The following is a 144,179-nucleotide window of genomic DNA, read 5'->3' on the forward strand; positions in this document are numbered from 1 at the left end:
GAGGGCAATACCCCATCCAGGAACCCAGTCTCTGCTCCCATCTCTCCTGCTGCTGCTGCCACCACCCGAGGGCTGAGGATCACTGGGCTTTCCCTCTGAGACACCTTGAGAATCTGTCCATTTGTCATGTGGATTCACAGTTGAAGAATTTTCCACTACAGGGTCTTGTGTGGAATTTTGTTCTCCATCACCTGTGTAAGTGCTATGATGTGTTCCATGATGTGTGATTGTGGTTGAAACAAATGTGGTGTCATCAGGAGAGACATTTGTACCACTTAAAGAAGATGTTGTAGGATCTTGCACTGTGATAGTGGTAGAGGTGATTACAGTGGTAGCTGTTGTTGTTGTAGTAGGTATTGTAGTGGTTGTCATTGGTGTTGTTGGTGTTGTAGTGGTTGTCATAGGTGTTGTTGGTGTTGTAGTGGTTGTCATAGGGGTTGTTGGTGTTGTAGTGGTTTTCATAGGTGTTGTTGGTGTTGTAGTGGTTGTTATAGGTGTTGTTGGTGTTGTAGTGGTTGTCATAGGGGTAGTTGGTGTTGTAGTGGTTGTCATAGGGGTAGTTGGTGTTGTAGTGGTTTTCATAGGTGTTGTTGGTGTTGTAGTGGTTGTCATAGGTGTTGTTGGTGTTGTAGTGGTTGTCATAGGTGTTGTTGGTGTTGTAGTGGTTGTCATAGGTGTTGTTGGTGTTGTAGTGGTTGTCATAGGTGTTGTTGGTGTTGTAGTGGTTTTCATAGGTGTTGTTGGTGTTGTAGTGGTTGTCATAGGTGTTGCTGTTGTTGTAGTGGTTGTCATAGGTGTTGTTGGTGTTGTAGTGGTTGTCATAGGTGTTGCTGGTGTTGTAGTGGTTTTCATAGGTGTTGTTGGTGTTGTAGTGGTTGTCATAGGTGTTGTTGGTGTTGTAGTGGTTGTCATAGGTGTTGTTGGTGTTGTAGTAATTTTAGTAGGTGTTGTTGTCATTTTTGGTGTTGTTGTAGTAGCTGATGGCTCAGGCATTTTTTCTATAATTTTGTCAACTGAAGGGAAAAAAAGATTACAAACATTTAATATTGCTTCAAGACACAAGCTGAACTTGACTAAGTTGGATCAACTACAATTATATGTCCAAAAGCAGATCTTACTGGTTGTGTAGTTCAGATTAAGTTGGAGAGTCTGGGGCTGAATGTTGTCGGCATTTTCAACAAATAATATGTGGACAACGGATGGATTGATAGTGAAGGTATTGAAGACAACAGTTGCATTTGCAATAACTGATCCCGAGCTGTGAATGAAAAAAAAAAGTAAATGTTCTGTATTTATAGAGCACTTTTCTAGTCTTGATCACAACTCAAAGCACTTGACAATACAGTTTATTGCCATTAACACATTCACAAACATTCACCTAGTGCATCATCTATGGACTTTTTCTATGCGGGTTGGTATCTTGCTCAAGGAAACTTTGGCATGCAGAGCGGGAAGTCTGGGATTGAACTGCCGATCTTCTGTTTAGAGGATGACAGCTCTAGCTCCTCAGCCACATTGTTAAATGTCATACTGTATGGGACATTCTGGTTCCATTCTTATTGTGAAAAACACCTGTACACCTGATAGTTCCTCAAAAAATACAGTTGTACTTAATACTGAAATACTAAATACCAAAACTGCATTACAAATTAGTTTTGGCTGTGTTGTTCTTTCTGGTTTTTTTACATCTTGCATAATGTATACCCACAAATAGAGTTCCTTTATGAGTATGAGATCTATGGTATATGATACCTGAAAGTCATAGCTGCAACACCTCCATAGAAGCCTTTTGTGGGACATACAGCATCACTAGAGCACTCATAGATGCTATCAAGCTGCAAAACAAGAAGAGGACAAAAAAAGATCAACATCTTTGCTCTAACTTTGAAATACAGAAGTAACAGCACACTGTAGTAAAACCTTACTGCTTACTGTACTACTATTATGTAAGGTATATACTTACTGCATCAGTATCTCTACAGTTCAGTAACAGTAGTCTACACATGTTTGGGCTGAACAGCTCCCATTCTTGTTTGGAATTATATAGTTATTAAGAATATCTAGATACATATCTAATACATTGATTGTAAGGGGAAACATGCAAATAAATAAATTGTCCTTTGAAAGGTTGAGGCGCATTTATCTGCAAACCATGGGCCCTGTTTATGTAGGCCAATCAGTGATAAAACAAAATCTCCAACATCTCATACTGTGTTACAACTAGAAACATGCAGCTGAGATACACAGATAAATGCTCTTGGATAAAGTTAATACTCTTATGTGGAGTTTGTTGTCCAACAAGCATAAGATCACACTCTGACAGAGACAATGTCACATGACTGGTTTTGTGTCAAAGGTCCAGTGTGTAAGATTTAGGTGAAAGGAAACTACTGGCAGAAATTTTATGTAAAATAATCCTCATGATGTTTTCACTAGTTCATTTCATCTAAATTGTATGAATTGTAGTTTTCTTTACCTCAGAAAAGGCCCTTTGTATTTAAATACTTTATATTTACATCGAGGGGTTCCTCTCTACGGAGGCTGCCATGTTTTTTTACATTAGTCCAGACTGGACAAGCTAAACACCTTTTGAGTTTTTTTATGACAATTAAAGACTACCACAGGTTCTCTGTCATTGTTTTTCATTCATCTTTTGGAAGGGGAGGGTGAGGTGAGGGGTGTTTAGCTGTAACATGTAACTTCAACACTAGATATCACTAAATTCTACACACTGAACCTTTAAGTGATCTAATAGCTAAGAAGCTGAAACCTCATTCAGAAGGAGACTTAGTGAAGGAGAGCAGTTGCTACTGTGGAGCTGCTGGAACTAGACAAAGTAAATCTGTTTAACAACTGTCACAGTGCAGATAAATGATATTGAAAAAAACCATTGGGGACACAATCGCGTTTTTTCTCTCTGGCCTTTGATTAAAATAAATGCATAATAAGTACAGAACAATTTTGGGTGTGTGTTCAGTGACATGTTTGATACTATATTTGCAAGCAATGTATGGCTCTACAAACAAGATCAAGATTAGTTTGAAATAAGTTGTCATCATCAGCATTATAAAGGTATGAGATAGTATTGTCATGATGCTACTTATGTGCTTATCATCAACAACATCTATCTTTATTTATCCTACCAAGTCAGTGACTTCTTTATACATGATCTTATATTCCTCAGATGCAGAGTTGAGCAGCTTGCTGTTGAAGACTCTGTTGGTGATCTCCATTGGAAGAAAGAAGACCGTCTGTTCAGAAGAGCTGACTTGCTCTTCACTGAGAAGGTCATGCAGCTGAAGAGACTGGACAGTCAGTAGACCTGCAGGTTCAATGTGAAATATTTTCTATTAACTTAAGGGAGAAACATGAACTGCACAGTTATCCACACATGTAGATATGACAGCTTGCACCCTTAGAAATGATTTAGTGAATATTAGTTTAACAAAATGCTAAAATGATTGATGGGGACTTGAATAACAATGAAAACTAAAAATAAAGATATCAGTGATGTTTTCATATATTGATTTTTTTTTTTTTTTAAAGACTACTGCACTGCATGTTTCTCATGTGGGCCTAGCAGTAGGTTCAAAAATATTTACTTCCTCTGTCAAGAGTTTATCGTGAATTTGAGTGCAGCATTGTAATGCGTTCTCTTTTCAATAGCAGACAGAGGTACAGAAGGACACTTTTTAAATATCTAAATATATCTAACACATACCTAATTATCACTCTTAGAAATATGTGGCTGTGCCTGAGCATCAAGCAGTGTCCTTTAAAGTCAGTGCAGAAGAAGAGAAAGTGTGGTCTATTTAACCTACTCCACTTGTTTTAGTATACGGCAGAGTAGTCATTGGTTGTTGTGCATTATACGGATCCACTATAATGGACCTTTTTGACCATAGTAAGCACAACTTTTAAGGTTAGTAATACAATTTTGACTAAGATGTTTCTAACTTGCCTGGTTGAATAGATGGAATCTTGAAATATGGTGCCCTGGGCTGCTGGTTATTTAGATTTTCATTTTTGCTGCAGTCTGTGTGTTTTTACCTGTGCTATAGTTTTTTCTGTTTTATCTGTCCTGCTTCCTGTCTTGGCCAGGTATTCCTTTGGAGGTACATTGCTGGTTAAATAAATGAATTAAATGTAGTTTTCATTACATACTGTTCTGCTACACTGAATTATACTGTACATTTTGTTCTACCAAATTTCCTAAAACCCAGTCTCTTGAACATGTCCAGTATGTTACCAAATATTTCATTTCAGTTGTCTTATTTTAGGTGGTGCCTCAGTAAATATGCAAAACCCAGTATTGTGTTTTGAGCAGTACACCTCTCGTTGTCTCTGAGTTGTAAAGGATAGAAATTTCAGGAATACAGACACAAGTTCATTACAAGTACATTCATTTTATTTTTCCAAACACCATATATGAGGGAATATTTCTTACCTGATGTTGTCACAAAACACATGGTCCACAGCCATCCCAGTTGTAACATGGTGAGTCCAAGTCAAGTTAGCTAATCAAGTACTGTTCTGGTGATCTCTGAGATGTTCCGACTTGAAGACATAAATGGTGTTGTAGTTTTTTTATGTGGAGGGTTTTATTCACTCAGGTTAAGAATGGGCAGGGATTAGAGGCTGGTCCAGAATTGAATGATATCTCTTCTGCATTATTCAGATGAAAAGGCAAAAGTGCCTCACATACACCCTCACTGTTTACTTTGGCTAAGAAATCAAGCTTAATTTCGTATGTGGAGATATCGGTGTGTTGCATAAACTTTTGATTTCAAATACTATCTCATCTTAAGTTTACTTTCAGGTATTGTGTGGGTGCAGCCTATTATATACCCCATTGTCAGGGTTAATTGTCAAACTAAAAGCCTTGGGAGGATGTTTAGTTTTTAAATCTACTAAAACAACATACAATCACAATCATCTTTATTTTCCCACTCTTTCAGGTTATTTTAACTGTTGTCATTTGCAGGTAACTGCTTATATCAAGTTCTGTTTGTACATGTCTGCTACTGGTACGACTGCAGGTACTACTCAACAAAAAGGAAATTAACATACCATGAGCATTAAACAAAGAAAGAATAAGTTGTATATATTTCTGATCTCCTATTAAATGTTCAAACAACAACAGGTTTTATGGAATTCCTCACATGACAGATTTCTTATTTTTCAAATTTGTCATGGGAGTCATGTATAACATATGTTGTTATTCACAAATCCATTATAATAGGTAAATACTTTATATGTAAATGTATATTGTGGGATGCCCTAATATATTTTCTGTACTGAACAACTGTATTTCAATGTTAGATGTGTTTGATCTAGATCATCTAACATTAAATCCACTGCAGAAATCAACACTTCAATTTAACCTTATCACCAGGAGCTCTTTTGACATCTTTCACAGTCACAAGTCACAGAAGTGACAAATGAAAAGTTGCATTGTCTTTGTAGGCTTGTTTTGGTGTCAGTAGTTTGATTCCAACATTGACCACTTTACTTTCGGTGTTGCCTATCTGTCTGTAGTGTTGCTGTTAGTAATGGTTGCAATAGAACCCCACCCCCCACTCCTTCAAAAAATACATGGGTGGAGCTTATCAGTGGTGACAGGAGCTGATGGATTACACCTCTTCGTTTTGAATGTTGTGATTTGATTTCAAAAACACTAAGAGAAAAACAAACAATCCAATCCCACCCTGAATACACAAAACATGATGGTTCATATGACACATCTTCATCATACCTCTACTGTAGAGGTATAGCGCAACACAAGGTATACAAATCTACAGTGTGCATCAGGAATAAGGCAACACACCAACAGACATGTAAAACTGACTGATTTCAATTCAATTCAAAACCCAATTATGTTTAGTGACAAAACTGATTGTTATAAGTCATAAACAAACGTATTAAATAATAAATAATAAAGATCACAAGCACCATTCAACTAAAAGATAATTGACGAATATGAAAGACAAACCCAACCCAACCCACAAATAACAACAATCTTATACTTAGATTGATAATAAATCGACATTCCACTTTTGCCTGCTTGTGAGCTAAGAGAGGGGTTTGTATCTTGTAATGTCTTAGGTGACATAAAGGTCCGGTCATCCTGTGTCAGGTTTCCTCCTCACTTCCCCCTCTGACCTGTGCTCACTTTGCACTTTAATAATCAACACCATCACTGATCACAAGTTATTAGGACACATAAGGGACTGACGTTTGCTTTGTATTTGTTTGTTTCGCTCTAGAGTTTATGAGACACATGTTTAAAAATGAGAAGCAACAGAATACATAACGTGAGGTGCACAGTCAGGACATCAGGATTAAAGTGATGAAGTCATGATCCGATCTCTGTCCTTCTTCATATTTGTATGTATGTATGAGCTTGTAATAACAGAAACAGTCTATAAAACTTTTTAAACCACTTTCTAAATAAAAAGAGAGTTCATATTTGACTGATTTTATTAACTGATAGTAACTGATAAAAAAGCAGCCATGTGCAGTAATATTGGAAAATGTGGATGTGATACATTGAAATTCATTGAGATGCATTGTTGTGCATTTGAATCATTGATCGCTGAATACTAATCAAATCGTAAGGACTAGTGAAGGTGCACACCTTTAGTGAGCACACAGTCATGTCAGACAGGCAGGAAGCACCTCCCACCTCCTGTCCCAGTTGTGGTGGTTTTTCCAGTGCCTCCAGTTTACAGCTAATTATCCAAAAGACAAAAACAGATATAGTTAACTTGTGTCTTGCCAATGTACACGCATGAGCTACTAGTTAATGTAATATGTAAGGGGATACAGGTTATTGTACTGTAGGGGAGACACTAGGTTATGCGTTAACTATTTAAAATGTGCCTTGTAGCACTGCAGGTGAATAGGATTTTTAAAAAAGACCTGGAACATATTACCACAGAACTTCCCCAGTTAATGAATAACATCAAGAAATGTTCTATGCAGATTACCTCCTCTCTCAAATGTGAAAGGTGGGAATTGCTGGGGGAACTCCCATCATGCACTGAGCACTTCTCCACTTCTCTCTGTCTCTCTACCCCCCCACATTCTTTCATTTATTTATTTTAATACATGTCAATGTCTATTTCACTTTGTACTCCCATAGTCTCTCTCTCTCTTTTACTCTCTCATTGCAGATATCTCTGACCCCGGAACCTCAAGACAACAACTTTGACCATTATTACTATTATTAATTACACTATTTCAGTTATTAATTATGATATGAATTGTGCCTGTAATCAATAATAATTAATAATCTTTACACTGTTATTGTTTACATTTAAACTAGTCAGATCTGATACCTGATGGCGCTCAAAGTGTCCCCGGTCTTTCCCTACTTCCCCCTCCCCACTATCACTCTCTCTTCTCTCTACTCTTTTCCACCCATCTCTCCTCTCCTTCCCCCGTTTTCTTTGCTCATTGAGCCTGGTTCTAGAGGTTTTTCCCTGTTAATGAGGGAGTTTTTCCTCCACAGTTGCCAAAGTGCTGCTCATTGTGGGAACTGTTGGGTTTCTCTATATTTAATATGATTTTAAGGTCCTGACCTTCTAAGCCTTTAGATAATGTGTATTATGATTTGGTGCTATACAAATAAAATTGAATTGAATTGAACTGAAATTTCTCGATTCTCTCGATACATCACGAGACAGAACAGAACTTATTGATTCATGTTTTCGGCTACGTTCACTTTTTTAGCAGGTTTCCTCCGCTGCATGATTATAACCATAAGCGGCCTAAGGATCAGGACAGATGAACATTGAAGTCCTAAAGTCTAAGGTCTTAAAGTTGTCCTGTATGTATCATACCACAGGTGGAATGAGCACACAGACCTATGGGGGGTTGCGATCACCTTCAATTATAGGCTGTGGCAATAGCTTTCACTATTTATTGTGACAAATCCTGCCTTGTAAAAGGTTTCCCTAAATGTAGTGTAGTCCAAGACCCAAACAGCTGCTCTGATCTCCTGAAACCAGCCGTCCTGTCAATGTAAGTGTGTAATGTGCACACCAGGCAGTATGGTGTTTACTGGTTTCAGCCTTTTTTTTCAATACATTAAAAGCCAAACCTGAGGGTAGACTGAGTCTAAAGGTAAATCTGACTGATTCTATTAGGCAGCAGAGTCAAAAGCTGTCATATCTAAGAAATTACATACAATGTGATTGCAATAAAAGTAAGACAAAAGGAATCAGGAGTTCAAATGCCACTGTAGTGTTATGGAAGTTTTTTAGAAGATGGTGAAAGGAGAACTCAGGCAGCAGCTGATGTCTTATACAGAAGATTTGAATGTAGACTTGATCAGCAAGGAGACCAGAAGGTGGAACAATATACAAACGCTAACAAAGTAACATGAAAAATTGTCACCCCCAAGTCTGAAGATGTTTCCCACAGCATCAACATATACCCTGTACTTGCTTCACCCATTCTATTACACCAGCACATCATCCATGAAAGGCTAATTGCAGCTAATTGCTGTCCTTCTCTATGTTACATGTAGGTGTTCACATCCTATTGGATATTTAAGCCTAAAGCATGTATTCCTAAATCACATTGTGTCCTTACATCTAGCCACTGATGTTATACCCAAAAGGGTTAGAGTTTGGTGCCTCTTTGTCTGGCCTTTGAATTAGGTAAAGGTCCTTGAGTGTAGACATAACAATGTGCTGCTAGTTGGCCCTTTATCTATAAACTGACCTTGGGTACTGCTTGGAAATAAGACAGTATGTGTGGAAGTAGACACTATTCTCCTAATGGTGTAGAGATACACCATTGGTGTAGCAGTGATTTAAAGGTAGTTAGTTGGCGAGACTTATCTTGTCAGGCAGGGAGTTCCAGAGCCTTGGGATCCTGACAGAGAAAGCTCAGTCACCTTGAGTAGCCAGCCTTGACCTAGGGACAGCTAAAATGGACAGGCTGGTTGATTTCAGGTTGCGAATACGATTGTAGTGTGTCAAGAGCTGTGACTGTGACACCTATTTAGCTGTTGTTTTAATATTGGTTTAATATTGAGAAATAATGGGAGTTTGCCTGTTAGCTGATCGGGACCTAAGATTATTATCTCTGTTCTGTTTGAATTTAACTGAAGGAAGTTAAGGGAAATCCATTCCTTAATGGCAGCTAGGCACTTTATTAGGACACTCATCACACTGATGTCTGGCTTAAAATACAAGTAGATTTGGGTCATTGGCATAGAAATTATATGATATCCCATTAAAATCGCTGATGACATAATAGATGAATAGACATAATAGCTGATGACGTAATGGATAGCGGCAATAGGATGGGACCAAAAATAGAACCTTGTGGCACCCCGCACATCATGGAGCCAAGGATGAGATGGTATGTCCAATGGAAACAGAAATCTGAGAGATAAGACTTAAACCATCTAATGGCAGTTCAAGATATGCAGACTTCCTATATGGCAGATCAATAAAGGTGAAGGTTGGTACAGAATATTCAAGAATATATGGAGTACAAAATGGAACCCCACAGAGCAGTGTTTGTAGTCTGGTGCTGTTTAACATTATGATAAATTATATTTTTGAGAAAATTGTGATGGCCCTGCCTGACTGTTGAGAGTGTCGGACAGTTACTGTGTTTTCCAATGTGTCCTTGAAGGTACCAGAGGAGTGCATTGGGGACAGCCAGCAGGTTCAGATCACCTGGGCCTCCCATAGGATACAAGTCCAGCTGGCTTTTCACTTGGACTCATCCCGGCCAGTGTTTGCACGTTTGTCTTTTGTTTGACGTTTGTTGTGCTTTCGCTCCACCACACCTTACACGTCACTATGCTCACACACTCACATCGACATTACTGACACTACTGACATACACACTCCACCTTTATTGTTAATCCTTGGTTGTTTAATTTATAATAAATACTTTAAACTACCGTCATCCACTGTGTCCATCTCAAAATCAATAAAATAATAGGAAAATTATTATATGCTGACGATGGGTCATTATGTATTAGGGGAAGGAATTTTAAATATATACAGAAAAATTGCAGGATACAAGTGCGATAGTGGAACAATGGACAAACGTGTGGGCTTTCAAATAATCAGTGGCAAAGACACAACCGATATGTTTTTCCAAATGCCATAAAACAATATTTTTGAAACTATATGGAGCAAGTCAATGTCATTTGATTTCTTAGAATGATGTCTGATGAAAAGCTGACCTTGAGATAGCATATTGAAAAGATTATAAAAGAAGAATAGAAATGTCAACAATCTACTGAGATGTCTGTCAGGATACGACTGGGGATCACACAGAGTATCATTGTTGAAAGCCTGAAATCAGGCCCTTATGAGATCAAAACTACATTATGGATGTACAGCATATATGTCAGCAGCAGTGTAAGCAGCACACTTACTAGGTCACCTTAATAAGCTGGATGTGGAGCAGGCAAAAGTACAGGAGTCTGCAGCAGAGTATTTAATACATCACCAGTAGCTGCCATGCAAGTGGAAATGGGGGAAGAGCCATTAAGAATTAGAAGAGTAAAAATCATGCTATCATACTGGAATAATCTGCAGGGACATAGTAGCTCACATCATACAAAGACCATTATAGAGGACTGCTGGGAGCATAATGAAACACATTTTGTCATCATAAGTTTTGGTTGGGTAGGATATATTAAAGCAAAAAATGTAGGTTTATATATGAACTCCATCCTCTACTATTCCTCCCTGCTATTTGTGTCACCATCAGTAGATATAAATATACAACAATTACTGAGGAAAAGATCCAAACAAATACCTACTGATAGGATAACAAGAGAATTACATTCAGCACTTCAGAGGCAAACGTTTGATTTTACAGATGACTCAAAAGACCCTGAGACTGGATGTACAGGAGCAGCATTTTTATGCATGACGTAACCATCAAAAAAAGAACGACTCAGTGTTTGCAGTAGAGCTTGTGGCTATTTTGATAACGTTGCAGTGGGTTGAGGAAAACAACAAAGACAATGCACTAATAGCATCAGACAGCATCACACAGCACTGATAAGCATTAAATCAACAAAATCATGCAGACAAGATCTTCTCTACCATCCATTAAACGCACTACACAATGTGGGTCCGACTGGTCGCTTCATTTGGGTTCCTGCCCGTGTAGTAGTTGACGGAAATGAAATCTAATTTTGTTTTACTGTCAATCTCATGTCCCACACTCCAGTCCGGTAGGTGGCAGTAATGCCTGGAGCTGGTTTTTCAACCGCCAATCGAAGTAAACGAGGAAGAAGAAGCAGCAGCAGAAGAAGAAGAAGAACGTATTACAGAAGAAGAAGAAGCACCAGCACAAGAAGCATCTCCTCAAAGGGACGTTGAACATTTTCTCTCAAGATTTTCGAATTTAATTGCCAAAACGTCGTACGCAATGAGGTACTCGTCATTTTCTACGCTGGACATTCCATTCCATGGTGTATGACAGCTTGTCTGAGCAGAGTGTTGACGTTAGCTGACGTGTTGCTAGTAAGATAGCAACGTACATGGTTAGACCGCTGCACACTAGCTAACACCTTAACCATGTACATTAGTGATAATATGAATGAATATGATGTGAAGCGTGTTCACGACACCATCTCTGAAGTGTTGTGGTTCTTCTACCTTCTATATCGGTTATTTAAAAGCTGCCCGGTATGCTAACGTTAGCTATTGTGGCCTAGCCAAGTTTACGAATGAATGAATGAACCTACACGCTAGCTTAGTAGCATAGTATGCGTCTTCGCTGTGAGATCAAATCGTAAATTTCAAACCTTTCTGAGTGTTCTTGCATTCCTGTGTTTGTGTCCAGAGGAGACCGTGGCAGGGGCCGGGGAGGCCGCTTCGGTTCCCGGGGAGGACTGGTCCAGGGGTGAGTTGAACCTTATAGATGCTCCTCACGTTTTTATCAACAAATAGCGGCATCATGAATCTAAGCTTAGACCGATGTTAATAGATGAGGGGCACCATGATTCCCTTTCACTTAAAAAGTATCACTGCTTATTAATGATTACCTGGGTCTGGGTGATAAATACCTACTTAGCCACCAATCATGTGGCTGCAGTGCATAGAACCCCGAAGATACAGGTGTGATTTCAAGTTTTGTTTTTTCAAAGTTCCAACCAAACATGTGATCAGCTGATTGTTTGTTGTGCACTGTGTAGAAGTTTTAGCCAACATAAACAATATTTGTTGTGACAAATCCTTTGGCTTCAGGAACACTATGTAAGAATTGATCTCATGTGCAAGAAATTGCTGGTTTTCTTTTCGCCATCACTGTTTCTTGTTCATTCACATTTCTGCAACCAAGCAAGTATCCGTATTCCAAATAGACTGCTTCCTGTTTACACTGTAACACATACACCAAGTGTAAACAAATGGTCATGTGATATGCATATTCAGGCATGCTAGTAAGGATGACAAATTTAATCAAAAAGACCCCCAAATTAAAATTCTGAACTAAAATATTCACATTTAAAGTAGAATCAGTTATTTTATTTCTGCCTGAATGAGCTGAGGTGTCCGACAGTCTGAAGAATAAAAAATGTATAACTGTCCAAATCCTCCTAGTCCTCAGTGTACATCAGATATTCTGTTCTTATGAGGTCATTATTAAAAAACTGCAAACTGTGTATCTCTTTCTTAGGTACCGTCCATTTGTCCCACACATCCCATTTGATTTTTATGTGGTAAGTAAAAAAGTGTATCACTGCCCTGTCGTAAGCTCCACTCCATCTTGGCTGCAGTTAGCATCATTGTTGGATGTGGTTGGTTAGATGTGCTCTGTTGTATAAGCACACCCTCGAGTGATGTCACAGTGTCCAGAACTGTAATCTCAAAGATCTTGTGTTGCCCTGACGTAAATGCTGGACCTGAGGGTTTTTCTACAAAGAGCCTCTCACAGAGCAACAAGACACATTTGTAAAGAAGTGAGAACTGCTCAGCTTATACCTTTCATGTGTGAACATCCCAACCACATCCATAGTGACTGGTGTTTGAATGGTGTACACTGTGTTTCAGTCATTGTGAATAAAGCGAACACATTTTTTTCAGCTGACAAAGCAAATCATTAGACTTTTGGATTGAATTGGAACTCTACAGTAGACATGGAACTACAACTACACCTTTTCAATTGGAGGAGCAACTTTTACCACAAAGAGGCTTTGAATTACTCTCAGACCAAGATAGTGGAGTCTTATACTGTTATGTGTTGAGTTACACGCAGCATCTATTTCACTTCTTGCCATCCTGTGAGATGGAATCCCCCACATGTGGCTCTCTCTGAGGTTTCTATGTTTTTCCCCTGTTAATAGGTTTTTTTTAGTAGTTTTTTTAGTCTTCTCGAGGGTTAAGAACGGAGGATGTCCCACCTTGTTAAGCCCTATGATACAAACTGGGATTTGTGAATATGGGCTATGTTGCGCACTTCCCAAACACAACAGCCTGTTGCACTATGCCTCGTTCACATACGCAGAATTGTCTTTCTAACTTGTGTTGAGGAGACCATGTTCTCCTTATAAAACTGCCACAGTTAACGAGTAGCACTGAGAACTGAAACAGGCTGTTGTTTGTCTCAAGTGTGAGATGGCCTTTCCCAGAGTGAAACCTGCCCCTGATGAGACGGCTTTCAACGAGTGTTTGCTGAAGAGAAACCAGGACCTGAGCCCCACACCTGCTGAGCAGGTCAGTCCACAGACCTGCACTCAGACAAGTTACTCTCATGTGTTTGTGCTCACAGTTTGTTGGTTATTGACAGAAACCTTATTTCCCTGTCTCTTTCTGCATAGTCCTCCATCTTGTCCCTGGTCACTAAGATCAATAATGTTATCGACAACTTGATTGTCGCACCCGGTAACTTTGAAGTGGTAAGTCATTGACTGTGTCATCACATACTGAAGCTGTATAATGATGTATGCTGTGTGACCAGTAAAGATTGATTTGACAGTTACAGTTTCATGTATTGAATGAAAATATGTGTGTGTGTGTGTATTCATACAAATTCCTTTTAATAATGTCGACCCTGTGTCTCTTTCATAGCAAATTGAAGAGGTACGTCAGGTGGGCTCTTACAAGAAGGGTACCATGACAACAGGACACAATGTTGCTGACCTGGTCGTAATCCTCAAGATTCTCCCAACATGTGAGTGATTTCAAGGAAGTGAAGTCACATGCTTAAAAACTGTAAAAATTAACATTGTCTAAAATATAAACAGCTGCTGCTATACTTATCTTCTCTTTAAAGGTCCTGTGTGTACGATTTAGGTGATTAATCTCTGTCAGGAGTCAAAATGTGGTTGACGTAAAGCGAAATTTATTTACATCCCTTTACATCTGTTTTATATTGGGGTTTTTTTTATTTTAAAGTGGAAGCAGTTGCTGCTCTGGGAAACAAAGTAGTGGAGACCCTTCGCACACAGGATCCTGCTGAAGGTAAGGCAGAGTTCCTCACTTCCTAACAGGTAGAAGGCATATCCCACATTTTCAGATACATACATTGTCTGCATAGTCTTTGAAAAGCAAGACATGTAATGAAAATTGATTTTTCATATTGCGTAGCAACTTAGGGAGTCTCATCAGAGTAGATCGCACCAGACAGAAAGTGGGACACAGGCATCTCCTTTCCATCAAAGGTAACCTAATGCTGGGCTGCTGCTAGTGCTGGTTCAGAGCTAGTTCAAACAGTAAACCTTTTAAAGGGATTGTGAACCCAAAACTGAAAATTCACTCATCTACTCAGCACTATGCAGATGGAGGGGTGCAAGAAGTGTTTGAGTCCACTAAACACTTTAGGAGTATCAGGGCTAAACCTTGTTGCAGCAGAATCCAATACAATTGAAGTCGATGGTGAGCTATTCTTCAGACGTAGTAAAACAGAAAAAAACACAATGTAAATGACCTAGTTCAGCTCGACATTTATATTCCACTCGAAACAAGGTCATTTACACAGTGTTTTAAGACTAAATGAATATTTGTATGACTGGCAGCTGACTTTTTATCTGCTTTTTTCAGTGCTATCCATGCTGACCAACGAGACGGGCTTCGAGATCAGTTCAGCTGATGCCACCGTCAAGATCCTCATCACAACCGTTCCTCCCAACCTGCGCAAGCTGGACCCTGAGCTGCACTGTAAAGCTTACAGAACACACATACCATCACAGATGTACACTGACAATGCAGTAGGGTTGTGCCAAGTTTTTTGTAAATGGGACACAATAGGATAGTGTAGCCAGCAGTGCATTCTGTGCATTATTGTCTTTTAATTAGCATGTTGATGGAAAAAAAAATCTCATTCATCATTTAATTGTAGTTTTTTCATTTTTGCCTGAACATATTTTCAGTACAGAAGTACCTTTAGAGCAAATACATCAGAGCCTCACTGCTACCTGGTGAACAGAACTCCATCAAGAGACCACCAGCTGCTTTTAAAATATTGAATACATGTAGGTGGTAGTAACTAATTATCTCTTCATTAGATGTTTGAGTGTAAGTCATTGCTGTGTTCACCCATGCAGTTTCCCATCATCTTGAATGAATGCTAAAATTCTTAAAGACAGCTTACAGGTTTATTCGGTCTTTACCAAATTATATACATCAGTTTTCTAAATGTGTGACCAAATTCAAATCAGATAATTTTTCCTATGTTGATCAATGTTGTGATTTATTTCAGGGCTTTATCTTGTATGTGTAATTGCATTCAGAGGAAGCATGTAGTCCAAGGTCTGGTTGGAATTCAGCCCTAAATACTTGCATTCAATGTGTTCTTGTGTTCTCCTCAGTGGACATTAAGGTGCTGCAGAGTGCACTCGCTGCCATCCGCCACGCCCGCTGGTTTGAGGAGAATGCCTCTCAGTCAACGTGAGTAAATCTAGTTTTCTGTCACCAAAGCAGATTAATGCAAAGGCACAGCCTCACAATACAAACATCAATTAAACATAATTTTAACTCAATGCATTATTCATCTTTAGGGTCAAAGTGCTGATTCGCCTGCTGAAGGACCTGAGGCTTCGCTTCCCTGGTTTTGAACCCCTTACTCCCTGGATCCTGGACTTGCTTGTAAGACTCTTAAGTCCTCTTAGTTGATAAGACAACATGTACATCTTAGGCCTTTAATGCTATACTGGGGACACAATGTGTTGCAGGGCCACTCTGCAGTGATGAACAACCCATCCAGGCAGCCCCTGTCCCTGAATGTGGCCTACAGGTTGGTTGCCTTTCACCTCAGGTCTCACCTTTGTATCGTCACCACAGATGGGACACTGTGTCTAAGCTTAGTGTTGGACTGTGTTTTAAGGCGCTGCCTGCAGATGCTGGCTGCTGGTCTCTTTCTGCCTGGCTCTGTGGGCATCACCGACCCCTGTGAGAGTGGAAACTTCCGAGTGCACACTGTCATGACTCTAGAACAGCAGGTAGGTGTGATCCTGCTCCTTTATTGCCAAAGATACAGGTTGCTGGATTCAGGACATCTCAAAAGGATAAACTCCTTTCCTGCTGTTTAACTGGAATTGTTTATGGTGATGTAGAAGGCATAGCACATCTATCACACACATCTGTATTCCCTCAAAAGATCCTGTATGGGTCACAGCATCGTAAATTAGACTGAATGCGGTGACGGTGTGTAAATGTAATTTGTGTGCGTTTGTGCAGGACATGGTTTGTTTCACAGCTCAGTCTCTGGTGAGGGTGCTCTCTCATGGAGGATACAGGAAGATCCTTGGCCTGGAGGGAGATGCCAGCTGTAAGAATCTCATTTTCACTATGACAGGTTTCCTGTTTACTGCAGGGGTAGAACACTTACTCAGTATATAGGTGTGTCAGTGTTTGTAGTTATTGAGCTATAACTAAAATCTCATACTACATGCCAATGTTCTGTTTATAATGTTAAATCTTTTGTTTTTATTTATTACCTGAAGGCTGCATAGCCACTGTTGTTTTTTTGCACGTTCAAGTATTCACAAGTCCCACAGCCACACATCAGACATCTCTCAGCTCAGGTTGCTAATGTGCAACATCTTCCAGGAAGAAACTACTGGTGTTTCCCAACAATTACTTAGACTGGCAGCACACAGTAGCCTCATTTGTCCCACCACAGTTTCATGATAAACACTTTTTTACACTACTTTTGCCATCATAGCATTTGTGACTTGTTTTTTGCCTTCGCTCTATTGTAGAGCAGTGCTGTCACACTCTCACAAACATGTATTCAGACATCCACCAATGGTTTAACCATTCTCAACAAGTGGGCAGTACCTGTCATGAGACAGACCCAGCACTCTGTGCCAGGACTGTGCTCATTAGCTAATTGCAATAAGCAACTCTGACCAATCTGACTTCTTACCCTGGCAACTAGTTGTGTAGAAAACACTGTAGCATCAGTGATGACGATAATAGTCTACATAGTTTCATCAGTGACATCTGAACAATGAGTGTCTCCAACATCAAGTAGCAGCTCTCAATAATAATGTTTTTGCAGACCTGGCAACAGAGATGTCTACATGGGACGGTGTGATCGTCACCCCATCAGAGAAGGCCTATGAGAAACCTCCAGAGAGGAAGGAGGAGGAAGATGAAGCGTTGGAGGAGGGAGGAGATGGAGAGGATGAGAGCATGGAGACCCAGGAGTGATGGGCTCAGGTTAGAGCATCTCCACATTCTACCACCACCTACAAACATTCAGCAGCTCACCTACTGTACACATTCCCTACTTCAATTATAGTATAGTTCTTCTAATTCTTATTCTATTTGACAGTGTGTACAGCCTGGTGCACATTAGGACTTTCAACTCTTGACTGATAAAAAAACCGTGGGAGACCACAGACATGATACTTTCTGGCCAAATCATCTAGTGTGTGAGTTCTGACGATTATATAAAAAAATCGGATAAATTTAAGACCACACACTCACTGTTATAGAAAAAAATTCACAGTGGTGATTCCAGAGACTTGGAATCTCCCAGAAACAACTTTTTAGGTGCATTACCACAACTTTCTGAACTGGAGTGTGGGAATTTTGCGTTATTGAAGAAGACAACAAACATGTATGTGCAACATCGTGTCCTGTTTTGCAGCGCAAATCAAAGAAGAAAATGGATGTAGGGGCGTGCGATATTGACAAAAAAATGTGTTATCTCTATTTTCTGGGATTTGCCGATAACAATAATTTGACCACTGGTGGAGCCTGACCCTCTGTCCGGAATGAGAGTTAGAGTGAGAGAGGGAAGGAAAAAGAGAGAGATAAGGCTGAGAGACCCACGCCCACACATTGAATGAGACGGCAGGCTTTGTGATCTCTAGAACGCTGGAAAAATGATTTATTGTCATCACATACTGGGCTAGTGGAGAGGAGCGCTCTTTCCATGTGCCTGTATGCAGGCTTTGCGCACCACGGCTCGGCCTGTGGAGCTCGTGCGAGACCCTGGCTCTCCCTCACTCACTCAAGGGGCGTATGCTCTACCCAATACTTGATAATGTGAGCTCGCACATTCTTAAACAACAATAAAGATATTATCGTAGACCATACATATCACACACCCCTATGTGGATGTAGTCATGGCTGAGAAGGGTTTGTCCGCAGCACTGGAGGCGAGAAGAAATGTATTGTTTTTAGTCGAAGCTGTACAAGTACCCAACCTCCGTCTGGTGATGCTGGCTGTTTTGTTTTTCTGTCTGAGCCAATTATTGCAAATATCAAACATGTTTGATTATCCTCTGATGTGCAGTAGCCTTTAGCAGTGACAGTAATAATGTCAATAAAGAAAATAAATAAACTGCTCGATATTGGTCAGTTAGCCATGGTCATGTACATCTACAGACACACACACATCATAGGTGAATTTACTCACTTGTGTACTGTTCTCTCTCCACAGTGGGTATTGGTTGTTGATGAGGAACCCCTCCCTGGGCAGAGACAGCAGCAGGAAGTGTTGGACTTGAAGGTCACTGGTCCCATGATGTGCACAGAGAGAACACCTCTTTTTTTTTTTTGTACTGGTTTTACTTTGCCTGTGTTGTTTGTACCTCCTCTTTGTATTAGTTAATAGTAAAGATTTTTTTTAATTTAGCTTGAGTCCTGTTGTTTGTGCCAAATTAAGAAGATAATAAGAGAGCTGGATCGGACGAGGATTCTTTTCTACCCCACAGATAGCTTATGCCTGTGAACTGACATTAAACATTTTATAGAAAGGATGAGTGTCTGACACATTCAAATAATACCAATTAAATTTTCTCTATAACAAGGTCCTAATATTACCATCCACACAGCAGTGCTGTGAATGGGGTCCAAATGAGACCGATTGATCTAGAGGTTTTCCCCTTCATTAAGTAGACTTGCCCACAACCCTTTTGAAGATGTGTTATAAGAGTTTCATGGCAGATGATGCTGACCACCACTGGATTATGGTTATGTGCAGTTTGCCTTTTTTATGCAACAAGATTTAAAAACTACATGTTGTCTGAATGACACCTTACAGGGTATAGAGGTCCCAAGAGAGACTCCAACCTAAAACACTTTTATTTGGACATGAGTTGCTAACAAGAGCTCTGCTAGTAATACGTACTGAAAATGAACACCTGGGTCAGTATGTCACTGTTTGACTTCTCTAATATGAATAAAGGTGATGCCTACAAACGCCATTAGAGTGGCTGATGATCAGTTAAACAGACGGAAACTTGTGTTACACATGCAACACACCACAATCATTAGAATAATCAAGCAAGGAGTCTTCCAATGTCATGGCTTAGTGCAGCATCACTACACCTTAGCATAGAGGGGACCTATTGAAGCAGAGCTGCTATCGATCAGCTCTGAGGCCGGGAGGTGTTTAGCAGTTTTTGATGCTGAGTCAAAGAAACTTGAGCGTCACTTATTTTGGGCTTGTCTCCAGGATTTGGATGCCCTGCTATCATTTCAGAACTTGCCTTACTTCACAGGGCGATCAGTGGGTTTACTGCTAGTTCACAGTCCTCCCTGTGGCTCCTTAGGACCTCTCCACTGTGTATCTGGGTTCATGGCTTGAGTTTGAGCCAGGGGTGGACCATGGTAAGGATAGAGAGGACAGAGGAGGCCAAGCCACAGGCCCCAACAAAGCCCGGCCCTGTGGGGTAAATCCCGAGCCGTTCCAGAGGGATGAAGATATCGCAGCTGTTCTTCAGCAGGTCCAAGAGCAGCGGCGGGTTGCTGTACAGCACTGTCACTATCAGGTGGAGCTGTCTGCGGAGCCACATAGACATGGCAGGTAATGCCGGAGTGGCGGAGGACGACAGTGGGTCATCAGGCAGAGCGGTGCTGGGGTAGGGAGAGGGTGGGGATTTGGCGGCTCTGTAGCGCGCTTCACTCTCCATAAGGAGCCGGAGCTCATACACATCTCGAGTCAGGTTGAGGATCAGAGCAAAAAGGTAGTACCTGCAGAGTGTTCAGAGTGATGAGTACATGTTGGCCAATTCCACATAAACTAGTGGATACATAGCTGGTGCAAATAGAGTTAGGTGATGTGTGTTGTTCTTTGTGCTGAAGATAAGTTGGTCATTATAAGGTACATGTAGACAAGAGAGAAACAAGAACCTAGTTCACCTGAAAGACCTCTGACTCCATTTGTGCTGGTCCAGCTTGGAGATAAAGCCTGTCTTTCCAGCCCACAGAACATTGTCACAGGCAAAGTACATGGCTCTGTTGAGGTGGCTGATGGTCAGACAGAGCCTCAGCACGCCGTCAGAGAGGTGTATGGCCCTCTTGGCTGCCTCCAGTGCCTCGATAGAGTTTCCCAGACGCAGCACTGTTGGGACACAGACAGATCAGTCACACTCTTTCAGCTTTGGTATTTGCAAACGACAAAATTGGCTGCTGCACTCACGTTTTCTGGTAAGGCTCATGTGTGCTTCCAGCTGACTGATGGTTTTGCGGAGTTCAGCTGCTGCCCCGCCCTTTTGTAGGGTGTAGCCCAACAGGGTGCAGGCATACTGAGTAGCCCTGTGAGTCACAGCACACTGTCAGTCTCTTTCATGAAGAAGGCTAAGGTTCACCATTAGATGGACACAAACACCATGCAAAGTAAATTATTGAAGAGTGTCTCTATTAAACTGCTTTCAGACATGAACTCCAGAAAATCTCCAGACATTCTCTGGAGGGGCAGTATATGAGAATGCAAATTGTCCGAAAGACAATCTCCGGACTTTCTCGAGTTTCTCCGGCCAGCCCACTTGTAAAACACTGGATAATTCCTCTTGACGCAAAAATGAAAAACACTTAAATAAAAATATATCTCACATGCCACACATGTAGAAGACACAGACAAAGGATGTCAAGAGAGCTTTTTGTGATTAGAGACGATGCTAATGTTGATGTGCAGTAAACCAAAACAGGTGGTATCCACGGAAAAATGAATGCGCTACATCCGTGCTCTGCCTGCTGTGCCCCCCCTCACCTGAACGTTCCGGAGAGTCCTGTGCTGTTGTGGTACGGCTGACCGGATAATCTCCTGCTGTGTCGCTCATACATGAAAGGTGAACTTTGGTGAAAGTAAAAAAGTACAGACCTACTTCTGCGGACATTCTCCGGAGTTCACAGTGATATAAAATATGACCACGGGTATGGGAGGTAGGTATTTTTGGGAAGCCTCCCAGCATGCACTGGGTCAGGAGACTAAGATGTAGGTGTCAGTCTAATAATTAATTATACATAACTCAAAAACTAGAACTAACTTCCACATTCCACTTAACAAGTTTGGGATTGAGGACCTGTTGCTATGACAACAGCTGCGTGACAACCTATGGGTCAAACTGAGGTCAGTCATGACCAATGGCAGGAGGACACGCTGAGCACGTGTCCTGAGTGGAGGACGGGGTGTGTTTACCTGAACAGTCGCTCCTTGGCCTGACTCTGAGCGGAGAAGCGGAGCCACGAGTCCATACCGGCTGCTCGGTGTGTGACGGTAACCCGCTGCTTTTAACAGGTGTGGAGGCAGCAGACAACCCGCTGCTGTTCCCGCTGGTCGACAAGTGCACCGGACTGGAGGGGACGTCTGCTTAAGCAATGTTCTGAGGTCACGTCACGCCACAGCACCTCCACCAATTATCTGACGGATATCCGCGTTCCACCTTCTTCCTTTAACGATCGACTACACGCCAGCCGCCACCTGCTGTGCGGAGGATGAAACTGCATCTGCTCCTTTTTATTGTTAGATTCTACACACAACAGCAACACTACAGAGACTCAGGGAAGCACAAGGAGAGCAGCTACACAATTGTCATATATAAACATCTTTGTTGACGGATTCTGTGGAATACATTTTCGTATATGAAACAGCTTTGTGCTTCACATCAAGTTTGGTGAAAATCCCTACATGTGTTGCATAACACTAACCTTAATCTAAACTTTAAACATGTCTTCACCACAAAATGTAATCATTTATGGCATACACACACACACACACACACACACTATACTACTTTATAATATAATTGAAACTGTTATTAGTTTGAGATCGTTCAAACTCAAAGTAATAGGATTTTGAGTCATGACATTAATTCGGAAAAACATAACCGAATTTCTAAGTATTACTTATTTTTGTAAAAAAACGGATTGGGTAATGTAATGATATCAGGACTCTAATCCTGTGTATGAAAAATGTGGTCAGACATTTTTGTTTTACAATATCACATTGTCTCAGAAAAGATGGAAATGGTGAGATTTTAGTTTTATCCATCTGTAAATTATAAACCTGAATAAACGCACCACACTTCATGAGAACAATATATAATAGTTTATAGTTTCACAAAGTTTTGTCAGCTCATATATATTAATATGATGCATCCCTCATCTTTGGACCATTTTTATTACATTCTCATAACAATGAAGGGAGGTAGGTCAGTCCATAGCGACTTGGCTTGGGAACCGGAGGGTGGCCGGTTCAAGTCCAGCATGGACAGAAGTTGGAGAGGTGCCAATTAAGCTCCTGGGCAGTGCCGAGGTGCCCTTGAGTAAGGCACAGAACCCCCCAATTGCTCCCCAGGTGCTTTCATGGCTGCCCACTGTTCTGTGTGTGGTCACTGTGTTCCGTGTGTTCCGTGTGTGCTCCGTTCGGATGGGTTAAATACAGATTTCCCCATGTCAGCATGTTTCATGCTGTGTGTGGGACCATAAAGACGAATCTTAATGTAGTGGCCGTTTTAACCCTGCCTGTTTGGAATTTGTTTCCAGTTTCAGGAAGCAAAGCTGCAGCCAGCATTGCCACAGGCCAATTAAACAGCCCGTTCTAAACACACATTTAGTACAGCACTGCACTAGTCCAAAAGAGATGTCAATTCACAGAGGTTGGCAGCAAAACATGTACCATGGTCTCCAAACAGGTTGAGCAGTGATGACTGCAAATGGGGTTTTCATTTGTGTCCTGTATCTAACTGTGCCTTGTGTTCACCTCAGTGTGAGTGTTTGTGTGTTGAATGCTGATCCCACCTCAGGGTGGATCTACAGGATCAAGTAATCAGTGTTCCAAATGTCACATCCAGCTTCACCACTTGACTGCTCTCATCAGTACCCCCTGTGGGTTATGGTTTGGGTCTTCTTTAACACTGGACACTGGAGGTCCGGACAATACAGTCTCTTTTGTATCAGAGCAGTAAATTCATTCATACCTGTGTGTCACAGAATCATCTCAACTCAAAAGTCCACCTGGTCCTGGTCAATCTCCTTTAACCTCTCACTGGGTGCTGTGATTGATTTGGTTTGGTGTTGTCCAGGGCCCTCACAGTCTCCTACAGTTGTTGTATGAGATGTCTTCTTCCTCTCTGTGGGTCTGTCTTGAGGGTGGAGCAGCAGAGGAGTTAGGGTGTAGACTGTTGGTGGTTGGTGCTGACACTGTTGATTGTGGCCTGTTATCCTTCCCTGCAATGGCATCTGCTAGTGAGGATGAACAAGGCTATTATTATTTTCATTATGCTTAAATAAAGTTAAAAAACAAGTAATCAATTTTGTTATGAGTATGAGAGTGTTTGAAGTGTTTTACTTCTTCCTCTGCAACGCTGTCTGTGACAGGTTTCCAAGGTGGGAAGTCATGTGTGTAGTTTTGTTGGTACAAATGAAAAAACTAACTTGTGAATAAATAACCTGTGATCATATTTATATGCAGTTCATATGTAATTACATAATGATGCATTCATGTACATGCTGTAGTTGTAAAAGTTGTATGTAGAGAGTAGGTGAAGCATGTTGAGGCTGTTTGACATGGTTCTCCTCTTCTGCATGCCGACGTGTCCTCGGGCATGTTACTGAACTCCGAATTGTCCCTCATAGAGAAAAAGCTGCCCATAGATGCACTGTATGAGTGTGTGTGTGTGTGAGAATGGGTGATTGGCAGAAACCTGTACTGTAAAGTGCTTTGAGTGGTCATCAAGACCACTGCTATGATACAGACAATTTACTATTTACCATCGTCTCTGACATAAATGAAAGCAATACGTTTTCAGTCTGTACAAATAAGACAATGACGTTTGAATATTTTACTTTAATATCCAGTCAACATTACAAGAGCAGCACGTGTTTACAACGAAATAACTCCAAAATAATAATAACAATATTCTAGTGTAGCCAAATTCAGTTTTTTACTACCTACTTTTCAATCCTCTTTAAGTGTCCAAATAAACCCATGTAATGTTTTTTAAATGGTATGGTGTGTGTCGTCTCACATTAAAAAACAGTCTGGAATGATAAATGCGTTATCATTGGTTCTGGTTTGGGATGAAATCCAGAAATGTTTCACAATGTGTCCGGAACATTTATACTGAGATTAAAAAATGCATGAATTAAATATTAGAATATTTAACCCAAACCGATTTCTAAAGCTGTTGCATTTATCCCAAGCAAATCAAATGCATGACATAAACACTGAGAGAAACTGCCCTCTGTGCTAGTGCACGAACACACTACACTTCCCCTAATTGACAGGCTCTGTGTAATGGTTAGGGCCCCTACAGTCTCGGGGGAGGATGTGCTGCTGTAGACTGAGCACAGCTGTTGAGAGCAGATATAAAGGTTGTGATCAAGAAAGCTGTGGTCCCTCCTACAGTCATCATTACTGTACTCACATGCAAGGCTGGAAAAACAAATAACTTTCAGAACTTGAGCATTAAAGTGTAGTCCTGACTCAGTGAATGCCAATGTGACATAAATAACCTACAGTAACCTGCACATAGATACTCCACTTACTGGATCTTTTCCGACCTTCTGATTACTTCTGTAATCTCAACTCAATCCAATGATGAAAACAATATAAAAAAGTCAGTCATTGACTCTTTTTGGTAGTTTTCCCTCACTCTTTCTGAGGGTTAAGCACCATGAGACCAATTGTGATTTGTGAATACTTGATTGATTGATTGAAACATCTTCTAGAACATTTCCAGATGTGCTCCAAGTGCACTTGACCCAGGACCAGGTTTTGTTTTTGTAAAGGTCTTTACCCACCAAGGATGTGATGAATAAGAGCAGCCTATGGCAGGCTGTCTGAGGTCAGTTGTTGTGTAGCCTATGCTACTTTAGTGAACAGTTTGGTTTATGTCCTTTATTGTTATTCATGATGCAAAAACTAAAGGAAAAAAATGTACTTTTTTGAGAGGTGAAAATGAGAGGTGAGAATTAATTGCAAAAAAAGACCAGTGTAAGGTGCGAAACCCTCCCCTGCAGCAACACAAGCAGTCCTGCTTGGTGGGGAGCAGAACGCAAACCATAAACAGGACAATAAATATCTCATGTGAGTAGAACATTTTGTGTGGTTGACACAAAGTGGTCGGTTGATTCATTATTATTTTTTATTTGTTGCTAATGTAATCCGATCACACATTTACTGTGTCAAGTTTGTCTGTTCACACCTGGCATTAAAATGCATCCTAAAAGTGTCTCCTGTGACTACTTGAGATAGGATCTCACTTCACTGCTTTCTATGCAAATACACTTTTTTTGTTAAATTATGTTTTAACCCTGTCTCAGTATACAGATTTGTCTGAGGCTGATGGTGATGATGATGATGATGATGATGATGAGAGAGTTGGGAGGGGCTGAATGAATCGATGCAGTGCGTAAATCTAGATTTTACCCATGTGAGAAAAAAAACATAACTCATAACATGGTGATCAATGTTCATATTGCAGACCAATGTATGAGCTCTGAGAATCATAAAAACAATCATATTCATTGTAAAGCTGTAGTGGGTCAGAGGACATCTGCTTAGTAGGCAGTCCTTAATATGTGGCTGAGAACACATTTGCATTCATACAGCAATAAAAGCCCCACTGAATGTGGTCTGAGGGACCCATTGAGGAAACATTTGGTTGCATTCAGACCTGGACTTAGTGCTGACCACTGATCAGATAACTCTGGGTGGATTTTCATGAACAGGGTTTAAAACTGCAGGAGTGTGAACAAGTGAATTGATTATAGAGAGATCAGGACAATGATGATGACGATGATGGAGGTGGTGGTGGTAAATTTGCTCCGTATGTGAGAAAGCCTGCGTGACCATTATCCCTGAATATGGGCAGAGGAGAGCAGATAAATATGACATCTAGTTGTGGCGTTCATGCTAAGATTAGGATAGAGCCATATCATATGTTTACACTCACTAAAGACTAAGGCAATAAACAAAACTACTCAGGTAAAAACCAGTTTGATGAGCTACAGATACCTGAGGGGACTACAGAATATCATCATAGATTCTGAACAGCTGAAAACCAAATCACAATGTGCAACATCAATCTTCTTACAATCCAGTGTTGGTGCATCTATGACAACAAAAGGCACAAATCACAAATATGCATGTGTTAATGGCTGACCTTTGTAAAGCAGCGGCATTAGATGGTAAATGTCTCAGTTTCCTGACAGATCCAAACTACATGAGTCATCTCACCAATCATTTCTTCACCTCTGGATCTAGATCAACAGTCCATTTGCCACTGTGGTACAGTATAGATTTCAGACTAAATTAGATTCTTTTGACATTGATTAAACTGTCAACCCTGGTGTCTACCACAGGAGAGTCGATGTGCCTTTCGAAGTGTACATTAAATAATCACCACATCAAATTAAACTGGAATTCTCATTGAATCTCATTACTTCTGGGTAAGAGTCAAGCTGCTGTCTCGTGTTGCCAGACTGAAAGATCCATCATAACAATTTGAGCATTTTATTGGTGAAACTTTCATGGACTGTCGCAGTTGCCCCATAAGTTTACATTGTAGCCAATGCCACGTTGCGGCTGCCGGTGGAGGCAAACTACTACCAATTTTATTTTTAAGTACCATTCATTTACACACCCACATTTATCAACAAAGGGCGTACGTTGAAAAATAGTGGAATTCCCTTTTAAGATGAACTGCTAGTGACGTGCTAGTGATCCAAACTGATCAGACCAGAGTAGAGAAAGGCACTGGTGTCATATGCACAGGCTCGAGTCTGTACCAGAAGTACCCAGAAACTTCTTTGAAAAGTACACTCCGCTGTAAATCTGTAGAGTTCCCTATTAACAAATTCCAGTCAGTGTCTGACATCTCATACCCTTTCAGACTGACTGCAGACCTGAGCTCAGTCTGTCAATGTTGAACAAAGCGGAAAACTGAAGTGTGACTTTGCACTGTAGTAATGAGGTATTCTGGCTTTGGTGATTTCCACCAAGCATTTGGTTACATACAGGGTAGCACTGTTTACGGAAAACAACAACACTTCTTTAAAGCTAAATATTTTTGGCTTTTTAGACTTTTGGTACAAAAATAATATAGTCCGGGCTGAGCGTAATAAGAGGGATAACAGTTTGAGTTGAGATGGACATAGTGAAGAGCGCAGTACAAGCACACAGTTGACTTAACACTGGCTTCCTAACACATACTTCTAGATCACTTCTGCTGTAAGACATAAAGAGAATTGAAACACTGTTTGAATTCACTCAGACGTTTTTCTTTTCCAGAGGTATGCACTTGGTATCTGTCCAGGAGTGTTGTCACCTACTGGAATACATCATCTCTACATGTCTATCTATTCCATGAGTGCATGTGCAGAACACTCCTACAATGAGTAGAAATCCAAAATGCATATTGGAAAACTGGATTTCTGAAACGCATCCCTGCATTTGTACAGTGCACTGTCTTCAGTACAGAGACACACTGGTCAGAAGACAAACTCAAAATCTTTACCTTCACAGATCTAACTCATTAGCACTTGACTATAGATTGTAGACTAAAGCATTAGAAAAATCCCAAAGATATCACCACTTTTATGTCTGCGTTGCAGCTACAGACCATTTGGTTTCAGTGTTTGTGCGTGTGTGTGTGTGTGTGTGTGTGTGTGTGTATGTCTGTGAGACAGCATGAGTGATGTGTGCATTGATTGTTACAAGCATAATGTGTTGTTGGTCATTTTTGTCTTCTGTGTGTTTCTGATTAAATAACTTGTGTGTATCAAGACATATAGCATATTTGGCCTGAAGAAAAGAAATCCAATAGTGTGTCTGTGTGCACACATTGAGAGATCCTGATTGGAATTTGAACGCTGTCTTGGTCTTTAGTTAGCAGGCCCTGGGTCTGCCAATGGCATAGTGTGCAACACCTCATCCAGAAGTTGCAGAGCACGGTGCAGGTGGACTTCCACCCAGCAGGGGGTGTGTTTGATGCTCTGGCGAGGATAGTCAGGCCCCCAGCCTTTAACAAAGCTGAGTCGCAGGATACACAGTCGCCTGAGATCGTCCACACCGATCCCTGCTGCAGCAGACAGACCTATAATCACATAAGACCATGTTTGGTGGAGCTTATAGTCAGTCATACATATAGTTCAAGCTCAACCTAGTCACCATTAACTAAAGAGCACATGTACCCGCATATTATGTCACAGTTTAGTGGATGTGGAACAGCACACACACACTTAACATTTCCCAGGTAAAGAAATATGAGCTTTTTCTTGCTGTTTATTGAATCTATTTCACTAATGAAATACAAACCCTATTGTATGCATCAGTGATACACAGCACTGTGCCTCTGATGCAATGTGCAGTGTTGAGTGTGTGATTAGAGCACAGTGATGTCAACCATTCTTCTACATCAAGAAAATAAGTCATTATGTTAACACAACAATCAGCTATAATGTCCCTGTTAGAGGCCTGATGCTTAATGATAAAAATGATTAGATTAGATAAAAAAATGGTTGATGAAAAATTCAAACTTCCATTTCCAACATCAACACTCAAAAAAATAGTTATATTGTTATCTTTACCACACATTCACACATTCATATAGCTATACATCATCATATATGCTGTAGTCTTTTCAAGAAAATCTCTAAATGAAAATAGTGAGATATCTTTAAACCCGAAAACTCAGGAGCTGGAGGATTGAGATCATCCCTAAGTTGCATCTACAGACTCTTCTCACAAGCTGCATCAACCTTCCTCAGCACAGGGCAGCTGTAACTTAGAGCGGTGTTCGCCATTCCGCAATGCGAAGATACTGAACCCCAAATGTAACCCCAGTGCCATTCTCATAGAAAAAGTGCTGCCCATAGATGCACTGTATGAATGTGTGAATGGGTAAATGGCACAAACTGTAATGCAAAGCACTGTTAGTGGTCATCAAAACTAGAAAAGCACAAATATAAATCCTTTACTGTTAACAGCTTGTATGTAAACTGAGAAGCAAAATCTAAAATTGGCTTTGTATATTCTGGCTACTAATGTTGTGCCAATCGTACAATTCTGTAATTCTATCAGGCTTCCAGTATGTATGTCATTATCAAATAAAGTTTTAACAACACTTACTAACTGCAGGTGCAATGCCTCCAACACTGCCTGGACCAGGAATGTTTCCAGCCACAGCAGCTGCCTGTGCAGCAGCTGCGGCCTGAGCTGTTGCTGCCTGCTGTTGCATCTGTCTGTGGCACTGTCGCAGGTCAAACACCTGACCAACACACACACACACACAGCCTGCATTATAACACCAGAATAGGCCATCTGGAGAGGGTAGTACCATTCATTCTTCAAAACATGGTGTCAGCAAATAATAATCATTAATTCCGTGTGCGTGGGTGAGTGAGAAAGCTGAATTCAGACCTTGATATAGGCTCCAGGGTAGATTTTGTGCACTGCATCACCTGGTGCTCGGCCTGCCTCTCTGTCAAGGTAGTAGCTCTGCACAAACACAGCGTGGTCGCTCATACAGCGCATCCACACATCGCCCTCACCACGACACTCCAGCTGCACGCCTTTACCTATGTGTAACCTAGAACACAGAAAAACATCAGCACAGACAGGTGAAATAGTTAGTTGTTCTTCCTTCATGTATTTTAAAGGTTATTATTATTTCAGTTGGGATTTTTTTAAGTCACACAGCTTGAGATGGTTTAGTTTAGTGCAGTGAACAGGAGTTACGAGAGTCTACAGAGTAACAGGAAGAACTTGCATCTGAGGCTCAACAAAAGCTTCCCTCCGCTCTCCAATAGATATTTCCTCCTTTAAATTCAACTTCCCAGATTTAAATTAAGCCTCTGAGGTTTCAATAGAACTATTGATTTTAAACCTCTAGTTTTAAAGTTTTAAAAATCATATTCTGAAAGATGAATGTGTAAGCCTGGCCAAAGCCAATATTTTGCAGAATAAACATAGCTCCTTGTGGCAATTGACGATGCCACTGGGGTCCCCTAAAAGCAGCCAGAGTCAAACCACTCACTTTTCAGCATTATTTATTAGAGGACACCAGCCAGAGGACAAACTTAAAATTTAAACAAAACATAAAAGATCCGATAACCATTTCAGGTTCCTCGGCTCTTTGTCTGTGTGCTCTTGATGTGTTTCTCCTCATATGTCCTGACGTATTAATTCTGCTGCGAAGATCGTATGATTTTCTTTACACAAATACATTGTTGTCAGCTGTTATCACCACAAACTCTCTAAACATCTTCAACTGTGTCTTCCACTCATGGGATACACTTGGATTTTTTTCATTTTTGCGTCTGTCGCACCACTCCCTCGCATTGAATCCACCTGGTCCCTTGCTGTTTTCTCACTTGGAATTCTTCTGAATTTCTATGGTGTACTAGAAGGCCAAGCGGAGATAGTCTGAAGAAACTGCGGTAAATTATAGAGTATCTGCTCAATGCATGTCATTCAGTGCATAACATTCCTATGATATTGTTTCTTCCAAAAGTTCCTGCATGTATGCATGCAGTCATTTTGAGTATGAATCACTTTTTCTGATGCATGTGAAAAACATGCATCAGGAATGGTGTGTGTACACATGTATATGTGTCCGTTTCAATACATTTGAAATGACGAGTAATAGTATGTAATAGTTGAATTAACTAGTCTGTATGTAAGTGCACTTTTATATTAGCTTATTTTAAAATATATGATATTTCATTCATTTTGGATTATCTCCTATTTAAATTGTATATGGTTACACAATACTGAGCAGGACACAGGCTGAAAACACCTTTTTGATATACTCTTTGACAAAGGAATCTTTAGAAGTTAGACAAATTTACATCTGGCAACTAGATTTTCTTGTGTTTCCTGAAGACGTTTGTCTTCTTAGTCAAGGTGTGAATGGCTGTTGATACCTTTAAGTCGTAGACCCACCATGCTATTGTGTCAGTCATTAGGGTTGAGTTGGGGTGAGGTTGGGTGTTGAGCTGGGGAGAGAACTTAGGAGATTGAAGTGGCTGAAAGGTGGTGTCTTAAACCACCCCCTTTGTTAAGTGATGGTTTTTCCAGGTTGACAAAGATGGCTTCCTTACTCCACTTTGTCTTCTCTGGCTAAAATGCGTACATCAAAATTATCAAGAGTGTCCCTTGTCTTTTAGGTGTAAGTGAACTGCTGTGTCCTGGCATGAGGAACTGGCTCTCTTGTGCTGTGTCAGCTTTTTGTGTAGTGGTTGCCTTTGAAAAGACATTGCAACAATATGTAAAAGCACTTGTTGGAAAGGGATAAGGGAGCAGAACGCTGCAGCCTTTCAGACCATCTATAGACACTGACTCTGGACAACATGCAACCAAATTTATTTTAAACATACCAAGACATTTAAAGTCATACAAGCACAGTCTCAAATAAAAAGTGGGATTTCCCAATGGTGGTAGCTTTTGCAGTTTACTGCTAATTTGCTTATCCCCAGTGTTTACAGACAAGATACACAGAGGCTTGATCGCCACCTTGCTATGTAAAGTGCCTTGAGATAATGTATGTAAAGCTGCTTTTAGACTAGGGCTGCACAATATTAGGAAAACATGTGATATGCCATAACCTTGAATATCGCAATGACGATATGACTTGCGATAAAGTAACATAAACAGTCCCTGGCTGCAGACGCAGAGACCACAGAAATCTCCACAGCCGTGAGACGGCGCACAATCCCGGCAGCAGTGTCACCAAGTCCAGGACTGTCACCCAGGCAGCCATGCACAGCTACACTTAGCCCACTTAGAGTGTTCATTTTGAGTCTTTTCATAAATGTTTGGACCGTAAAAGGTTTTTTTGTATTTAAACATCTCTACTTACCTACAGGGCGATGTATGAAAGGTATTTAGAAATTAACAATAATATATGAAGGATTTCCGCTCCATTACATAGTCAAACTCAAGCTCATGGTTTTCTTATGTGGTCCTGATCACAGCCATCTTAGCTAATTTAACTTGTAAAATACTGATAATTAGTGTAAGAGAATTTTTCCCCCTTCTCATACATAATATCTGTCCACCATGAGGAGAATACAGCCTATCTCATTTCACACATAATCCCTTCTCTCCAAGCAATACCCAAGGTCAGTTTATAGATAAATGGCCAACTAGCAGTACATTGTAGTGTCTACATTGAAGGACTTACCCAATTTAGATACCCCAGACAGAGAGGCACCAACTCCAATTATTTTGCATGTTAAACCAGTGGCTAGACGTAAGGACACAATGTGATTTAGGTATGCATGCTTTCGTGGATGTGCTATCGGAATGGGTGATGCAAGGTGAGGGAGATAAATTGGGATGGTTTGTGAGACATCATCAGATTTTGGGGGGCTTGACAATTGCCTTATGTTACTCTGTTAATGTTGCTAGTGTTTCATCCTGGGTCTCTGATGTACATCAAGTTTGCAATAAACCCTTCTGTGTAAGACATCAGCTGCTGCCTGAGTTCTCCTTTCACCAGTTTACAGAAAACTTCCCTCACAATAAGCAACACCTGGCTCCACGTTAATGGGATTGGTTCCTTATGTATCTGAAGTATGAAACCCTGACTGTCATTGATTCACTTCAGTTAAAGCGGTAGTGCTCAGCCATGGTAGTGGCTTCTGTTTCACTTATATTAAAAAGCACCATATGAGCACATAGACAACGTTAAGAACTTGATTTTTTTAAAGGGGGGACTTTCAAGAGTCACAGCAGATGAGTGTTTGTCTTCACCTACCTAGCTCTCTCACTGGCATCTGTGCGGTGAACATTACTCAGCTGGCCGAGGCAGAAACGATCACCTCCCGACGGGTCAACGTAACCATCCACAGTCACAACAGGGCAGCTGGAGGGCACCTTAAACATCTCACCCACCTGAACATCCATTTCAAAGTAGGAGATAGAGCACCAAAACTCTGGTCCTGCTGTGATAAAAAGACCAGAGTGTGTGACAAACATCAATAGACTACGACGTGCCAAATTCCTCACAAATGAAACCAAACTATCATGTACAAATGTTTTTACTTTCCAGCCAGCTTAAAGGGTAAAAATACTAAATGAAATCAGAAGAAACATTATCATTGAATAATCAGCATAATGGTCTCTAACCTGGATGATTGGACACAGAAGGAGGGAAAGAGTTTGAGGCGTGATGCTGAGACCCTGAAAAATACAGAAATGTGTAGATCAGTCAGAAGCAGTAACAGAGACGTCTCTGTACAGACATTTTGGAAGGTAGGGGCTCAAATGAGAAAAAGTACACTTCTCATAATTATTTATTTTAAAAAAAGGTTTAACAAAATGTTAAATATAGTAGCACATCTCTGACTTATCAATTTATTTTAATACCCTCAAACAATTGTTTAATACTCAACAGTTCACATTGAGACAAGGGTCTTCTTTAATATCACTAGGTCCGAGAGCAGGAAACAATAAAGGGAACTATGCCACATTGTGCAGGTTTTCTATGCTACTAGTTTCTAGTTTATATTTAGAATAACACACACACACACACACACACACACACACACACACACACACAATAACTGGTGACAACATACAAACTAGCAGAATGAATAGTTAATAGATGAGGAGCCTACAATCAAAATGATGCAGTTGCTGTTTAAGGCAGGACACTAGAGGCAAGAAGATTGTTTTTTCTTTTACTGGTCAATTTTGAGATTTTGGTCTATTTTGCTTCCATGTCTTCTTTCACTCTAACGGAACGAAAACTTCCAAAAATACACATTCAGGTGGTGTTTGTTCTACTTCCCTCTGTCTGTTTGCATCTGTAGATTTCTCCTAAGTTCACAGAACAAGCTAATCTGCATATTTAGACAGAACATTTTCTCATGTTAGTCATTAAATGGGAGAGTTCTATGGTGATATGTTTCAGGTCTTTTTATTTTTTTTATCCTATTCACCCGCAGTGCAACGTGGCACATTTTAAATAGTTAAGGCATCATTTGCATAACAGGTTGGCGATTGTGATGACATTATTAGAAACAAATTTGACTGTATTCACCTGTAGTTTCTCCCCTACAGTACAATAACCTGTATGCTTTAACATATTACATTAGCTAGTAGCACAGGTGTGTATATTAGCAAGACACAAGTTAACTATATTTGTTTTGGTCCTTTGGATAATTAGCTATAAACTGGAGGCACTGGTAGCTTAGTCCTTTGTTCATCAAAACTCAGCTCCACACAAGCAATGAAAAACCACCACAACAGGGACAGGAGGTGGGAGGTGCTGCCTGCCTGCCTGACGTGACTGTGAGCTCACGAGGGGTGCACCTTCACTAGCCTCACGATTTAGGCCCAATCCCATTTCAGGTTACTGAATTTAGCTGCTCCTCTAATAACAATACATCCTGGCAGGGTTGCATAGAGTCCACTGCTAGTATCCTGAAGCTGTGTGCTTTTGATTAATATTGAAAAAATAATGCAGAGCATTCAAGTTTTTCAATTTCCATGGATGAATAGAGAATATCATTGATTCACCTGCATTAGCATAGATGTGATTAGGATATTATAGGTTTGTCACTTTAATAACTGAAAACAATAGCATTGGTATATATAAGATCTCAACAATGTTATTATAATGAGATCCCTGGCAACACTTTTTGTCGCTTCTGTTTACATTGACAACTACTGATGACGTGTCAGGTTGTAGCGATGACTTCTGATGATGTAATGGCTTCTTGAAGGGCTGTCCCAATTCATAGGAGAAGATTTCAACCACTATCCCTTGTAACTCTGTTTCAAGGAGCAAGATAACTCTAGAAAACAAGGGGTAGGGGTTGGAAGAAGGGGTGAAATGGGATTGGGCCTTAATGTGCATCTGTCCTGAAGCAGCAGTGGTTATAATTATTCAACGGGGTCCACATTCATGTTACGATGCATCTAAAAATGGAGAAATGTCCACAGCTCCAGTGCTCACCACTGTGTAGGAGAAGTGGTTTCATTTATTTTTAAAAAAGCACCCTGGAAAAAGGGCCCTTTCTCTAAAGGAAAAAAAAGGGCAGAGGCTCATGCCCCCTTTGTTGTCTATGTTTGCATGTGCCAGAGCAGCAATATATGTAAAATAAGGTCTTCAGTAGGGTTGTCAAAACTGTTGAGAAATTTTGGTATATCCTCACACATTACTGTATATGCCACTATATACCGTATTATGTATATAATGTATATTACAGTAATGTGTGAGGATATATAAAAAATTCCTTAACAAAAAGTATCAATACTTTTATATTTTTTCGATACTTTTTCGATATTTAAAACAACACATTTCCTATCAATTTCACTGTAGATAGCAAAACATAATATAATTGTCAGGAAATTTCCCAGAATTAAAGTGAAAGTCATGTGGAATTCTTTGGTTTGAAAGAGGTGCAGGTTTCAAAGCATATCTTACAGTGATGGTTTGGGTGATGGAGGGGAGGTTGTTGGAGATTACGCCCATTCTGCGGAGGTCCTATAGGAGTATAGGAGGCTGTGCTGCTGCCTGTCCAAACTGCTGGATTACAGCAAAAATAATGAATGATGAGTGTTAAACAATGTACAGTACAATTATTTACAAAGATTTTTAACACACACACACACACACGTGTATCTATTTATATATATACACACAAATACATATATCTGTGTATGAGTGCGTATTTGTGAACTCACTGTGGAAGACAGCCTGGCTCTGAGAGTGTTTATTGCTGCTGTATCCGTTTTTTCCATGTGAGTGAGAAGTAGGTAGGGAGGGTTGTTGTGAATGGGGGGGCTGTGAGGGTTGCTGGGCAGCCTGCTGCTGAGGTGGGGGTTGGGTTGGAGTCGGAGGACGTGGTACTGGGGTCATGACTTGAGACTGTGGGGATGCAGTTTGAAGACGGCCATCACTGTGACTGCCCTGTAGTGGCAGCATGGAACCAGAGCAGGAGACTGGAAAGACAACAGTTGATCACATCAGGCCAGACTTCAACTATATGACATGGACTGATAGAGATCGTCCAAGGAGGTGTGAAAGTAATTATTTTTCCAGATTCATATAAGGCGACTGTGACCTTTACCTTTGACCACTGAAATGTAATCACTTCATCTTTGACTCCAAGTGACTGATCGAAAGTTAAAGAAATTTCCTCAAGTCAGTGTTGAGATATCACATTTAAAAGGCCAAAAACATGATCTTTGACCACCGATATCTAATCAGTTAATTAAAATGAACATGTGTGCCATATTTGAAAGAATACCGTTGAGATGTTCACAAGGCAAAACAAGTGTTTGCAAGGTCACAGTGACCTTGACCATCAAATACTAATCAAGGCAAAGTGAATTGTGCCAGATGTAATGAAATTCCCTTAAGACAATTCTGATATATCACATTCACAGAAATGTGATGTCACTGTGACCTTGACCATTGACCTCCAGGCACCAAAATCGAATCGCTTTATCTTTAATTCCAAGTGAATGTAAATGGTTTGTATTTATATAGTACTTTTCTAGTCTTGATGACCACTCAAAGCGCTTTACAGTACAGTTTGCCATTCACACACACATTCATAAAGTGCATCTATTATCAGCAGGGGAAGACTGGGGATCAAACTACACCTCAGCCACAGCCACTCCTTGTTTGTACCAAATTTGAAGAAATTCCTGTACAGCTGATCTTGTTCATGAAAGAGATAAACAAACTTGGTGTGAAAGGATTCCTGAAGGCGTTCTGGAGATATCGTATTCACAAGGCAAAAACGGTGCTTTACGAGGTCACATGGCTGTGGCTGAGCCGTCGTCCTCCAACCAGAAGGTCGGAAGTTCAATTCCCATCTGCATTCCAAAGTGTCCTTGGGCAAGATGCTGAACCCCAAATTGCCCCATAGAACAACATTTTAAAAAAAAAGTGCTACTCTAGATGCACTCCATGTGTGAATGGGTGAATGGCAAACTGTAGTGTAAAGCACTTTGAGTGGTCTTCAAGACTAGAAAAGCACTATATAAATACAACCATTTACATTGATTTAGACATTTGATCTTTGACTACCAAATTCTATTCAAGTCATTCTTGAGTCCAACAGAATGTTTGAGCCACATGTAATGAAATTCCCTTTGAGCGTTCCTGAAATCAAAAACAATGTAAGGTCACATAACCTAATCTTTTGACCTTCAACCGCCAAAATCTAATCAGTTCACCTTTGAGTCTAAGTGAATGTTTGAAGACATTTCCTTGAGCTGATCACATTCAAGAAAAACAGAAAATATTTAGTGAGGCAACAGTGACTTGACCTTTGGCTACCAAAATCCAATCAGTTAATACAAGTTAATACTATCCAAGTTAATGTTTGTGCCAAATGTGAAAGGATTCCTTGATGGCTTTCCAGAGATATTACAGTCACAAGGGAAAAAATTGCCTTTTGAGGCCACCGTAACCTTGACCTTTGACCACCAAAATCTAATCAGTTGAGTCCAAGTGAATATTTGTGTAGAATTTGAAGAAATTCCCTCAAGGCATTCTTGAGATATGGCATTCAAGAGAATGGGATGGACCGACGAATAACCATAACCAAAACATAATGACTCTAGCCACTGACTGTCGCCGGCACGGAGGCATAAAAACTAAAAAAGAAACATATCTCTGGATGACAAAGTGAGCCACACGCATAGAAGACACCGATGAGTGTGTCAAGAGAGTTTTTCTGAAGGACATGTCTGAAAACGACTTTGAAGTGCACTGTACAACTCAGTATTTGGTTTTGTCAGTATGTCAGTCTCAAGAATTTAACCATTCAATTAACCCAACTTTCCCCAAAATTCTATCAAGCTGCACCAAATTGCAAACATTTAGGGCCTGATCTACTTAAGGTTTGCAAGTGTAAAAATGAGTGCAAACTTGATTCCACCTGCAAAAAAACATACAAGCGGATCTACTAACTGAGGATTGCGTGCAGAATAATATGCACTGTCCATATGCAATATCAGGCATTTCTACTCAAGGGGAGGAGTAGATGCAAATACTTTAATTTAGCCATGCAATGTGATTAACAAAGCCTGAAAATAATTGGGGTGCTTGTGACTGAGTCTATATTTAATATGTTTGAAAGGTAAGTGATAATTGGCACAGTGTTACACACAGATGGCTGCAGTTATTGTGGTAAGGAGGAGACGTCATGGAAGAAGACGGAGAGAATGTTTTTTTTCTGCTTGTGTTAGCATGTTTGGATTGACAGAATCTAAAATAATCCCTCTCTTGCCAGGGCACTGATGTCCATCGTCACACCACATACACAGTGGCGGAGATGGGGGGTGGCCAGGGGTCATCGTGGCAACACGTCACAGCCGTCAATTTAATTCAATTCAATTTTATTTGTATAGCACCAAATCATAATATACATTAATGCACCACATTTGTATAGTGTAAGCTTTGCCTTTACATACGTAACCCTATAATTTCTACTCAAACACATTTTTATGTTCATGTAATAATGATTTTTATGCCACCTCACAATTATCACAGGTTTCATCCTGGCCAACCCACTGAAAGTGTTCTGGCTCTGCCACTGCACATACAGTGCTGACCAGCTGCATGTGCACTCCATGTGGGCTACAATGGCCCTTGTGTCGCACCTCACCGCTCGTGCCACAGAGGAGACACAGCTCTCACCTCCTGCACAATATTGGTCAGAGGCATCTCTTCCACGGGCCCCCACCTGTTTTATTTGCCAAGGTTTTATATGAGCTATTTTTCTTTTTTCTTATGTGCTGCCATCTTCTCTTAATTTCATCATTTTTTGTTTTACCCACAGCATCTACTTTCTCACAGATACTCTCACAGATACTCTCCCAGATCGCGTTTCTTTGAGGTATATTAATATTTCTTTGCTGTAGCTCAACATGTTTGTCTGCCTCTTCCACTAACACCTCCAATTCCATGGCATTAAATCGCTTTGAGCTTCAGGTCACTCTGCTCTACATAACGCTCCATGGTGGAAACCAGTAACAAAACACTAATTTAAATACTACTTCCTCTACACTGTTTACACCTGTTATCATTTGTGCAATGATTTTTAGTAAATCACCCGCAAAACGCTCCCACCAAGGGCCCTTGGTCCCTTAAACATGCCTGATTGATTTTGATTAAGATCTATGATTTACCCTTTCAGGAATCAAATTTTTTTTTGAAAATGCCAAGTTTTTGTGTAAAGTATCGAACAAATGCAGATGAAAACATAACTTCCATGGTAGATGTAAGATGTAGATGAGGAGCTGACCTTTGGGTGAAACAGGCAGGTTAGTGTATCTGCTGACAGGTGGGGGTCCATGGGGCTCAGACGACAGCTGTGGGGGAGGCAGGGGTTGACCATAGTGGTCTGGAGGAGGCAGCTTCAGGGCCGTTTGATGGTCAGACAGAGGCATGCCAGGTGGAAGGTCTATCTGTATACAGTCATGGATGTATTCCTCTTTGATGAGGCCGCCTGGTGCTGCTGCAGGAGGTCAAAGTTTGGTCATTTACAAGCATGCACAGACATTAAATGAATACAGCACAAAATCTAGTAAGGATAAAATATCAAAAATATATTGCATGCACTGTAAAGGCAATTTTGTGATATGAGAGTTCGAAACAAACATTCTTGCTGCTCAAGTAATTAACATTCAACATTATAGAAGTAAAAGATAAAGTGATTATTGGTTACTCATAGCTAAGTCTGGTTGAAGTCTTCCCATTTTTTATTCATATTTTCTCTGTTTGTTTGTGTCAAGCAGGTTTTACATTATCCTTGCCCCACCTTTTCCTCAAACTCCTCAAAAGGATTATTTTGTAATTCTAACAATGTATAGGCTAGACCAACTCAAATTACAAGACATTTGACATAGGTACATAAAAAAGTGTTGGCGTTTCAATCCCCCCATTCCCCGTGTGTCGAAGTGTCTTTGAGCAAGATACTGAACACTAAATTGCCCCTAAAGGCTGTGCCGACAGTGTGTCTGTGATGTATGATAGATGCTCTTTATCAATGTGTGTGTGAATGGCAAAACTGTAATGTACTGTAAAGCTTTTTGAGAGCTCATCAGGTCTTGAAGATACTATATAAACTACAGACCATGACCACATCAAAGGAGAGTAGGATTAGACGACTCAAGCAGCGGTGCTAATCTAATCTAATCTAATATTTTTAGATTTGACTTTGTTTTCTGTTTTTCTTTTTTTTATATATATACAATATATACTTGCACAAACACCAAAGCAAATTCCTTGTATGTGTAAACCTACTTGGCAATAAACCCTGATTCTGATTTTGATTACTGTAATGAAGACAGAAAACAAAATTATAGTCTGATCTACTCTTGCCCTAATTTACACATTCACACAATCTGCAATTTCTTGCCAGCTATCCTTGTCCTGCATTAAGCAGCTGTAACTGTGTTGTTCCTCGTCTATGAAAATATATTGCTTGTCCATGTCTGTGATCATATGCAAAAAAACCTGGGTTGACTTACCAGGCTGACAACCAACATCATGCGACCTCTTAGCCTGACTGGGCTTGTTAGGTTAGGATAATGGAAAGATATCCTGGGTATGTTGAACTCACTTAGTAGTTAATGCCCCAAGTAACTGTTTGACCCTCATAAAGTAACTGGCTGGACTTCAATTAGTAGTTGGCTATGTGGCCGACAGTTGGCACATGTGGAAAGCAGTGGCTCTGTCCATGTGTTTAAACTGACCTAACAATAACATGCATGAGTGTTGACATGACAATAAACCTGAATGAAGTCATGATGTGATGTTGAGTATAACTCACCTGTGTTTTGAAGGCTGAGACCAACTGTTAGAGAAGACAGAGAAAACAAAGATTACATAAATGTAAAAATGAAGCATCAGAGTTTGTTAAACTATACTTGCTATTTTGTATAAATGATCAAATTAGCACAGAGATCGTAAACCCCACTCTGAGTTGTTGAGAGTTTGAATCTGACCTACCGATGCCTGGAGACACTACCCTCTCGTAATGGTAGGGGTTGACACACACATTGTCATACTTCAGGTCAAAGGCATACTGGCAGAACTTGACATGCTTGAGTTCATTCTTGTGGAGGTCAGGCCAGCGCCACAGCCTTGCATAAATCACATGAGGAAAACCTTTCCTCCCTGCCACCTGAAGAGAGAGCACAGCATCATTACAGTGTTAGAATTACAGTTTTATTGACTCATCCATCCATCAGTGGACTGTAATTTTTAAGATATTCTGTAAACTCTCAGATGTCTACCAGCTGTCTGTCTGAATGCTTGGAATACAACCGACATTTATGTTTCCGCAGACTGCCATAGCTTCGACATGATGGGGAACCACTGACTTTCTGGTTAGTGGACGACTAACCTTCTACGCTACAGCTGCCCTGTTATGCAGTTTATCCTTTAAATGAAGTAGCGGTGTCCGTGTGTCGTGCTGTGTCTTGTGTTACAGATAAAAGATTTTTTGTGAAGTGCCATGACTTTTTGCACATCATTATTTATGTGTAATGGGGAGAGACTGTTCTGGAAGATATGGCCTGATGGGGAAGCACCAGCGAGCACAAACAGACTTCATAGCCTAAATACATGTACTTCATCAGACGAACCATATAATTGTTTGTGATATTACGCAAACTGTGCAGGATTTTGCTTTTTCTTGATATGATGGATGATAAAATATTTGCACAGTGTGTAGAGTGCCCATTAACAGTCACTTACTGAATAATTCCAATGATTGTGTACAGTGTATATACTTGGGGACAGTGTATATACATGTTTCATTTTTAAGGTCTTGACCTTCTATGTGCCTTGAGAGAATGTATATTATGATTTGGCGCTATACAAATTTAAGCGGTCCTTCAGACCAAAAACAGCTGTGCACTAAAACAATGTTGGTGTAGTTTCAGGGACCATGAGAAATGAAAAAAAGATTAAGGAGGCAATAGATTCTGAGCTGTTTATGATGCTGTCATAAAGGTCTTTACAAGTCCAGTTGTCAATTCAGCACAGTTACCTAAGCCATTTTCAGACATGACCTCTGGGTAATATCTGGAGAATTGGCTACAGAGTATACCCAGAGTCTACCTTTCACACATGCACAACACAGCTGGAGGTTCTATGCACAGACGCATTTACAACTGCAAAAAATACTCTGCATTATTCAGGCAAGAGATTTTGTTTACAGCACCCCAACACCATCATCAGCTCTTATTACCACAAACTCTCTAGACATCTTTGTTGGTGTCTTCTACATGTGAATCACCCACTCGCACACTGCGAATCCATAGGGGAATCATCTGTTGTGTTAACTTTACACTAGGAGGTTAGGCAGATAGTCTGCAGAAAATACGGAGCATCTCACTCAGACATTTGCTTTCACACATGCACCGCCTCCGGAGAAAATACAGTAAATAAGAAAACGTGATCTCCGCAACAGAATGTATACTTTACATCTGCCTCCTACATGATGTGCTACCGCTTGACCAAATGCTCTGGAGATTTCTGTGTTTTTGTGAATGCATCTGACCTGATAATCTCCAGCTGCATTGTGTATATGTGAAAGGCAACCTCCAGAGGAAGTCCGAAACCCAACTGTGCTGACATTCTCAGGAGTTCATGTCCTGGCTTTGGACTTAAAGGTACAGTGTGTAGAATTAAAGGAGAAGTTCATTTTTTTTCAACCTGGACCTTATTTCCAGCATATGGTATGTAGATCTACTCACCCATAAAGGTTTGGAGTAACTTGGAGTCCTTCGGACGCTTTTAGATCCACACGTGATCGGCGTATATCCATACAACGCAAGTGATTGGGGCATCCACAATACAGCCTCTAAATAACGCATTATCTGCCACGAAACTCTTTATTTACTATGAATCGCCAGCACTAGTCCCCTGTGAATCCAAGTTGCTTTGTTTACATCCCGGGCTTTCACTGGGGTGACGTCACCGAGGCGCGCAGCACAGCTGACGATCAGCTGTGTTTGTTTACATGGAGAGTAGGACTCCAAGTTACTCCAAACCTTTATGGGTGAGTAGATCTACATAACATATGCTGAAAATAAGGTCCAGGTTGAAAAAAACCGAACTTCTCCTTTAAGTGAAATCTAGTGGTGAAATTGCATGTTGCAGCTGAATACCCCTCACCTCACCCTCCCCTTCCAAACCCGTAAGAAAACCTGTGGTAGACTTCAGTTGTCATAAAAACTCAAAAGGTGTTTAGTTAGTCCAGTCTGCTGTTAAAAACATGGCAGCATCCAAAGAGAGGACCCCCTTGATGTAAATCTAAAGTATTTAAATATACAGAGCCCATTCTAGGGTAAAGATTTTTAAAATTTTGATGAAACACACTAGTGAAAAAGAGCTTTATTTTATATTTGTGCCAATAGATCCCTTTCGTTTAAAGGGATGAAAATGTAAACTGTAAGGGCATGGTCAGCGCTTTGAACATTATATCATATTATATTCCATATATTATATTACAAGCAAATGTTCCAGCTTTCACCAAAACGGGTTTGTGAATGCACACCCATGACCAGTCCAAAGTGCAGGGAGATGGGGATGAGAAGGGTTAAGGGAAGGGAGTAGATGTTACACTGTATAATTGGGTTTGGGTTGGCTCAAATTTGTAAACACATATAGTTGAATTGCACCTTCACCATAACCTACATGCTGTATATGATTGATGGAATGTTGCCATCTGCTGGATGTATTATGAAATCAAATGAACAGGCTCTGAAGTTCAAATATACGAGCTGAATATTTGAACCCCACAAAATGGTAATGAGGTTAGTCTTAAAAAGATATTAAAAAGACAGTAGTTTTTAATAACTATGTCTTGACTCAAAATATAGAACATAAAGCAAAAATGCATAACATAATAAGCCTGTTTATGAGAGGAGGACTGACCTGCAGTCGTCCATCCAGTGTCCTCTGGATGGTGACGCACTTGCTTGGATGGACACCATTGGTGGTAATGGCAGTGATGAGCGAGTCCAGCTCATCCTTCTTCTCCTTTAGCTTCTTCACCAAGCTTTCGATGGCACGTTTGGCGAAGCCCTCATTCTCCCCACCCTGTCGATGGCACATGAGGCTGTGGACGATGCTGAGACAAGCGTCATTGCTGCTTGGAGGGTTCACTGACATGATGCTGCTGCCACAAGACACAAGAGGAACCCTCAATACACTTAATGAACATATGCATAGATATGCACAGCAACAATAAATAACAGCAATTCATCTATTTAAATATATTTCACTAGGTTTTTTCTGTCTCAGAGAGAGAGGACAAAAATAGTTGTCACCAGTTTGGAAAATTGGAAATTTAAGAAAGGGACATGTGATGCTGGATTCAATCACTGGAAAAATAAAGGAAGTGTAGGAGATACTTCAGCTGCTAGTCCAAACTCAAAAAAACTGTGTTCAACATAACAGAACAGACAATAAGAGCATGGAAAGTTTGACACAGAAAAAGTTACCAGAGAAGGCAAAGAGTAAGGGGTTTGTAACCCTAATAAATCCAGTGGAATTCATAATAATCCTCTAGTTAGTACCACTGCTCCTAAGCACAGTAAGGACAGAGACACACCCTACAAACAATCAAAGGACACAAAACCTGTTATCCTGGTGTATCTGTTTTGGCCCAGTTCAGACTGGTACAACAATTCACACCTGGCATTAAAATATCACAATATCAGGTCTATATGCAAATATGTAATTACTGTTCACAAAGACTTGGATATGTAGTCAGTCTGCCTATACAGATGAGTCTATTGTCAGTTTGAGTGTGTGTGTGTGTGTGTGTGTGTGTGTGTGTGTGCGTGCATGCGTGCGAGAGTGTATGTTAAAGGGAGAAAGAGAGTCAGTGTGAGAATGAGATAAAGAGAGAGGAAAAGAGTTGGGCCAGGAATGGTTTGGTAAATCAATGCACATGGCTTTGCAATGAAAAATGATTTTACTGATTGTTTTTTAAAATGTTAAATATGTTAATTTTGCATTTATTCCCACAACAAAAAACACATGGCCACATGCACACCAGAACAGCTGAAAATATGGTCTGAGTGATTGGATCACACAAGTACCTGGTTTGAACGGGGTCTATGATACATACAGCATGTGTGACTAGGGCAGAATGTGCCACATATGCGTCTATAAGCAGATGGCAGAATGGTATTCTCAGGTTTGTGCCTTTCAGACAGTCACCCAGAATTAGGATAGTCAAATCAATAAATTGACTTCCATGTGTTTAAAACAACACAGTCTCTGATATGGCTGCATTAAAGACAACCACACAAGAACATTTTCTGATCCTCAACCTGTGGCTGTTGCATCATCCCCCAAGAGGCAAACCCATCACGTGACTGGAGGCTGAAGCACAAGCAGGCAGCAGCATGTCAGCAGCCGGTCAGCGACCTATCAAGTACTGAAGCAAACTAGAGATGCCGACCATGGTGACGACCAAAGTATCAAACATTGTTGCAGATTCTCAAGGAAATGTAAAAGACTACAACAAGTCAATATGTAAAAGGACCAGAGGAAAAACACCACAAATTTAGCTTTTTCAAAGAAATTAGAGAGGTCATGTTGTGTTAATATGATTTAATAAGTGTCATCTTTGAAAGCCAAGTGAATTATAATGCTGTGATGTAATGCAGATGAGCTCAGGACAATTCTCCCGAGCGAACGACTAGCAATTATCATTAACATTAACATTGACGTGACCTTTTTACCCCAAAGCACGACATATTGGCTCAGTACCATCTCTTTTTTATGAACTTCTGTGACTGCAGCAACATGCTAGAATTTCTCTCACACAGACACTCACTTCACTTCCTGCAACAAAGCTGCAAGACTGCATCACATACTTGGGGGGAGGGAGTAAAAGTCTGAAAAAATATAAACGTTTTCTATGAGTAAATGTAAATACAAGATTTAGAATTAAAAGCACTCAATTATGAAGACAATGTCACTTAAATCAATCAATCAAATTTTATTTGGATAGCCCATATTCACAAATCACAATTTGTCTCATAGGGCTTTAACAAGCTGTGACATCCTCTGCTCTTAACCCTCAACTAGAGGAAGGAAAAACTAACAAAAACCCTTTTAACAGGGAAAAAAAACGTAGAAACCTCAGAGAGAGCCACATGTGAGGGATGCCTCTCCTAGGACAGACAGAAGTGCAATAGATGCCACGTGTAATGGAGAACGTCAGAGAAATAGTAGAGTAATTACAGCATTGGTTAGAGTAAGTAGTTTGTAGCATGATGGAAGGTAGATGAATTGAGGAATCATTGTCAGTAATGGTCGAGTATCTAAGGAGACATATTGTTTATCAAGCAGTCTTTGTCAGTTGTAATCATAGTCCATGATCAGCTGGAAATGCTGATCATGGACTAAGTATTTTTGGTACAAGGTACAATGGTACAAGGTATCTCAAGCAGACGCAGAAAAACTAGTCCACGCATTTGTTACTTCAAGGCTGGACTATTGCAACTCTTTGTTATCAGGTTGCTCCAATAAGTCTCTTAGGACTTTGCAGCTAATTCAGAATGCTGCTGCACGTGTTCTAACAGGAACCAAGATCAGAGATCACATCTCTCCCATTTTGGCTTCTTTACATTGGCTACCGGTTAAATCCAGAATAGAATTTAAAATTATCCTCCTTACATACAAAGCTCTTCATGGGCAAGCACCATCATATCTCAAAGAGATACTACGACTCCAGAACACTACGCTCTCAGAATGCTGGGTTCCTTGTGGTTCCCACAGTCTCCGAAAGTAGATTGGGAGCCAGAGCTTTCAGTTATCAAGCTCCTCTTCTGTGGAACAAACTACCATTTTGGGTTCGGGAGGCAGACACGGTCAACACTTTTAAGAGTAGACTTAAGACTTTCCTCTTTGATAGAGCTTATAGTTAGGGCTGGCTCAGGTCAGCCCTTAGTTATGCTGCTATAGGATAAGACTGCCGGGGGATATGCCCCCCACTTCCTCTCTCTCTATTATCATCCCCATCTCTAAACATACATGTCTTCTTCTTCCCTGGAGTTTCTGTGCTCTCTCGTCCAGCAGGTTCTCATGGATCATGGCTGCTCCCTGTATTGGATTGTGGTTGCCACTAATACCACGGCCCTGCCTGACATCCACTCTTGTTATTACTATTAGTCATAATTCCATGACATTAATATTAACTTGTGTATTATTGTAGCATTGTTACATATTACCACAACTGCTACTGTAATCATTGTTTTTCATTGTAATAGTACAATATGTTTCTGTTGCGTTGTTCTGTACACGTGACATCCATTGCATGTCTGTCCGTCCTGGGAGAGGGATCCCTCCTCTGTGGCTCTCCCTGAGGTTTCTTCCACCTTCTTTTCCCTGTTAAAAGGGTTTTTTGTGCGCAAGTTTTTCCTCACCCGAACCGAGGGTCTAAGGACAGAGGGTGTCACTACCTGTACAGATTGTAAAGCCCTCTGAGGCAAAATGTGTTTTGTGAATTTGGGCTATACAAATAAAATTTGATTTGATTTGATTTGTTTATTATCAATTGTCTCTTTCTTTTTACAGACTGGCCACTGTTGTTAATCAATTCCTTTCGTTGATTAAAAAAATCAATTATTTTACTTAAAAGAAAGATTTTATATATATATATATATATTGCTCAACATCCAGAACCTTTTTTCTTTCTATTGGGGTATCGAAAGCAGTGTCGAGTATCATTTTTTAAAACCTGTATCATATCAAGTCTAACATTTTGGTACTGTGTCAACCTTATCCCTGACCCATTAAATTTTAAAAGTCACATTCTGTGCCTATGCCAAGATGAAAATGAAAACTCACATGAGCTTACACTACAACATGGAAAATAAGACCTGATCCAGTGCCATTCACAGCATGTCCATGAATCCCTGTATCTATGTGGCAACATAATATAACTTATGCATATCAGTTTGACTGACACACAGTCCAGTAATATTGGCTGTCTGAAGAGACCCTAGAAGTCCACACCAATATTAGATATATAATAATTATCTTGTTATAATATAGTTACTACAGAAGTATGTTCACAACTGCAAGCCAAACCATGTCCACATAAAGTTTAAACCTGGTTGGTTGTGGAGCCATGACAGCTACCATTCCATCATCAATTCAGGCCAAATCCTTGCTGTCATCACAATATATTGGCACATGTGCCATTTTGCTTACAGTTTTGGTCATTTGAAAGTATTCTCCCGCCATTTGCATATCTTTGTCATTTGTGTTTCCTATCATTTAATTTATTTTTTTATGTTAAGTGTACAGTATACTATGCTGTTTTACTTTTTACTTTCCATCCTTAATTTTAAAATCCAATCGTTTACTTTGAAATCCAGAAATATCACGTACAACTGAAAACCTAACAGAAGAAGAAAAAAGTAGTCGAAGACAAACATCAACAGCACACAGCATGATTGGAAGGAAGCAGCTGTTGGCAGGCAGTGATGCCAAATGCAAAAAAATAGAATGCAGTTGTGAATCATCAGAAAAGTCTGTGAATGAAATGAAAATAATTTGGACGTGGACACAAGACAAATGTGGAACACCAACCAGTGTCACCTGGAGCACGTGGAGACTCTCCTCCTGATTTTGTAGACTGATATGGTTGTATTTTAGTGGGAGTAGCTCTGGTAACTAGAGCCAAAATACTTTCTTGCTTACCTGGTATTAAGTTGGTCAGCCAATGAGTGACCAGAAACTTCATTGGCATCGTGATGGCCCAGCTCTGAATCAGTCCCTGTTGGTAGAGCAGGTAGATTAGGAACTAGTGGATGCTAGTTAGGTGTGCTGCACAAATTTTACAGCTGTCGGAGCAGTGAGGGTAGTACAAGTGTTTAGATCCTTTACCAACATCATTCAAAACCTTCACTCCAGTAATTGCATATAATATAGCTGTAAGAGACAGATTCAAAACAACATAGTCTAAATCTGTGTAGCAATTAGAAATACAGTTGTAGCTATAAATCCGACAAACAGTTAAAGGTCCAGTGTGTAAGATTTAGGTGAAAGGGATCTATTGGCAGAAATTTAATGTAGAATAATCCTCATTATGTTTTCACAGGTTCATTTCATCTAAATTGTATGAATTATAGTTTTCTTTACCTCAGAAAAGGCCCTTTTTATTTAAATACTTTATATTTACATTGAGGGGGTCCTCTCTACGGAGGCTGCCATGTTTTTTTTTACAGTAGTCCAGACTGGACAAACTAAACCCTGAGTTTTTATGACAATTGAAGCTACCACAGGTTTGTTTTCTTGTTTGGAAGGAGAGGGTGAGATGAGGAGTATTCAGTTGCAACATGCATCTTCACAACTAGATGTCACTAAATCCGAAACACTGAACCTTTAATTTAAAATTTAAAATACAACCATGCAAATAACAAAGCATTCTGTCTTGGTCCCCACTTGACATATACGTTGAATACGACAAATCAGTGACAATATCTTTTACAGTAAGTCAATTTAAGGGGCCACAGGACACATTACAGCCAGACTGTATATAAAGTTGGACAACATGATTGCACACTCTATATGCAGCGCTTCCTCTGTCATTTATCATGCAAGCACAGTTGTCAGGGGCTCAGTATTTTGCCCAAGGACACTTTGGCACACAGAATGGGGAAGGCTGGGATCAAACTGCCCACCCTCTGACTTTCGGACAACCTGCTGTACTCCTGAGCCACAGCCTTGGTCGCCATCTGATGGCCGGCTGCAGTATAGTTCATAAATCCTGCCTCTTTTATGTCCCTTGTGCGTAGGACATCAACCATGTACACATCATATACATTTTTCTGAAAGATGGTTTATGTCATTTTAGTTAGTTCTTATAACACTGATGTATGCTCAATTGCTCATGTTTGGTTGAAATTAGTTATTGCTATAAAAACAGTGTGAAATGTCATAGCTGAGACTGACCCACGATTGGTCAAATAAAATTTGCTACCTCTGCACTCCAAATGTGCAAGATGGCAACGTTTTGCATCCAGGCTATTTTGGCTTCATTTCTGGATAGGGAAAGGAAGTGTCGTCCAACTTTATATTAAGTCTATGAATACGACATGAGCACATAGGATCTTTTTTTCAGGAACAACAAGCTCAAATCATTATCCTCTGTATGCTTCTGAGGATAGTGGGGGCTGCAGAGTCTCTGGCACTGTTATTTTGTAGGTCTGGTCCTGAAAACCACAGCTTTATTCATCAGGCATCTGAAATAAATGAGTTGCCTTCAGGCTCAAAATCCAACTCTAAAGATATAACCCAGACTTTGTGAAGGTCCACAACACATATGCTGCAAATGTGTTTCAGCATTATTACAGTCTACTATAACAGTCTACTCCAAGCATCGACAGTAGTGGAGTTTCTTATACTGAAGGGCCTCTCCTTTTTTACCATATTATATATATTGACCTTATTATATGCATTACAGTGCTGAAATATTGTTATTATATCTTAAAATGCAAATAACATTTAACACCCTGTCTATTTCATCCTGTCGTCAGATCTATATGCAGCGCCTCTCTCCATGGTGTGTATACTTTGGATTTGCATTTGAAATGATGCTCTTTATTGAGAAAACTTTAAGAGGCTGGAGTCTTTGGTTTTAATCACAAATGTCAAAAACACATTCAACATTGTCACTTATGAGTATTTGCTGAATATCTTCAGCCTCTAGGATATATTGGAAAAAATACTGTTGAATCCTTTTTGAAGGCTCTATCTAGCATAGAATAGGATTACTCGATTACTCTTCCTACCCACGTCTCCTCTTTAGCCTACTGTGCATAACACAGGCCTAGACCTCTCACACTTGAGATTAAAACTTCCATCAGTGCGATGAGACAGGAAAACGGTGGCACGCTGTCTGTTCCATGTCTGCCTGACACAACCTGAGCACTTTCCAGGCCAGCACACTCACCCCCCTGACATCCCACATCGGTTAACATGCGTCACGCAGTTCGCCGTCTCTGCAAGTACCAGCTCATAAAACACATTAACACGTCTCCACGACTCATTCATCGGACTCGTTCCAGTCCAACTAACCCCAGGAAGTGAGAACAACGCATGGACCGCGACGGTGAAAGAGTGAGACAGACGAGAGCATTTGTTGCGGATACATGCAACAATTTAGCAAAGCTAGAGGGACTGACTTCCCCCCGGGTTCTCGGTGCCTCGGTTGTTTGGTCTCGTCATGATAGTGGGGAGAGCGGGAGAACGACGGGACGGAGATAAAGAGCTTGTACTTACACATGAGCCGGAGAGGGGAGGAGAAGTGAGACAGACAGACCTCGGAGTGTCCGACAGCTCCCTCCGTCCTGTCTGTGCTGACCGCAGCTGCCGTGTGTGTTTACACTCCTTTGTATGAGCCCTGTGTGGCTCCGTGTTCACACGGCAGACGGCTCTCAGATACTTCCTCGGATATATAACCCGCTACTGTTTATTTCTCATATGTTTGCACTTCGCGAGCTCGGTGTTCCGCTGCGGTTTTATCATAACGGCCCCGCCGTGTCCTCGCGCATCCTGCCCGTTCCTCACGCGCACGCCACAATAACAATAGAGGGGAGACGTCGTGCTCGCCAGCGTCTCGACATGCTGCAGCCAATGGACAGTCGGGTTTCACAGGGGCTCCCGCTGCCAGCCAATCACGAAGCGCCTCTCACAGCAGGGCCGCGAACCAGGGTCTGTCTGGCTCGGTGAGATTGACAGGCCCGCGAGACTGTTTCTTTAAGGTGGCGCCGCTGAGATTAGTGCGCCCCCCCCACCCGCCCCAAAACACACACACACACACACACACACACACGCACGCACGCACGAGTTGCAAGCGTATAAGCAGCACTCTTTTGGGGACTAGTTTCAGAGAGTAAATTTAGTAATAACTCTGAGTTTGAGAAAACTCCGGGTTTTTATTCCAGACAGTGAGTTGAGTCTGACTCAGAGTCAGTTGTTAGTCTGTCTCTCCTCAGACCCAGTATTAACATCAGTCTCTGGTGATCCCAACATACCTACATCAGCTCACACCTGGCATTAGTAGTTGTTTCCAAATGTGTCTCCAGTGACCACATGTGATCAGACCGCACTCTCCCAGTTTAAATACAAATAAACACATAAACACACACACGTTGTTTTTGATTGTTGTTGATTTAATTTGAATTAGTATTTGGATACATATTTAACATAATGTTTTAAATTAGTTTCTTTATTTAGGCTAGAGTTCTTTAAAAAAACAAACATGTTTTACATGTTAATATGGATTAATGAAATTTCTATGAATAATACACCTTTTCTTATTCATTTTCTTATTCATGTTTTATAATGCTTTTTAGGATTTGGTAATATTGAGCTTGTCATGCAAGTGAGGTGATTTCAAAGCCTAATACAAGTGTTCTTTTTTGGCACAAAGAACACTAAAAGTTGTACCATGTCTCTTCTGAGTATGATATCTCCATTTGGTCTCCTGATGTGGTTAGAAAACGTCTTCAGAATCACAGAAATCAAAATTGCGTCAAAAGTGTTGCATATCAGCAAAACTCACAGTTCCTCGATGTGGCTCTGTGCAAAATTTGGTGCCAATCAACCACTAGGTAGTGCTATTTACCAGGACATGTTGAATATTAAATATGCATAACACACACAACAACAATGACTCTTGTGTTATTTTTACTTTTGGTCCTCATTCTAAGATAAAACGTCCATGCTAATTTTAGACATATGAAGCTTGCTTAACTTTTTGTTCTGCCTAAAATTCATGTTTGACATTTTTGTTTAGTCTTGGACAAAGAAAAAAAAACCCATTGTACTATAGACGTTTGTCAAACTTCAGCATACTTGCTTTGAAATAAAACTTTTATTTTAACAATTAAGATGCATCAACTTTGGCAATTTGAGTCAATCAGAAAATGACCCCAAAAAAAGAGAATCAAATGTTTACAACCAAAAAGAGCCCTGTACAACAGCCTAGTAAAACATCCTCCTCTTATAATGATGAACAATGGCTGTTTATATTTCTCCTCATGCTGGTTTGAGCTGCACTGAAAGAATAAGTCAAAGCATCAGCACTCTCAGGAATTCTGACGGAAATCAAGGGCTCTGTTCATATAACATGTGTCTCACAGTTAGACAGCCAAGTTAAGTCAGTTCACACCTGGTATTAGAATGTTTCTCCAAATGTCACCTGTTACCACTTATGATTTGTTCTCACTTCCCTGCTCAAAATGCAAATAAACATGTGCATCATTTCTGTTTGCAAAGATCAAATTATGTTATTTTATTCAGTCTATGACAGACAGATTAGCTGTCAATATATTTGTGTGTTTGTGTGTGTGTAAGTGAGTGACAGGGTTAGGACAAGGAGGAGCTGAGTGCATCAGTATGCTGTCCAAAGCTCTTCATTGAAATAAGATATTACTTATTTGAAATTGAAAAAACACAAAATGAGTTTGATTCACAATAATGGACATAATTGTATACTTTTCAACATTCTTAATGACACAATGCATGCTAAACAATGGTCACAGGTGCTATATTGCATAATCATGGAGACAGCCTACAAAGCAAGTTTAATTTTAATCATTTACTATAAAAACTATTTTATAACATTATGCTTTAAGTTGTGTGATTTGCTACAACACATTTAAGTCAGCAGAACTTCATAGAGAACCCAGAGGCCCATATAAACATAATTTGGAAAACATAGAGGGAGAGTTCAGTGATACCTGTACACTTTAAGACAGAAACTAAAATAAATGTGGATGGTCACATTTGTTTAATTTAATGGTAACATGTTTGCAATATAAAATGTATGAATTGGAGATACTGTAAAACTGATTCAGGCATTTTGCCAGAGGTTAAGACAATAATCTCTTTGCCTAATATTAAGCAGATAGTAGCCTGGATTTTATTGTGATGACATCAGACAAACCAACGCAGAACATCAGGATGTGATTAGAAAAACAGTTAAATAAATATCAAAATAAGACTTGTCCTCCTCATGTTACAGTTTCCTGTACTGACATGTCCCTCCTGATCAAGACACAGTATTTCCTGTGCAAAGAGGGAGAAGGGTCAGGGTTTACTGGGGGAGCGGGATGTGAACACCCCTGAAGCCTCAAGCATGGTCTTTCTTCGTGCTGTCTCTTTGGCCACATTGTGGTTGAGGCGCCTCAGTCGTTCCTGGGGACAGAATATTAAAAGTTATGTTGCAATTAATATATTGTACTGGGGTCTGGCCTGATCGGATCGCGATCTGATCTGAGTGCATTCACACCTGTACTTAAAGCTGTATACTTGAGATCACATCACAAAAACTCTACATGTATTTTGTGGACTTAGAGAAGACCTATGACTGGATCCCTTGGGGGAGTATGTCAGAATATGGGGTTCCACAGCCATAGTTACCAGCTATCCAATCAATGAGCAACCTAAGTTTGTATTCTCGGAAGGAAGTTTCCAGTGGCTATTGTCCGACACCAGGGTTCACCCTGGTCACCAATCCTTTTTGTGATCATCATTGACAAGATGGCAAAGCACAGCTAGCGGGAGGAACGTATCCAATTTGGGAGCCTATTACATTATTCTCTACTACTTTCAATTCAATTCAATTTTATTTGTATAGCGCCAAATCATAATATAAATTATCTCAAGGCACTTTACATAGAAGGTCACTTGTGCCCACAGCACCATGCTGTGGGCTTCAGACTGTGTAGCCTTGGGTGGTTTGAAGTGGCTGAGAAGAAGTTTAGCCACTTCAAACCAGAGGACATGGGTGTGGTTTATAGTTTAATTTGCCTACTATGGGTCCTGACTGAGTGATATTAAGAACTGTTCAAATTCTCAATACATATCTGGCTCTTTAGCTGCTACATTTTTCTCTATGTTCACCAGCTGGTCTCAAACTGCATCGGTCTGTACTATCTAACCAGAGGAGCTGGAGAGTTCTTTGTTGGTAAGTCGGTTTAAACGACGCCTTTAATATTAAACATATGCATTGTTAAAATATTGATAGTGCAAAAAAAGAAACACCACACTGACCTGAGCATTCTGCAGTATGTTGTTTACTAGTACTACTCTACGTCTTGCATTCAGCAGCTTCTTTACATAAGGATCCAGGTCAAGTGCCACCTTCTGATGTTCATTTATCCTGCATAACTCTGAAAAGAGAGTAGATTACAAGACACACAACAGCAATCCACTGATTAGCAAAGCATATGTTGTAATATTCACTGGCTTACGATTGAAATATATATTGTAAAAGCTTAATGTTATAAATATAAATAAAGACAAATGAGAAAAAAATCAGGAAATCATTGGACATTTTACAGTAAATTACCTGTGGCCAGGTTGTCTATATGTTCTCTTAATTCTACTTGGCTTTCTCTGCAAAGGACAAAATTTAAAAATTAGTCTAAGGGGAAACAGATGATACAGCAGTGCAGGTTAATTTAAAAACAGGCAGTATCCATAGAATCATTAACAACAAACACTTACGTCACAAATAAACATGTAAATGTTACAACATTGATGGAACTACCATGCAACACTAACATCAACAATGTCAGTATAATAACAATAATAATCTTTATGTATAGAGCACTTTTCAAAACATATGTTACAAAGTGCTTTACAAATGCAGCAAGTTAAAAACTGAAAGGTTATAAAACATCAGGTTTAGAAGAAAGCAGGTAAAATAAATTAGTGTATATTGTAAATACCAGTGCTGTGTAAAATGCTCAATAAAATAAATGAAAAGACAGATATAAAGAAAGTTAAGACTCAGGTAAAATCAGGAAAGGCTCTCCAATAAAAGTATGTTTTAAGAAGAGACTTAAGAGTTCACTGAGTGAGCAGACCTAATCTCCTAAAGCAGGTTGTTCCAGAGCCCCGGGGCCCGTTCTGCAAATACTCTGTCCCCCTTAGTTTTTAGCCAGGTCTCTGGAACAGACATGAGACCTCTGGCCGAGGATCTCAATGTACCTACTGGTGTGTATGATTCTAAAAGGTCAGCAATGTAGCAGGGAGTGAGGCCATGAAGGACCTCAAAAGTGATCAGTAAAACCTTAACATCAATTCAAAAACATACAGGGAGCCAGTGTAAAGACGCTAAAACAGGAGTGATGAGATCATGTTTCTTAGTTCTGGTTTAAAGCCTGGCAGCTGAGTCTGGAGTTTATCAATACATTTTTGGCTCAGGCAGGTAAAAAGGCTGTTACAATAATCCAAACATGATGAGATAAAAGAATGTAAAATGGTCTCTGTGTCTTTACAATTTAGCATGGATTGTATAGAAATATTTTTATCTGATAAAATCAGGATTGCTCAAGCTTGGTGGTGCGCTGCTCAAAACGTAGTTTTTCCATCAACCCAGACCCCCAAATTCTTTGCCACAGGCTTCATGTTGTCAAATAGGGAACCAGCAGATGGCAGTATTTGTTTTGCCATGTGCTGGGACCCAATGACAAGAATCTCTGTTATGTTTGAGTTCAGCTAAAGAAAATTCAGAGACATCCAGTTTTTTTATATACTAGAGGCAGTTAGTGAGTGAACTCAGCATACCCGAGTCTGTGTGTCTAACAGGAAAGTACAACTCCCTATCATCAGCATAAAAATGAAATGAGACACTGTGCCTGTGAATTATGTTCCCAAGGGGAGGCATGCACAATAAAAATAAAATAGGCCCCAAGACTGATCCCTGTGGCACACCATACTTAGCAGTTGAAAAGTAACAGCTGTTACTTGAGTTACTGATCCACATCAGTAACTACATTAACTGGTGTGCACCTGTAACATTATGTTATGACATTAACTAATGTAATTGATGTGCATCAGTAACACAAGTAACATCAGTAACATTATGTTGCATCACTAACATCAGACTCTCTACCCTCCCTCCCTCCCTCGATGTCTCCTGCACAGTGGTGAGCACTGGAGCTGTGGCCATTTCTCCATTCTTAGATGCATTGCGACGCAGACATGGACTCCGCTGAATAATTATAGCCACTGCTGCTTCAGTACTGAAGGGGAGACACTACAGGTGAATACTGTCAAATTTGTATCTTATAATGTCATCACAATCGCCAACCTGATATGCAAATGATGCATTAACTATTTAAAATGTGCCATGTTGCGCGAAAAAACATATCACCACAGAACTTCCCCAGTTAATGACTAACATCAGGAAATGTTCTGTCTAAATATGCAGATTAGCTTGTTCTGTGATCTTAGGAGAAATCTACACATGCAAACAGACAGAGGGAAGTAGAACAAACACCATCTGAATGTGTATTTCTGGAAGTTTTCTTTCCGTTAGAGTGAAAGAAGACATGGAAGCAAAATAAACCAAAATCTCAAAATTGACCAGTAAAAGAAAAAACTTGCCTCTAGTGTCCTGCCTTAAACAGTAACTGCATCATTTTGATTGTAGGCTCCTCATCTAATAACTGGTCATTCTGCTAGTTTGTTGTATGTTGTTGACAGATTTTATCAATACATGATACAGACAGCCCTCCATCCAATGTGAAAGGTGGGAATTGTAGGTACACTGAAATGAAGTCCTTGTCACCAGTTATTGAGAGAGTGAGTGAGTGAGTGTGTGTGTGTGTGTGTGTGTGTGTGTGTGTGTGTGTGTGTGTGTGTGTGTGTTATTCTAAATATAAACTACATAACTAGTAGCATAGAAAACCTGCACATTGTGGCATAGTTCCCTTTATTGTTTCCTGCTCTTGTGATAAACCTAGTGATACTAAAGAAGATCCTTGTCTCTGTGTGAACTGTTGAGTATTAAACAATTGTGTGCTGGTATTAAAATAAAATAAATAATTATGAGAAGTGCCCTTTTTCCCACTTGAGCCTGTACCCCCCAAATATCTGTGCAGGTTTCAGAATCAGAAGTACTTTATCTGGTTGCATCAGTAACACACACAACAGCAGTTAGCAACATTTGGAACATTGTGTCTCAACAGTAAGTGATGTGTCTGATGAGCAACATCAGCTCCATGTCAGCTGAAGAAGTAAACCAGCACCAGTCACGAGACAGTCACTCCAGGGAGTTAGCTAGCTCGGAGGTGAAGAGTTGTGCAGAAGAGAACAACATATTATCCCTTGAGTATTTACCTGACTGAGTGTACATGTAGGTCGAGCTGCTGAATTGCGGGCTTAAGGAGGTCGAGCAGCCCCTCGGCGACCACATCTTTACCAGAAGAAGCGTCCACAACAGTCGCCGCAGCCATTTTCTAAAGCATTACAAGCAGCCAGACAGGAAGCTACGTCACGGACACTGGAGTCATAAAAGCCTCTCCATTTTCTTCCTCGGGATCTCCAGGGCGGACGGTCAGCACCATTTTAGGGGCACGCGTCGGTTAAGTCTGTCTCCAGCGATTTAGAATTCTTTTACCAACGTCTGCTCAATCAGGAAGCGAACACATCGCAGAGTGTTCAAACAGACACGATCAAGAGAAGCCACACGGCCTCCCGGGCTGACTATTCAGCTGCTAAAGCTAACAACAGCTGAAAGGCTTTTCTTCGACCGACGCAACATTCATTGTAAGTACAACACACTTCAGTTCTGCTCTTGTGTAACGGAAACATTCAGAAGTCGAATTGATTTGTACCAAAGATGTGGGCCTTCGCTTTGAGTGCCCGCCAAGACTAAGCGCAGTTTTAAATACAGACCATTTGGCATCTGGAGTTCAGTGTGGCCCCTCTGACCGGCTCATATTTCTGCTCAGCCGGTTTGTTGGGACCATAGTCTCCGCAAGGGACTCTAAAGCATTTCGCTCAATGAATCTATCTGCCCCGTGATAGCAGTCATCCTGGTGAGACTGTCAGCAGTGTCTAACATGGCCCCATGTTCAGCAGAGCATGAACCGGACGTTGGGTTTGAATCAAACCTACCGTGGATCAAGGTTGTGTGATGGTACGTGAGGAGTAAACACCTGTGCTGTCTGTCCAGACTCTGCTGCACACACACGTCTGTGTGGTATGTGGCCAGGCAGGCTGCCATACCGACCCCGAGCCTCATTGATAATCACTGTACAGACGCCACCATGCTAAGATTAGCACCGCGCTACTTCTACTTGTCTGAAGGAGCCTCTCAATGTAATTTCTGATTCAAATCAAGGTGCCATAGAAAAAGAGTTCGGAAATGTTTCCACTGAGCGAGCCAACTAAACTGAGTGAACACAGTCAGAGAAATAACCACAAACAATATCACAGGACGTTTCTTTGTTTTACTGTCCCTTCATCCTATTAATCAGCGGTTGTGCTTAGCGCTTAAGGCTTTGATAGTATTACAATCCAAATCCTGTCACATTCCTTTTTGAGTCGTATTTGATTTGTTTATTGTCATTTATGAATATCTCAACCTAAAAGATAACTGCCAGGTTTGAGTAGCCACAACGAACACCTGTCTCAAAGAACATGGCACAAAGTACCTTTTTTTTCATGAAAACATCTAGACAGAGCTCCAAGTGGGCACTTTTTTTTGTTTGGTGGTTAATTTAATCAGTTGGAGAAAAAATGCTTGTATATTACACAAACCATATACTACCATCAAAATATATCTTTGACTCCAAGTGAAGCGGCTGTATTATGAAAAGTAGAAATAAGAAATTGAGACAGTAAGAAATATATTTGTCACACTGGCATAAACTTAACTACATAAATGAAAAGTTATCATCAATTTGAACCTTTTTAAGCAAATATGAAAACTCCATGGGACAAATCTAGAAGATCACAGTAATGGTACAATGACCTGATGCTAAATAGAAACCCACATGACCTCCTTTTCTTTCTGAGCTGGGTGGCAGCTAGAGAGGACTGTAGTGGCCCCCATTCATCATCATCATCATTGAGATTGAGAAAAATCAAATGGTTGCAAACATAATCTTAGGCTGTAATAAAAGTTTATATTTAGATGTCTGCCTATTGTAATAGTAGTCTCAGATAACTACAATTGAAATAACATGTATTGTTAGGCGTTACAGTATATCTAAAGACGTATGTACTTCTCAGTCATAGTGAGTTGTGTGTAATTGCACATAGGTGATGGTGAGTTGTGAGTCTGTTACGCACAGGTATAGCCTGTGCCAGTAAAGCTCAGTTTGCATATGCAATACATAATTCGAAAGCTTGAAATCTCCTCTATAAGATGGACATGACAAGCCTAAGCCATGATTCACCGTTAAACAATGAAATGCAGTAAAACAAGACCAAATCTAAGTTTTCAGTACAAGGTAGAGAAAAGTTGGTCTCCTGGCTTCCATGCGTGAGTGCTAATGACCACTCAACACTTAGCCAGATGATAACACCATACCATATTGGAAAAATGTGTAATTGTGATAGCCAAAGTCATTTTCAGACAAAGAATACAGCTACACATGAAAAGCGAACATTATGGCCTCATTTTCTAGACTGTAAGTGAAAATTGGCTTTATAATTAAATGCTTAGCCTTTTTTGAAACCCAAGCTCCATGCTGTAAAATCCACTTTTATGATCTGGATAATGCTGTAACTTTTGTCAGAATACAGCAAGACCTGACTTCTCTGTCTACACCACGATTTTGGTCAGTGTGTGTTTAGGCTACGCTACCAAATGTAAAAGAAATTAAAGAAGAAGAAGAGGAGAACCCCCTGAATCTGGTAATAATAATCCCCCATGTAGCAAGCTGGGGACGACCAAAAGAAGACAGGGGTGTGAGGACGTCGAGGTGAGCACTTGAGTCCTCTTGGACTTGAAGAGGTTATAGCAAAGTCACAAGCAAAGATACAATTGCTGCATCAAAGACATTGAGCTGCAATGCAGATTAGCCACTGCGTCTTAGAGGTTTATTACCATCTCAACATTCAAATGTAGTTTAGCAATAGATTTAATTAACATTTCGCTTGAAAATCATGATTCCAAAATGTTCTTTCTTTGAACATACTGTCCAGTGGCCTGGGATCCCATCAAAGTAGTGTGGGCTGCTTATGCAAAATAGCCGAAAGCCTTGAAACGCACTCATGTTTCTTTTCCCCTCCAAATAGCCTCTGTACTTTCTGCTGAGTATCTCCGGTCTGAGCACAGAGTCTCACACTGCAATGTGTGAAAGGCAACAGTCGGATTGCAGTTCTACACACATCCTCCAGAGTTTGTCTGAAACTGCTTTAATGTATTGTTGAGTGAAATTCTGACCTTGTTTTATTTTCTCTCATGTCTTTACCCAGGAAGCCTGAAAGCGAAGTCTGTCAAAATGAGTGCACCCTCCTCTCAAAAAGTTGTCCTGAAAAGCACCACCAAAGTGTCCCTAAATGAGCGGTGAGACGCCACGCACCATGTCAGCATTTAGACACCAGATGCAAGGGCCATCCTTGGCTTGCGAAGGTTCTAGGTCTCTCTACGGAAGGCTTCTGTTGGGGACCGGACCCGACATGGATGCTATTCTAACTGTCCTCAATGTGTGCACTGCCTGCTCAACTTCGTTGCCAACATTTGTTGAGGTACCCACAGAGTTAAATGTGATGGGAGCGAAAGAGCCTCACCTCGGCCAACTATCTTGTGTGAGCAGTGCATACATATTTCAGGGGAGAGGGTAGTGGTCATACTTGGTAAGCCTTGGTAAGCCTATGCTAGACCAGACCACTGTCCTACAAATGCCTTGGCACTACTGCTCCCTGTAAATGTTACACTACAGTATACATGAAGTATACTCATTCAAAGTGGAGAGGAAGGCTTCAGCAACACCAGGGAGATGGGGCACCCCTTACTTTTCTGCCTCTCTCAAACGTTTCTCTCTCAAACCATTGCAAGTGCAGCAGTCAAACCTTTCTCCTGTTCTTTCATCATCTTTCTCCTCTCTGCTCCTAGTCTATAAGACACTGGTTACTCAGTCCTAGCTTGGACGTGACAAAGAGCTCCCCAAAACTCTCCCATTTCTCCTTCCCTGCTCTGAGTCTCACAGTGGTTTAGCCATAAGTCACGGTCCATGCTGTAAGTGGCTGGGTGGCCAAGCACTCCTTACGTCCAGGGCCTCTGCTGCTGCAGCATGATGACATCCCAGCCAGTCAGCTGGAGGCCTGTAAGTGACAAATTGTGCTCCTCTTCTGGCACCTTCTCCTGCTTCTGTCCTTCACTTCTGGAAATTCTGTTCTTTATCTTAGTTTACCTGTCTTCTTGTGCTTATTTGAAAACACATGCTAAATTCGAGTATAAATATTTCTCTACTGTCATTTCATTGAGAGAGAAAGAGAGAGAGAGAGTGTGTGCCAAGAAGTGGAACATGAGTCTTACATGACATGAGCCACCAGTCAGTGTGGCTCCATCCGTGATATGAGAAATGACTTGATATGGAACCCTGCTTCCTCCTCCTCCTCTCTATATCCCTTGTCCCCTTCTTTTACTTCCTCCCTCTTTTTCCCTCCCACCTCTAAAGCTTCACTAACATGCTGAAGAACAAGCAGCCCACTGCGGTAAGCATTCGAGCCACCATGCAACAGCAGCATTTGGCCAGTGCCCGCAATCGCCGGCTGGCCCAGCAGATGGAGAACCGTCCCTCAGTGCAAGCTGCTCTGAATCACAAGCAGGTGAGGCCGAAAATGAGACAAGCGGAGTCGGCAGACCTTTTAACTCTGTTATTTAGTGTAACAATACTGTGTTAGTTGCAGATGAATGTCTGTATTATGGACCTTCCACTTGTTTGTCCTAGAATAAGCGTCTCAGTGCTGAGACTGGGCCAAGTTATTTGGGTCAATATAATTATATAATCTCACTTTTTAGATTTAGAGCTTAAGCTCGAATTTTACTCTGAAGTATGTCTTCATTGTATTATATGATTACATTATTTTTTTTTATTTATTTAAAAAATAATTTGAAGAAGCGCAGATAACTGGCAATATGTGGAGGAAATGGTGTACTCCATAATATTGTGGGAAGGGACTAATCATACAGTGATTGCATGCGGTAGTGTGCACCATAATTGTCCATTTTTGCTGGGGCACAGCATCGTTTTGGCTGGTCGCGGTCCTTCACACTTTGAAAAACAAATGGGGGGTGGGGCATTCCACCTTTCTTGACAGGATGCTAAGTAAATGGTAAGAGAGAGTAGGGGAAGAGGGCCAGGTTGTAACTGACCCTGCAGCTACTGCAGGATGATGTCTTAATGTGCAGGGTGCCCGTGTAAACAGGTTAGCTGGTGGGCATCCCACAGGAAACCACCTTACCGGATCATCAACGCAAACAAGCCTGAAGTGGTGCTCCTGAAGGAAACAAGCCAATATTCATATTGAGCTGAATTATAGAGCTTTCATTTTGAAAAATTAGGTCTGAAGATTGGGTTGATTGCTTAACACACCCCTGAAATAGGCAACATGCAGTGCATGCTTGAGCAGTTATAAAGCTAATTCAGTTTCATTCTATGATAAATATTGACGATAAAATGTTGTTCTAACTGCACCGATGAATAATTTGCGTCAGAGCCTGAAGCAGCGCCTAGGGAAGAGCAACATCCAGGCCAGGCTGGGCCGACCTATCGGGGCTCTAATCCGTGGAGGAGCAGTTGGAGGTAGAGGGGGGATGCGGGGAATGCCCAGGGGAAACCTCCGAGGACGAGCGAGAGGAGGAGTAATGAGAGGAGCCCTGTCCCTGAGAGGTGTTTATCCACAACTTCACCCAGTATCTCACCCATGAACATGGCTCTTGCTCCAACTGTGTTGATTCTCATGACTAGATTTTTCTTAGAATGATGATATGATTTGTATTTCACAGGGAAGAGAGTGGCTACAGGTGTCCCCATGAGAGGCCGTGGCTTTGCTGGCCGTCTGGCAATGCGTAGAGGAGGCCGCCACCGTGGAGGACCTGTTGGCAGAGGAGGGGCCCTGTCACGAGGAGCAGCTCGAGGAGGAGTAACACTCAGAGGTCAGAAGCAAATAATGTTTTAGTTTCTTTAATATTTAAACGTACAAAGATATTTCATTTTCACGGCATATTTACTCTGTATAAAATGGACAAACTCAAAGTCTCTTTGTGTGGGTTCACGTTTACTTACAGGCCGTGGTGGACTACGTGGGCGTGGTGGTTTTGCTGGTAGAGGTGGTCGCGGAAGGGGGCGTGGCCGAGGTGTCGGCCGGCCAGCTGTGACCAGGGAACAACTGGACAACCAGCTGGACGCCTACATGTCAAAGACCAAAGGTCACCTGGATGCTGAACTGGATGCCTACATGGCTCAGGCGGACCCAGACAGTATGGAGTGACCCTGAAGGACTCTGAACCTGAAGCACATATAGAGTTACGGCAGATCTGTACAGCTGGACTCACATACAGTGTAGTGTTGATGTGGCGAGAAATGATTGTGATCATAATTTAGATGAGAGTGGTGAAAGTCCAGGACTTGGAGTAGGACATCCAAGTTGTCATCTGAGTGCACTGACCACCAGTCAATTCTGCATCAACCAGCTCCCTGCAAAAGTTTTCATTCTGGAATAACTGTGTGAAGGGACCTTTTTAAACATTACAAACCCTGCTGTTTATACACATTTTTGTTATCTTGTAATAATCTACATGTCCTGAAACAGTTTTGTTAACTTTTTTTTTTAAAGCAGTTTTGAATTACGTTTTTGTATTCTTTAAAAAGCCTTTTGTTTTAAATTTGATTTTATTGTAGGTGTGCTAAGACCTTTGGGGATTCATCGTTTGGCTGATCTTGATATCTGCAATGCAAAACTTTCCAAAATATGTTGTTGAAAAAGAATGTAAGCAAAACGTCTTTAAGCCAAGTATCCATTTGTCTTTGTTTTGTATTTGAAAGATGTAGTACTTAGACGTCTTTAGTTCTGCTGAATCTTCCACTTGTCTGCATTCTCTATTGGAGTGTTGGCATTTTGAACTTGTACTTGAGAACATTTGTATGACGTAACCCAAAGCAAGTAAAATGATGTTTTAATGAAAGTTGAATTGTGTCAGTTTGTGTCATGACTAAAGATTTTCAAATGCGCCCTGAGTAAAATGCCCACCACAGCACAAATGTAGTAAGTTGGAATGTTCATATCAGAGTTCATATTAAATTAGCCAGTAATGTCAAAGTCTGAAAACGTAGGCCCCCAAAGTGATCTTTCCCCAATTGACATGGAAAAAATCGGTCCTTTGGGTGATTACCACACTTCAAGAGCCTTTAAAGAGAAGTGGTTTTCTGTTGATAGTATTCTGTATTGGTGAGGGAAGATATTTTTCTCCTTATTTTAATAATCTTGGATGGAAAATGCCAAATCCTGTATTTTACTCAGAAAAAATTCTTATATCTGTTGCATAAGTGTTTTCTGTCTTGTTTTCATGTCTGGATAAAAATTATTTGAGAATTGGTCTTTACAAGTGTGCTCAAGCATCTACCTGTTGCAGGACGAACCTTGCAGAGGTTAATACATTAACAGGCATCTTTTGCATGATCATGAGCTGGTGAAGTGGTGAGGCAGTTATCTGTTTCACCTCTGCCAACACTTCACATGAACACGTTGAAATAGGTTCTGGAGCAAAAATGTGAAAAAAGCAGAAAACAGCTGATGCAAGACTGCACCACCAAACCACACTGAGCGGTTTACATTGGGAAAATCATTTAAGCAGAGAGATAAATGTTACACAGTGTTAATCATATCACACACATCTGTCGACTAGTGGAACCAGAGTGGTGAGTTCTTGTGTTTGTACTGGGAAGGTTCGGTTTGGGTCGGTCTGTGTAATACTGCACTCAGTTCAGCACAGATACAACAGCTCTGTAGAATCTATACCAGTTGATGAGTCAGTCATCGTCATGTGACACAAAAACATCATAGTTGCTAAACGTTTTGTTTGCAACTAATCCTTCAATCCGCTACTTAATGTTTATTTGATTACTTTACACATCAGTTGTGTCCTAAACTCCACTCTGGGACATTATTTTGAAAGTGAACACACTCTTTGTAAGTTGTCTCCAGTGCGCCTGACAGCACTGTCATGTTCACTGCAGCGACACACACACATACACTTCTTTCTTAGTGAGAACACTCATTGCATTCTCTAGCCCCTAACCCTAACCATCCAAACCAAATGCCTAACCCTTAAACCAAGTCTTAACACTCAAACAGTCCATTAAAGGGGGATCACAAGGTGAGGACCGGCCATAATGTCCTCACTCCATAGGTTAAAGGTCACACACACACTGTTGCTTTTGCTTCAATTCACCTCTTCACTCTGCATCGCCACTTCCCTGTTTTCAAAATGTTGTGCACATATTCTTCATCAAGTTTGTTTTTATAGATCCCACTGTTTGCGTGAGAAGATGTCTCGAGGATGAGCTGTGTATTAAAATATTTGTCGTTATAAACCTATTAAGAGGTGATGTTATTTATTGATATACTTAAAAGTCTTGTGGCTTTGCTCAGCTTGAGCATCGTTTTTATTATTTGTCAATATAAAACGTCTGCCTTTAAGATTTCCGAGTTGCCCTGAACGCAGTGCTGATTGCCAAAAAGCAGTTCCAACTGACGTAACCACCCTTATAAATATTTTTTCGACACCCCCCTACTTCCTTTCTGAAGTCTGCTCTGGTCGTGAGGGAGCCATGGGCCTGCATGTGGAAGATCAACGTAAGTAACTTCGTTAGTAATCGGACTCTCAGCAAACATTGAGCAGAACATGGAGAACAACTGAACACATGGCCGCTCTGCTGAGGTACGGTTGGTTTTATTAGACCTTGGTCGTCCCACTCACGGCACCACGTTGTCCTCATGTAGCAACCTAGCTAGCTAACAAGTTAGCTTGAGGCAATGTGGCTAAAGGCTTCTTACTCATTCATAGAGCCCAGGCGGCCGTACCGCAAGTTTGCAACGTCTTTTTTTACTCTCAAACCATTTGCTCTCAACAGAGAAGCCATCATTAAGTCCCATTAGAACAGTTTTAGTTTTGCACGTTCCTCATCCTTGTTTCTCCACTTCAGCAGCTTAGCATTCACGTAGTGTCCGTTTGGAATGGGTGTCTACTTTAAGTATCCAAGTGTAATCGGAACATGCAAAATGTTGTCTTCATGGATCACCCATCTAGCCTTCCAATTTATGACGGCCACACGTCCATCCTCCCGGCAACATGTTCCAGCTCTCCCGGGTGACCTAACTCACTAAGGCTCCTTAGATTATCCTGCTCCCAAACCAATAGACAGGACATCATGTTGCGCCTATCAGACACTGTGAATCCCGTTTCTCAACACACATTTGAAGTTTCGCTTGCTAATATGAGATGTACACAATATTTTCAGATAACGTCTATAGAACACTGGATGGTTTGAAATTAGTCAAATACTGGTGTCCATTTTTAAATGATCTGTAACAGTTGATCATGGAAACCCCCTTATATGTGCATCAGTGTCCTGTACCACCGCCACAGTGCAGACCAGTCAGTGGGATAGTCCTGTGCAGTGGGCCAATCCCAAGACAGCAGTGGCTATAGAAAGTCTGATTTTGCTTTCACCTCTGCACTGTTGGTTGTTGAACGGTGACAATGAGATCTGGTACATTCACCCCCCTGTAATTCAGTTTAGGAATTCCTTGAAAATGCACTGTATTCCTGATTGGGTTACAATGTGCTGTACAGGCATGTAATTTCCTGTTTTAACAGATGTAAGCCAACCTTTTTTTTCTTCATGTTGCAGGTCATGGCATTAGTGCTCAATGTGATGGGGGAGTAAATAACCAACACCGCTGATCTTTTGAGACATGAGGTAAGTGTTTGTGTTCTGGATAACTTAACTTATGATAGCATAGGCCTGTGTGGTGAGACCTAAGGGCCCAGCTGGCACAGGCTGCTCACTGGTCCAAACATACTGTCTAACCTTTTATTTAGTTACCTCAGTCCCTAGTGACAACCTGGACTTGTTGGTTTGTCCAACAAAGATTTTTGTTCTTATTGTAAAGGACTGACGTGTAGAAGTAAAATGCCTATTAAAGTTGTCACAAAATCTGTGTGACCAATTACAATTGCCATCATACACAGAATCAAACGCATAAAAAAAAACATATATTCAAAACACCACAGAAGAATGTCTCTAGTGACCACAATATTGGATCACCTGAGAATCGTGTTAATATCAGGTCTGAACAGAGTCGAAGGGTTTAGAGAACATTTCAAGCTATGTAGAACCCTGACAGTACACATTACATTTCATTAAATGAAAAATGGTTCTAGTATTAATTGCACAGTATGTGCTCTGGTCCTCTCAGATGGGCTATAGAGGGCATACAGTGCATAAAGCAATTCATTCTCTTGCAACCCACTGCTGTTGAATCTACAGCAGTGTTACTAATGGGAATTGACATCTGTTTAAAATAATTTTTTTTAAAGAAGTGACTTTAAACTATTGTCAATGTCATGCAGGTGCTACAGAAGATGTGGGGCCATCTGGGTAAGTTACAATACACAATAACTACTGTTCATGTGTTATGATGATTGGCTAATATGTTCAACTGCTCTGAAGTGTGATTGACAATTGCCTCTCTGAACACATGAAACTGCATGAACATTAATATGTTGATGGTCATGGAAACGCATTCCTCATCCTCCTGTCTTTGCCTCCTGCAGGTTTTCTCACCCCCCTGACCTTCAGCATTAATATAGCAACACAATGTAAGTAACATTGACTTGACCCTAACAACTGAGAATTTGCCATAAATAAGCTTCCTGGTTGTAACCATGTCATATCCAATATGAGAAAATTACTAGAGAATGTGCCAAGAGCTCAGACCTCTACCAAACAGGACTAGTTAATCTTATTGAATTCTAATTGGTTGAGAATATAAAATTACCGATCAAAGATATGAAGTTCAATATAATGGACTTCAGGTGACTACATACAATAATGGCTTTATTAATACAATGACTGATAACCATAATTGACTAGTGTAAATAATTAATCAAATACACCTGCATGAAAGCACAATCTAGACTTAACTCTACATGAAAATATTTCACTTGAATAACATTTTATGGTGATGAACCTCAACGCAAGAATTTTGGCTCTGAACATTTTCAGTTTAGTCAATTAGATATATAAAAGGTTCCTGTTTTGTTGTCAATTATTCCATGAGCTTTTTTTGTTGTCAGGTATGTTGAAGTTTGCAGGATTGTGTATTAGTACAAAGGGACAGCACTGTGTGGTATCTGCAGCCAGTTGTTTCATCAGCTGGTTTGTTCAAAAGTCAGTGCTAGAAAAACTCAATATTTGGCATCGTTGGTCTCCATGCCATCTCTGTTTGGAGTCCCGGTATATTCATTGAAACATTCACCTCAGAATCCCTCAAGTTCAGTGTGCAGAATTTAGTGACATCTAGTGGTGAAGTTGCATGTTGCAACTGAATACTCCTCACCTCACCCTCTCCTTCCAAACATGAAAAAGAACATGTGTTGGCCTTAAGTTGTCATAAAAACTCAGGGTTTCGTTTGTCCAGTCTGGACTACTGTAAAAAAACATGGCAGCCTCCGTAGAGAGGACCCCCCTCGATGTAAATATAAAGTATTTAAATATAAAGGGCCTCTTCTGAGGTAAAGAAAACTACAGTTCATACAATTTAGATGAAACAAACTAGTGATAACATCATGAGGATTATTCTACATTAAATTTCTGCCAGTAGATCCCTTTCACCTAAATCTTACACACTGGACCTTTTAAGTGTCAACATGCAGGAGAAATTGTCATCCATCATTCTGTGAACTTCTGGGTAAAAATTATATTATGATTCAAAGAGAAAGTTAACAAATCCTGCTTTCTCTTAGTATCAAAACTTAACTCTCTACCACAGTGCTTAAAAAAAAAAAAAAGAAGTTATTTAAATGCCGTAGCCACAAATATGCTTTTTTTTAGTTGTGTGGCCATCCTACACTTATGGTTGCAATATCTCAGAAAGCTCTGACTTAGCTTTGCACACTGGAGGATGATTTGTTTGAGAAACTGCGTGAGCTGATTGTCAGACACTTAACATTCTGGTTGTTCTTCAGGTTTGAGCTGCTACAAAGAATGACCTCCTAATCCCAGACAGGGCAGAAAATGAGCAGGGCTTCAACAACAGGAGGTGAGTGATGTGAAAGTAGCTTGAAGTGATTGTATAAGTGTCTCCACCAGTGAATGCTGAGGTTTCTTTCAACCGACCTTGAACTGTAGTGCCTGACTGTAAATTATCCTTACCCACATGTTCAATACCATGAGCATTGTGGTATATTACTGCAGAAGACAATGAGCAGTGATGTGACAGTATTTTGCCAGTCTGACTAGTTGCAGGTAGGCAGGGCTTTTGGTAGCATTTATTTGTCACATCACCATAACTGGTTTCTGACATTTTCCAAGAAGGCTGCAAGAGAATGCAAATGGCAGTCAGTTGCTCTTTGTTTGCTGTATCTTTTGCCAGTTCCCCTGTTAAAAGGCTGGGAAATGTCTGTGTAAAAATACAGGAGGAAAATGTCAGCTTTTGGCATTTCAAATACGTGACAGAAGAAACACTGATACAAAAAAGATACATTCTGAATGAATAAAGGTGCAGTACATGTCAGACACCATTAATGCTTATTTGATATATGGTAATGCTTTATTTCCATCAAGTTTATCCAACTACATATTGAGAGCCTGTGGTTGTCTTGTACTAAAGTGTTTTTTTTTTTTTTTTAATTAAAAGTTGCTGTTTGTCTTAAAGGTCATTGTGATGGCAGAAACATGGCTCAAGAACTTGTGACAGTGGTAAGTGGGTTTGTCTTTGTGAGATTAATGCATCTGTCCACTGGTTGGATGTTCAAAGGGACAGCACTGTGTGGTATCTGCAGCCAGTTGTTTCATCAGCTGGTTTGTTCAAAAGTCAGTGCTAGAAAAACTCAACATCTGGCATCGTTGGTCTCCATGCTGCCTGTGTTTGGAGTCCCGGTATATTCGTTGAGACACTCACCTCACATCTTCAGATAAAGTTGTTTTTGACTCCTGAGTCAATCTTTGAATATTCATGTGTGTCCAGCAAATTCCTGTGTTCGCAGTGAAGCACCCCAACAATTTTAAGAGTAAAAGTAGTTTGAGTGCTGACCAAGCAGTACACATTCAGGCTCTTCTGTACAAGTGTTTTTGTGTGATAAACTGAGCTGATTGTCAGACACTTAACATCCTGGTTGTTCTCCAGGTTTAAGCTGCAACAAAGAATGGCCCTCTGATCCCGGACGTGAGCAGGGCTTCAACAACAGCAGGTGACTGACGTGAAATAAGCTCGAAGTGATTGCCTAGGTGTCTCCACCAATGAATGCTGAGGTCTATCCCGACAGACCTTTAACTGTAGGGCCATGTCGTTGGAAATGCCTCAGAAAGTAAATCTGTAGTTTCGCTTTACCCACATGATCAATACCATGAGCATGATGGGATATAACTGCAGAACACAATTAACAGATGTGACAGTATTCTGCCAGTTTGACGTTAAGCAGAAAGACGGTGCCCTTTGTCTCAAATGAGAAATGGTTCCTCTCACAGAACTTTCTGAATTGTCAATGTTCTATGCCAGAAGACTGGCTTTGACTCATTGCTTCCTTTTTTAAAACAAATTCTTTGTCTGTTCTAAGCTGATGTATTATACAAAATCATTTTTCAGTCGTAAGTTTGCCCATTCCTTGCTGTTAAGATGTGACAGGGCAGGGATCAGTCAGTCCATATCAGAAGTCAGACCTTTGGGTACCATTGGAGCAAAAGATCTTGCCCAACCAATTTGTATGCTTGTAATGATGCTCTTGTTTGACAAAACGTACCTGGAACTTGTAGTTCTATAAACTTTTATATGGAACTAAAAGGTTCCTGGAGACTTCTGTTCACTGATATTTCCACTGCAGTGTGAAGAACAGGGAAGGTTAAGCAAATTAGCCTTATATGTAAGCAGCAAGCAGTTCCACTCTAGTCCACTTGGTGGCAGCAATGCAGAAGGCTAAACAATGACTTCATTCAAGTCAAATAGAAAGCATTCTTGTATGTTCCTGGTTTTCTTTTATTAGTTACCCGTCCTGACATTGTTAATGTAGGATTTTTGAAACTAAGAATGTACAATGAGTCTAAAATAATTGAAATATAACTCATTTCTTTCAGAAATAATCTTCAAGAAACAACTTGATGGTCAGCAGCCTTTCACTATCAGGTAGGTGGTGTGGGTGTGTGACAGAGGTGGTCATATACCAAGGCTTTCAGGACTAATCATTCCTGACTTGCTGTGGAATTGACCAGAAAACAAACTCCACTCCAGTAGGCTTCTGCAGCAGCTTGCTGAGAAAACCTACTGGGAACATGACCTTTGCTCTACTGCCTTTTATGGTCCTGTCTGCAAACTATTTGATGTGTGTCATTGTCAAATGAAAGTACTGCATTGGTAGAAGTTGTGTCCGATGAGCTAGGTGTTCTAAGTGTAACCTTTTGCTTAATTTCAGAAATGGCAAGATGCTGCAGCTGTGAGGACACCTGTCTACCCGAAGCTGCTGTCACTCACCCAGGAATAAAAATAACTGTTGCTTCTGAGAAGCGTACAACTAAAATCGGCTCCCAGTATTGTAACATACACTGCTAAAAACACTACGCAGCACTTAATTGTCATATTATAATGACCAATCAGTTAAACTTAAGGGATATCAATCTGTCCATCTAGGAAGCACAAGTGATTGTGAATCGATTTCCCCTGTTTTGGTGTAAATGAAATTGACAACAGGTGCAATGGAGAGGTAAAAGCAAGACAACTCCCAAAAAGGCAACGGTTTTACATGTGGAGGCCACAGACATTTGATACGTCTTTATCATTCCTGGCTGATCCTAGTTTTGTGTTGATAGTGTCCATGTCACTACTGGTAGCATAAGGCTCATGTTGCCAGAGTGTGTAGGCAGTTCCTGGATGATGAAGGCATTGATGCCATTGAATGGCCTCACGGTCCCCTGACCTAAATCCAATTGAGCACCTATAGGATGTTGTGTGTGCCAACTACCACCACAGACTGTCGAGAAACTCATTGGTGCCCTGATCAGGTCTGGAAGGAGATCCCCAGTACACCATCCTCCAACTCATCAGGAGCAGGCCCAGTTGTCAGGAGTGTATACAGGACATTTTGGTTTGACTGCCATGTCATTTTGTTCTCAACAAATTTTACAATATACACCAGTTAAGATTTTCAACTTGAATAATTTGTTCATCAAAATCTGATGTGATTTCAGTATTCACTGAATGTTTTTATAGCAGGTTATTTGGCCTGTTTCTACTGTGTACCCAATAAAGTGTCATAACCCAAGTCACACTGTCTGTCTTAATGTGAACATTCGATCAATGTGTTGAAAGGTGCAGTTGTACAGTTCCCTGCTACAAGCTGTTGACTCTATTAACCTGCTATAGTTCTGACCATAGTTAAGAGCTGGTTAATGATGTGCCGAGATCCACGGTGGTTAAGTACAGCGAGCCATACTTAAGGTTTTTTTCAGGCTGCACAGGTTAGAAAGATATTGGCATTTTACTTGAATAGTACATTTGGGGACCACAGATTCTGGCAGTAAATATTCTGATTTTAAAGATCTAAAATATGGATTCTTACAAGATCTACTGAAAGTCACACTGACTCAGTGATGCAGACAAATCCAGGTCTCCACTTGTAACAGCATATTTCCTCCACAGAGGAGCAGTATGATTTTATTAACTGTGACTGGCCTTTGTTGAAGAGCTCAGGTGACATGATATCTTGGAAAAAGGGCCATTTCCATTGTGTCACAAGATGTTAATCCTACCTTGTGATGTGTCAATTTAAAGAACCTTCAGCTCTTAGCTCTTCTTAAAACCAGTAAATCCTGAAATGTATGACCTAATGGCCCCCACAACAGGTTGTGTTTATTGCACATTACAGCACCCACCTGCAGCTGTTTGATTTGTCAGAGTCACTTTCTGACTTGCTGGCTGATGATCCTGCACCCATCAGATCCATTGGTCCTTTGTTGTTTACTGATTGCCTCCCAAGGGAATTACACAGTTATTTCCCCAATCATCATAGCTACCTGTTCACAGAGGCCAGTCTTGATGTTTGTGTGATAGTACACTCAAACTCTATGTGTTGTTGAAATTACAGGTGTATATGTGGCATCAGACAATCCAGGCTGGGAGACGCTTATGTAATAATTCCACACCTCCTACACAGGAGCAAGACCCCAGATACGTTATTTTTCAGCTATGTTAATTTTTTGTGGTCTTTTCCAGCAGAAGTGGGTGAACCAGAACTTTTGGATGCAAAAACCCTCAGAAGATTTAATGATGGAAAATATTTCTTGTGGTGTGACAGCATCTAGAAACAACTGGGGGAAAGTTCACTGAAGGGAACAAGCACTCTGATCACATCTGAAACAGTTTGTAGTCCAAGCCCTCAGCAACAACAGAGGGCTGTGCTGGTCACAAGACACCCTACAAACATTACAAATGAAACAGTTATAAAGCTATGAAGGTTGTAACCTGCGTCACACATTTTGGCTGATGTCTAATACCGTCTGATTCATATGTATGCAACCTATTTATAATTGAACCCTAACCCATTTACACACACATTCATACTGAGCATCTATGTGCAGCACTCTCTCTATGAGAAGGGGCAATTTGGGGTACAGTATCTTACCCACTGACTACTGTTATCTCCTTTATGTATTGATAAACTTCTAATGTGTGTGTGTGTCTGTGTGCTGTCAGCCAGACAGGGCCAAGGGAAAACTGATGGTCAATGGGTGAACTGATGTTATTACTATACAGTAAATTATTATAAACAGCCCAGTCATAACTCTATCTTTGCATAAACATAAAAGTTTTAGCTCAAACATACACACAGTAAAACTAGTCACCTTTCCTGGGGTAAAAGTTATTACCAACCCATCTCAGCCACTCTGCAGCATGTACAGCTTTCCCTTGCCTGAGCCCAGATCACCTGTATGGAAGATCAGGTATTACAGCAGGATCCAACCCAATGCCCATATCATGTCACCTGATAGTATAATTGGCCCTAGTAAAAGATTCAACAAAATGAGAGTGAGACTGCATCTGCCACAGTAAGTTAGAGATCCAAGCTTGCCATACAACAAGTGTGATGGTCATATGGAGCATGATGGCGAGTACATAAATGTATGTATCGTCCACTGCCATTTCCAAGGTCACGAGTGCGGACGTCATCATGGATGTGAAGGCCTCAGAATCAAGGGTTTCACTTCTGCAGTTCTTTTCTTGTTAACTGTGGCAACAGAGGAAACTCGCTCACGTGGTCCGTGTCATACATTTTAAAGCTCCAAAATATGCTTGGAAGTTGACCTTGACTGAAGATTGTTTAGGTCAAGGTTAAGACTCATTTTACCATCACCTTCACTCTTTTCAATCAAATCCAGGTTGAACCCGGTCTTATATGCTGAATAAAATCGAATCACAAAATGTATCTTACTAACAAAGTATTATATTGTATACTATAAAAATATAGTATACTGCATATGCACAATGCTCCTGAAAAGTTAAAGTTGGCTAATAATGCACATTGTGAGACAGCAAAGGAAAATAGCAAATAAATGCACAATAAAATAGCCAGATTCCTTTACAAAGGCAGTGTTTTGGAGGTACTGTATATGTGCCAGTTTGCCACAATTAGTCTGCTACAATATCTTAAAATCATCAAAGCATAAAATAAAAAAATGAACATAATGTAGACTCAGACGTGTCGTCGGGTCTATGGACCACAGGCTCCTCGGTTTTAGTCATGTCAACATGTTAAAGATGTAAAAACCAACATGTTAAAAATCAACATGTTAAAGATGTAAAAAAACAACATGTTAAAAATCATCATGTTTAAGATGTAAAAACGCCCTAAATGAACATTTATATGTGTGTGTGTGTGAGCGAGAGAGAGAGGTTAGTCGGAGAGAAACTTCCCTGGTTTGTCTGTTTACTACAAATGTTCTGTTCTCAGTCTGCCTTCCACTTCCTGTGCATTTTCTCCGCACGTCCTACATTCTCGAAGCCACGCGGTGTCCACGCGTCGCTTTCGGGCGCTGATTGGCTAGAGCTGACGAAAACAAAGATTCTCCACCAATGGCAGCGGTGTGCATGCGCTGAGCCACGCTGTTCATCCTGGCTGCTCGTGTCCTGTCCAGGCTCGTCATATAAAACCAACACCTAGCCTTTGTTTACATCAGAGTCCAGTGGAGATCGCATCGGTGAGCGCGTCAGTGCACCTCCGTTTTTACATTTGTCCCCCGCATCAGCCAGAAGTAGTCATGGTGGCCATGACCAGGAGGGTGAAAACCTTCCAGATCGTTTTTATCGATCCCAGCAAGACTTTTTATTGCGGCGGAGACGAGATGTGCGGCCGGATAGAAGTGGAAGTGAACGAGGTTACGCGTGTGTCCGCAGTGAAGGTTCTGGGTCTGGGCTGCGCCAAAGTGGAATACGCGAAAGGCAAGCAGCGTTGTCGACAGGAGGCCGAGTACCTCCGATATGAGCAGGTCCTGCAACTGGACGACCAGCCGACAGGTATGGACAGGCTCCTCTCCCACCATTTCTGCCCTTACATCTAATACAACTGCGATATACCTATCGGTGTCATAGGGACGAACCTCGTGTTGTAATGAATTGTTGTTTATATGAAGTGTCCATCGTGCTACTTAGTGAGGTATGAGAGGACAGGCTGTCAGTGGGTCAAAGCATCAATCTCACCATGTCCATGCGGAATGGAGGAGATTCCTAGAGCAGCTGTTGTGTCCAACAGTTACATAAGAGGCACTAGCCAAGACAACGTGATAGAATGATAAGCAATTCACTGAGAGTGTCAATGAACAGATGTATTTCCCCTTTTCAGATTCCGATGGATCGGTCGTCTTGAGGCCTGGCAACAAATACGAATACACCTTTCGATTTGAGCTGCCGCAGCAAGGGTAAGGCAGAATATCTATTTTCTGATAACATAACATTGTCTGTGGTTGCATAGCTTTTCACAGAATTGTATTTTATAGAACACGTTTGATTCACTATCCCTACTTTTGTTATCACAGGCAGTTGGTATCGTCATACAAGGGGAAGTTTGGGTATGTCCAATACTATGTTAAGGCCATAATTGAGAGGCCACATCAGCCCACCCTGGAGTGCAAGAAACCATTTGAGGTGGAGGAGCCCCTGGATGTCAATACTCCAGACCTGTTGGTGAGTTAATAACAATCTATTTTTTAAATGTACTTTTTCAGCATTTCATATTGTGGTTCACACTGCCCAACTATTTTGAGCCCTGTAATGTCTATTATTTAATAAGGACATAATCCTACCTTAGTTTGACATGGGGTCTCACCCTCCTGTGCCTCCTCAGTCTCCCACAGGTGGAATGAAGGAGAAGAAGGTCACCTGCATGTTCATCCCTGATGGCCAGGTGTCACTGAATGCAAAAATTGATCGCCGTGGGTTCTGTGAAGGGGAAGATATCTGCATCAATGCAAAGTTTGAGAACACCTGCTCACGGATCGTGGTGCCCAAGGCTGCTATCATTGCCAAGCACATCTACCAGGCTAACGGGCGTACTAAGGTCTTCCGTCAGAAGCTGTCCTCAGTGCGTGGGAACCACATCATCTCTGGTATGTGTGATGCCTGGCAGGGAAAGACTATCAGGGTGCCGAAGATAAAACCATCTATGTTGAGCTGCAACATAATCCGTGTGGAGTATGCCCTGATGGTAAGCCTTGAGGTTCTGCTGCACACAGAGACTTTTGGCTGTTAATTATCTGTGAATTTAACATCAGTGTTAATGCCTATATCATGGTCTTCTTTCAGATTTATGTCCACATCCCTGGAAGTGAGAAGCTGATCCTGGAGCTGCCATTGGTCATCGGAACCGCTGGTCTGGGCAGCCGCAGTAACAGTGTGAGCAGTCAGGAGGGTTCGGTCAGTAATGCCTCTCAAAGCTGGGTGTCCCTCAGGATGCCATCTGGGCCTCCCAGCTACGCTGACATCACCAGTGACTGCCGCCTGGACCAGCCCCTCACGCCACTCCTGGATGACTTTGACGGCGACGAGAGCCCCATCTTCATGAATGCACCAACCTTTAACTTTCCACCTCCCCCAGTATACACTGAGGTAGGTGTCCCAGCCAAGTCACCTTTACTCCAGATCAAGCTAATGACAAATGAGCTTTGCTGATGGTCCAGATGTTAAAAATCTTTTTTTTTTTTCCAGGTTGAGGAGGAGTACAGTGGCAATGCCCGCATGCTGCCAGTCTGCTGAAGTCAAGCAGGGATCATGAATCAATGGTCCAGCTTTCAGGGACTGTTCGTGTATGGCACTTGAAAAAGAGCAGAAGGTTTAACGTCCAGAGATGATGTGTTGGATGGAAAAGAAAACCAGAACTGTAGAGGCGGACAAAAAGATGCTTACCAGATGTCCGCTTCATCACCTAAGCTGATTGTCCGGCTTCCTCCTGGTGCTCCTCAGGTTATAGACGTGGAGGTGTAACCACAGAGCCTGTGGATTGCTTTATTTCTCAATAAGCTGTCCCTTCCTAAGAATCTAACTGTCTGGGTCTCACTGTCCATTCACAGCCACTTTGTGGCATTGCATAATTATTGGGGCCAAGCATATGCATCAGCCCCAGCCTGCTGTGACATCTTAGCTCTTTGGGGGTTTGTTTTTTCCTCATGATGATATGTCATTCCATTTAAACCCCGAATTTTATGGGTTTCACTAGAGAAACCATTCTATGTGTCACTTAAGTCAAGTCAGTTTGTACTGATCTAACTAATTTACCAGAAATGTGGTTGCCTTTGAGAATTGAAGCATGTAGAACAATCTTTACTGGATGAATATCATGCCGCATCCATATAGCTCCTGTAACAGTGTTGAAAATATGTGGTTTCTTCCTGTTTTATATTGCACTTTTTGTATATTACTGCTTACAAGAGTTTCTGTTGTGTAGTTTGAACAATGATTGTCTTGTGGTGAGTAGATAAAACACTCTGAACTTGTTGGAACCTCACATATAACTTTCATTGGTTGTAAATTTTTTCCACTGAAAGTGCCAAACATGATAATTACAAATACATGTTTTGATATCATGTGAGGATTATCATTGTTTATAATCTACAGTTGTCCAAGACAACATTTCATTGTGCGATCTCCACTGTGCTGGTTTCACAAGTTCTGTTCTTTCAGACGCAAAGAAAATCACTGTTAAAGACTGATTTGTAACAAAGTATATTTGCAATGCATCCTTGATACATACAAGTATTTTTCTATGACACCCTATGGGTGAGTTTTTTATTAAAGAAATTTTGAAGAGTAATCAGTGTGTCCACTCCTCCCTTTTAGCCGTCAGGCTGTGCTTCAGTCTTCCACATAGGACCAGGAGGGTGTATGAAAGAGACAACAAGTCTGAAGTTATGTAGTTTCGTAAATCTTTGAAAATGATGCTGGTAGAGTTAATACTTATCATTTTGATCCACATTTTGGATTTACTTTTTATAATATTAAACACCTCCTCAAATGGAAGAAGCATTATTCCTTCCTAAGGATTGAAATTAATGATTGGAATGAATCTTCTCTCTTGATCCTGATTCAAATTTAAATAACCAAGTCCAGCTGTGCAGAGGTCCAGGGGAATATCCACAACAGCTGGCGGGATGGCACATCCCATCTGACCTGGGAATGCACTAGGTTTCCTGAAGGAGCTGGAAGATGTGATTGTTGAGCTGCTGGCTGGTCCAGCACATACTGATTGAGGGGATGATATGCAGCAGATTATTTTAAAGGTTTTAACTAAAAAAGTTACAGCACTTCCTTGAAATTGAATGGATTCTTTTTGGCTTTTGCAGCAGCTAACCAGCTAAACAGACACTGAGGGAAATGCAAAATAATCACCAGCTTTTAGACTCTTGCAGCCATGCAGATTCTTGCAGTGTTGTTTGCATGGATGTATCTGAGATTTCTGCCTCCACCTTTTTACAGTAGAACGCAGCTCCAGTGAAAACCACTGAGTCTCATCAGTGACTTTTACTTTATTTATTATATAGATGTTTATTTACTTTATTTTGACTGTTTTGTATGTAGCATCCAGGTACTCACATTGAACTGCATGTTGACATGCATATACTCAAAATAACTAGGGTGAGTGTGGAGGTAGCAAATTGAGACACAGCTGCTCTCAGCAGTTACCAGTGCTGGTGTGTACAGATAAGGAAACAGTCGTCACTGAGTGGAAGGGGGCTGCTTCTCTTGGCCTGTATCGTCACTGCTACAGGCAGCAAGAATGCCTCAAAGACCAAGAATTGCCACAAGGAAAGTTATTGTGGATATTTTTAAGGTTCAAAGAACACAAATTTGTCAGTGTCTGTGTTTCATCCAGACTTTCATACATTTAATAATGGCTGCCATCCAAAAGTAGCAAAATATTTCTAACAACAAATTTGACTGGCTTTATATACGTTGTATCACACATACATTTTCCAATTGTGGTGCTACCAGTGTGGTTGTTGGAGGAGATGGCTGGGTGGGTCAATTCATGGAAAAAACACATGTCCTCTGCCCATTTGAATTCTAAGAAAGACTAACATAGAACCTGATCCTTTCATCTTCAGTCTTCAGGTTTCCTGTACCTGTGTATTATCATAAATATATTTGATTGTAAACATGCTAGTTTAATTGCCACACACACACACACACACACACACACACACACACACACACACACACACACACACACACACACACACACACACACACACACTTAGTGAAACTTTAAAGCAGTTTTCAGACATGGAGATTCTCCAGATAATTGGGTTTGGAATTTCTCCGTGCACTTTGCCTTTCGCATATGAAACAACACAGCGGGAGGTTCCCTGCTCAGACAAGTTCACAACAACAAATTCTCTGCAGGCTTCAGGTGAGAGGTGGTGCAGCAGGCAGACGCAGGGTGTCACACATCAATTCTGCTGCGGAGATCGGGTGATTTTGTACATCAACAACAACATTAGCTCTTATCACCACAAACTCTCATGACATCTTCGTTGGTGATCTACGTGTATGGCACTGCTTATTCACTTGGAGATTTTTGATTTCTTTATTTTTTTTCCTCTTTGCATCTGTTGTGTGTTATTAGCTTCATTAACCTGCCCACTTGGTAATGGTCTGTATTTATATAGCACTTTTCTAGTCTTGATGACCACTCAAAGTGCTTTACAGTACAGTTTTATTGCCATTCAAACATACAATGCGTACAGTGCGTCTATGTGCAGCAGTTTTTTGTGAATCCAGTGGTGAGCTCTTGCTGTGTTCTCAGATCGGCTCTTCTGGACTTTCTGTGGACTTTGTACCAGGGGGGCATTTGTGTTCAGGCATATATTTCCTCAAGAGAACATGTGGAGGGTATCTGCAGTTCAGAACATGTCTGAAAGCAGCTTTACAGTTCGAGAGGCCTCTACCATGAAGATGAATCTGAGGTTATCAAGGTAACTTAAGGTTTACATCTGTTTTTTTAATGTTATAAAGCTGGTTCACTTCTTAGAGGGGTAAATCACCACTAACATGTTCTGGAGCAGGTTAACTTCGTTATAACAGTTTAAAACCTTTCAATGGCCTAACTACTGACCAATCAGATCACTGGAAAACATCATCATTCCAACAGCATTGTGACAGAGACCAAAGAATTTACAGTAAAGTGAGTAAAGAGCAGCACGTAAGTGGCATCCTTTTACTGTTCTATAGCTAAGAACATCATGAGACAAAATGAAAGTAAAACCCTATGATATATTTAATCAAAAATACCACTGTTCAATATTTACTATGGTTATAAATGCATTTAATATTTTTGTTGAACTGACGGGATCTCATTACTTCAACAAACACTTTTGTCTGTCGCTAAAACTGAATTTACCTTACGGTTTTAATTTTTCTTCTCATATCATTGAAAAAACTTTATTCATCGTTCTAATGATGTTTCTTATGATTAATGACTCTGCCTCTTTCACATGAACACACAGGTAGCTGGATAACAAAACCATTGGCTATTGTTTATAACTAATTGATAACCAGCTTTGTAGTACAGGTTATCAGAAAAGTCAATGTTAGTTTTCTGGGTTTGACCTGCTTTGCAGTCCAGTGCATGTAGTCTTGTAAGTGTTTTATATTGCATGACACATTCACACAGCACTCCTATACTCAGCCTTTTTAAACTACACTTCCATCAAGGGCAATGGAGAGTTCAGTTTCTTGTCCAAAGACATTTCAGCATGCAGAATGGAGGAGCTGGGAATCAAACCACCAACCTTCTGGTTTGTTGCATGTACTAATGTCTGAACCACACCTTTGGAGCTATACCTCTTACAAAACGATACGCTTTCATGCAAGTGGTTTTTATACAGAGCTGGGTCATATTCCTATTTGAAATGAAAAAAAAAAGTATTTCTGTCACTTTGGATGGTCAGTTTGGCCCCCAGCTCCACTGTGAGAAACCTTGGAGTTATGTTTGACCAGGTTATTTGACCAACATATAAAACAAGTCTCTAGGGCACCTTTCTTCCACCAGTGCAATATTAAGAAAATCAGAAGGATGCTGAAAAACTGGTCCACGCATTTGTTACCTCTAGACTAGATTACTGTAATTCTTTATTATCAGGATGCCTCAGGAAATCTGTAAAAAGCCTCCAAAATGCTGCAGCACGAGCGCTGACAGGAACTAGAAGGAGAGATCATATGACTAATGACTTAGCTTCTCTACATTGGCTCCCTGTAAACTTCAGGATAGAATTCAAGATCCTGCTCCTCACATTTAAAGCCATTAACAATCAAGCCCCTCATATATCGAAGAGCTCATAACACCAAATTGTCTCTGTCATGGGGTTACCCCATGCCCTGTAATATATAAGGTGGCAAACACTTAAAGGTCCAGTGTGTAAGATTTAGGTGAAAGGAGACTATTGGCAGAAATTTAATGTAGAATAATCCTCTTGATGTTTTCTCTAGTTCGTTTCATATAAATTGTATGAACCCCCCCCCCCACAAAGTTATTACACATCACAACTTTGTATTTTTTCATCCCATAGTCTGCCTGTCTCTTGTTTACTCTCTCTCTATATGAATTGTTGTTGCTATCATTAATACCATCTTTACACTCTTATTGATTTCATTATAACTAGTCAGAGCTGAAACCTGATGGTGAACAACTGTTGCCGGTCTCTCTCTCCCCCTCTCCTCCCCCTATCTCTCTCTCTCCTCTCCTCCCCATTATTCTTTATTCTTCTGCTCACCCTAACTGGCCGCCCGCATTGACTCTGGTTCTGCTGGATGTTTCTTCCGGTTTCCTCCAGTTAAGATCATAGAGAGTTTCTCTATGATGTTTAGGTCTTGACCTTCTATGTAAAGTGCCTGTGCAATACCCACCCACTGTGCAATACAGCTACTGAATATAGTTACATGTATATTTGTAAATGTTGTAAATTTCCACTATTTAAATAACCTATTTTTTTACTTTTTAACTTTTTAGTATTTTTGTACTTGTATGTTTGCATTGTGAAGGAGTGGCTTATCTTATCTTCTTGAGATAATGTCTACTATGATTTGGTGCTAAACAAATAAAACTGAATTGAGTTGGTAACTGGCTGTATTATGGATAAAAAATCCCCCTCCCTCCATGATAACACATGTTAAATGCATTTTTCTCAAAGATGTTTTTTGTCATTTGAGGTAGTTCTTTTCACAGTGATTAATGTTAAAATGTTCAGTTTTCTGGTAAGTTTTTATTTATTTATTTATTTGATGCTATAAAAATGGGTTGACACGTCATGAATGACAGCTGAGACTGACTCACTATTGGTCTTATGCATGTATCAACAGATCCCGACACAGCGCCTCCACACCAAAATCTTTATATTGCACAGACTCTGCGCAACAGGCAGCATTCGTTACCAGGACATTTTGGCCTCATTTCTGGAGAGTGGGTGGAAGTGGAGGCAGAATGTCCATGTATATGTACAGTCTATGCTTTATATACAGTATATGGGATTTGTCTCTTTGTCAGCATCTCCTCAGTTCTCAGCAGTTATATTGAAAGTGAAACGATACATGCTGACATAGGTTTGTTAAGTCATATAGCTGACACACTCAGAGAGAGAGGAGAGCGAAACCAAATCCAAGGACACACCTTGTACTTTCCTTATGATTCATTTTATTGTGCCACTCACCTCCTCATACACACACACACACACACACACACACACACACACACACACACACACACACACACCTCTGAAATGGTTTCCTCCAGGCATAGATTTGTTAATCACAGCGTATTTGTTCAGTGGAGACTGTGAGTCACCATGAGAAGGTCATGTCGGTTAAGTAAGATACAAAGCATGCTTCTGATAAACATTTGTAAAGAAGTTACAGTTAATGGAACACACAAGGAAGCACACAAAAAGAGTTGAGAGACTTGAGCTAGACTAAGGCAGACAGTTAATATTGCTCCGAACAATATTGATGTGTATTATGCATCCCTTATGTTGTATTGTATATCTACTCTTTACTGGTATGCTGGTCTTTAGAACCATTGTGAAAGTTTAGACCAGGGGTCACCAACCTTTTTGAAACTGAGAGCTACTTCATGGGCACTGAGTCATACGAAGGGCTACCAGTTTGATCCACTCTTCTGAAAAAACAAATTTGCTCAGTTTGCCTTTAGTTATATATTATTATTAATGATACATGATACTCATTTATGTGAAGACACTGATCACATTAATGATTTCTCACAATAATTATCAACAATGACTTAACAAGGTGGGAAACAGATAATATCAATAATAATATTTTTATTAATTTCAGCAATTGTTTAAATTTTCAGATGTTCACTTCTACAACATTTCATAAGAAAAATGTCCCATTTTCACTAGCCACTGACCAACCCTTTTGACAAATCATAGTCAATAGTCAGCTCCAATATGTGAATAGTCAACTTCAATATGAGAATAAAAATTTGACAGTATAAAAAATAAATAATTAAATTTAATTAAAAAAGCATATAAAATTTTAGACGCAGCTCACTGGTGAGTTGTGTTATTTTTAGAACAGGCCTGCGGGCTACTCATGTGGTCTTTGAGGGCTACCTGGTGCCCGCGGGCACCGTGTTGGTGACCCCTGGTTTAGAGACACTGACTCATGATCATGATTCCCAGCATGCAACGTTTTTTAGCTTGATTTGTCTTTGTCTGAATAAGGCCACTTAATGGAGATGTTGTCAGTGTAGCTGAAAAGCCATTAAAGGCCATTCCAGTGATTTACCATAGTACTTATACTTATACTTGTACTTTGTACTTATAAAGTTGGAATACACACAAGAGACAGATTACAAAAGTTAAAACTGTAGAAGCAGAGATGACATATTCTGTCTTTTAGTCCTAGTAAAGCAACACTACATTTCTCATAATGCAGCTAGTTATGGTCTCCAACACACCCACCTTGGCAAAATCCCTACATTTGTCCAACTGCTGGTGTCATCATGTGGTTACTCATCAGACTGCTCACCTGGCCTCACCTCAAAGGCTTGTTTTCTTCATTGCTCATGACTTGAGGATGAAAGGTACTGTATATGGTGTCTTCCATGGAAACAACACCTGTAAATTCTAAGAAAATCAGGGTGTTCCTCATCACTCAGGGAAATATGTGTCACGACTCTTGTGGTTTGGCCTCTTTTAGGAGAGGAGACTTTTCATTTCGATTATGCACACCTCATTTATTATATCTGCCTCTACCTGTGTTTTTCTTATGTTTTTAGATTTGTGTTTTGAGTTTTCAATTTTATGTTGTAGTGCTCCTGGTGTGTTTTCCTCTTTCCACTCTGTGCTTCATTGTGTTCCACTCTGTTTCCTGTTATATTTTGTAGTTTCTGCCTCTTGTGTGTATTCCACCTGGACTTCCTGCCTTGGTTAGTTTCACCTGGTTGTCCTGTGCCACCTGTCTCTGGTTTGTCTTCAGTGTATTGAAGTCTTTCTGCTTGTCTTGGTCTTTGTCGGTTCGTTGTCGTTGCATGTGATTGTTTCTCCTCCCTCATTCCCTCAAAGTAAGTTTTCTAGTGTCTCCTTGTTTTTGCCATGAGCATTTTTGAGTGAACTACTATTTGCATGTTGTTTTATCTCTGTAAAGAGCCCTTCCTGATATTAAAGGACACTTTTTGTTAAGACATTTCTTGTTCTGCATTTTTGGGTCCACTCACTCCTTTAACCGCGTCAGACTGTAACAATATGCTGACTTCAGGTAACTGATTTTGACAATTGAACTGCTCTTTTAAGTTTTTCAAGTCAAATCACCTTCATTCATATGGCCCAATGTCTACTTTGATTCTGTTTAATTAAGGGACAATTGTGCCAACACCAGTTAAACACTAGTTTCATTATCTCAACTCAAATAATTTCAATTAGTGTGCATGCAAAGTTTTTCCATTTGTCCCCCGTCTTCAGATTTGGGTGAAACTCTTTGCGTATGTTCCAGTGAGCATAATCAGGGTCGCTAAAAGGCCATACGAGTTGTGAGCAAATATGAGATAGGCAACTTTCACATGCACCATTCAATATGTCAGAGGTTCTGAGTTATACCCATAGATCATTCTGTCCAGCAGGCGCACTGTTTTCATAAACAGTATATTTTATAAATGATTCGTCTAATTGATCTTTGTATTAGATTAAAAAAAACACCTGAAGCCTAACGAATCTAAGCTCTTCTTATTTGTATGCAATAATCTCCTGACTTATTGTGGGAGTATAGAGTCTACTCATAAGTCAAAATCCAAAAATGCCTTTGTAACAAAATCAGTACTGAGGTTTATGATACAGGACACAACTGATTAAAATATAGATGTGGGTGTAATAAGCTCAATCTCTCTGTGTACACAGTCACACCCTCACTAGTCCTCACAGGTTTCCCCACTTCTCTTTCTTTCTGTTGCTATATCCATTCAGAGGAACTCCATTACATGCACACGCACACACACTCACACTCACAGTGCCCCTATTGGCTGAAGTCTGCTGCCATGCATTCTCTGATTGGCTGAAGTACTTGTACATGCATGGAGCATGCAGACAGTCCATGTCTATGGAAGAAGAATTCTGTTTTTATTTGAGATGTCAAACAGGATCAACTCTCTCCACACTGTGGCAGAGGCAAGACTCACTTTTGGTATTTCACTGCGATTTCTGCAAAAACATTTGTCTGTCTAATAAATCTACTAACTCGATTTCTTTGTTCCATATGTCTAACAGTAAAGTAGCTTTTATTCGAAATAATAAAACATTTAAAGAACTCCAGTGACCACTGTTATTTATTAACATTCATCACAGCAAAGACTAACTCCCACTGGTCACAAATCCAGTGTGGGAACTGCCTGAAGGTCCCTTTCTGAAGACCTGTGCATTTAGCCATAATGGGATCAAATCAAATTCAAAAGATACGTGATAAAATGTAAAGATCAGTGACGCTGACCCAAGATCAATATGACCCCTATCTGCACACACATGTTCTCCACCCTAACACATCATTTCTCATTCTCACACACAGCTTCTCCACCACACACACATGTTCTCCACCCTAACACACCATTTTTCATTCTCAAAGAAGTTCTCCAACCTCACACACAGGTTCTCCACCAGCACACACATCCTCTCCACCTGTACACATGCCGAATATCCCCCTGTATACACAGCTTCTCCACCCCCACAAAGCTTCCTTGACTGGGACATGATTTAACATGCAGTTCAGTAGAGACTGAGCAGATGCTGTTAAATCGTGTGTGTGTGTGCGTGTGTCCTTGTAGGGGCTCGGAGAAGAACACAGAGAGAGGGAGGAGTGGAATGTCTGAGTGAGGGAATATCAATGGTAATGGTCTGTATTTAAATAACACATTTCTAGTCTTAGTGACCTCATTTACAGTGCAAGCCACATTCACCCATTCACAGAGCGCTGCCTATCGCTGCCGGGCAGCAACATCAACCTTCTGATGAGAAGACAACACACTCTTCCTCTTGCGCAATAGCCACACCACAATGTGGAATGTTTTTTTGCACGCTGAGCAAAAATAATCTGCAAAACAAGCTTCATGAGGACAGTACGACCTCCTCCTGACCCCAACTTCCTCTCTCCAACCACCCACTCAGCTGTCTGCAAACCAAACATCTGTGTGCCCGAGAAGCTGCTCTTATTCAGGGACTGGGGTTTGACAGGGTGTGGATTTTGTTTCCTAATCATATTTGGGAGTTGACTGCACAGATGAGGATCTGGGCTTTTTGATGACCTGCTTTTAACTGCCTTTTTAGATCACAAACATGATCTGGGATGAATGAACGGAAGAGACCATAAAGCCACTTAATAAACAATGGTAGGACACCAACAATATTTAGGACTGCTTTTTCAACAATGTCCATTAGTTATTAGTTATCCTTGAGCCAGCTGAGGAAAACACACCTTTATCTACTGAGGGTAAACAATACCTTATTATAACCCTCTGCACCAGTTACACAAAGGCAGCTTTCCATCAACTATCAAGCTATTCCACAGTAGGATTACTCACAAATCTATAAACACTGATGTAACAATTATTTTTAAAATATCCTGGGAAACACAGAGCAACAGAATCGGTTAACAAATTAACAAAGCTTTGAACAAAAAGTAATTGTTTGTTAACAATGGAAATAAATAGCAAGTAACATGTAACAATATATGTGACATATGAGATTCAGCTAAAAGAAAACATCCGGGTGTTTAAGGCCAAAATAACAACGTTTGCTACATTAACTAGAAAATCTAAGTGCAGCAGATTCAGCTCAGACACATTCATAACAATACAGAAATCCTAAAGTGAGGGCTGGTGCATATTCATTCTGAAGAGATCACATGTTTATCTTTACAGCACATCAACACTGGCATCGGCCGTTAACATCTTCGTTCTTCTACGTGCATTACACCGCTTTTTCGTCCAGAGATATTACACTTTTTTTTTTTTTTTTTTTGCATCTGTTGCACCTTAGAAACATCATTAACACACCTGCCAGTTCTAAGTAAGACAGTGTATTTCTGAAAGATAAGACAAAAATAGAACAACAACAAAACGAGAGAAAAAGGAGGTAAGGAAAGGGACATAACTCCATTAGGGAGAAAGAGGTGTTGGTTTGTTTGTTTATGCTTCCAGTCTTCATGCTAAGCTAGGCAAACCATACCCAGACTCTGGCTCAGGTTTCATGGAATCTTAAAAGTTTGAAAACTGTTTCGAAAACATCCAGTTTGTTATAGTTAGCATGCACTGACCTACACACGTGGAGCTTTGAGATGAGGAATGATTTGTTTGTGTCTGCTCAGTGCTGCTCTGTTTGCAGGGAAGTTGTGTTCTTCCTTGCAGAAACACTTTTGAAAGGTCAAACTGACTCTGCTTGAAATAACTGTGAATAAATCTCCCTTCATCAGCAGCATAAACATCACTATGTTATTTCCATGTTGTTTTGCAGGCAGCTCCTCCAACTGTCGGGCTTGTCCTTGAGGCATACTTGTGGGTAAACAGTCATGTAACTTCAGGTTTAACAGTGTTCCACAGAATGCATGCCCCACCCACTGTCACATCTTGTACCGTAGCGCACGTCTGTCCTCATGTTGTTTATGTTCTCACTTCACACAGCGTATGACTGCCTTTGTGTTGTGTAATGTGTCCACCTGCTGCAGAGCTGCCACTGTTTGTGTTGCAGCATGTCTGCAAAGACACCAGAGACTTCAATGAGACAAATGCTTTAAGATCATCCTCTAACCAGAAGGTTAGCAGCAGGATATCAGGCTTCCCCATTCAGCAAGTCCTTGGCAAGATACTGAATCCTAAAAAGGTTCAAGAATAACTCTCACGACTGAATGATACTGTATAACTCAGAGTCCGATATCTGGACCGATCTTTAAAACTAAGTGCATGTCTGAAATTGACTTGATACAGTTGCCACTCTTTTTGCAGCTCGACTTTATTTGTATTTTATATCTGTATATAAAAAAAATAAAAAATATAAATAAAGGAAACACAAGTAAAAAGAATGGTTTAGAGTTTTGTCTTTCAGTCCTCCACTCACCGTAGCCAGACCAAAAGAAAGACTTGACAATCACAACTTACAAGATATGTATCTAGAGTGCATGGAGAAATCACCAGGAAGAAAACATGAATGCTTTCAGTGCTGGGGATAGTGGTGCACTTAAGCCTCGTGTGGTTTAAGTGAGTATTACAACAACAAAACTGAAAAAACTGGCTTCTCAAGTGTTGATGACATTCCAGTAACATGTTGCAAGGAATAGCCCATTAGTGTTCTCTTAACCTTGAAGATCAATAAAATGACTCATTGTTCCTCTTAATCTGACATTGCTTCTTCCTCTCTGTGTGTGTGCTCAGTGGGTCTCCAAAGAGGAAGCACTCTGGGCTGGGAACTGTTTGACTGGTCACATGATGCTCTTTGAAAAGAATTACACCTACACAAAATATAAGAGAATGACTGTACAACTGCATGTGACACAAACGACTCTGCATGGTTACCAGTTGTCTCTTTAGGTCCAATAAATAGGAGACACTATTTTTTTGATGATTATTTTAAATGAAGAAAAGAATAGAAGCATCAACAAGGTTTGTAAAAAAAAAAAAGCCAGGAGAACACTGGGACTGTTCAGTTAAAAAAAAGAAGCTGATCTCGTATTCAACTGTATCACATTTGATATCTCTGTGATATAAAACTTTTCATGGCCCCATTGAGTATCAAGTATCAAGTGATATCCAGCTGTGGAGCTGTTTGGTTGACATTTACTATGTTAAGTCTGTGATTTATCCAAAAGGTCTGTGTGGGTGTCTGTGGTTCAGAGGGTCTGTTGTTAGATCCCAAGCTCCTCTATTCTGCGTGCTGAAGTGCCCAATTCGTCCCCGTACCTAACAGCAGTCAGGGAACTGTTGGCTATGGCATAGAGGTTTGACCCATGTTACAAGCAGCATAACGTTCACCACAGCCTCTCCAGACTCTTTCACCCCTGTCACATTTTCAGTGACCTACCAATTCTGGTGTTCTCTGGCGAATTGAGCAGCACGCTGCTGGGCTGTGAGCACTGTGAGGTCAGGGGTTTGACCTGCCTCTCCACTCTCCTCTTGTGCCGTTGCAAAAGGGTGATGTGGCTGACCCATTAGTCAGAAACCTGATTTGTAATATTTAAAAAAAACGAGATTCCATTTGGACACAGTGCGTGAGTCCCAGTCCTCTTGGGATTTAGGAGGGTGATCACAGAGCCTGGCAAATATGTTAAATAAAAATGGTAAATTGTTTATATAGAGCTTTTCTAGTCTTGATGACAACTCAAAGCTCTTTACAGTACAGTTGCCTATTAGCAGCACTTTTTTGAGGGGCAATTCGGGGTTCAGCATCTTGCCCGAGGACAATTCAACATGCAGATGTGGAAGACTGGGGATCGAACTGCCGACCCCTCAGCCACAGCCGTGTTCTCATTCAGGTGGTAGCAATCTGGCCACAGGGCAAGCAGGACAATGGTGGTTAGTACATGTCTCCTCACACTCCTGGCCCTTGGAGGGAACTCCATTCTCAGCAAACTTGAACTTCCATGGGACCAGCCTACTCTGGTGTCTGGCACCAAATACCCCCTACTGCTCATCATAGTCCAGCAGGTTCTGCCACAGAGCAACTATGCTCCTCACCTAAGCAAAGAGAGAACACAGCAGCGCATCAGTCAAACACATGAGCAGGGGTGAACATGTATGACAGGGCACAGAGGGAAATTAGCATGACAAGAAATATCCCTGACCTGCTGGATGGTGAGGGCCAGAGAGAGCAGGTTCCTCAGCTCCGCAAAGCTGTCAACTCTGTCCCAGTCATCAAGGAGCTTTGACACAGTAGGTGTTCAGGTGTTTGTCTGCATTGACGCCCTCAACTTCTACTTCCATGTCAATAACCACATCATCGGTCTCCTCTGAGCCAGGATTCACCTTCAGGTGCTATCCAGTCTGACTCAACACCATGCATCTCTCCTGAAGATGACAATCACAAGTGATCGGGTTGTGTTGAAAGCCTTACATGTAGTTTTCTTTGGCAATGGCAATAGTGAAACTAGAGCCTTATTTGACTTATTATATAACCATACCAGTGTATGTGGCAGGTGGCCTGAATGTCGCCCAGCCAAGCATCTTCAGGCTGTTGGTGTTGACATACTGTAGTGGGCCATATCCCTGGGGTAGGTGAAGAGAGAAACTGGTTGTTGCTCATCTCAGGAAGCAGAGAGAAGCTGTAGCTGCAGCAGTCAGACCAGGGTCCTAGACCACAGGCTGCAGGACACAGGCTGCAGGACACAGGCTGCAGGCTGCAGGCTGCAGCAGCCTTGGGGCTGGTCTATGTTAATTAGTGTGACTAATTGTGTGTCAAGGAATTCCCAAAGAGAATTTCATTACATCTGGCACAAACATTCTTACATGAATGACAACCAAAACTTTTCCAGCTTCATCCTAAATGTTTGCATCGGCATGCAAGTGAGGTGACTTCAAGCTAAATGCTAATGTTAGGAGTCAAAAATGCTGACTATAAGAATGTAGTTGTTGTAGGAACAATTAAAATAGCATGTTTATGTTATTTATGTTCAGATTTGCTTCTTAATACTTAACACTTAGGTCATTAGCAGATGAATGTAAGTTGCTTTTCAGGTACAGTATTTGCTAATACGAGTAGTGAATAAAATCAAATTTCGGTGTGTGTTAAAATGAAATGACTGTAAAGAAGTCATGAAAAAGAGTAATGACAGCATTGGTTAGAGTAAATAGTTTGTAACATGATGGACCGTAAATTAATTGAGGAATTATTGTCAATCACAGCCCGAGGACGTGTTTATCTCTGACTTCAGTCTCTTGGAATGTGTGATGTCACTAGCAAAAGCTGGTATCTCCACAGTGAAGCTGCCACCTGTATAATATGAATCTCTGACCAGGCTTGTGGTGTTTAAGTGGCATCGTGGGTAATGTAGGCACCAGGCTTTACAAGGAACATCCATGTTGGGAGTAAGAAAGATAGAATCTCTAGTTCTGCTTTTGTCTGTCCATTGTGAGTGTATTGTTATGGAAGAACAGCGCTCTTTTAACACTGCAGCTTTAAATAAGCTCCTGCTTCCTTCCACCTAGTGTCCACTTCTGCATCAGTTTAGCAACAGTGGCTCCTCAAAATGTCACTTGCCTATTAGCTGCACATTCAATAAAACACAAGCACCTCCCATGACAGCCTTGGCCTAACCACAACCAGTAACCGAAGACAGTCACTTCTCAGACAGAAACAAGAACCAGGAACTGACCTTCACTGAGGAAAAAGGAGAAGCAACACTATCTCACATCACCTGTTTTCTTAACTCTGTAATAAAGACAATTATTTTAAATGTCTTACATTATCATGTAGTTATACTCATAATATCTTGAATATTTTATGTAATGGTATTTATTGAATCAAAAACATTTAGTATCTCTTTTGTCTCTTTCAACTGGTTGCTGTGCAACATATCAGGCTCAATTTGATCAGTCCTGTATTCAGACGCTGTGGCTTGTGCTGCGTTGATGTTGGTACACACCTTCTGACGGCTGCGTATGAACACAGAATGAACAATGCCTTTTATCACTTTCCTTTGGTTCCTGTAATACAATGTGTCCGGGCTTAATGCTGCTATACCTGGTGAGAAGTATGGGTCCTATACCTGTCGCCCTGGAAGACATCTTCTGTCAGCTTTAGAAGTTGTTCACTCAGGCTTGACAGTACTTCATGTTTTTCAGGAAACAAATCAATAGCGGAACATGTCTTATATATTATTCCTTTCTCTTTCCAATTTTTACACTTAACCTGCCTGTCAATAAATGGATAAAATGTCCAAACATCTTAAAATATTGTTTCAATGTTGAGGTTAAAGGTCCAGTATGTGGGGTTTAGGTGGAAGGGATCTTTTGGCAGAATTTTTATATAAAATAATCCTAGCAATGTTTCCACTAGTGTGTTTCACCTAAATTGTACGAATTGTTGTAGCTTTACCCTAGAATTGGCCCTTTATTTTTAAATACTTTATATTTATATCTAAAATCTACACACTGAACCTTTAAGTCTCAGTCTGACCAGACGACCCTGCATTTAATCCTCTTTATATGAAGGTTGTAAAGTTCACTTGGTGTTGTGTGTTGACAATTCTGCTCATCTCAAAGGCTGTTGCTGGAACCTCAGTGTTCCTGACACAACAGACTCTGTGTTTCTATCCTGTTAATGAAGGTTAATGAAGTCACACTTGGAAGCAAATGTTTCAATCTTTATTAAACATAGCTTGCAAGAGATAAATATTACAAAGTTATTTCCTCCAAAATTAGCTTATTTTTTCAATCAATGCATAATTGTCAATCAACTGGCAGTATTCAAACAGCATTATTTTCTTTTACTCTTTTGAAGACCGTTAAATATCAAGTATGTGCAAAAGGTCAGGATTGATGTAAGCAAAACAAAAAGGACTTCAATTAATATCTGGTCAATTTCATCTTCTGTTTCTACTTCCCAGATGTTTATTTCAACACTGTCATCATTAGACAAAAATAAACGCTTCTACTGGTAAATCCAAAATTGATAAAACTGATTTTGCAATTAAATGTTTCCCTGTATTAGCCATAACAACTAATAGAATATAAAGCTAAACAGTAGAGGACCATACATGTTGTATGCTGGTGTTGGCAGGAAAAGTGATCACTGATTCAGGGTCTGTTGTTCTCAGCTTAAGCAGTAACTGATCTTATAAAGTCAGTCCAGGTTTGATGTCAGAACTTTGCATGGAGACATACCTGAAACATTTAGTTCTGTATAAAAGTTACTCTTCTTTGTATTACCTCCAGAAATGCCTCCTTAGTGAGGACAACATGAAAATTATGGTCAAAGCCAATTAACTGAACATTTATCACCAGGACCATTTAGGAAGTCATTGATATTTTGTATGCTCCATTCATTTCATCAGGACTTTGGAATTCAATGATTGGTTTATCACAATCAAAAGGCAGTTTACATGTATGAGCATACAGATGATGTTTTCTGCTTTCATTTCTCCAAGTTATGAGATCAAAGCACTGAAGGATGACAGGGCTCAATGTCTTGTTGACCTGAGTCACTGTGAACCAATGATATTCCTATCTGCCAATGACATCAACCTCATGACAACTGTGCCCAGTGTGTTCTATGGATTCTTCAGAGCAGCAGGTCACTGGACACCTAACTGTGACTTTCTAAATGTCATCTTTCATTACAGTGAGCAGCACTAAGTATTCAGCCTCCACTGTCCAGTTCAGCTGTTAAAAAGGTCTTGGTGGTTCATAGGAAGCCAAAGACTGCCTGGATGTGTGGAGATGTGCAAGTGGTCAGGTGTTATGTCACATAGTCAACATTTACACTGAAAATGCAAAAACACCCGTCTGCTTCTTTTAGTGAGAGGCCGGTATCAGCAAAGTGATGCAACAGCTCGATCCTGGATCAAACCATTACATCAGAGGGGTCCATGGAATCCAACACACACAGTGAAGCATCAAAGTGCTTTTATCTAGAGCAAGTCCAGAAAACCATTCTCTAATAAACAAAGTCACTTCAAGCTTTAAAGCTCCAAGAGGAAACAAGAAATGTTGAGGTGTGTAATGTGATGGCAGAACCTGTTTGTCTGAACCAATGAGCACTTTCCTGCAAACTCTAACTAGTCCAAAACCAAAGCAATGCATCCGGGGAGATCGCTTCAACAAGCAGGGGAGGGAAAAAAAAGAATCCCAAACATTTTGCACATTAGTTACACAATAATACACAGTGATCACAAAACGAAATGACAAGCTTCACAATATTCATGGCTTTTTGTTTGCTTTTCTACACAATATACAACCATTTAATTTCTTTTTTCAGTACAAGGGAGGAAAAAAATGCTTATGTACAATAAGTCATTATTACTTCAAACCTAGCAAATATCGTGTCATTTATTTCATAGTCAATACATTTGTTTATTTTTTTTAAAACTGCAATATAAAGAAAAGAGAACTTATTTGAGACGTCAGAAAAGAATGAATTTTGAAATCTAACAATTGACGTTTGAAAAGAATCTGCAGTTCAAATACAAAGGTGTGAGGATGCATCTGCAAAAGAGCAAGAGAGAGACAGGAGCTTTTTTTTTTCTTCAGCTTTCAAGGAGATGCATGTCAAAAACATAAAGTAAAAATTTGTCCCAGATGTTAAAAATTCATGAAAATATATCTCTACATCCAATTTCAACTGTTCCACCAGAGGGACAACTGATTCCTGTTTTTCATATGATGAACACAAATGAACTTCAGTTTGCATCTGTGAATCTAGCCCTAGGTAGTTTCATAGTCGTGGCCAAAGTCTTCTATTTCACTGGGCAGGATAACATGATGAACCAGAACACACCTGATAGTCTGGCCGGAAGAGTTCACAACAAGCAACAAACTAACCAACCAACGTACAGTTCAACCAACAACCTCCATCATTGACTGTCCTGGACATGGTCAGATACACCTGAAGAGACTGTGGCTTGGACTCAAGTTAATGACATACTGTGGTACTGTCTTGGCTTTGTCATAAATGGTCTCGGAACCTGTGCCTCATTGACCTTTGTGTTTTTCCACGCGAAGGCTCAAACTATCAAATACAATGCTGCAGCACCAGCTAGAAAAAAATCTGCACACTTCATCTGATTTTTCTGTTAAAATGACAGCTTCCCTGCTACAAGGTTGATGTCATGATTTTGCTCACAATCTGAAGACCTGATATTAACTTCAGTATCATATTTTAGCTGAAGATAGAAGCCGTCAAAGACAGACGACAGAGCAATAATAAGTGGAACAGGAGTGAATACAGAGGTGGCCTGTGTTAGCTACTTTAGCTAACTAGCTGCTGGGCTAATTCAACAATTATGTGAACACTACTGCTGCTAGCTTCTACTACTGTACATACACAAGACTTGTCAGGACACACATACACACACATTTGTCTTCTTATGGTTGTGAGGGCACTAATTGACATAACACATTCCTCTGTACCTTGCCCCAACCTTACCCATCACAACTAAATGCCTAATTCCAACCATTACCCTAACCTAACCTAAACATTATTCTAAATCGGAACCTTTAAACCCTAAAAACGCTCTGTCCTCACAAGTCAAAATGCCCTCACATTGCTGCTTTTAGTCCTCACAACCATAGAAAGACATGCACATATACACACACTCCTCCATATGAAGTGCTTTAGTTTCTTTTTCCATTTTATTTTTAGTGAGAAGCTAAAATGTTTACTTGTTTTGAGAAAGAGCATTTAACTGGCACCTTGGCTGCTCTCGCTTCATCTTAAATGTTTGCTGCGGCATGCTAGCTGTGCCTTTACTTTCCAGTTGAAGCTGAATATGATTTGTTTTTTTAGGAACAGTATTTGCTCAACAACCAAAGCAGTGAACAAAATCCAATTCTGGTGTCTGAAAAAAAGTGAGCATGAGTTCAAAATGAAGTGACTGTAATGTAGCCAATCGTTTGATTAGAAAGCCAACGGGCAGATATTATCCAAAAAATAAACATGAGCTGTTGTCTAAGAACTGTAGGAATTCAACATGGCTACCATAGAGCATTAGGCCACCTGTACTACTCTGTAACAGTGCCATTCTCAGGTCAATGATGGATCTTTGCCTCCACGTTTCACCAGTATATGTGCACCAGCCTGGATGAAGTCTGACATTGACTGGATGTCATCCTAAAATAACCCTTGTGTTTGATAGCCCACTCAAAGCTGTGAACTGGCTGAGTCTCTTGCCTCTAACCCATAACTAACTTCGTAGCCCCTCAGCTCTCCTGTAAGGAGTCACCATGTTGACGAATAACATTGCACACTGACTGAAACACTGCTTGGAATGATTGATTTTGCTACTGCAAACTTCAGGGCCTTGAGATCAGCACTTCAGGGCCTCGTACTACAAAGCAGGCTCAACAGGATATCTTTGTTATCTGGCTCCACTAAGCTCAAAAATGTCTTTCTCACTAAGTAGTCACATGACGTTGGTTATCAACCCGGTAAGCACCTTCACATATAAGGGGCAGTGTTCGCAGGACATCACCAATGACAAATCTCTTGGCAAGAGAGCGGCACATTTAGCAAGTTCAAGCATTTAACATAGTTTCACCAACTGTGTGAATGTGTAATTTAATGTGCTGATAACATCAATGTTCAGTCATTACAGCACAAGTAGATCTGGATATCATTTTCATGCTTGTATTTTTTAGAGTTGTCAGATAAAAAATAATATAAAATAATAAGTGGTAAGTGGGCTTACTTTCATATCTTACTGGTACAAGTTTTAGTGTTTCAGTCAGTCTCTGATGTACGATGATGTCAGCGCACAAAAGCACAGTGAAATGTCTTTGACACTGCTTCAGCCAAGAGGAAAAAATGAAATGAAGAAGACAGAAGAGTGCCCTTGAACATAGGAGAACACTTCTGCTGAAGTGCTGGTCCTCTGTGATAATGAGGATTTCTCATCAAAATAATATTCAGGGAAAGTCCGATGTTTAATCGTGTCTGAACACTGCCCCACTAAGAGACCCACGCTCCATCGCATCAAGAGAAATGATTGTTCAGAAGATGCTGCCTTATACTATACGTGTTGATGTCTTATCTTCAGAGTAAGAAAGGTGTATAAGTTACAATGCGGATATATGTTAGAAAAAGTGATCCAGCTTTGTAATGTTGAAAAACAAGGCTTAAAGCTAAGTAATCTTGCTAACCACAACCAGTACTGCTCCGTAGTACAGACATCTGAGGTAACCAGTGATGAGTTGTTTCTTTTTTTAGCCAATATGGAGACTAACAGCCACTACCAGAACCTGCAAACATAGAATTGACTGGGACATATGCTTTTGTTCAGCTAGTGCAGCAGAAGCGTCAAAAGATCAAGAAGTATTTCTGTGTTAACCCCACAGGTCTGAAATGTCTGGAGATCAAGGCTCACTAAGTGACAAAGTCCATGACAAAGGAAACTCATGGGACATTGTTTCCTCCAAATGAAATATTAACACAACTGAACAGATTAAACAGTTCAGTGAAGTAAATGTGCAAAGCAAGACGAATATCATTGTAGGATTCTCTATAGCAGTGAGCAGCAAGGAGACCTGCATGTCGTAGGCATCACTTGAGTGGCCAACATCTGAGAAGAAAAATCCACACCAGTCTTAACCACTAGATGTAGAGATGATACTGGTTTGTGTTGCTGCAGCAGTGTGTGTTGGTAAGTCACTGAGTGAATGTCTGTGCTGAATATGTTTGTCAATGATGGCTCTATTTGTGAGCTCAGCACTCTATGTTGATCCATGATCTGGTCAAACAGCTGGAAAACAAGAGCAAAGAGATGAACTCTAGTTTGTGAGATCAAGACCTTTGAACATGCAACAGCTGCTGAAAAACAGGTACAAATGTGGTTTTTACATTTGGATTGCATTAGGAGCGCCATTTAACCATATCATCTGTTAACACTTAGAGTGCTGGGGTCACTAAAAAGCCTGGAGCAAACAACAGGTTCCACTGTAGTCACCTTGAGCATAGGAAAAGGTATGGAGTCGGATTTACTGAGCCATTCAAACCCACACACGTGTAAAGTTTGAACTCCCCACAGGAGAGACACTTTCTCATCCTAACTTTTATGTGAATGTCTCATCGCTTTCCCATGAGTTTACACTTGAAATCTATCAAGTGTCTGAGTCTTGTATCTTTGTTCAGGACCTGGTTTCTGTCTGTGAGTCAGTGTTGCAATATCAAACTGGATCGAAGCAGATCCCCCATCAGTTGAGGATCGGGTCCAAAGTCATCTAGTTCAGACTTAAGAGGTGGGATTGCTTTAAAGTTTCAGTTACTGCTGGGTTTTAAAGACAGTGAGTCAATGGGACTGATGCTGGTACATGTACCCAGGTACTCATGTACTCCAGCCAGCAACAGCTTATATATAGTCTGGCTCTAACTGAGCACACCGCAAAAGTGGAAACTGAAACATTTAGAGCTTAACACTGGCATCGTAAATTAGAATTGAACTTTTCATCAGCCATTTAAACGCTACTTGGTGACATGCCCCCTTACTCTGGTCGGCCATCAGCCAGCTTCCACAACTTCAGCCTCTCTCAACTGTGACATTCTTTTGCTTTTTTCTTTAAAAAAAGTTTTTCCAATTGGAAATAAGCAAAGTGCTCCTCTGGAGTGAGGGAACTTGTGTGCAGAGCATGCACACAATGATTGATCCATGTCTCTCCCATAAAAGATATAATCCTCAACCTTTTTTTATCTGAAGCTAGGTATCTATACATAATCCATACAGATATTTCAATAGTTTCTGTTTTTAGCTATGTTGATTATTATCGTCTCCAGGGGCTAATACCTCTCAGGTTCGCCACCAATTCATTAAGAGACGCCGCAAAAAACAAAACAAAAAAACGAATCCAGATAAACTAATCAAAATAAAGCACAGAAAGTTCGGGGGTGGGGGCAACAATCAGAAAATCTAAAAACCCAAATAGAAGAAGCAAAGGAACCCAGATTGTAGGTTTCTAGGTACAGAATCTGAGGTTTGGACACACAAATTGTAATTCCACCTTCAGATTTGAGTTTGTTTCACTTTCTCAAAGAACATGTGATGCAAAGAGGAGTTGCTGGGTACAAAAGCTTCAGTCTGTGCACTGGATGAACGAAGGTTGTGAGGAGGGCATGGTGGAGGTCAGTGGGAGGTAGTGAGATGAGATGGAACCAGGAGGGAAAATCAACTTGCTCCTCTCTGACAGACCAGTGCCCCCTGTGAAGTGAATATTGGCTTAACTTGTAGACAACGTCCTCCCGTCCCCTGTCAGCTTCCTCCTCATTAGAGTCTATATGGACTGCTGGTCCGCTGAAGGTGTCTGCCAGTCCTGATAAATACAACTGCAGGAAATCCTGGTTACATCCATCTGGTAACTGTTCAAATTTGTAACAATAGGCTGAATCTGAAGTGAAGAAACAGATGAAGATCTCTTGATGAGGAATGTGGGAGCCGAATACCAAAGGAAAATATTCTCCAAACGTTTTTCACATAAGATTCTCTTTTGTACATATGTGCACCTCTGATCCGGCCAGGTTGGACTTGATCTGCGTGTCAGTGCAAAAACAACCTTTGAATCTGACCCTTTTAACGTGATACAAGTGTAGATGCTCTGCTCGGACTGTTTAGCCCCCCTCACATTCTTCATTTCTAGAACAGGCTCTTTTCAAGAGCAGTTACTAACTTAATTTTGTCTGTTTTTGTTCCTATCAGTATTTTCCACTTTGTTACTTCAACTTAGCAAGCTTAAGTTGTTAAAATTTATGTTGCATAGCAACCAGAATGCACCCTGTTGATCTTCTGTTACTAGCAATAGTCACATCTAAGCATGATAATTAAAAGGAGAAAAAAAATCCTAAGTGACTGTGGCCTAAAGCGACCCTACAATGGTTCACCGTCACTCCCCAAAGTGAAGAAGAGACAGCAGAGAAACAAAAAATGGACCAAACACTTGGAAAAGAAAAAAGCATAATAAGTAATAGTAACTGAAGCAAAAACGGTAGTTGCAGGTATAATAATAATAATAGTGCTACCAACAGCGATAATAATGGGAATTATAATTGTTAAACAACGCTGACGAAGAAGATTTTACTATCATAAGAACATTGGAGATGCACTGACAGTTTAGTGTCTTTGTCCGACTTGGTGGGTTTTCATGGGTTGGTTTAAGGTAGGCACACGGACAGGCACTGCATGCGGTGGGGTTGGGGGATGTTGGTTGATCTGGGAGTGCTTCAGTATGGGGGTAGAGGGGCAGGATGGGTGTGACATCAGAGGGGCAGGAGGGCTGGTCTGGGCTCATTTCTGTCCGGTGATGGACTGCGATATGGATCGAGGTGGGATCATGTCCAACAGGTACTCTCTCTGCCGGTCTGCTAAGCTGGAGCTCTTATGCGCTCCAACTGCCGCTGGGTTCAGATAGGCAATATTTAACCCTGTAGGGAGAAGACACACATATTAAGAGACAAGTGTGAAGACTATCAACTGCTTACTTCAGCTTTAGTGGTAAAGGTTTTCATTACTCAATATTTGTATGTCTTTGTCTGCAAATGTATGTCTATGTGTATTGTTTATTCACCTCTTTATTTGTAATGCTTCTCCAATATTCCCTGTAATGTTTGTTTTCTATTATATTGTACAATTGTAATATCCTCATGATGTTGATAAAGGTTCTAACAATATAATTATATATCAAACAGGTAATCAGAATTTAGTTTCTTCTATTGGTTGATTCTGTAGCTCAAATTGTAATGCTGTGCCAAGATGTGTGCAGGCAAAGTTGAATGCTTACAGAGGGGGGAGTGTAAGAGGGAGGAAGATAATGTGAGCTTGACAAGAGTTTGTGTGAGTGTATGAGTAAAACTTTTTATAGTTTATTATTGCAAATTAATATGGATAACGGTAAACATGCAAATGGATTTTTTGATTATAGAAAATTTCTCTTCTGCTTCTATATAACTCATGTTCAAATTATAATGTATGTGCTAGCAAAATATATTTTTGATTCCATATGGATCCACTATGTAAGATTTTAAGTGACTGGGAGCATTCTGCTGTAAATCAGCGTATGTATGTAATATGCAGAGAGGTTCCCCTGAGTGTAAACCATCAGCGGATATTGACACATGGTGATGATATGCAGGTATATTCACCATCTCAGTTTATTATGTTAGAATGATAACATTTCAAACTAATTAGAAGATTGATCAGGGTCAGGACAACAATTCTTGACTGGGACCTCCTTGGTGAGCCAAAAAACATGCACAGTAGATACCTGGGATGTTGTAGATCTGGCGACGGCTGTCATGCTGCAGTCTATTGCTGCTACTGCTGCTGCTTCCACCGCTTCCACAGTGCTTGGCACTAGTCATTCCCATGAGGCTGCTGGCCACCGACAGCTGGGAGGCCTGAGCGAAGTTTGATAGAACACCTCGCGCTGAGTTGGACAGACCTCTCTGCATGGAGGCCTGAGGCTGGGGAGCCTGAGGGAAAGACAGACATGCCATAAACTTGACCTAATGACACGATTACATTACAGTGGCATATTACTTAGTTCATTATCATGCAAGAGAGAGATTTTTTGGATACAGTTAAAAACATACTTGGTCAGGAAACATGTGTACCTGGCGGAGGGCATGATGTCGGATCATGGTGTCAGTCTTGGAGGCGTTGGGGCCTGTAGGAACTGAGCTGGGAGAGAGGGCTGCCTGCTGTTGCAGCCTCTGTTCAATCTCCTGCACACACACACACACACACACACATACTTAGGACTTTGAAATGGATCATTGCATTCATGACATGCATTAATTCATCTATTCTTTGTGGCCTTATGTGTTTTGACAGCAACTTACATGGCTCAAAAATGCCTTTCACCTTTTTCCCTTGTCGCACAGTACGCTGCAGCTTTTGTTTAAAATGGCCAAAACAGCCATATTTTTCAATCTACACTCAATAACCCACACTGGCAGTGAAAACTGTCTGGAAAAAAAAAATCTAGAAATGTATTAAAGAAAATCAAACTATGAAATCTTTCTCATCCCGTTTTGCGATTTGTCTACAACTTGTTTATAGAGTCCACTACCTCTGGCAAACTGAATTTATTGGATTTAGAGAGACACATCCTCGTATATAAGGTCCCACAAGTCACACTGCATCCAAGCGTCCAAAAGAGAGAGTCCAAGAGAACTGTTTACACACATCACAGTGGTCTATGCTCTGAATACATGTGTTCTTTCAGTATTACATTACATTACAGTATTAATTTTTAATACATATCCCTCAGTTGCTTTTGGATACTGAGTGTAGAGTGATGAGGGAAGCATTTTCTAAATGCTCTGTCCTCAAAGGCACTTGTGTGCAGTTAATAATAAAACTCAGATTGAGACTTGACTGTAGGGCTGGCTAGTAAAATGATAATGTCTTCACTATAATGTGGTATAATATGAGAAAGAGAATACGGCCCGCGTGATGCAGAGGCACAGTGGTGCTGACCTGCTCCTGCTGCAGGGCCTTCACGAATGCGTTCTTCAGCCTGTTGGTGTGCTCGGCCTTGAGAGCCTTCTTCTGATTGGACGTCATGCACTGCTCACAGAGGATTCGCCCACTCTTCTCTTGCTTCCAGTGAGGGGTGAAGTCAGTTCTGCACTGAGCGCAGAAGAAGGGCTCCATGCGGGCCAGTGTCCCTCTGAGTTTACCTAAAGAGAAGATTCAGCCATTAGCAGTGCTTACAGTCAGAGTGACAACATAAAGCCCCACACACATCAGCTGCTTTCAGACATGCACTGAACTCCGTAGATCCTCTGTATTTTCTCCGGAGGAGGTACATGTGTGAACGCAAAAGAGAGAGAGGGTCCGGATTATCCTAAAGACGGTGACACACACAGAGAAGAGACAGACGAATATGAGACTTTGTGGTGATAAGAGCCAACAGCGGTATCTGTGTGTTGTCAAGAAAATCATGTGATTTCTGCAAATAATTAATAATTGCTAATAATAATAATAATTAATATGTCACATCGTTCCATGTCTGCCGCACTCGGCTGGGCCACCAAAGGCAAACCCAATTCTCCGTACTTTACCCGCAGGTCATGTCTAAAAACGGCTATGTTGTATGATGGGTCACTTTTTCACAACAGTGACATCAAGACATGACGTTAAGACATCAAACACCATCAACTACAGCTGATCATTCTTCAGAAACACTCTTTTCTTTTGGAAACAGCAACAAGACTGATTAGTACAAACTTCTGAAAATCTTCTCATATTCTCCTCACTATTTTAACTTGTGCTAAGTTTTAGTTTCATATTTATAAAAAATTGGAAACCATTGATGAGAACAGATTTGTTGAAGGGTTGGTCAGGGTTTTTATCTTAATTGTTGAAATCCTCTTTATGTCCCTATAGTTATCAATAAATAGAAATTTTAGTCTGAATGAATGGGCTTGAGAGACAAACACCAGTGACGCAGACACGATGGCCAGAAGTTAGTGAGTAGGTCACGGATTTAGGAGAACTTGCAGCATTGACCAATTTTCCCGTATGAGGCAACTTGTCAATTGTAAATTTTGCCATGCAAGCTATTTTCAATCAATTATCAATCAAATTTTATTTATATAGCCCAAATTTAAAAAAATCACAATTTGTCTCATGAGACAAACGAGCTACAACATCCTCTGTCCTTCAGATCATTGACCAAAAATTCCCAATTTTATCCAGGTGGTTAAGGTCATGCTTACATTTCCTGGCTAATGAAACTGATATTCAACGTGCAGACAAGACAGGAGTGCTCATACTAGTGCCGTGTCCCTCACAAATGTTTTCTTCAAAAGAACGAATCATTTTGGAGAACAAATAGAACTGAATAACCTAATTTACAGCTCAGCTGAGTCAACCACAAACACACATTTTTGTTTGGAAATGAAGAGAACTATAAGGATACATTCACTGAAGGGAGCAGAGTAGAATTTACAATGCCTGATGGAGTCCTGCAATGTTTAAAAGGTGTTTCAGAACTGTGACTTATCAAATTATATTGTCTCAATTTGCTAGTTAACGAGCTAAAGAGTTTTTGTGTCTCTGGTCAGCGACTGGGACTGTCTGATCCAGTTTTTCTGTCTTTTTGCACTTGTCTTGTCATTGTACTCATCCTAGTGATTCAAAACAAGGAAAACTTGGAGAGTTCTTCTTTTTACTCATATGTAGTTTTCATGAATAAACATTTCTGACCTCAATAATATCGTATAAGACACATTAGCCTTATATGGAATTATGGGGGCGTTAATCATGCTAATTTGCTATCCTCGTGCATGTTCACTCAAGTATGCACAGGTGACTAAAGTCATGCTTTTTCAGGTCATTTACACCCTTCTCTGAGTTTAGAAGGGTTTGCTGAAATATGACATGTCATATTCGTACAAACTAACAATGTGAGGAAATGGAAGAGAAAACAAAAAGGTTCCTAACAAGTCAAATCCACTGTTTGACCTTACAGTTGATGACATGCTTCTCTGAGTGTCAGCTGCTCACCCTGACTGTCAAGTACACTCTGCACCACCTCTTCCAGGCCAACCATGTAGATGAACTCGCTGTTGGCGGCAGAGGGTAGGAAGTGGAGAAGCGGGGCAGGGGGTTTGGGTGGAGGGATCTCCAACAGGGTTTTCTCCAGCTGCTTCCTGAGGGCCAGTTTGGCTGCTGCCTGGCTGCTGGCCTGGTCGGCCATGGAGCTCACCCCTCCGCTGGCTGAACCGGACATGGTAGATGGGCTGACAGCCGAAGCTCCGCCCAAGCCGCCCGCCACTCCGCCGGCTGCCGCTGCTGCTTGCATGTGGGCCAGGTTCATGTACATGGCACTGGAGCCTGAGCGCTGAGAAGCTGCCACTTGCTGGCTGGCCTGAAGAGACACATAAATTCTGCAGTGTTCAGCAAAACCATCATCAAATCATAATTTAAAGTCAGATTTATAATGTTTGAACCTTATCACAAGCTGCCACACAGCTTACAAAGTCAGAAAAATGTCATTACTATTTCAAAAGTCCAAAGGACATCAGTTCACATCTGACATTAGAATGTGTCTCCACATGTGTCTCCACTTGAGAAGTGGTCACTGGAGACACACGTGCAGACACATTTAATGGTATGAACTAACAAACTCAGAGCTGTCCACCTATGATCAGATCTGTCAGGACAGATGCCAATGCCAGGTCCAGACAAGGCCTTTGGCTCAATGTGATGTGATGGGGGAGAACAGGTTTTTCAAATTCATGTTGCTTTCTGTGCCTTTGTCTTGAAGACTTGATAACTTTGGTCGATGGTGAAAAGTATAAACAAAAATCAACACGGTAATTAAAGATTAAACCAGTTTAACAAACCATCTGTAATCTTAGCACACTGCGAGACAGTGTTTCGTCTATACTCAGATACCTAAATCAGCATGGCTGCTGGGGGCCTGAATGTGCTGCTCTCTGAATTGTGTTACTTAAAATCAAAACTACAATATAAGAAATACTCACCACTAACCTATGGATTTTCTTTCCTATCTTTAATTAAGAACAGGGTCTTTTGAGAACACATTTATTTCACATTCACATCAGCCCTGGAATTGTAAAACTCAAAGGAGTCATATTTTAAGCTCAGGATTTGTGCAGCTCAGTATTTGAGTGCAGACAAACAGTTTAGAGCAGGGGCAGAGAAAACCTATATGAGCAGCTGTTTGAGAGAAAATGAACATTGAAAACCATGCCCTGAATAAAAAGAGGAGACAATTCTCAGAAAACAGTGTTCTGCAGTAGTACAGTATAGTGCTTGACATTGCAGGGCAGTGAGCCTGACGTGGTTTGAATCCATACCTGCTGGTAGCTGACAGCATTGGCCATGCTGCCAGAGCTGGAACGTGACATCCCAGGCTTGGAGGGGATCCTCTGGCCTTGCAGTTGGGAGGGGTTGGGGGCTATCACTCGCTGGGACATTAGCATTGGTGGCAGGTTGGCATTGGCTGCTGACCTGATGACAGTATGACCCTGCAGAAATCAACAAATCTGTTGTTATGAAGCAATGGTTTGCACTGATGATGTTTCAGTCAGACTTAATGTGAATTTGTTGATGACAGGTTTTTTTTCATTGTGTGCACAAGATGCATCTTTCATGACTCTGGGGGGTTCTATGTTAATCCTCCCCACTGGTGTCCATCATCGGCAACAGATTGTTTTTGCAGTCCATCAATGACAAAAGAGCGATGAATAATTTCCATTCTACAAAAACATGGGTTCTGTTCTTCACACACTGATTTAATAAAATGTTTGCCCAGCTTAGTTATCAGACAACAAGATCCTGTTAATTCTCATTCTATATTCTTCTTAAAACACAGATTGGGGTTGATGATGAAGTTATTGTGACAACATCAACAGCTCTTACTTTGAGTAGAACAGAGTTGCTACATTCATTAGCACTTGTGATTAGCAGAATCTACAGTATCCAACTGATGGCATATGTAGGTCCAGCACTTTAGTTTCAATGTACCTCAGTAGAGTACATTCAAAGTCTAGATTCACCAAGTTTAAACTAACAAAAAAAAGCCTGCAATGAACCGAGGCTCTGATGTGGGTTTGTAATGTGTTACACTAATAATGTTCAGTGTATAATAATACACTTAATATTTAAATCTGGTTATAAAAACCAGTTGGTCAAAATATTAGAAACCACTGCTTATTATTAAGAGAGACATGATACACAGTGAAGCCAGCAGAGGGCAGCAGCTGCTTGCATCATGGCAACAAAACAAGCTGATGAGACCACACACACACACACACACACACACACACACACACACACAGAGAGAGAGAGAGAGAGAGAGAGAGAGAGAGAGAGAGAGAGAGAGAGAGAGAGAGAGAGAGAGAGAGAGAGAGAGAGAGAGAGAGAGATTTAAAACCATCTCAACATGTAATGGAGGAGATCAGCTACGTCATGAAGAACAAAAGCCCCCAACATGGGACAGTCTAACAATCAGAGCAGGACCTTCTACCAACCACTTATTCTCTCAACCAACCCAGGTCTGATGTTAGTCTACACCTGATTTTACCTTGATCCCACAGAGCACATCTCTGTCTCACCCAAAAGAAATCCTCAAAAGAAATCGTTCATTTTCTCTTGTTACAAAAAGTCAGAAAAACTCTAATTAGAATTAAATACTCAAGAGGCTGACAAAGATAGTCATCTTCTATTAACATGTTTATGAAACCCTTCATTGATGTAAAACCACTGAATGAGGGAACCCACCAGAAGCCATTTTTGTTTTTAAGAGTGGTCTGGGCCAGACCAGCACAGACCCAGAAATGCTGATTTCTGTCCCTTTAAAATAAAAAGTTATGTAGCTCTACTTGAAGACAAAGTCTGATCATACAATGTAAATCCAAAACAGCAAGTCGTTAGTTCAGGTGACTACACATAACAATATGTTCATTATTCTACTCAAGAGTTCTACACTTCTGTTCTGTGTCATTGTCACATTTAATTCTCCTTATACATTACCATCTTAGAAGAAGATAGTCATCACAACCTTAATGGAGTGGAACCTGAGTGGAGGTGCAGAGGTAAAATATATGAATATGAACACACATAGACCTGTGCAGTACGGAGGTTCTGGGGCTCAGGGTTGTGCAGGCCCGGCCTCATGGGCAGCTTCCCCAGGCCAGGAGAGCTGTGGATGGGAGGAGGCTGAACAGAGGAGGCAGCGTTCTGGACCACCGGGACCTGCCAACATCACAACATTAACAGTGCAATAAAACAGACACTAAGACACTAACATGAGTGGTTGTCTTTTAACTTTAAATTTCATAGTATTTTTCAGATCACAATAACAGCCAGTCTGAAACAATCAGAACAATAACTTTACTTGCTAAAGATGAATTTATTATCTTTTACATTTAATAATGATCACACAAGCTGATTTTAGACATACACTAAACTTCTGACATTTTTTTGAAAGGGGCTGTATGTATGAACACACTTGAAATTTTCTGGAACTTTTCCTGCCAGCCCCCTAGGAGAATGTCAGCAAAATTAACAGTGAGCGAGTGGGCATGTGGATGACGTTTCTAACACGTGATGGATGCAAAACTGAAAACAAAATAGTATGCAAATTTCTCAAGGACAAAAATAGGTGTGCCATGCACATACAGGATGAAGATGATAACTTGGAAAGATGAGATTCGAGAGCTTTTGGTGATAAGGGCTGACGCCAGTGCTGATGTGCTGTAGACTAAATAGTATGATGACAGCAGAATTAATATATCATGTCCTGCCTCCTGCATGGTCCACCCAGATGCCACCCCTCGTCACCCCTCCACTCCTTGGGACATTTTTGTGATGTTATGAATGCATCTGACCTGGACAATGTCCCACTGCATTCTTCATATGTGAAAGGCTACTCAGGACATCCTGAGAACTCATAGTTCATGTCTGAAAAAAGCTGTGCACTCACTTGGCAATTTAAAAGTCAGTCTAATCCAACAGTCCTGCACTAAATCGTCCTCTACAAGTTTATAATGTTCTTTTTTATTTGAAGTAGTTTAAGAGGTGTGGATTATTGTGAGGCTGCAGTTTGTGCAGTGCATTATACAGAGGTGTTTCTGTTATTTAGCCTACCCTGACATGAGCTGGACAAAAACAATACCTCTCTGTATATGCAATACTGTTCAAGTAGTAATCTAAATGTTGGGATCAGTTTTTCTTTCTTGCAAACAGCTATTTTTTCTTTTTTTTTAATATAGGATCAATATCAATGTGCAGACACGTCATCCTAGCTTGAGTTATGCCAGAATCAGTCCACACAATATTAAGTCTTTACACACAGTTGATGTGTCAGAGAAGGAGGGATTCAAAGAGTCATTCATTCCTGCTGTGACTTCAGTATAAAGCAGTGCACCCTGTAGGGGCCTTGACCCAGAGGTTGCTGTGACTTGTTTTAGGAACCGACATTGCGGTTCTACTTTCCAGCACCAACATCATCATTCGTCTATTACAACAGATGAGAAACCTGTTTTCCTACTGGTCAATGTCATGAAAAACAAAAGAGAGAAGACAGACACATTTGTCTTTTTATCAGGATGTCATTAGACATATGAAAGGTATATAGGATGAAAGGTGCAACAGTCACTCCGCTCTCATCTGCTCATCCAGGCTCGTAGTCTGAGTATATTTCAAGTACACAGGAGATTGTTTTTAAGGCTGTAAAGCTTGCCAGGTGTCCTGGTAATTGTAATATAAACGCAGGTCGTCCACACAATATATTGGTGGTCACACCTTCAGATCATACCAGCTTCCTTCAAATTTCACCTAAATACACAAATTAGTGAGCAAAAGTGTTCACATTAATCCAACTGCAGCAAAAATGTGCCCTTTGAGCCTTCAGGCATAAAGTAGCTTAGTACCAACATGTCATCTATACACTGTAACTCTGCTCAAAGAGCGGAAAAAACAGCATGGAGAGGCTTTGAATGAACTATGAAACAAATTACAGAAAAGGAAACAAATAACATTATAACTTCCCCTTAGTTTAAGCATCGATTCCATCAACTGGGCATAACAATTAAGTGAAGGCTGCAGTATTTACAGTTGATTCCCACTTTTCAGTGTTGGTTGAATGCTGATTTACTACCACTGACCCAAAGCCCTTTTATGAGAATTTAACTCATCTGTGAGCATAACTCTCTCAGAACAAGACCAGTTCATACATGTTTGTTAATGGCAAACTGCTGACTCTTTAGGGCTGGTTGCCAAATGACACTTAGAGGCGTTTTCTATGCTTTGAAAAAGTTTATATTTTAGTCAGACCAATAGAAACAAACTGATTCCTACAACTTAAAAAAGTAATTCATAAGATCTAAAATAAGATAGGGGTGTTCAGTGTCATACAGTACGTGATATATGTTGTACAGAGACATTAACACAAAAACACACTGTCATGAGTGTATATCAATGATTTCCACTAGTGAAGCATCAGGGGTGGTAATGCCACATGTTTTTTCAGACATGACCTGTGGATAAAGTCCAGAGAATGGGGTTCGGACTTTACGCACAGTTTACTTTTCATACATGCTCAACGCAGTGGGAGGTTCTCTGCACAGATGTGTTCACAACAGCAACAAATCCTCCACATTATTCAGGGAGAGGTGGTACAGCTGGGTGCAGCAGGCAAAGGCAGGAAGTGACGTAATAATCACGTGATTTTCTTGACAACACACAGACACCAGTGTCTGCTCTTGTCTCCACAAACTCAGTGGACATCTACAAAAAGGCCGCAGATAATCCACAGGCTCTCACTCTGACATTTGCATTCACACCTCCTCTGTAGAAAGTGCAGAGAGTCAGTGCATGTCTGAAAGCAGCTACAGTGTAGTGTAGTACTCATACCATGTTAAAACTATTCCTAACTACTCCTGCATTAAAGTTTTTAATGAGGTAAAAGTACACAAGTAAGCACCAACATACACTGAAGGTACCAAAGATAATAGCAGTCATACTGATACATCAATATCAGCCTAAAAAATGCAGGGTTTCATTTTTCAGATACCTAACACCTGAAGCTAAACCAATAACTAATTTCTTTTCAGAATTTTGATACATCCCATTTGTGAAATAGATCATAACTTCTGTGAACTGTTTACTTGTTTACATACTGGCTTTGATTTTTAGTGTCTATTCTACAGATATAGATATTGAAACTATGGTAAAAAGTGTCAGTTACATAAACCCAAGAAGGCTATTACAGTCTAACAAACAATAATCACAGCATCATAGTGATCATAGTGCCTGTAGTTCCTCAGTTCTTTTTTAAAATTGAAACACTATATTGTTGGGGTGTACGATATTTATCGTCTATGATAATATCTTTTAAGTTTTAACGATGTGCAAGCTCATGTTATCAAGTATTAGTATTAGTAGTAAGCCACACGGAGTGTGTGCCCCTCTCCACCAGCCCCGTGAGTGAGTGAGCGAGAGCCAGGAGCCTCGCACAAGCTCCACAGGCTGAGCTGCGGTGTGCAAGGCCTGGATACAGGCACAGGGAGCGAGCGTTCCTCTCCACCAGCCCAGTATTTGATGACAATAAATCATTTTTCCAGCTCTCTAGAGATCACAGAGCCTGCCTTCTCATTCACAGTGTGTGTATACGTGGGTCTCTCAGCCTTATCCCTCTCTCTTTTTCCTTCCCTCTCTCCCTCCCTCCCACACTCACTCAACTCTCATTCACCCACTCATTCCGGACAGAGAGCCCGGCCAGGCCAGGCTCCACCAGCGGTCTAATTATGGTTATCGGCAAAATCCCAGAAAATATCGAGATATAATTTTTTGTCAATATCGCACACCCCTACTATATTGTGAACGTCCAGCAGTGTGCTGAGTGATGCTGGCTGTGGATCTGTGATGGTCAATGTAAGTGAGGTATCAGGAGCAGCACTGACCTTTTGCACCACGTTCTCCTTCTGCATCTGACTCTGTCTGAGCTTCTTCAGCAGCACCAGGCGAGCCTCCTCCAGACGCAGCTCCTCTCTCAGAGCTTTGATCATCTGCTGCCTCTCCTCTCCGGTCTTCCCCTGGAACAAACAAACCAATCAACACACACACACAAAACCAGTGACACATGGTAACCAGATGGAAAATTAAAGGCAGCTTATTATACACCTTTGAGCTGCGCAGCCTGCCAAAAATAAAATGGTTAAGAGAATGAAAAGCAGCCATGCCATGTGTCATTAATATGTAGGGAAGCCCTGTGGTGCATGGATTCATTAATTATGTTGATCAATTCAGACATGTAAATTTTTCTTAGTATATTTTTGCCTTTATTAAGATGGAGACAGTAAAGGAGAGACAGGAAACGGGGTGAGAGAGAAAGGGAATAATATGCAGTAAATGGTCCAGCTGGCCGAAGTCCTTCTGAGGACCTGCTGCTCAAGGCAAATATGCCAATGTGCTATGCTCCTTACCATTCAGCTATCGGGTTGCCCACAGAGACTTTCATCAGTCCAGTGTCTGACATGGGAGAGTATTTCCTAAAGCTGTGCATTCGTGCAGTGGGTTAAGTTACCTTAAACATGTCCAGGTTGGCCTGGTGTAGGCGCTCCTCAGGACGAGGTGTTGTTCTGGGACTGGATGCTTCATTGTCTGATAGGATAATAACGTCTGGAGACGGAGTTCGTCTGTCATGCTCCACATCACTTCATGGAAAAACAAGAAAAACAAAATTATTTCCATCTTGTTGAACATCTTAAGTGCACTTTCCTCATCACTGATATCAATCTCTCAAACATTGATCTGAGTGTGAACATCTGGGGCTGACTGAAGAGTTGATCAGCCACTTGCTCAGTTTAGGACTTTAAAGATTTGAGTGGCACTTCCCACTCAAAGTGGTATCTTATCTGCCTTGGACCAGCTCTTAGCAGAAGTCCAAGAAGTCCAAATTTCTTTCCTCCTATTCCTTTTCTCTCTAATCATTCATTTACATCTATAAATGTCACTCATATTATTTTTATTGTACCAGTAACACATCTGGTCTCTCCACAACACCCCACGTCTCTTTTCCACCCACCGCTTCCTTGTTGTGGGAACTGCAGCTGTAGACTATTTGCTATGTCAAGTGTTGATGTTATGATTTGGCACTATATAAATAAAACTGTAATCAAATTTTTTTTATGTTTAAATACTTTAAGCATTGATACACCTCTCTGCTTATGTTAGACACTGTATTTTTTCCTGAATGCTGTAAATATTATTTTGCTTTGCTAAAAATGACATGTAGTGCACTTCTGTTCCTGTTGGGAGAGGGATCCCTCAGGCTATATCTACACTACTACATATTTGTAGAAAACATTTGTTCTTTTGGCTCTGTATCAGTTTTAATCCCTGTCCATTCTAACACCCCTGAAAATATATATCATATGAGCCCTCAGAAAAAAAAGTGCTGCTAATAGATGCACTGTATGAATGTGTGCGAATGGGTGAATTGCAAACTGTAGTGTAAAGTGCTTTGAGTGGTCATCAAGACTAAGAAAAACGCTATATAAATACAAACCATTTACCAGTTATGTAAATTTGGCATGTGTGTACCGTTGTTAACAGGAAGGCAGGCGTGTTCCACTCAGGTCTTGCTAGACACGGGAATTTCTGCAGATTGCTTGAATAATAGCTCATCACCTACACGTGTAGAATTTAACTGCATGAGCAGAGGATGTCACACTTTAAACCTGATGATGATTTGAGAATGAGCTAAATAAAATGTGTCCTTTTTAGTGAAAAAAATTCAACTGTCTAAAGATCACCTCAAACATTTTGTTATCTCATAAAACAAATGACCTCCAAAAGTTTTCGAATCATAAAGAAGATTTCTTAACACCCATTAACTCCCAATCCCAGATTACCAGCAGATATCTGTTTCAGAGGGACCTTTATTCAGATTTCTCTTAGATAAAGAGCCATTGTGCTTCTTTATGTGTAAATACTAAATTCTCACCATCTTCTCCCAGCACTCATGTCCACTGGCTCATCAAGGATGTTTTCTTTCCCATTCTTACTGGGTCCAACATGGCTGCCAAGGCCACCATGGCCTCCCAGCCTTAGACTCCCATTGAGTTTCTCTTCATATGCAGCACCCATTAGGCTCTGGTGGTGGAGGGAGCTGGCTCCAGGGCCCTTCCCATCTCCCAGGGGCCCTCCGACCTCCAGGGCTGCTAGGTCAGCTAGGTCCTTGCGTTTTAGCAGTGCCAGCATCTTGAGGCGCTCCATGGCCTCGTGACCCTCCATTTTGAGGCGCTTAGCCAGCGCCTCCTCTCGCTCGCTGGGGGACTCCAGGCCTCGCTTCAGCAGGTTTAGCCTCAGCGCCTCCTCAGACATCCGCTCCATCCTGAAGGAGAGTGCACAAGGGTTAGAGCCAAATCAAACACCAAGCTAATTTAACACTCAAGACACTATTCAGTTTTTTACATTGTGGAATGGTCAAATGGCTACAAAACCTCTTGCCTTTCCAAACTGACAATCTGACATCACACCCAGCCCAGTCTCTGATGTGTCAGCTGTGTAGAGGTGAGGAACAGGTGGAGGTGAGTTTTATAAAAACTACTATCAAGTCTAAAGACACTTACAATACAACTACAATAGGGAAGATGGGGATCAAACTGCCAATTTTCTGGGAAGAGGTCGACCCGCTGTATATGTCCTGAGCCACAGCCATTATTGTTACTTAAAGCTACAGTGTGTAGCATTTGAAGATTTAGTTGAAATGTGCTCTAACTCTCAACCTATAGAGGTACTGTCAGACATTCTGGTGACCCAGTCTAATTGAAAACCTGGCAGCAGATATTATTCAACAGCTTCTGATCTACTCATCCCAAACTGAGGCTTCTGGTTAGTATTAACTTGTGGAATTCCTGCATTAGCTTATACAGCGAAAAGAAGGACATAGGTGGAGGACTAGGTTGAGCTTTGCGGAGCAGGAAGGGGGGGGGGGGGGGTCACAATAGCACTGGCTTGATTTTGAAGAAAATTTTGATCCTAAAGATTATTATTACAAATCAGAACTTTTTGCTCATCTTTTTTACTTGTATCTGTTTCTACTTGGTATTAACACATGATTAGTTTTTAACATTTAAAAAAAATATACACATTGATCAAAGTGCTAAACAATTAAATTATGGAGCTACTTGACTGATGATTACAAAAGCTGAATGTAATGCAGGTATAAATACAGACACATGAGAATACCATCTGATCAGCCAGACCACCACCTCTTGAGATAATAATCAGGTGTAATATGCACAATCTGGAGACAAATCCCCACAACATGGCTTTGGTCCAAACATGAACAAGAATGACAAGGTGCAGACAGCAATATGTAATCTATTCAAACAATGTATGTAAGGTGACATGTTCACACAGCATATATGGTCTACACTAATCAATATAACCACAGTGGCCAGAGAATCAGTGCAGTGACACCAGGATGCAACAGGGATAAAGAATTAATCAGACAATCTGAGAAACTATAAGCTCACTCAGTTGGAAGTAGGTTAAACACAGCAGTCTAAGAATAGCCTGAATCTCTCTACTTGATGGGGACAAATACATTTGAGAAATGTTTTATATCTGTGTGTGTGTAGCCACGTGATTAATACCAGCAAGGAAGGATGACAAACCAGGTCTTAGCATCTTAGTCATGTGACCAACTTTAGACTGGGTGCTAACCGAGAAGTGCAAATGCTGCAGCTGAGCACAAGTTGTACAAGGAAGTGACCAAGCACAAATGCTCACAGTACTTCCTGCAGGTCCTCTCTCAAATACAGCCCCTCGGTAAACTCTGCTGGAGATGTTACAGAGCACTAAGGGAAGCCTACAGTATGTATGGTTGTAGTCTTTTATATTAACCAGGAGCATGTCCTCTTTACGGAGGCCACCATGTTTTTTGAGGCCACCATGTTTTTTGCAGTAGTCCAAACAACAAACTAAACACCTTTTGAGTTTTTATGACAACTGAAGGCTACCACAGGTTCTCTGTCATGTTTGGAAGGGGAGGGTGAGGTGAGGGGTAGTCAGCTGCAACATGTAACTTCACCACTAGATATCACTATATTCTATACACCGAACCTCTAGGGTAAATCCACACTATTAAGTTTTTGTTTCCAAACACATCACTTCACAATGGGCATAAATATTATTCACACACGACTCTTCCAAACCTGCAAGGTAGCAGCAGCTAGTAGCTGTTAGCCAGTAAACACACAAGCATTCCTCCCCTCAGTCTTCAGACCAATCGAAAATCAAGAAAACACAGTAAGACAGTAGCACAGATGGCTACCATCTTCTTCTATCTTTTTTGAGGGGGGGGGGGGTTTGGACCTGCGCAAATGAACTGGACAGAGTGATCAGATCAGATCTCAATGTGGACACTGGATACATTAATAACAAGTTTAAAACACACTTTCATGCTAGGTCTAAATGGAGTCCTCTGAATTTGGGCTGAGCAATTGGATCTCAAATCTGTCTAAATGCATCTTGGGTGTGTTTACACCTGTACTTTGAGCTGTCCACCAGCAGAGACCGATGTTAATGTTAAATGGTAAATGGACTGTATTTATACAGCCCTTTCCTAGTCTTATCGACCACTCAAAGCACTTAACACTACAAGTCACATTCACACACACATTAATATATTGCTGTTCTATCGCACACGACACTGTCTGTGAAGCTGTTGGGGGCACCTTAGAGTCCCTACACTTCTTTTCTTCAGACTGACTCTCAGCATTGACGCTCCACAGGACTATGTGCCATGTCCCCTCCTCTACTCTGTCTACACTTATAACTGAACAGGACTGCACAGGATTTCCAGTTTGAAATTTCTGGGAAACCACATCACACAGGACCTCACACAGGGCCTGCTCCGTTATGGCAAAAATCCTTATCACGATTATTTTGGTGAATATTGTAATGATGAGTGTTTAACACGATTACTCATTGATTTTGGAAACATCACGCATTTACTGAAATATAAATCATTTCGCCGCCCATGTAAAATGATTCAATTGCATTCACTGCCTGAGTGAACAGTGCGGTTCAGCTGCGGCTCAGCAGTGTGAACCGTGCTGCTCTTCTGCAGATTCCAGATCTCGCCTATTTTCTTCACGTACAGCTCACGGTTCACAGCAGAACAGACAGAGAAAATGATCTTTCAGCAAAGTTTCAATGTTTGTCTGTGGAATATGTCACAAATGTTAAATATTTACAACACTTCCTCTCCCTGTTTCAAAGTTTCTGTTGACTGAATCCACTAATTTGATTTAACAAGGAAATACAGTCGTAATAGCAGGAAACAAAGAGACACTCAGCAGAAACAATGCTTATGACAACAACAGATAAACATGACATGCAGCAGAACCAAGATTCAAGATTGTTTTATTTGTCACATACACAATCATACACAGTACAATGCGTAGTGAAATTGTTTTTGTTCCTTCTACCAGAATAGTAATACATTTAAATATGAAGAAAATAAAGACTAAAACTTAAAAAAAACAAAAAAAAAACGTTAGAAGTATTTAAAAAGAAAGGTGTTTAAAAAGTTATGAAGTGTTAAACAGTTATTTTTGCCTTAATGCTATAAAGTGTCCAGTGAATAATAATAATAGATATTAAATATTAACAGTATTGAATATAAACATGTGAAATTTACAATATTGCAGTATATATAGTATTCCAGTGCAGGTGATTGAAATAGTCCAGTTCAATGCTCACTGTTGAGCAGACGGATGGCCTGTGAGAAGAACATCAGCTTTTCCTCATACGCATCACTCACGCAGGCAGTGTGGCCCGGCATCAAAAGGCAACACAAAATGAGAGCCTCATTCCAAAAAGAAAGATAATAAGCATTTTATGTCAATTACTTTGTTTTTATAATTGTTGTAAGTCATAATTGCAATTAAAATATAATGAATTGCCCAGACCTTCCTGCACTGCTAAAGAAGGCACAGCAATGGCTCTCTCAATGGGAATTTCAGAAAACCCTCTCGTCCATGAGGTTACTTGTGCCATTCTATCACTGTTACATAGAGAGCTTACTAATGTACTGCATCCCAGTGTGGTATGCTTGTTCAAAATCTGAACAGACAGCTCTCCAGAGTCATAAACAGTGTCCAGGACATAATTGGCCACTCCCTGCCCTCACTGGATGACGTCTTCAGATCATTCTGCCTCCAGAGCCGGCAGCATCTAGAGAGACACAACTCTCCCCTGCCACCATGTCTTCAGCCAGTTGCTAATTAACTACAGGGCCATGGGGCATCTTATTTTAGCTAGTAAGGATGTAGATTTATTGTAAGTGCGGCTCCCATTGATCAAAATTGTGCTCAATGGCATGGTTTCGTAAGTCAAAATCCCATTCATTTTCTGAATGGAGATTTTGATTATCAGCCATTATATTGAAACAATCCAAGGTAGACTTGCCACAAGCTATGCGATTGTGAAACAATGTTATAAGCTCATGTAGGAGCTACACGTATGTATGATGTCAAATGTGTTTTAAGAAATACTTGTTTTATTCACAATGTCAAAGAGAAGTACTACACTACCCACAATCCCCAGTTGTAAAAGCGACATCTCTAATTGGTGGAGTTCGCTCTTGCCGATGAAATGTTTACCACAATTACATAAATCATGTTGCCTATGATCGCATTGTTCAGTGTGCAATCACCTTTACCACAGAGTTACCATGACTTCCCCTTTTAACTTACTGGGGTCTTTCACAAATGAGGAAACGAGTCTAAAGGGGTGAGCATCACTACACGTTAGGTCATGTATTGGAAGGTAGTGTAAAGCTGTTTTCAGACATGTAAAATCTGGAGAATTGGCTACTGAGTTTAACCACAGTTTGCCTCACACACGTGAACAACGCAGCGGGAGGTTTGCACAGAAACATTCACAAGAGCAACAAATGCTCTGCATCATTCAGGAGAGAGGTGGAGCAGCCGGGTACAGCAAACAGAGGCTGGAAGCAACCACAAACTCTTGACATCTTCAACAATGTGTGTATCACCGCTTTTTCACTGGGAGATATTTGTTTTCCTTTTGTTTGTTTTTTCCTTTTTGCATCTGTCACGCATTAGAAGCGGCATCAACCACCCTCACTCGCTCGTGGTGAATCCAGGGGGGATCCCCTGCTGTGTTCACACAATGACTTCTCCTGGATTTCTATGGACTAGGAGGCCAGGCAGATCAAGTCCTCAGAAACTGCAGAGCGTCTCACTTGGACATTTACGTTCACACATGTACCTCCTCCAGAGAAAATACAGAGGATCTGCGGTGTTCAGTGCATGTCTGAAAGCATCTGATGTGTGTGGGCTGCAGGCTAACTTTTTACATTGGTTGCACCAGTGTGCCTAACCTTTTCATTTAGTTGCACCAGCACATAATTTAGGTGCACCCTAAATTTTGCATTGCAGGCTTTTATAACTGCAATAATACCCCCATTAGATCTTTTCTTCACAGTTCCCCCATTGGCAATTTCTTAAGGGCTGGGTATCGCCACTGATTTCCAAAAATCATTTCGATTCCAATTCACAAGGTCTCGATTAGATTTGGTCTCCAATTCGATTCAATATTGATTATTTAAGGATATTTCACTGTTGTACAATACCATTATTGCTTGGATATAAAATAAATCAGAGAGCTGAAGCTATAAACTGTGATAAAAAACCTCTAACTTGGTGCATTGATAAAAATATTAGGGTAGGCCTGTCACAATAACACATTTTGTTGGACAATATTTTGTCCCAGAAATTGTGATAAATTATATTATTATCATATACGTTATCATTGTGAAACCATTTTAAACCACTGATATAACGATAATATTATAGCCTAATCATCCAAGTTCACTGTTTCAAACAGCAATGTACTTAGTTCTAAAGAATATTCAGTCCGACATTTGAATTAGAATTAAAAATATTAAAAAAATATTAAATATAAAACCCACAACCAAAACAATAAATAAAATGGACTCTATGGCTCTGTTAAAAAAATGCTCATGAATAAATATGAAACATTTGGCACAGAATATACAGTATGTAACCAGCTCAGTAAACTGGATGTGATGTTATGAATTTAGATGAGCTTATAGGTATATATTGCATTAGTTTAGTATTTTGTCTTTAGTATTTAGTCAGCATTTTCTATAGGATTTGGTGTGTGTGTGGACTTATACATTTGTGAGGACCATTTTGAGCAGTCCTTACAGAGTGAGACATTTCTGACAGTCCTCACTTTTTCATAGTCTTGTTTGGTTAAGACTTGGTTTTCAGGTTAGGGTTAGATTTAGTTTTAGGTTAGGGGCTGGCAAATGCATAATGCAGATTAGTGTCCTCACTAAGATAGAAGTACAATGTATGATGTGTGTCTGCTTGTCTAGGTCACTAGGATACACAAGCAGACAATCACATTTATTTAGTTATTAATCGAGTGTGTCCATGAGTCCAGAACGTCACTTTAGCACTGAGAGTGGACTTTTTTGTGTCAGTGTGTTTAAATAAGCGCCTCATAAACTCTGGAGTGAATCAAACAAACTTCAGCACTGTTCAGGTCCTAATAACTTGGGATCAGTGTTGGTGTTAATTGTTAAAGTGCCAGCAGGGGTGTGGAGGGAAGACATTCAGACAGGTGACTCTCCGCTTCACTGTCTCTGTGTCAGTGTGTGAGTGTGTGGGGGCGGGGTCAGCCCAGGGCCTGTGTGTGTTAACTCCGCAGAACAGATGAGAAGAGGAAGCGAAACGAATTGATCAAATACAGTGACACACCAGCTTAATGTTTGGCGCACCCGTGCGACCAAGGACATTATTGTCGCACCGATTTTTGGTTGCATTTTTTGGAGCCCTGGTTCCAGCTTGTAGGTCCTATCAGGGTTTTGCAGGATGGGTAAATAGCTAGTCAACACTAGGTTACTTAACTATACAGTATATATGAAATGCTATATACAAGACACAAACTAACTAACAATATATTGCAACACTATATTGACAACAAGGTTTATTGAAGATGAAGAGCACTTCACACACTCTTTTTTTTTCCATTTTCCAATATTGTTTTCACACGATTTAAAAGCCTCTTAAAACTGCTCTTATACGGATTTTCAGAATTATTTTCGGAACCAGAGCCATTCTTAAAGTGGGCAGTTACACTCTATTGGCCCCAAATATTGCTGAACCAATAATGAATTATACAAGAATTGTAATACAAGTTCAGACATGAGTGTGGTCTATGAATGACATTCACTGGCATTGTCTTTGCTATTAAAAAAGACACATCAAACCTCTAAAACACCACAAGATATACACATGTGAAAAGACTGGGACCAGTGGTGGGAACTAGATCTGCAGTCTACTCCTCCTTTGTGACAGACGGTACATCTTGCGTGTGTCCAGACAACATGCAAATGGATGCTCCCAGCACTGCACAATGGCATCAACCACACCACCTGGATTAACACTGAAAAGGAAAAAAAAAATCCTTTCGGTGGAGAATCAGTGACTGTTCAGGCAGGGACTTAATTGGCCGGTTATCTCTTCATCAGCCTTCTATTAGCAGATTATTCCTGCTGTTGTCGTTCTATCGTATCCCCTCATCTTCTGTATCATGGTGCTCTAATCGGTTCTTTCTGTCCTCCTCTAACGTCTGTTATCCTCCTCTCATCTACAGCAGCCTCTTTAACACAGGGAGGAGTCTTAATGATCGTACAATACGACCCGACCCGCCACTTCTTCTTCTCTAATTAATTTGTGACGCAGCAGCGGGGCCCAGTCGTCGCCTCCATTTGCTGAGAAAAAACACAAGCAGCTTCTGCAACCTCTCTGCCAAGCCTCCACCTTTAATGAGACACAGAGTGCTGCTGAGAATGGAGCTGATGAGCCAATCAGGGTTGGCCTTGTGCTGCGCGTCACTAACAGGCACCCCGCACCCTCCCCCTATCCCCTCCACCCCCCCACTCCCCGGCCACCGCCGCCGACTGCCTTTACATAATATAATGACTGTTTCAGTCAGCTGCTACATAAGCCACACACTCTTTCTCTTTAACCCCCCCACCCCATATTCCCATAATCCCTCCTACCACCTCCCACCCACTCCACCCCTCTAGTTTTGGGCACTCTGCCAGGCCAAAGCAATAATGGAAAAGAAGAGAGAAAGGAGACATGGCGATGGAGAGGTAGAGAGAGACTGGGTGGAAGTTGATAGAGGGTGAATGCTTCTTCCACCTAAAGAAATGATCACACCATAAAACCAACATCAAGAAAAAGTTGGACAGGTAGACATTCAAAATCTTATGTAAGACCCTTTTCACTGGTAACAAAGTAATAGCACTGAAGAAGTAGCCCACGATCATAAAACAGTAAATAGATTGTGTCCAGACATCCATCTACAGCACAGCATTCCAACAGAAGGCAGAATTTTGTAACCCCCCTCTCATGCTCCAGCTGTACAGTACCACAAAGAAAATCCTCCCTGCTCCTCTACCCTCCCCCAGTTCCCCAAACCTTCCGTCTTTTCCTCCCCCCCTCTTTCACTGTAAAAATAAACACATGCTTACTTTCAGGGGCCCCTTAAATGTAGCCAGAGCTGAGGGCTTCATTTGTTCATATTACACTGGCCAATCAGGAGTGGATATGAAGTGTGTGTAGGCATGTGTGCAGGAGCATGTCTGTGTGTATGGGGGGTAATAAAGGAGTGACAAAGCCAAGACACACTGAGAGCAGAGGGAGTTTTTTCTTTATCTTGTGCTATCCTTGCTCAAGTCTTTGTGTGTTGGCTGTGTCCGTGTGTCCGTGTGTGTCCGTGTGTGTGTATGCGCGCGCGCACGTGTGTGTGTGTGTGTGTGTGTGTGTGTGCGTGCGTGCGTGCGTGCGTGCGTTCGTGTGTGTAAGGCTAGAAAAGAGGCAGGGATGGCAGCTCTTTCCTGACATAATGCCAACTCTTAATTCCCTCCTCCCATCCCCCTCTCTCTCTCACACAGACACACACACACAAACACACACACACTGTTCTTTATGCACAGAGCTGTCGATCAGATGGCTGCAGCTAAAATGTCCTCCTCAGAATGAATGCAGTGGTGTTCCTCACATTCACACTGTAAGTCAACAGGAAAGGGCACCCTCCTGTCCTGGTCCGTCCCTTTCTGTCCTGTGTGGCTCAACACCAGGTGAACAGTGTTTGCCAAACGGGCCCACTGCCAGCTGACTGAGTGTAATAGTAATAAGGCCATTTGCAACTGCACTGTGGAATCTGCTGCTCATTTCATGCATGATCTGCATCATGACAATCCATTTGGCCGAAGCAATTCAATTCCTCCCAGTCTGCCCTGTGTCTCTCAACCACCTTCTCCGCCTCATGGACTTTTTACACACGACCAGGGAAGCATTCCCCTGTTCATTTTTCAACTGTTTGATTCGTCGATGTCAGGCTTATCACTGAGGTGCAGAAGCCAGATGGGTTAGGTCTGACATCCCAACTCTACCAAAAGATTAAACAAGAAAAAAAAAGCTGCAAATACTGATCCGGTGCTGCAATATCACTAAACACCTCCAGTGGTGTCATTAAGCGACCTTCAAAATGGTGGTGATGGGTATAAAATGGTGGCATTGACACAAAATTGGCATGACCCTTAACTAGAGCGTTAGCGGTTTTGGGGGCCAATACTGATAGGGAGTAAAACAATTCCAATACAGATATATTGGATTATGTTTACGAGTCAGGATTTATAAGGACATTAAGTGCTATTATCATGACAGAGGAGGTTAAATTCTGGTAAAATGGATTTAAGTGTGGGATTTGATTAAGGCCAAATCCACAGTGCTTGTTCATGTGGGAACTGTTAGGTTTCTCTATAATTTTAAGGTCTCGGCCTTACTATATAATGTGCCTTTATACAATGTATATTATGATGTGGCGCAATACAAATAAATTTGAATTGAATTATGAATAAACTGAAAACAATCCTGTGTTACAACAGCAGGAGGGTGTGTTTTGTTGTACCTGTGAGACATTGAAGAAGAAGATTTGGCACTGCAGATTGATGTGTAGTGTAGGTCAAACTCCAACACCGCTGGATCTGCATTTGCTACAGTGAAACAAAATGCAATTTTTTAGGCAAATTGTCAGCAAAAACTGTAAAATGCCCTTGAGAATTTCATGAAATGCAATTTTTACATGTCATTTAGCTGATGCTTTTATCCAAACGACTTCTACTCAGTGCATTCAACATCTATGAGGTGCCAAATTATGTTTTTGGTGCATGTTCTGCAGACACCAGACCAATCAGACCAATATCCATCTATTTTCAAACTGGTCAAACCACTCACAACCATTTACCTTCCAGAAGCATTTTCATTAACAACCAAGATGGCTGCCACTGATGTGGAGAGGTCTGATGAATCTATTATAGACAGTAACAAAGTAGACCCTATATTTACTCAAACAACTGTAAACTGTAGTCTAGTTCAATTTTTAAGTCGCTCTGTGCTGTGTGTCACATTTCAATGATCTGACTGGTTGTAGATCTGTCCTGCGACTCTTGGTAACACCTGTGAAAATCTATCTCATCTAAAACTCACTGAGAGGTTTCAGAACCATTGTGAAATGAGAAATGGTTATGTGACGCCCGTTTCTAGGGCTTATAAACCATAATTTGACCACACGTCAGACTAGCTCATCTTAGAAGGCTACAGTGCTGTCGCTGACAAACCAAACCCAGTTTGCATGTTGCACCTACATCTGGGTGACTGCTTTGGTTGATGTGGGACAGTTTTTTAATGATAATTAAAAATATATTTTTGTTGTGGTTTACCAGGAAAGCCCTTCCTGTGCATTTTATGATTAGTACATGTACTCGACATATATCAATATAACTGAGATACACAAAAATCTTAGATAATTTAAAATTTCATGCGTAAAAGAAAAAGGAGGAAAATGTACAACTACAAGAGAGTTAAAAGGCTGTTTTTTGCTCTGCTTTACTGGTGCAATCAGACTGTTCACCAGTTAAGCATTGACTTAAAGTTTGAATTGAATTGATGATGGGAACAAAATGGCTGCCGTGTCATAATCGGAGCAAGATCCGGTAAGACACATGATACCTGCAGCCAACATTGACAGTCTGTATCATGTAGCATATAGCATGACTGCATCCATCAGTATATAGGTCATGTTAACTGTGGCAATGCTGAGATTTAGGCTGTGCGTACAGTGGGGCTTTGTGCTGAGGTCAAACAGGGTGAGCAGCAGGAAGATCTGTACTCTCAACGTACACAGCATCCAGCTGCACTGCTCCAGCACTGCTTCAATGACCACTGGAGACCTTTTAGACTGATGTGTCTGTTTTTCAGCAGATGTGTTCATCATATAGTTTAGACTACAGCTTAACAGTTGTTTTTGCCAACATCTTGGGTGTTTTACAGCAAAACACAGAGGTGGGGGACATCCAGCCTCCAGAACATTTGATCTGGCCCGCACTACAATTCATGAACACACAAAAGTATCTCAGAAATTCCAAAAGATCTCATGACAGCATTTAATTTTTATGAGTAAGACCTCATTTTGTTGCTTCTTAATGGGAACAACTATATATTGACTTCAGCTGCATAAAAAAACACAGTGACCACTGGGAGCAGGAGGTAAACAAAAGTCTGGGCCATCTCTCCTTCATTTCTCACATTAACTGCAGAGATGTAAAATCTGTTGTTCTGAATTTGTGCAGAATAAATTAAATGCATGGTCTGACAGTATCCAGCAGCCAGTTGTAGGATGGTGTGAACATTATCCATCTCTGTTGTGGACTATATTGGGTTCACAAGAGTCACATGAAAATGTATTAATACACCAATTGAACCAATTTTAACCAGCTCCCAAATAGCCTGTTGCCTCACTGAGTGTCCATTCACTTGAAATGAGTGTCAGAAATGTTACAACCATAAAAAACAAAAAGCAAAAGTTACCAACACACAACAACCAACACAGTAAGAGTTGCATTGGTCGGAGTGTGTGTATACCTAAGTGTTGCATATATGTGGGAGATGCAGACGTGAAACTATAGCAGGCCTTGATAACTATTTACTTAAGAAAAAGAATAAGGATAATTTAATAAATCAGACCAAATATTAACTACTATCTACTGATTCCAGAATTCTCTGTGTGTCTGTGGCTAGCATATCTCGACAACTGCTCATCTTATCAGGTTCACACTCATATGTACTGTCAAGTGCCGAAGGAAGTGCAGTGTTGTTTTAGTGTGATTTGGACACAATATATTTTATTGTGTGCCGTGAATGCAGCTGTTGCCGGGAACGTGCTGTTGTCATGATCGACAACGTCACGTTGATGAGTCCCAGCCACTGCTGCTACAGAGCACTGGTCGGCTGTTTTTTTAAATCAATACTGAACAGAACGTGTTTTCAAATTGCACCAAATTTGACACATCACTTCAGTGCAGAAGTTAACATTACTGAATATAATATAAACACTTCTTGCTTATAAAACTGTAGGTACTGTATCTACTTGATAGAGACATTTACTGTAATGATCACCCTGAGCAATACAACATACAGAAGTGAGTCTGCTCACTTCTCTTCTCCTCTGTTTGTGTTGACAAGACATCAGCCTGACATCTGCAGACAGCATTTAGATGTTGTTCACTGCCCAGCAGAGGCAGACTGGATAAATTAGTATTCACATACTGTTCAGTCGACTTCCACAGCCTTGCATCTCTTAACCAGAGATAATATCAACAAACATGAACACATTTTTTTTTCGTAGTCTATCAGCAGAATCAGTTGACCATTCTGAGACACCGCAGTCCAGTAAAATGAGGGAGGTCCACATAGACTGTATTTATTTATGTCGCTGTAACAGGACTGTGGTGACTCAAAAGTGGTCCAAAAGTATGCTTTCATGCAGAAAGGGACAAATTCAAATACTGATCTTCAAATAATCATTAGTAACAGGCAGCAAGACTGTACTGCGACACTACATAGGTGGAGTATTTTTTGGCACCAGCTCCTCATCTTCCATGCCACCAACTCATGTGGAATAGTTTTTAAATACACCAAGCATGTGATATGTGATATACATGTGATATAATTTGGCCAATCAGCACAGCCATTTAACAGGTGACTATTCTGTTGGTTTGTGAACATAGCGTGGATAAACGGGAAAAAAAACAAAAACGGTAGCAGACCATGTATAGTTGATACAATGGGAATATCTCCATCTCTCTGATTTACAAGCAAAGTAGTTTGGGGGTGGGCGATCTTAGGAACCTTTATTTTATAGATCTTAAAGATGTCCACAATCTTGTGTAAAAATTATGCTCTCCATACAATTAAACAGCTATGCAAAACTGGGCTGAAATCCAACATTTTGCAACAACATTACAAACCTTTTATTTTTATTGGTTGGTCTTACAGTATGTATTGTGTGATTTATTTGAATGATAACAGAACATAAGCTGATAGCCCTCAACAATACATATTATTCATCCCGCACTTGCCTCTGTCACACAAAGTGTCCTGCGACCAACACTCAGCAGGAGGTGATGCTATATAACAGAAATAGAAAGTGATCTTTCTGCATTTAAGTCATGGGTGTTGCAGTATTTCAGCAGAAATAATGAAAGACCTGCTGACAAGGCAAAGAATGCTTGTTAGACTACAAAGATGACAACAGAGAACGAAACCAACATCAGCACTCATCCCCAACTCTGCCATATAGACCTAACAAAGGGAAAGGACTGAAAAACACCAAGCAATCTGCCACTAAAACAAACAGCACTGTTCAAATCATTGACACTCCTCTTCAAAAATCAGCATGTGAAATCAAGAATAACTAAAGCAACTGGCTACTTTAATAACTGAACCACAGGCCTTAACTAAAGTCCAAGTTGAGAGGTTTTGAAAGTAGCCTACAGTGCTGGAGCAAAATTGCCAGGTTCCATCATGACAAGACTTTTCTGTTGTCATACAAATTGTCCACAGGAATCCTAGACTCTACGTTGGGGACAGACAGGTGAGACACCCAGGCTACTCAGTGCTACTCTCAGCAAGCACTTTATTAGGAACACCTGTGTATTGGAAACTGTTGCTGATCTAACCACAGCCCTTCAGGAAATTACCAACTAGGAGCGGTTGTGGCTCTGAAGGTACAGCCAGTCATTCAATAATCTGTAGGTTGGTGGTTCCTCCTGTCCCTGGGTAGGACAGTAGTAACTTCTGTACGAATATGTGTGTGAATAGGTGAATAACATGAAGGATAATGTGGTGGATACCCTTAGAGAAAAGATATATAATTACAGTAAATTTACCACAGGTAGCTACCATCTGGTTTCTTTAGTCATTTCTAGAAACGATGGAGAGATGTCCAGGAACAACCCCTCCCTGTGCCAAGGTAGGAGGTAGTGGCTGATGCATCTCTACAGTGTGCACACACACACACACACACACACACACACACACACACACACACACACACACACACACACACACACACACACACACACACACACACACACACACACACACACACACACAGTAAAGATGTTGATGACAGGGCTGCTGGGAATATGACCAACATTTGCATATGGCTAGTTTTTGACACTAATGAGGCCAATCAGAACAGAGCCCATAGCAACAGAGTTGTAATTGGTCATGTGGAGCGATTGTAGGATGCAGATTTAGAGCCAATGAGATTTGAGAGGAGGACGCTGGTGGCGCTTTGTTTTTGGATGAAGTGACTGGTGTGTTGACTTAGTACAGAGGAATCATTCACCAAGACTGCAGTTTGATAATTACACACACCTCTACCTCGTGCCTGGATAGACAGCAGTAAGGCAACACACCTTCAACCTAGTCCTCAGACACAACACGGCTCTTTATTAAACAAGACAACAGCTCATTGTGGGCGTTGCTATGACAACCAGTCGTCTATTTTTATGCCATGCCACTAATCAATTCCTGTTCTGCTGTCGCCTGAGGGGTGGGGGTGTGCATGTGCGTGTGAGGGTGGAGAGTACTGATGAATGGGGAGGGGGGCAGTGGTAGAGGGCAAAGGGGAGGAGGAGGAGGAGGGCTGAGTGTGCCGTTGGAGACAAAGAGCAGTGCAGAGGAAGTGAGAGAAAGAAACCGTGTCGAGGATTCATCTCATACCAATACACTCGACACCACAGAGGTTGCCATCTGAGAATGTTTCACATCATTCGTCTGTTAACCAGGCAGCACAGATCTGATCTGGTGATCATCTTGATGACTGTTTAATCACTAATACCAAACATTGACTGGCTGCAGCCTCTACAGCACGACAACTGTTCCTCATTATTGTGGACTGGTTGTCAGACTAAAGAAGCTTCATGACAATTTACTTCAATTGGCCTTAACTTTAGACATTTGATCAACGAAAATTGATCCTTTAAAGGTTCAGTGTGTAAAATTTAGTGGTGAAGTTGCATGTTGCAGCTGAATACCCCTCACCTCCCCCTCCCCTTCTAAACACGTTAGATAACCTGTGGTAGCCTTCAGTTGTCATAAAAACTGTTTAGTTCGTCCAGTATAGACGACTGTAATAAACATGGCGGCCTCCATGGAGAGAACCCTCTCCTGATGTAAGTATAAAGTTTTTAAATATAAAGGGCCCATTCACACAATTTAGAAACACACTTGTGAAAAGATAACTAGGATTACTTTATATTTAATTTCTGCCAATAGATCCCTTTCACCTGAATCTTACACATTGAACCTTTAAAAGACAAATCTGTAATTGAACTAGGTTAGTTGCAGCTAGAGATGTACCAAGCTGATCCAAATAATCAGTATTGGAGCTAATCATGGTATATTTTAAACAGATTGCATAAGTTGAAATAAAGAAAAATCTAAATACAATCCCTTCCTTACTGAAATCAGCTGTATTCCTTTACTGCACTGCAGTCTGCTGCGTTTCTTTACTACTTTATAATGTGTTCCTTTACTGCACCGTGCTGCGTTTATTTACTGCACTGTACTCTGCTGCATTCCTTTACTGTGTCGAGTAACGGTAAAGCTGGTGAAGCACTCCTACTAAGATGTCAGTGCTCATGAGTGATTTCAAGCTGCTGTAGCCAACTTCAATCAATCTACCACCAATCTACACCATCATTTGACAGTATATAGACACCCTCACTTTTTGCACACTTGGGGCCTGATCTACTGAGATCCCAAATATAGAGTGCTAAATTATGTGTGCATTCAACAGATTGTACGTTTGGTTTGTGGTTGATCTACTAAAAATAATTGCGTGAATGATAATATGTGCAAACATGGTAGAGGCAGTAGTATTTTATTGAGTGTTTTGCGTGTGTTACTGGTTTTCGCAATGGAGCATTACGGAGAGCAGATTGACCGCAAGTGCAAAGCTAAATTTAATGCCATGGAATTGGAGGTGTTAGTGGAAGAGGCAGACAAACATGTTGAGCTACAACAAGGGGGGGGGGCAGTGGAAGACATGCCTCTGACCAATATTGAGCAGCAGGTGCAGTTCACTTTCTGAAAAAACCTGTTCTCTCTGTCTTCTTCCGTGCCATCTCACCCTCACCACAATAACTGCAGCTATCTATGCGTAACACTGTTCCGATTAGCACTTACGTTAAAACTTATTATATGTAGACGCAGTCACAACCACGGCAATTTTTTTCAGGCATTGTAAATCACAATACGTGTGCTAAATTAAAGTATTTGCATCTATTCCTTCCAATATTTTGTGCAAACGCCAAATATTGCATATTCTTTTTTTTTTTTGCAGGTGAAATCAATTTTGCACACTTATTTACATGCACAAACCTTTAGTAGATAAGGCCCTTGATGTTGTAACTCTATCAGTAGCATTCACACATCTGATATCAGTTATTATTATTATCATCATCATCATCATTCAGACCTGCAAACTTGTCACGGGTGTAAAGGATGACAGAGATACTAGTTGTGGTGGGCATCTGGTTTTTGCTCATTTCAGCTACTACCCTGCTTCCTGACCTCAACCAAGTAAACCATTTTAAATAAAAAATGTATACCATGCCCCAGCTAAACTTAATGGTTATTGTATGTGCATCCAAATTGCTCAAGATGTAGGGTCAATATTTTTAATTAATTAATAATAAATGTCAATCCATTGCTTTCCAGCTTGCATTATTCCTGAGTTATATATTAATTGTCTTGCATTAAAATGACATTCACATTGGGAGTGCCATCACAATCTTGTCTGGAACCTTGGAGCCCTGCAAGTGACTGGAAAGCAAACAAGACAGACAGACTAAAGCTGCCTTAAAGGAATAGTTCACCCACAAATGAATATTCACTCATTATCCACTCACCACTATGCTGACGGAGGGGTGGGTGAAGTGTTTGATTTCTCAAAACACATTTGGAGTTTCAGGGGTAAACTGTGCTGCAGCCAAATCCAATAGAATTGAAGTAAATGGGGACATAAAAAGCCTCTATACTGCTCCTGTGCTCCTGATTTGATTGGAGGAGGACATAGGTTAGGGGTAGCGTCCAAGTTTCTCTCCACTGATACAAGTGCTTTCTCAAGGTTATTGTTTCTCTTAAACTTATAAATAGTGTCTGTTGTGACTCAAGGCTATGCAAATAAAATTGAAATTAATTAACTAAAACTGACATTTTTTGCTACACTCAACAAACCACCATAATGTTTAAACATAACTTTCAGAATGTAGGAATCTATTATAATAAATATATATAATAATAAAAATAACAAATAGCTACAGCTTTCAGTCTCTGTAAGCTTTGTCCAACTGGATTTGGACAGTTTCGGTCCATCAATTTACAGGTATCACAATACATTTCTTCATATATCTATAAGAAAATTATTATTTATGCTGTTATAGTTTTGGAATGTTGGGGACACATGACACATCAAGCTTATCTTTCCTCTTCTCCCTCTTTATCACATTGTCTCATCAATACATATTACTGACTTGACTTCTTCCCCAGAGTCCAAGTACTTTATTGTTTGCAGATTGTGAATTGTGATCATGGAAAATGGTGATGGATCATGATTGTGGATTGTAGTGGCATCTGATCATGGACTAGGATTACGAGATTGCTCTATATATTACACATATTCCATCATTACTGGCAACAACTCCTTTCAATTGTCATTGCTGCTTCCTATCATCTCTATCAGACAATTTCTTATGTATAAATACTTGACACATGCTAAAACTTTTTCTTCTAATCAATGTTGTAGATATTGTAATTTCGTAATGTGTTCAACTGTGCACAGGATCTACTGCACTTCTGTCTGTCCTGGGAGAGGGGACCTCACATGTGGCTTTCTTTTTACATTCATTTATTCACACACACATTCATACCATGCATCTAAGTGCAGCTCCTTTCTTTATAAGAGAAATTTGGGGTTCAGTATCTTGCCTAAGGACAATTTGGCATGCGTACCAGGGAAGACTGGGATCGAACCTATGGAATGTATGTTTTTATATATTTTTATACTATTATCACCCCAAGTTGCATTAACACACGCAACATTCATAAGCACTTCTATACATGGTGCTTCTCTATCACTCATAGACACCATTACATATTACATTACATCACATATCATTTAGCTGACGCTTTCATCCAACGCGACTTCCAATAAGTGCATTCAACCATGAAGGGTACAAACCCAGAACAACAAGAATCATGTAAGTACATTGGCTAAACAAACAAACTACTAAGTGCTACATATAGGTGCAACTTTTTTGGGGGGATTATTAGACCAGCAGAGATATCTGTTGACTGTCACACCAGGCAATGTGGCGTCTAGCATCTCTTACACTGATCTTTAATGTCAGCTCTACTAAAGTCCAGCAGACCTGAGCTAATATGTAGTCCAGTGCATCAGTGAGGGTAAACTGCATGTAAGACCAGTGTTTCCCTTTACTTAACTAGACTGTGACGGACCCCTTTTTCTAATTTGCCCCACCACATTTTCATAATGAACCACAAAATTTGCGCCTGTAACCACTATTCGTTGAATTAATTTGGTGGAAAAGTGACAGCACTAACTAGTGTCAAAAATTACCACATCTTGATGACAACTCAAAGCGCTTTACAATACTACTTTGCCTTTCACCCATTTGCAAACACATTAATACAGTGCATCTATGTGCAGAACTTTATCCATCATACATCACTCACACACTGCCGGCACAGCCGGTTCAGTATCTTGCCAAAGGATGCTTTGGCAAACAGGATGTGGGGTATGGGGATCAAACCATTGTCCTACTGATACCTACTATCTGCTGAGCAACAGCTGCCTTGTTTATGCATTGGTGCAGGCACAGTGAGGAGGTATATCACATAATTGGCCCATTTACTATTTTTTAATGTTGGTGTTTATCAAGTGTTTGTCATTCTCTACCACGAAGAAGTGTTTAAAACCAAAACCTTCCTTAAGGAGCAAACATATATCTCTCTTTCAACCTAAAAGAATAATGTGGCACATATTGTGATAATTATAAATACTGGCAGAAATCAAACATTATATCTTGATATAATATTTGTCATATAGTCCAGCCCTACTTTTTACCATATTGAAATCGAAAATCTGAATCAATGAAAAACGAAATCGATAAGCTGAATCACAATCGATAAAATTAAAACGATACCCAACCCTATCAATGATGGCTTTTTCTATGTATAAAGACAAGACGCAGGCACGCTTCGTTGGTGGAAAGAAATACATTTTCTGATTCTTTATTTCCGTGAACACTAAGAAACAATTTGACTTCCAATTAAGTCTATCAAAATCTGGTAAAACCAGGTAAACTGATGAGATTGGTTAAAACAGAGTAACCTGTGTTTGTGGCTTAATGGTGTCAAATCATGTCTACTGATCATGAAGCAGTCAGGTGGACCACTGTGATCTTTTGTGTTAAAGAAGTCTTTCAGTGTTTCCTTTATCAAACACCACCAACAGAAAAAAATGAACATGGTGTTATTTTGTTCCCTGAGGTAAAATGAGACAAACTATTTACAGGAGGGACAGGCAGATGATTCCTTCTTGTCAGGAGACAAAGGTGTGTTTTTCTTGTCGCTGTTTCACTCCTGCTGCAAATTAGTCCTGTGTTCCTTTAACAAAGGCACACACGTAATTTTCTTCTCTCTCCATTTTCTTTATGCATTTATTTTAACCCAGGGAACAGAGCGCAGTCAAAATGCACTGAGCCAGTCTGAGCCGGTTTGTAACCTCAGGGTATGGAATTATCTCTTAATATGTAGCCGTTAGTGGTCAAGACGTCACACAGTAAGACAGTCAGAGAGAGCGAGCCAGGGTGGGAGGAGCAAGCACGGTGTTTTCAGAGCAGAAAGAGGAAAATCTCTTTCTTCAGGAGCTGGCACTTTGACAAGAAAAGAGTGAGAGCAGAACTTCAGACCACAGGGTGGGGCATGCACTGTTTCACCAGCCAAATGAGAGGAAAAAAGAAGAAAGAAAAAAAGCAGCGGGAACATGAGACATTTAGTCAGAGCGAGGCACACAAAGGTAGACAGACATTTTAAAATGGGGCTGAACATGGCAGCCAGCAGGAGTATCAACACACGGCACAGACAAAAAAATGCCAGAGACAATAAGAAGAACCAGGGATCACACACATGTTAAAACACAGCACTCATCCGCACAGTACATTACATATACTAATCCCTGACGGACACAAACCAAGAGTAGAGACCAAATTCTCCATCCCATTACACTGCATTATGGAGTAGGGTAGTTGAAGGGCCACTGCATCTTTGTTGGATGCTTGTGCTGGTTAACAGACAATGCAGAGCTAATGTGACAGAAATGCCTGTACGATAAGACAATATACTGTATATTGTGTGACAACAAACATCTATCATTTTGTATTATGTTTTTCCTTTAATTTCATTGTTTATACAAATTAATCTCTTTGACAAAATATTTTAATGATTCTTTGCTTTTCTCCACACAACATGGATGCAGGCGGGAATCTGCATGAAGTCAACATAAACAAACAGGGAGGAGAGTGAACGTGACACAGGATGAGGTCATTCTGAGCAGAAGGCCTCTTACCAGTGCGAACAGAACGAGGAGCTTGTACTTAAAGGAAGGGCGACTTCGGTTACATGGACAGGGTTTGGGTCTGAAAACACTGACACTGACCAGAAAATACCAAAGACCCCACAAGAGCCTTGAAATACCACTGACCTCTTTTAGCACCTACACAAGAATCATGTCAGTACAGAGTCAACAGATGACACATAAAAGCTGAGCGGTCAAAACAAAGCCCAGACTCAGATTCTCAAGAGGCTTTTAGTTGAGACACAACATATGACAAAGACACATGAAAAAAGACACATGGACCAAAGTCATAATCTCTATTGTTATACAGACATGATGTTTTGGTCATATCACACAGGCCTAATATCAGTTATGTTAAGGTACACAGTAATACAGTGATTTGTGACTAAAAACATTTAGATGAATGGATCAATGTGGACAGAGGTGTATAGTAATGACTTAGTTATTCTCTTTAACTTTAAGCAAATTGTACCATCTGAGTAAGAGTTGGGTAAACTGCAGAAATATTTGGAGAAGATTTAACAAATCAACAATTTTATAAAAATTGGTCACAGACCAACCAGTCTGAGTAGTTTTAAAGCAGTATACGTTTTACTTTGTAGTAGACTTATTTAATTTTTTTATTATTACATTACATATTCATCACACAGCTTGCTATTTCTTATTCATTTATGCTCATTCTTTTATGAGGTTTATTATTGGTGCTCTTTATCTTATCACAGCCTCATTACTCTGCTCATAGCAGAGGAATGACTGAGGCCACAGCAGGAGATTTGCAAGAGACAAAACATCCTTGGCCTCACTCTGTTCCTTTACTACTGTTGTAGTTTGGCTTTCAGAAAGCTAATATTAACAGACCACATCCAAGGGTGCAGCAAGCACCGGCTGTCAGCACTGTTCTGAGGTCAGTACATGAGAGAACGATGCTGACAGAGAGAATTAAATGTGTCTCTTGTGTTAAGTTTAATACTATACACACAAACAGAGTATATGATGCTTCAACACTACTACATCTCTGTGCAAATTATGCACACAAAAAGCCACAGACTACTTTTATCACCTGTTTAAATTATGAGACAGTGTTTCAACCATAGATGGTCTTCCTTGGGTCAGAAATGAACATACAAATATATTCAATGAACGGATGATGACACATCCCACCTAACCTCCTCCTTAATGACAATCGAATTGGTCATTTTCTTCAACAATATGCTGCTTACTCTTGGTCTTACATTCCTGTTTGAGTAAAACGTTTTTTGAACAGACATACCCTCCGTGATATGTTACAATTGTGGACGCTACATCATTGTGTATCACACTGTTGAAAGGTCAGTTACTGAACTCACTTTCATGTGATGCTAAATGCAAAGCTGGCCAGGGCAACATCTAACCTGAAAATCAGAAGCCAGCACCACAGAAACTGAACCTTCAGTAGACCATGAAACATAATGTGGGGTACCCTTCAGGTAACTAATTATCTAGTTGAATTATGTGGTTGTTGGAGATAAATGGAATTTTTTCACTAACCCTGAAAGCTGTCTGAAATTCCTTACCAACATGGTATTTAGTAGGTGAGTTATTTTAGCATGTCTAAAACCCTAGTATTAAACAAATAGTATGTGAATAACATACTATGGCAAAACATTACAGTATGCAGTATGCAAGCTCTACAGCTGGGCAGCTGTGGGTCAGGGGGTACAGTGGGACGTCCACTTGATGCAGAACCCCAAATTGCCATTCTGTGTTGTTCTCATAGAAAATGTGCCACCCATATGCACTGTATGAATGTGTGTGAATAGGTGAATGACAAAACCTGAACTGTAAAGCGTTTTGAGTGGTCATCAAGACTGGAAAAGTGCTATATAAATATAGACCCTTTACCATTACATTGCTCAGTGTTACATTTATGTCCTGAAAAGGGTACCAGTACTAAATTCATGCTTCAATGCTGCTTTGGCTCAAATGTGAATGACACCCAATCCTAATGTTGTACAATCTATTTTTTAATGATTTTTTGTGTTTTATTCAGGAGAATGATGGGGTACAAGAACATGCTGTACACTACCCAACACACAACCACCCCATTTTAGAATTAATCTTGCAATACTGATATAAATCTGCACCTGTGTTTGGTAATGGTCAAATTAAAATTGTCATTTGTGTCACTGGAGAAACACCCTATGTTTAATTTCTAATACATGATCTTGGAAGTGCCCTTCAATGTACAGGGACGATTTGGAGAATTGCATTCAGACTGGGGTGACCTTGTGCAGCACCTGGCTAAATGCAGCAGCACAGCAATGCAGCAATGATGTGCACACTGCTTATTCACTGGCTGGATTAGTCACAGCTGCACTGCCTCTGACTGCTGGGCCACTTCTACAACCGAGACAAATGAAACTCTTCCTTCAACCACACATACCACTCCCTGCTTCACACATTCATTCCTATTATGCAAATCAATTAGTGCCAAACTATATGCCAAAGTAAAGTTATTACCCAGACATAGTCCCAAGATTATTGTCTAACCCAAAGAGATGTTGGCAGTTTTGCCTGGTGTCCACACGACTGGAGTTTTAGAGTTGCTAAAACGTAGAAGTTTGGAAACGCTGCTGGCCGACACTTCGGGGCAGTGTTTTAGTCTGGACAGGCAGAAACTGTGATTTACTCAAACGCTTGCTGATTGGTTCTTTTTGGTCACGACTTAACCTTCACTGATTCAACAGACTCCCATCACATGACCCCCTTCCAGAAGTAAACAACCAACATTAGCCCCAGCTGCCAGTGAAGAATGCAACATGTATAATCAGTTACAAGTGTTGCTGACTCAGTTTTCTTTGCTACCAGCTATTGTGCAGCTAAATTCAGAATTTTACATGCATAGCCAATATGTGAGCACTTCCTCTGTACATTAGCACTCTAATGCTTTCCAGTCTACATCTGCATGTGCATGCCCAGTGTAGGCGAGCAGTCATGTAATAGGCATTTTCATGGAGTAGTACCATGGATGTAGCCTTAGTTAGGGGTGAACTGATTAAGTGGTTTTGGCCTCAGTCTTAATCTGAATCGTTTGATATTATCTATATGCTGATACTGAGTACAATATAATAACACTTATATTTAGAAGCAGATTTGTAGTATTAAATGTGTTTCTGACACACCAAAATAAAGACTGTAGCCTACAGACTTTGGCACTTCTTGATCAAAAACACTGAAGGTCTTGATTTAAGACTATAAAGCTGATCAGTATGAATTATTTCTTTAGAACTGAAATGGTCTGACAGGACAGGAGAGATGACTCAGCTGTTGTAGGAACTTAAGAAACAAGAGACCACTATGATTGGTATTTTTATAAATAGAAATTCAAGTCTTTTGTGTAATACAACAAGTGTCACCCCAGTCTATCATATTGAACATGTGCTATAATCGATATGAAGTAATGGATCAAACGGCTGTTTGTGATTTTGAAGGTGACACTCGTAGTGATGAATCTCCTGTGAATTATAGCATTCAGCCTTTTTTAGCTAGGCAAAGTTGAACAGCCCACACAATCTGCTTCCAGCTGAAAATAAGCTACAGGCTACAGGCCCTGATGAAGCCACTTTCTAGTACGATACCTGCTCAGCAGTCAGAGAGAGCAGCTGGTGAACATGGTGGAGCATTTAGCAGCCAAAGAGACAGAGTACAGCCAGCATTAATGTTATTAGTAACACCTGTGCTTTTGAGACAAAATGTCCACTGTGAAAAAGACCTATAAAAGGTGGGGAACTTCAAACTGTCGACTGATTGATGTTGCGGCTACAGTCCTCACTTATACAGTTTCATTTTAAAATAGATATCTCTGTCGAGGCTAGTGTTTTAGCTCCATATCAGAAATAACCACTGTTCATACTTACACATTCACATACAATGGACATACGTGCTGCCAGTGTTAACAGGAGGCAGAAGTCTATTCTGCACTTGGTTGCTTAGTTGCATAAAATACAATGTATGATGAACAGCAATGTTGAAAAGTAAGAGCAGGGATTGCTTTTCTTGGACTGATGATGAGGTGGAACTGATTTTGAAAGTATTAGCAATGCTTGTAATTGGTTATGCCTGTTCTGTTCACCACTGGTAGTTGACTCGTGACTGATAAGTTCCCAGCAGCACACACAGGTGGAGTGAACAACCTGCCATCATAGCCAGCTCTTAACTGTATCCAACTGCTTCCCAGTCTGCTCTCCAACGATCATCTGTGAACACAATGAACTGTACGAATGGGCCTAACAACACATACTTCTAGATAGTTCCACTTTGAATTCAGTTGTGGTGTTCTGATCAGTTGTTCACATGAAGTTGTTGTGTGAGGAATGAAAAAAAACATGGCTAATCACATCTGGCTAATTACTGTAGCCAACCATAAGACTTTCATGTGACTTTGAGGTTCCAGATGCTGTCTGGTGATCTGACAAGCACTTGGTTCTGAGCTTACTGAGGGCTTAACATTAGGCCCACTCTGGCCTCTGATCATTTTGCTTTTTTTCCTCAGCAACAATGAAAAAACAATCACAAAATATAAAATTTTGGCTGAAGTTCACATAATTTACAAATGTGCTTCTTGGTCATAAAAAATGAACAGTTTGAAAAACAACACACCGATGCATGTTCACTTTCACCATTATGTTCACTTCTGAAGTCTGTTGAAAACATTAGCTTTAAGCTTGGTATACACCTCTGTATGGTATACGTGGCTGGTCCCCATCACAAGCCAAGGGAACTCTGAAATCTATCTATGTGCACCATCAACCACTATAATAACATAATGTTCTGTGGCAGTAAAAAGGTTCTGTCCATCTGTGTCTTACATACCAAACACTATTTAACCAGATCCTGCAGCTATTTCGAAGTTTGGTTGACTGATACCATAAACATTGAATAACTACTGAATGCTATATGTCACAAAAACTGCATTTGGAAGCTTAACAAACAAATTATCTCTGCTCTAATTTGAATTCTGTTGAACCTCTATTTGAATAATAACGTAACAACAACACTATATTATTATCAATACATATATATTAGTTATTATTAATAACATCTCCTGCAGCCTGCACTGACTGACTGGAAATTAAACCCACTAACTCTTGTGCAACTATACATTCTATGAGCTTCTTCTTGTCAACAAATCGCACTTGCAGATGCAAAGCCTTGCCATATTCCTCTGTGCCATCTTGTACAAAAACTAAAGCCACATCAGTGAGCCACACTGCTACAGTGGGTGACATGTTATTTTTACTCATTCCTTCAAACAGCAACCTGATGCCCAAACATACCGCTTTAAAAAAAAAAGAAAAAAGAAAACACTTAAATCATACATCGGATAGTTGAAATATCTATTAAAGTACAGTGTATAATTTGTTGGGAACAAAATGACGTAACAACGGTCAATGAAAATAAAAATCATCAGCCCATTGAGGGATGGATTCAAAACCACACTGAAAATCAAAGTAAAAAGGCGAAATCAAAGGCTGATCCAACTCGCGTGAATTTCATCACAGCAACTCATAATGTTACTTAGTACTTTGTATGGCCCTTAAGCACTACTGAAAACATCTGGGCCTGCTCCTGATGAGTTGGCGGATGGTGTCCTGGGGGATCTACTCCTGGATCAGGGCATCAGTGAGCTCCTGAATGTCTGTGGTGGTACTTGGTGTGCACAACATCCTATAGGTGCTCAATTGGATTTAGGTCAGGGGAACGAGAGGTCAAGTCAATGTCATGATTGCCTTCATCATCAAGGAACTGCCCACACACTCTGGACAAATGAGGCCGGACATTGTCCTTGTTCCAGGAGGAACTCAGCATCCACTACATCAGCGTAAGGTCTGACAATCACTCTGAGGATTTTATCCTGGTACCTAACAGCAGTCAGGGAACCGTTGGCTATGACATGGAGGTCTGTGCGACCCTCCAAGGATATGCTTCCCCAGACCATCACTGATCCACCACCAATCTGCTCATGCTGAATGTTGTAACCCTAACCCTAATGTTCACCACAGCATCTACAGGGTCTTTCACAACTGTCACATGTGCTCAGTGTGAACCTGCTCTCATACATTAAGAGAATGTGGTGCCAGTGGCGGACCTGCCGATTCTGGGTTTCTCTGGTGATTGCCAATCGAGCTGCACAGCGCTGGCCTGTGAGCAAAGGTCCTACTAGAGTAGCCTGCTGGAGGTCATTTTATTGAGATCTGGCAGTGCTCCTGTTCCTCCTCACACAAAGGAGCAAATACCGGTCCTGCTGCTGGGTTGATTAACTGTACATTACACACAAAAATGGAATAATACCAGCTTCATCCTTTTACAAAAAGTTGTACTCTCTACATTTAACACAGAATGATTTTTTTTTTTTTATAAATTAGAAATGCGATTGAAAAGATTTAGAATTTTACTAAATATATAGCGACAACACTGAAATTAGCTCACTAAAGATACATGCACATACAGTGCATGTCAGCAGATATATAGACTGCAGTACAAAATGCCAACAATATTTCTGGGGTGATTTTGAAAACATACTTTAGTCACTAACAACTAGAGTTGGTTAGTATTAGGCTGTAGGACACTTCAACATGTTTACATGTGTACTTTATGTAAAGCCATCAGTGCATGCTATTTCTTTGTTCTAAAGGATTTTAAACTGCTGTTCCTGTAAGAAAAGTGCTTCACATATAAGTTTAATATTATATTCATACATCAACCAAACACATTTTCCAGTTTTATTCTCTAAACAATATCAGAAACAGAATAACCAGACAACATCTATTTATGATATAAAACTGGAGTGAAAAAACCTGAGAAGCTGTCACATGATGCAGAAATTATGAGTGCTTCTAAATCTTGAGTCTTTTTTACAGATTATACATTTGACAAATTACAGGACAAACACCCTTAAGGCCTTTATCATATGAGTTTGCACAGTTCACCGAAGATGTTTTTCAAAATAGTAAATCAAGGCCCAGCAGCCCCCTTATGAAACCACATTTAAATTCACTATCCAGATTTTTGCTTGGATTGCGCCAAATTACAAGCATTCAGTCCTCAAAACAGAGCGGAAATTCTTCATCCCGATCCATTGATTATTCTCTGAGAAATCAATAAAGAAAAGCGCCAAAAA

The 144,179-nt window shown here is 40.6% G+C and overlaps 7 protein-coding genes, 2 long non-coding RNA genes and 4 other non-coding genes across 24 annotated transcripts in view; 8 read left to right on the top strand and 5 right to left on the bottom strand.

Annotated features, from left to right (window-relative positions):
- Positions 1-935: 935 nt before the first annotated feature.
- LOC138407278 (uncharacterized) lies at positions 936-3,346 on the bottom strand. The gene is made up of 3 exons (XR_011240723.1): positions 3,144-3,346; positions 1,753-1,835; positions 936-1,258 (listed from the first exon to the last, which is right to left on the bottom strand). It is a non-coding gene; the product is annotated as an uncharacterized lncRNA (long non-coding RNA).
- Positions 3,347-11,263: 7,917 nt separating this feature from the next.
- ilf2 (interleukin enhancer binding factor 2) lies at positions 11,264-19,079 on the top strand. Its single transcript, XM_020105302.2, has 15 exons — positions 11,264-11,423; positions 11,836-11,895; positions 12,670-12,712; positions 13,602-13,706; positions 13,811-13,888; positions 14,061-14,163; positions 14,388-14,453; positions 15,033-15,149; positions 15,800-15,878; positions 15,989-16,076; positions 16,163-16,224; positions 16,315-16,429; positions 16,668-16,758; positions 17,494-17,654; positions 18,886-19,079. Exons 1-14 carry the CDS (start codon positions 11,419-11,421, stop codon positions 17,643-17,645), a joined length of 1,164 nt encoding a protein of 387 aa, XP_019960861.1. The 5' UTR covers positions 11,264-11,418; the 3' UTR covers positions 17,646-17,654; positions 18,886-19,079.
- A 432-nt stretch (positions 19,080-19,511) lies between these two features.
- pex11b (peroxisomal biogenesis factor 11 beta) lies at positions 19,512-22,376 on the bottom strand. Its single transcript, XM_020105303.2, has 4 exons — positions 21,868-22,376; positions 20,869-20,984; positions 20,589-20,790; positions 19,512-20,420 (listed from the first exon to the last, which is right to left on the bottom strand). Exons 1-4 carry the CDS (start codon positions 21,921-21,923, stop codon positions 20,024-20,026), a joined length of 771 nt encoding a protein of 256 aa, XP_019960862.1. The 5' UTR covers positions 21,924-22,376; the 3' UTR covers positions 19,512-20,023.
- Positions 22,377-24,496: 2,120 nt separating this feature from the next.
- Positions 24,497-52,307, bottom strand: smad10a (SMAD family member 10a). 5 transcript variants are annotated; one of them, XM_020105300.2, is made up of 13 exons: positions 51,968-52,307; positions 49,385-49,460; positions 44,594-44,837; positions 41,657-41,831; positions 41,478-41,501; positions 39,948-40,157; positions 36,370-36,627; positions 36,110-36,211; positions 33,805-33,858; positions 33,434-33,620; positions 30,094-30,262; positions 29,803-29,941; positions 24,497-28,768 (listed from the first exon to the last, which is right to left on the bottom strand). In XM_020105300.2, the coding sequence occupies exons 1-13, from the start codon at positions 51,969-51,971 to the stop codon at positions 28,557-28,559; spliced, it is 1,854 nt and encodes a 617-aa protein (XP_019960859.1). In that variant the 5' UTR covers positions 51,972-52,307; the 3' UTR covers positions 24,497-28,556. The 5 variants fall into 5 exon arrangements, with proteins under 5 accessions (XP_019960859.1, XP_019960858.1, XP_019960856.1 ...); XM_020105299.2 differs by having other exon boundaries at positions 36,110-36,208; positions 39,948-40,160; positions 51,968-52,306; XM_020105297.2 differs by having other exon boundaries at positions 33,434-33,617; positions 39,948-40,160; positions 51,968-52,306.
- A 1,238-nt stretch (positions 52,308-53,545) lies between these two features.
- Positions 53,546-58,967, bottom strand: snapin (SNAP associated protein). Its single transcript, XM_020105294.2, has 4 exons — positions 58,826-58,967; positions 56,046-56,092; positions 55,748-55,866; positions 53,546-54,889 (listed from the first exon to the last, which is right to left on the bottom strand). The coding sequence occupies exons 1-4, from the start codon at positions 58,939-58,941 to the stop codon at positions 54,782-54,784; spliced, it is 390 nt and encodes a 129-aa protein (XP_019960853.1). The 5' UTR covers positions 58,942-58,967; the 3' UTR covers positions 53,546-54,781.
- Positions 58,968-59,113: 146 nt separating this feature from the next.
- On the top strand, positions 59,114-65,630 carry chtopa (chromatin target of PRMT1a). Its single transcript, XM_020105293.2, has 6 exons — positions 59,114-59,254; positions 61,916-62,006; positions 63,121-63,271; positions 64,161-64,335; positions 64,452-64,601; positions 64,734-65,630. Exons 2-6 carry the CDS (start codon positions 61,942-61,944, stop codon positions 64,934-64,936), a joined length of 744 nt encoding a protein of 247 aa, XP_019960852.1. The 5' UTR covers positions 59,114-59,254; positions 61,916-61,941; the 3' UTR covers positions 64,937-65,630.
- A 1,580-nt stretch (positions 65,631-67,210) lies between these two features.
- LOC109641010 (uncharacterized) lies at positions 67,211-73,982 on the top strand. The gene is made up of 9 exons (XR_002203548.2): positions 67,211-67,300; positions 68,359-68,427; positions 69,081-69,108; positions 69,285-69,329; positions 70,698-70,771; positions 71,387-71,430; positions 71,858-71,921; positions 72,802-72,850; positions 73,137-73,982. It is a non-coding gene; the product is annotated as an uncharacterized lncRNA (long non-coding RNA).
- LOC138407335 (small nucleolar RNA Z40) lies at positions 69,139-69,210 on the top strand. Its single transcript, XR_011240763.1, has one exon. It is a non-coding gene; the product is annotated as a small nucleolar RNA Z40 (small nucleolar RNA).
- On the top strand, positions 69,849-69,986 carry LOC138407337 (small nucleolar RNA SNORA8). The gene has a single exon (XR_011240765.1). It is a non-coding gene; the product is annotated as a small nucleolar RNA SNORA8 (small nucleolar RNA).
- On the top strand, positions 71,493-71,618 carry LOC138407336 (small nucleolar RNA SNORA8). The gene has a single exon (XR_011240764.1). It is a non-coding gene; the product is annotated as a small nucleolar RNA SNORA8 (small nucleolar RNA).
- Positions 71,977-72,110, top strand: LOC138407338 (small nucleolar RNA SNORA18). Its single transcript, XR_011240766.1, has one exon. It is a non-coding gene; the product is annotated as a small nucleolar RNA SNORA18 (small nucleolar RNA).
- Positions 73,983-76,606: 2,624 nt separating the features above from the next.
- On the top strand, positions 76,607-80,018 carry txnipa (thioredoxin interacting protein a). The gene is made up of 6 exons (XM_020105304.2): positions 76,607-77,230; positions 77,556-77,631; positions 77,749-77,896; positions 78,057-78,416; positions 78,515-78,817; positions 78,917-80,018. The coding sequence occupies exons 1-6, from the start codon at positions 76,975-76,977 to the stop codon at positions 78,962-78,964; spliced, it is 1,191 nt and encodes a 396-aa protein (XP_019960863.1). The 5' UTR covers positions 76,607-76,974; the 3' UTR covers positions 78,965-80,018.
- A 15,019-nt stretch (positions 80,019-95,037) lies between these two features.
- The window catches only part of gatad2b (GATA zinc finger domain containing 2B), a 52,244-nt gene continuing 3,102 nt past the window's right edge, over positions 95,038-144,179 (bottom strand). Inside the window, exons 2-12 of one of the 8 annotated variants that reach the window (XM_020105311.2) lie at positions 125,921-126,005; positions 115,872-116,261; positions 114,450-114,579; positions 113,827-113,958; positions 109,988-110,116; positions 108,217-108,387; positions 106,898-107,261; positions 104,864-105,066; positions 103,996-104,106; positions 103,647-103,854; positions 101,154-102,807 (exon numbers count right to left, since the gene is read on the bottom strand). In XM_020105311.2, the coding sequence (XP_019960870.1) occupies positions 102,671-102,807; positions 103,647-103,854; positions 103,996-104,106; positions 104,864-105,066; positions 106,898-107,261; positions 108,217-108,387; positions 109,988-110,116; positions 113,827-113,958; positions 114,450-114,579; positions 115,872-116,261; positions 125,921-125,931 (1,986 nt within the window). In that variant the 5' untranslated portion in view covers positions 125,932-126,005 and the 3' untranslated portion in view covers positions 101,154-102,670. Of the gene's footprint in view, positions 102,808-103,646; positions 103,855-103,974; positions 104,107-104,863; positions 105,067-106,897; positions 107,262-108,216; positions 108,388-109,981; positions 110,117-113,826; positions 113,959-114,449; positions 114,580-115,871; positions 116,262-125,920; positions 126,006-144,179 lie in introns of all 8 variants that reach the window. The other 7 variants (XM_020105308.2, XM_020105310.2, XM_020105306.2 and 4 more) reach the window with 7 other exon arrangements.

This window comes from Paralichthys olivaceus, chromosome 3 (assembly GCF_024713975.1).
Source record: "Paralichthys olivaceus isolate ysfri-2021 chromosome 3, ASM2471397v2, whole genome shotgun sequence".
NCBI classification, from domain to species: domain Eukaryota; kingdom Metazoa; phylum Chordata; class Actinopteri; order Pleuronectiformes; family Paralichthyidae; genus Paralichthys; species Paralichthys olivaceus.

What these genes read in the sequence shown, in the direction of transcription:
- smad10a (XM_020105295.2), bottom strand. An exon ending in CACTGGATGGACGACTGCAG is followed by an intron (nt 41,832 to 44,593) that starts GTCAGTCCTCCT and finishes CTCTCTCTTCAG; the next exon opens with GTGGCAGGGAGGAAAGGTTT. An exon ending in ACCCTGGAGCCTATATCAAG is followed by an intron (nt 29,942 to 30,093) that starts GTCTGAATTCAG and finishes TGTGTTGGTCAG; the next exon opens with GTGTTTGACCTGCGACAGTG.
- pex11b (XM_020105303.2), bottom strand. Translation starts at nt 21,923, where the DNA reads ATGGACTCGTGGCTCCGCTTCTCCGCTCAGAGTCAGGCCAAGGAGCGA. An exon ending in CATGAGCCTTACCAGAAAAC is followed by an intron (nt 20,791 to 20,868) that starts GTGAGTGCAGCA and finishes GTGTCCCAACAG; the next exon opens with TGCTGCGTCTGGGAAACTCT. An exon ending in TGGAGTCAGAGGTCTTTCAG is followed by an intron (nt 20,421 to 20,588) that starts GTGAACTAGGTT and finishes AACACTCTGCAG; the next exon opens with GTACTACCTTTTTGCTCTGA.
- snapin (XM_020105294.2), bottom strand. Translation starts at nt 58,941, where the DNA reads ATGGCTGCGGCGACTGTTGTGGACGCTTCTTCTGGTAAAGATGTGGTC. An exon ending in TATAGACAACCTGGCCACAG is followed by an intron (nt 55,867 to 56,045) that starts GTAATTTACTGT and finishes CTCTCTTTTCAG; the next exon opens with AGTTATGCAGGATAAATGAA. An exon ending in ACATACTGCAGAATGCTCAG is followed by an intron (nt 54,890 to 55,747) that starts GTCAGTGTGGTG and finishes TTCTGTCCCCAG; the next exon opens with GAACGACTGAGGCGCCTCAA.
- txnipa (XM_020105304.2), top strand. Translation starts at nt 76,975, where the DNA reads ATGGTGGCCATGACCAGGAGGGTGAAAACCTTCCAGATCGTTTTTATC. An exon ending in TTTGAGCTGCCGCAGCAAGG is followed by an intron (nt 77,632 to 77,748) that starts GTAAGGCAGAAT and finishes TTGTTATCACAG; the next exon opens with GCAGTTGGTATCGTCATACA. An exon ending in TCAATACTCCAGACCTGTTG is followed by an intron (nt 77,897 to 78,056) that starts GTGAGTTAATAA and finishes GTGCCTCCTCAG; the next exon opens with TCTCCCACAGGTGGAATGAA.
- chtopa (XM_020105293.2), top strand. Translation starts at nt 61,942, where the DNA reads ATGAGTGCACCCTCCTCTCAAAAAGTTGTCCTGAAAAGCACCACCAAA. An exon ending in AAAGTGTCCCTAAATGAGCG is followed by an intron (nt 62,007 to 63,120) that starts GTGAGACGCCAC and finishes CCACCTCTAAAG; the next exon opens with CTTCACTAACATGCTGAAGA. An exon ending in AGGAGCCCTGTCCCTGAGAG is followed by an intron (nt 64,336 to 64,451) that starts GTGTTTATCCAC and finishes TGTATTTCACAG; the next exon opens with GGAAGAGAGTGGCTACAGGT.
- ilf2 (XM_020105302.2), top strand. An exon ending in CACCCGGTAACTTTGAAGTG is followed by an intron (nt 13,889 to 14,060) that starts GTAAGTCATTGA and finishes TCTCTTTCATAG; the next exon opens with CAAATTGAAGAGGTACGTCA. An exon ending in CCTCAAGATTCTCCCAACAT is followed by an intron (nt 14,164 to 14,387) that starts GTGAGTGATTTC and finishes TTTATTTTAAAG; the next exon opens with TGGAAGCAGTTGCTGCTCTG.